This window comes from Labeo rohita, chromosome 7 (assembly GCF_022985175.1).
Source record: "Labeo rohita strain BAU-BD-2019 chromosome 7, IGBB_LRoh.1.0, whole genome shotgun sequence".
Lineage (NCBI taxonomy): Eukaryota > Metazoa > Chordata > Actinopteri > Cypriniformes > Cyprinidae > Labeo > Labeo rohita.
The window spans coordinates 41300702-41444880 of record NC_066875.1 but is presented as its reverse complement, the minus strand read 5'-3'; the positions used below and the strand labels follow the sequence as shown (position 1 = coordinate 41444880).

Sequence of the window (144179 nt, the reverse complement as noted above, 5' to 3'; positions counted from 1 at the left end):
ACATGATCCTTCAGAAATCATTCTAATATGTTGATTTGCTGCTTAATAAATATTATAAGCACATATTTTGTTTATTATACATTTGCAGTTAGCCTTTATTAATTAGTGTGTTTATTGTTGTTCATGAAATGGTTAGTTCCGGTGGTCAATTCTGATTGGTCAGCAACTGTGTTTTATTGACCGCTTCACCCAACGGTTTTGTGTAACACCCTTAGCAACCACCCTTAGCAACATTAACAATCACTAATAATATATAACGTCAAAACTTCCATGTATTATGTGTTTCCGCTAAATTAACTGTTTGTTATTTATTTAATGAAGTATGAGTGACCCCTGCTTGCCTTATGTTGCACCTTTCATCTTTAATTTTGAGACCACGGCCTTTCCCGCGTCAGTTAAACTCTTCTCTTGCGAAGATATGTTGCGTGTCTGTGTGGAAGCCCAGTTTCCGAAATCAGGAGGGAATATTACTGTATTGATCAGGTATCTGTTTCAGGTATGGTTCTTTATGTCCATATGTCCATCCATTTACACTGTAATGACGCTTGCAAACTCGAGCTGTGCCACGAATCGGACTGTATTAAAACTATAAGACAGAAAACAGACTTTTCTCAGGCTGGGATATAAGCAGATGTACGTGTGTGAGAAAATATCATCTATGGTGTTAAAACAAGAAATAACAAGGCGGATAAGATGAGTTCCTATTATCTATTTTAATTTGAGCTTTAAAGGATGAGGCATGTTACATCGGAACATTCTCTTGCCGTCAGGAACTATTTTTTTAGCGGAAGGACAGCATTTAACCAACTTGCTTTGCGTCAGGCCTGACAACGCCCTTCATGGAGTAGTTCACTTCCAGAACAAAAAATGTACAGATAATGTACTCACCCCGTTGTCATGCAAGATGTTCATGTCTTTATGTTTATGTTTTTTGAGGAAAACATTTCAGGATTTCTCTCCAAATAATGAACTACTTTGGTGCCCCTGAGTTTGAACTTACAAAATGCAGTTTCAGTGCAGCTTCAAAGGGCTCTAATCGATCCCAGCAGAGGAAGAAGTGTCTTATCTAACAAACAATCGGTTATTTTCTAAAAAATGTACAACTTATATACTCTTTAACCTCAAATGCTCGTCTTGTCTAGCTCTATGTGAACTCTGTGTATTCCGGTTCATGACAGTTAGGGTATGTCGAAAACTCCCATTTCATTTTCTCCTCCAACTTCAAAAGTACTGACCCAGTTGCTGCATTTAAATTGCATTTTGGAAGTTCAAACTCACAGGCACCATTAAAGTCCACTATATGGAGAGAAATCCTGAAATGTTTTCCTCAAAAAACATAATTTCTTTACAACTGAAGAAAAACAGACATTAACATCTTGCAAAGGCAAGGGGGTGAGTAAATTATCTATAAATTTTGGTTCTGGAAGTGAACTTATTCACAACAAAGCAAAGCCTCTCGTACCTTATTGTTTGCTTCAGGCGTCCAAGTTTAGTTTGTTGCAGCCATGATTCAACAACAATAGACTGCTGTCTATTAAAACCAAATAATTTCATATGTGTCTGATTTAAAGAAATAGTTCACCCAAAAATGAAAATTCTGTCCTTACCCGCTCTCGTGTCATTCCAAACTGTAAGACCTTCGTTCATCTTCGGAACACAAATTAATGAAATCCGAGAGCTTTTTTTGATGAAATCCAAGAGCTTTCTGACCCTGCATAGACAGCAAGGCAACTACCACATTCAAGGCCCAGAAGAAAGTAAGAACATGGATAATGTCAAACATTCATAAAAAACATTAAAATCATTAAAAAACATTCACAACACATTAGTACTTGTTTTCAAATAAGAAATTGTTAATTCCCCTTTTATGTTTCATCGCATTCTGACCTCATATGTCATGCTTTACTAAATTATAACCTCAAAGGTTAACCTGACTACTTTTTGGTGCAAGCCACTTTGTTAGCGCCTATTGATATTAGCTTAATAACATTTCAAGTGTTCATAATGTATTTAGAAAGCAATGCGAAATTAAATGCATAAAATAACTTAACGTTGTTATAAAACTGCATCAGATGTCTTCAGGTCATCTGCAAATATGGCATTAAATCTCTTTAAGTCTTCATTTTCAGTATTAAGTAAAGTTTTGTGCTTTTTTTCTCTCTCTCTCTCTCCTGTTCTTTTATATCCATTAGTCTTTTTCTCCATCTGCCCTTGATCTTGATTTCTCTCCACTCATCACTCATACCTTATTGACTCTCTTCCCTCCCCCTCGTTTTCCATCTCTATTGCTTTTATCCTTTCATTCGTTCTACAAATGAATGAAATCAGGTCCTGTCCTCTCCGTACTGCATTAGAAAAAGCATCTTTCTTGCTCTTGCTCCATCTCTTAAACTTTTAGACTCCCTTTCAACTTTGAATGAGCATAACAAACATTTTCAGTGTGGCTGGCGGTCAGGGCAAGCTAAAGTCTCAAAGGCCATGGAAATCTGACAAGGATAGACTGTTTGGCTAGGAATGGAGAAGAGCTGCATTAGAATTATTAATCTAATGCATCGTGTTCCCAATGCACCAAGTGGATCTCACTCTCAAAGCCATTTAGTCTAGACTCTAGCATGTATGCCATATAAATACATTCTGCAGGAAGAGACTGTTGTAAGACAGGAAAAGGTTAAGTTTAGATGTCACATCTTTCTCTCAGGGGTACGCACTCAAGATGAATCCCCCACTGACCCTAGATCTATTCTCGACTGTGACCTTCGGTACATTCAAGGCCTGATTCAACACGCACCCTTTCCTTCCTGCAAAGCAAAGCAAGGGCACTGGTGCACCCTATCTATCAGCCAAATAAACTGCCATTTCTTCTAGAAGCAACGCTGGTATACATCAACACCAACATAGACCTTTTTTTCCCAGTCTTTTTTCATACGTATGGCAGCAGGTGCAGGTGTACACACACATGCTGTAAAGATATATGATCGGATTGAACCACACTTACACCGTGACCCGACCAGAGTTGTGCGCCATTCAGATCTGAACCGAGAATTGCAATTGACCCTTCGCACACAGCTTGAATGACAGGCAAACTGACCAAAATCAGACAGGAAATGAAAAGTATTGATGTCTTTCCGCGATTTAAATAAAATACGTTCTGATGTTCATTATTTATTTTTTTTTCTGTACTTTAAATAAAGAAAAGACGATCGGTTAATGTGTCATTGATCTAATAAGTCAATACAGTGATCTGTCACAACACATTAAAGAGCCTCAAAACAGTATTTATTGTTTTAATTTCTTAAAAAAATGACATTTTAAAGCTGAGACCTTGTCTCATACCAGAAGTAACCTGCTCTGTCTTGTCTGTCGGCGTGTTGTCAGTTTCCTCTAAGTATTTTTCACTACGTGAGAACATGTGTAGTGTGAGAGCGGCATTGTTTGTCGGACATAGCAACAGTAACTAAGGAGGGCAGGTTTTTGTGAAGGGTCAATTAATTTTTAAATTTGCATTTAATTTGAACAGCAAACAGAATGTAGCATTGTAATACGAATCTGAGTCTTTTTTATTAAAATGAATTGAAATTGGAAGAAATTCATATAAATGCTTGAGTTGTGTAGTTCGTAATGATTTGTTTCATTTTTAAGTATGAATTACCACTACCATTATTAAATGCACAACAAATTGTGTAATTATACTTCCATAATAACGGTGTATATATATTTATATATATATATATTTTTAAGGTTTTTAAAGATGTCTCATGTATAGCAAGACTGCACTTTGATCAAAAATACAGTAAAATTGTGAAATAAATTTACAACGTAGAATGTGTTTTCTTTCTGAATAGATTTCAAAAATGTAGTTTATTCATGTGAATTTTTTTTTTTTTTAGTTTTTTTTTTAAGCATCATTAATTCAGTCTAAGGTGTCATATGATCTTTCAGAAATCATTTTAATATGCTGATTTGCTGCTCAAGAAACATTTTTTTTATTATCAATGCTTAAAACTCATGCTGCTTAATATTTGTTTAATTTTTAATGAATATATTATTTAATATTAATGTTTCTAATGTATTTTAAAGAACAGCATTTATTGTTTTTGTGTTATTGTTTTTTTGTAACAATGTTTGTTTTTTTGGGGGTTTTTTTTTGGCAAAAACAAATCTTACTGACCCCAAACTGTTATAATAGTAGTGTATGTAAATCATTTTTTAAAATATTGAAAGAAAGTTAAATTAGGGCTGCGACGATTCGTTGATTCTATTTGAGTATTCAATTAAAAAATAAAAAATAAAATAAATCCTCAATTGCTTTTTGCCGGTGTCAAGTAACCGGCAAAATACCGGAGTTTCACATATTAAACCCATTTAAAAATCATAAAGCATAATGCTATTAAGAACTCACAAACGCTACGATTCAAATAAATATATGAGATGCAGGTTTAATGTATGCGCTTTAACTGTTTACATGCATGTAGGTTACGTACATGCGTCTCAGAGCGGCTCCTTTAACAGTAAATGCTGCTACAAAAATTGTTATCATTTACTGTACATATGTGGAGCATCTCAAACTCCATCTCTGCATGTTGTTGTGAGTTTGGGTTTATTATAACATTCATCTGGGAACGTGCGCTATTTCATCAAATTTGTAAGGTAAATCATTTATAAACCTACACAAACACAGGAGAAAACATTAATATCTTTCTCTATGATAACTGTTCATCGTGATTTCAAAATTAAAGTTTAAACCCTCACTCTGAGTTTACTCGTTTTGATGTCCACATATTCAAGAAATTACAGTGGCTGTAGCTTTTCTATCATAATGAAATGGCCAAATATTAAAAATTAAGTGGATATTCGAAATAAATGTTGTTTAGTCAATATAAAGATTAGATCTCACAGTAAAGTGTAAAAACAATCGTCAGGCATTTGTTGTAATGCGTAATGTACATTAGCTCTATTGTTTATAATACATTATGTATTTTAATAGTTCTGTTCAATAAACCATATGATTTCTTGCTTTTGATACTTTATTTAAACTAATTATTGTATCATTGCTATTATATTTTTTAAGTGATTTTAAAGGCTATTGTTCACTTAGGTCTATTTTTTTATTACTACAAAAAAATTAATTATAATTAATTGTATTATTTATACATTGAATATATATACATTTCATTTATTTTTCATCTTAAGGATTATAGAGAAGAAACACATCACTTCAAAATATACAGGCCAAAAAAATTCAATGTTGCCAACACGGGGGCGCTATAGCAATAACTGTTTTTTATGATCATTTTGTTTTTCTTTCAGGTCAAGCATGTTCAACCAAACCAAGGTACTTCAATATGGACGGCTTAAAAAGCACAGTAAGTTATCTTTTCTTGCCCATTTTGTTGTTTCGTTAAACTATTGAAATGCATTGGTTGTATTTCTCTGAATTGCAATTTAGTACATTTCAGTCTAAGGGTCAATTCAGTTCAAACTCCACAACTGTTAAATTTAGAAGCAGTGTCAAGCACCACAGTACATTCTCCTCTTCTGTCCGACCCTTTCGCACCCCCTTTTGCTTTTGATAAACTTCCCCAGACAGCTCGGATGATTAATGATAGTTAACAGAATTGAATCAAGGTTAAGAAAGACAGGGGCCGGACGGAGAGCGACAGGGAAAAGGGCCAGGTTGGTCTTGGAGAAGGCACGGTAAATAACTTCTTTACAGAAATATACGACAGGGGCCCTCCCCTTCGCCGTGCCCAGTAATTACTCGCCCAGGCCCTCTGTAATAATTCCTATTACAAGCAGAACGGAAAAAGTCGGTAACTCACAGCGCTGGGACAAGGTGAAGGCAAGGCCACGGAGCAGCGGATCAATATTTCATTTACTCGCCCCTTGCTTCCACACCCGGACCTGTATCAAATTCTTCACAGCCGGCCGTGGAAGGAGGGAGAGAGGCTGAGTGCTAGAAAAAGACGAGGTGTAGAAGGAGGAAAGAAACAAGGTTCACGAAAACAACGACACTAGGCCTCTAATTTCTCTGGGGTGCCGGCTGAGGTGGTGTGCGCGCAAGGTCGTTCATTACGTGCTACTGTCAAATGGGAACGCGCAGACCCATTAGAACCGCGTTGGTAAGCGGACGTCAATCAATGCTGGACAACAAAACGGGCCTTTTAACTTCTTCAGTACCAGCTGGAAATGAAAAGGCCCTTGTCAGCTTCATTATGAGTCTGTGAGAGCAAGGTTGGTCCAGCAATTGTTCCGTACAGGTGTTGAAGCTCGCATGTTAGTGCTGTGTTTACTTGAGCAATGTCGGACGTTGTGGAGTATTGTTGAAGAGATGACCTACTCTCTTCAGTTAAACATAAAAGAAGATATTTTGCGAAATGTATTAATGTTTGCTTTTTTTACAGTGGAAATTAATTACTCCAGAATGACATAAGGGTGAGTAAATGATGACATCATTTATTGTTAAGCAAAAATATCTTTTTAATATTGTCCACTGCTCTCAGTTTACCCATAATTCTTGCACCAATCAGAAGCCTTGACTGAGCCTTTACTGAAGAAAATGTTGAAACCGTTTTCAAGCAAAGCAAGCAAATTTCACAAATAATTCAAAGTAACACATTGAATTAAATGTGACATTTTGAAGCAGAAAGAATGAAAGAGTATTTTCTTCAAAAATATATACAGTATTTTTTTAGTGTTGTTAGAGCACAATATATGTGCCATGACTACTCGTGTAACTCAGCATTGCAATAGTGTTGACTTGTGCAATACTGTTAAATCATTAATGATTAATTGCTTGTGATTGCTTGTAATTGTGACTGATTTTTTTAAGTCACTTTAAAGTCTGCTCAGTGATTTTATGCAAATGAAAGGTACAGTTCAATATCCACTACCACTGAAGTTTGGGGTCAGCTAGATTTATTTTATTTTATTTTATATTTTATTTTATTATTTTTATATTATTTCATTTTATTTTTATACACTGTCCACTACCACTGAAGTTTGCGGTCAGCTAGATTTATTTATTTTATTTTATTTTTTTTATTTTATTATTTTATTTTATTTTATTTATGTGTGTATTTCTTTTCTTTTCTTTTCTTTTTTTTTTTCTTTTTTATACACTGTCCACTACCACTGAAGTTTGGGGTCAGCTAGATTTTATATTTTATTTTATTTTATTTATTTATTTTATTTTATTTGTTATACACTGTCCACTACTACTGAAGTCTGGGGTCAGCTAGATTTTTTTCTTTTCTTTTCTTTTCTTTTCTTTTCTTTTCTTTTCTTTTCTTTTCTTTTCTTTCTTATTTTATTTTATTTTATTTTTTTATTATATTATTTTATTTTATTTTTATACACTGTCCATTAACACTGAAGTTTGGGGTTGGCTAGATTTTATATTTTATTTTATTTTATTTTATTTTATTTTATTTTATTTTATTTTATTTTATTTTATTTTATTTATTTTTATTTGTTATACACTGTCCACTACTACTGAAGTTTGGGGTCAGCTAGATTATTTTATTTTATTTTATTTTATTTTATTTTATTTTATTTTATTTTATTTTATTTTATTTTATTTTATTTTATTTCATTTATGTATATGTATGTATATGTGTGTATGTATGTATTTCTTTTTCTTTTCTTTTCTTTTTTTTTTCTTTTTTATACACTGTCCACTACCACTGAAGTTTGAGGTCAGATAGATTTGTATTTTTCTTTTCTTTTCTTTTCTTTTCTTTTCTTTTCTTGTTTTTTTTTTTTTTTTTTTTGTATATTATTTTATTTTATTTTTGTACACTGTCCACTAGCACTGAAGCTTGAGATCAGCTTTTATTTTTTTATTTTATTTTAAAGAAATTAATACTTTTATCCGGCAAGGATGCATTACATTGATTAAAAGTGACAGTAAAAACATTTATAGTGTTACAAAAGATTTCTATTTCAAATAAAAGCTGTTCCTTTGAACTTTTTATTCAAAGTCAAAGTATCCTGAAACATTGATAATAAGAAATGTTTCTTGAGCAGATTTCTGCAGGATCGTGTGACACTGAAGACTGGAGTAATGATGCTAAAAACAAATTACATTTTACAATACATTACAATAAAAAACAGTCCTTTTAAATTGTAACAATATTTTACTATTTTTACTGTATTTTTGATCAAATAAATGGTGAGCATAAAGAGACTTCTTTCAAAAACAAATCCTGCTGACTTCAAACTTTTGAACAGTAGCTTTCTCAGTTTGGTTCTTCACTTGATAAGCATTCTTTTACACTAATTTCATCTGTTATGTTGAATCCCTACATGTTTTCAGTCCCCTTCATATGTGTGTCAGTGTTTCACCAAGCAGTTATCTTCGGTATAGAAGTGGTTTTGAGAGTGCTATCAAAGCACCCAGGCCAAATTAACTTCAGTAGCCGTAGGAGTTTGAATTTAATAAATAAATCTGGCTGCTTCTCCTCTGAGCTTTGCTTTGTGCTTAATTGCACTGTATTGATTTTCTGTTTGTAGCCTGGGCTGAAGTGCATGTTGCTGGGGTCTCATTCTCAATACAATCAGGAGCACAAAGTGGACCTTGGTACCTCTCCGTCCCCTTGTTTTCAATTCCTTTTCCCCCATAATGCATCAGAACAGAGGACAAACCAATTTGGTTCAGGGCCAATGGTCTATGTCGGCCAGGGTATGTCATTTAGCCAGCAAATACCTCTGAAAAGGTTTTAAACTCTTGGGTATGTGGTTTTAAAACTGATGGTTTTAAAAATCATTCTGAGAAAACATTATGAAGTTTTGTAGGATTGTATGCCAAACCATGATATGAAAAAAAAAAAAAAAAAAGTTTGGTTTGTACATCATTGATGCAACATTTATCAAGTAGAAATAACTTTATAATTTAAAAAGTGTAATTGAAAGTATATTGAAAATTCTTCTTTTTTGCAATTTTGTAATTTAATACAAAAAATGTGCATTTCAAATGAGGTCGATAGAAAAAACAGAATTGTGCGATTGTAAAAGTTTAACAATTACCTATTTTTTTTAATTAAAAAACACTTTATAATTTCAAAAGTATAATTGAAAGTATATTAAAAAAAATTCTGCATTTTTGTAATTTAATAAAAAAATCTGCATTACAAATTAAGTTGATACATTTAATTAGAAATAAATGAAGAAATAAACAAATCGGAATTATGCAAAGTAATGTAAAAAGTATAACAAATAACTTTTTATTAAAAAACTTTATAATTTAAATTTTAAAATTTCAAAATAAAAAATCTTAATTGTGAAATAAAAAAATTAATACTGTTTTATTAAATGTATCATTTCAGAAGTATAATTTAAAGTATATTCAACATTATTTTCTGCATTTTTTGTAATTTAATACAAAATTGTATTACAAATTAAGTTGATAAATTTAATTAGAAATAAATGAAGAAATAAACAAATCTGAATAATGCAATAAAGTATAAAGTTAACTTTTTATTTAAAAAACATTATAATTTAAAAAATATAATTTCAAAGTAAAAAATCTGAATTGTGAAATAGTTTAAAAATGACCATTTTATTACATTTATAATTTCAAAAGTATAATTCAAAGTATTTTCTGTATTTTTATTGTAATTTAATACAAAACTGTATTACAAATTTGGATGATAAATTTAATTAGAAATAAATGAAGAAATAAAAAAATCTGAATTGTTAGATAAAAAAAATAATTTCTTTTTTATAAAACACTTTATAATTTCAAAAGTATAACTGAAAGTTTATTCAAAATTATTATTTTCTGCATTTTTGGAATTTAATACCAAAATTTCCATTACAAATTAGATTGATAAATTTGATTAGAAATAAATGAACAAATAGAAATAAAAAATCTGAATTGTGAGAAAAAAGTTTAACAATTACCTTTTTTATTTAAAAAACTTTATAATTTCATAAGTATCATTGAAAATTCCACTTTTCTACGTATTTTTTTTTTTTAATTTAATACAAAACTTTGCATTACACTAAGGTGGTACATTTATTTAGAAATAAATTAAGAAAAAAAATCAGAAAAAATAAAACAAAAATTACGTTTTTATTAAAAAAAACTATAATTAAAAAAAATGAAAAGTAAAATGAAAGTATATTAAAAAATCTTCTTTTCTGCATTTTTGTAATTTAATACATGCATTTGCATTACAAATTAGGTTGCTAAATTTAATAAGAAATAAATGAAATTAAAAAAATCTGAATTTTAAGATAAAAAAGCTTAACAATTAACTATTTATAAAAACAGAATTGTAAGTTATAAACTCAGAATTGTGAGAATGTTGTTTTTTTAAATATGTAACATTTTTTCTTTTATTTAAAAGTAATCTTATGAATTTACAATAATATTTCAAATTCTGACTTTTTTTTAATTTAAATTAAATGATTATTTTATTTTAAAGGAATATAATAACTAAATTAATTAATTATTTTATATTTTCAATCTCAGATTTTTACCTTGTCCAGACTCTAAATGCATCTTCCCATCTGATTGTGTTTCGGCTTTATTTTCTCATTTCTCCCTTGTTATAAACCAAATTACAGCTTTTAATGTTCCAATATTGTGAAAGGTTTCAAGGGTTTCAAAACACGAAGTCGAACTTCACAAATGACATTTTACTCTCGAGCGATGTCCTTCACCTTTCACTGAGACAGTGGAGAAAATGATGGGTTGTACTATGACTTTGCATGCCACAGCATAATTAAATATGATGAATGCAAAGTAATAAGGCTTAACACAATCTTGAAAATGGCAGTAAGGATCTCCAGTGACAACACGGGCATACCTTTCTTTCTTCCCCTTTCCAGGGGGAAACGCATGTGTATTTTCATGTGAAAAGGCAAACAATTGTGACGAACCCCTACTCGGGTTGGGGACTTGACATTTCCTGTCATTACTGACACAATGCACTCCATTAGTGAATGAATGGCAATTACACACAATGAAAAATGTCAGGAGGATTGCACCACGCTGGCCTGTTTGGCGCTTGAGAGTTTGTCTGTCGCTGCAGCGTTTTCTCTCTCTCTCTCTCGCTCTCTCTTTCTCTCTCTCCATAAACGGTGGCGGGAATGTAAGACCGCACATCATTAGTTTACCAACTGTCTGCTTTGTATAATTAACAAATACAAATATTATCCTTTTTGTCTAAGTGACTGGACTTCCTGTAGCTTTACATTTTGAAGAAGCAACCTGAGCCATATCTACAGACCAGAAATATTTTTTTTTTTTAAGAGTTGCTAAATTTTATCGACCAGGACATAAAAAAAGACATCCTGTCTCTAATTGGATCATCATTCCCTGTTTTGGTGTTAATGTTGATTGATTGTTTTAGCATTGTTTTTTTTATGCATTAGTTTGCCCCTGTGTCTATAATCTATTGATGAATATAGCATGTACATATTTGAATTTACAGTATGGAATTAACTCAGTCAATTCATATGCATAGTTCTTCTGTTATAAAAATGTAATGACATTTGATAACATTAATAATTTATAGCAAAATAGCATTGGCTTTATACGCTAATATTAATGTTTTGTTATCGTGTTGCAGACCGTTTTATTTTTAATGCAACACTTACAGATCAACAGACCACAATCCATCGACATCCAGCTTAAAAAGGTAGTTTGGCTAATAATTTCTAGTATTATATATGTATGATTGATTTATTTTTGGCTTTATTTTATTTTTGTTTTTAATTATTTAGTTAATTATTGCATTATTTTATTTTGTTTTTAATTATTTATTTATTAATTTTGTATCATTTTTAGGGTTTTAAAATAGTTTTTTGTTTATATATTTGTGTTTATTTAATTATTTTATTTTGTTTATTTTTTTATTTTATTTTTGTTTTGAATTATTTAGTTGTATTGAATTATTACAATTATTTATTTTATTTATAAATGTTAGATTCAGTTCTGTATTTTATTATTAATTTTTGTATAATTTTTATTGTATTTTTATTAGTTTTTGAAATTATTTCTTGTTTGTTTTTATTTTGCTTTATATTTGATTATTACTTTAATCTTTATTTTTTATTTTCTTTTGTTTACATTTTTATTTTTTATTTTATTTTTGTTGTTAATTGGATTATTTTATTTTGTTTATTTTATATTCAGTTTTGTATTGTTTTATTATTAATTTTGTATTATTTTTAGTGTTTCATTTGTTTTTGTTGACATTTGTTTTTTATTTTATTTTTGTTTTTAATTTAATTACTGTATTTTATTTATTTTATACATTTTATATTCAGTTCTGTATGATCTTTGTATTCATTTTGTAAAATTTTTATTGTATTTGTTTTTTATTTTGTTTTGTTTTGTATTTGATTATATTATTTTAAATCTTTATTTTTTATTTTATTTAGTTTCAATTTTTTTTTTTTTAATTTTGTTTATTCAGTTTTATTATTAATTTTGTATCTTTTTTAGGGTTTTTAAATTAGTTTTTGTTGATAAATTTGTTTATTTTATTTATTTTTTGTTTTTAATTTAGTTAATTATTGGAATTTTTATTTTATACATTTTATTTTCAGTTCTGTATTATTTTATTATTTTTGTATTATCTTTATTGTATTTTTTGTTGCTATTATTTTTTATTTTAATTTTTTGTTTTATTTTCTCTTGTATTATTTTTAATCTTATTTTTTTATTAATTAACTAATTAATTTATTCATTCATTCATTTATTAGTTTTTCATTATTGTTGGCAGAGTTTAGCTATAACCATTACAAAGGGTAAAATTACAATTGAATAACAATTGAATATTTTGAACAAGCAAAACACAAAAGCTGAAATAATAAAAAATAATGCAGGTTGGATATTCTATGTTAATAAATACGTTCTATATTATTAATATGGTACTAATAAATGCAGTTCATATCTCAGAAGCAATTCTGTATTTTAATATTCTGTATTATTAATATAATAAAACCTGTTCTGTAACACGCCTGAAAAAACTAGACAAAAATCGAAGTAACAGCGCAGATTCATCATTGCCTTATATTATTGCTGTATCCCAGAAGCCATTTTGTCCACCCATATTATCCTGCCATTGTGTCCTCAAGGTTTTTTTTTTTTGGCAGGCGGTTTGGCGCTGCGGTGAAGAGCTGAAGGCTTTAGTGCTGTTGCTCTGCACCTGTGTCCCTCTCCAAAGTGACCTCACCTCTAAGCATGTAATTTCCCAGGTTGCAGTCTGTCTTCAGATGTATTTCGGGCCTCTTACCTCATGGCCATCGAACCCCGCGCCACTCAACAACAACGCATTTTGATTATCAGAAGGCAGTAAGTGCTTTTCCAATGTCAGAGGTCAAAGGTCAAGCCTTTTAAGGTTGCCGGGGTCAAGATACTTGTGTGGACAAAACACATGTGATGTATTCCATCATTTTCCCTTCGAGGTTGTTATCTACAGTCATCGGAAGGTAAAGTCTAGAGGTCATCGCTGAAGAAAAGCTTTTCAGTTCACGAGTTCAAGTTATTGTATGCAACTTGTGCAAACCTTTTAAGGTTTAACCTTGTCCTCGCAAAAGAAAAGCGTGCTGTCTTAACTGTTATATTAACATTGAATGTCTGCTCGCCAAGTCGTAGTGGGTTACTTGGTTTAATTTGTCTCAAAACACATCAGGTTTAGTCTGCTCAAATATGTTTTTTGGCCTTGCTAAGTAACATTTTACATAGAAATGAAAGTTTTCTTTTTAAGTCTATTCACATTTATAATATCTTGGATGTTTTTGATATGTTCAGCAAAGGAAAGTGAGCAATAAGTTATATCCCTCCTAGTCCAAAATCTACTTCTGCCATCCATCTTTGGAGGCCAAAACAATGAATCGCATGTGGTGCCCTGGCATGTTCCTCTAGATCAAGTTTATTTTAAACTCTGCCGCCGGAGCTTTCATCTGGTTTGATGTTTAACGCTTGTATCCGTTTAGACTGGATTGAGCTGTTTTTCTGTGTGGTGCTCAGGTTTTTGCAGACTTCACTTCTTATGTTGCTACGGTACTGTAATCTTAGCCATAGTAGAGTAGCTCTACTTGGAATTTAAAGGATTAGTTCACTCCTGAATAAAATTTTCCTGATAATTTACTCACCCCCATGTCATTCAAGATGTGCATGTCTTTCTTTCTTCAGTCGAAAAGAAATTAAAATTCTTGAGGAAAACATTCCAGGATTTTTCTCCATATAGTGGACTTTAATGGGGATCAAGGTCCAAATTGCAGTTTCAATGCAGCTTCAAAGGGCTCTACACAATCCCAGCTGAGGAATAAGGGTCTAATCAAGTGAAAAAAGTTAAAATTAAAATAAAATTGTATACTTCTACCACAAATGCTTGTCTTGCACTAGCTCTGCAATGCACGTTTGTGACTTCACGCATTAAATAATCACACTGGAAAGGTCACGCATGGTTAGTTCTTCGTCTGTGTACTTTGGTTCAAAAAGGTAGGGTAGGGTGAATAACTCCATTTAATTTTCGTCTCCAACTTCAAAATCACCCATTTTTCATGAGCTGAACTCAAAGATCTAAGACTTTTTCTATGTACATAAAAGGCCTATTTCTCTCAAATATTGTTCACAAATCTGTCTAAAAATGTGTTAGTGGGCACTTCTCCTTTGCCAAGATAATCCAGCTTGCATAACCAAAGAATTTCTGCAGAAATGAAGCTCATCTGCATGCTCGTCGTCCTCATCGGGTCTCGACCTGACTGCAGTTTGTCGTTGTAACCGACTTGAGTGGGCAAATTGCTCACAATCGATGGCATCTGTCACTTTGGAGAGATGTTCTCTTCACGGAGAACATCTCTCCCGGTTTTCACTGTACAGGGCAGATGGTAGACAGTGTGTATGGCGTCGGGTGGGTGAGCGGTTTGCTGATGTCAACATTGTGAACCGAGTGGCCCATGGTGGCGGTGGGGTTATGGTGGGCAGGCGTATGTTATGGACAACGAACACTGGTGCATTTTATTGATGGCATTATGAATGCACAGGGATACTATGACGAGATCCTGAGGCCCATTGTTGTGCCATTCATCCACGACCATCACCTCATGTTGCAGCATGATAATGTGAACAATATTTGAGAGAAATAGGCCTTTTGTCTACATAGAAAAAGTCTTAGATCTTTGAGTTCAGCTCATGAAAAATAAGGTGAACTCAAAAAAACTCAAAAAAAAAGTAGATGTCGTAATAGATGTTTTGCTTCATTGTAAGGTTTTAATAACTGAAATAACAAAGTTTGATTGTAGTTAAGTTTTGTTTTTTTTTTTTTTATCCTGATAAAATCTATATTTTTAACATAGTATTTTTACATAATATGTAAATGTAATAATACGTAATTTAATATTTATTGAAGCATTTTATTTATGAATTTATTTAACTAAGAACTCATTTAAAGGGGTCATGGGATGCAAAACTCACTTTTATATGTTGTTTCAACATAAATGTTTGTTGGAAGTGTGTTTACACAACCACCCTATGATGATAAAAAAAAATTAATCTGTAAAAATAATATCCACTTTTTCAAATCGAGCCATTCACAGATGCCTGTCGGTGTGGAGTCACATCAACAGAGGCCGCTCCCACTATAGTTGATTGACATGAGCGTCTTACCTCAGACCCGCCTTAAATCAGCTGTAACAGACCTACATTGTTTGGATGCCGGAGCAGGGATGTAAGTTAGACAAGAAAATGGGCATCCGATGACCCCTTTAAGCATTTACACAAGCATTTATTTAGTTTTTGTAGATTTTTTGATATAGCCTTTTCTCGTCACTGACACATACTACTTGTTCATGCCATGTCCCTACACAAGCAACACATGCAAAATATACAGTGCTGTCACAGGTTTGACTCTGATGTGCCCATAAGAGTTTGTCTCCATTGTACTGTCCTATAAAAACATGTGGTCCTTTTTAAAGTTCCTTACACATGTAGCTCACTGTGTTTGACTGCTGTTGGTGATGTATGTGTCCCTGGATCACAAAACCAGTCATAAGGGATTTTTTTCATAAGGGCTTTTTTTTATTTGAGATTTATACATTCATCTGAAAGCTGAATAAATAAACTTTCCATTGATGTATGGTTTGTTAGGATAGGACAGCATTTGGCCGAGATTCAACTATTTGAAAATCTGGAATCTGAGGGTGCAAAAAAATCTAATATTGAGAAAATCACATTTAAAGTTGTCCAAATGAATTTTCTTGCAATGCCTATTACTAATCAAAAAGTTTTGATACAATTACGGTAGGAATTTTACAGAATATCTGAATGGAACATGATCTTTACTTAATATTCTCGTGATTTTTGGCATAAAAGAAAAGTTATTTTGACTCATACAATGTTTTGTTGGATATTGCTACAAATATACCAGTGCTACTTATGACTGATTTTGTGGTCCAGGGTGACATATTATTTGATTTTTGTTTTTTCTTCATAGATAGTCATTGGTTTGGTAGGAGGTTACACCATATTCAAAGCAGCTGCGGTAGTTGTTTGTGCCTGTAGATGAGAGAAGTGTGCATGTCCTAGTGGGTTGTTTAGAGGTCTGATCTAGGTGGTCATCATCCCTGGCTAACTGGTTTTGATAGTAATTGTGATGGATGCTGTGGCAGTGGGGGTCTCAGGAAACATATGTGCACAGATGCCCCCCCTGCCATGGCTGGACTTACTCTCCCGGCCTCCTACAAGCCACAGACCAAACACATCTGATCACGGGTAACCTTTCACCACCAACCCAAACACATCCTCAGGCTCATTGGTCTCTTCTGCTGTCAGACAACTGGCCATAGGAATAAGATTAAACTTCTTGTTTGTTCTTCTCATTATTACAGCTTCACTGAAACTGTGAGTACTAAAAAACTGAGAAAGAAGTGAATGAATGTGGTCACATATAGCACAAAATCTTATAAGTATCTAGTTATTTAGCAGGGTCCTTTTCCACTGTAGATTACAGTACACTTATTACAAAGAAAATCCACCCAGAGCACCTGGAGGTTAAGTACCTTACTCAGGCACAATGGTTTTAGCAGGGCTTGAAACAGCAAAGTACATCCCAGTTGCTACATTTGTCCCAGTGCATTTGAAAAATAAAAGAGGGGGATAAGGGGAATAAACGGAGGAAATAAAATTACAGTGAATGTGGTTAGGAGCACAGGCCAAACAAACCCATGTATCTAAGTTTATTTCATTTAATTGTTTGTTTTGTTTTAAGCAAAGATTAATGCATTTATTTATTCAAATTGAAGCATTTATTTAAGCATTTATTTATATATGCATTTGTGTATTTAAGCATTTATTTATTTAAGCATTTCATTTATGCATTTTTTTTTAGATATTTATAAATTTATTTGTTTATGCATTCTTATTTATTTATTGGTTTAAGCATTTATTTATTTATTTATTTATATGCATTAGTTTATTTATGCATTTATTCATGAATGCATTTGTGTATTTAAGAATTTATTTGTTTATGCATTTTTGATGCATTTAATTTATTTATTAATTTAATTAATTTAATGTGTTTGTTTATTTAAGCATTTGTTTGTTTATTCATTTATTTTAAGCATTTATTTATTTATAATTTATTTTCAAATGTAATGGATTTATTTATAATTTATTTACGAACTTAATGCATTTATTCATTTATTTATTTGTACATTTATTTATTTATATATGCATTTGTTTATTTGTGCATTTGTTTATGCATTTTTATTTATGCATTTGTTTATTTAAGCATTTATGTTTGTTTGTTTGTTAGTTTATTCGGTTAAGCATATATTTTGTTTATAGTTTATTTACAAATGTAATGCATATATTTATTTATAATTTATTTGCAAATTAAATGCTTTTGTTTAAGCATTATTTGTACATTTGGTTATTTATTTATTTAAGCATTTATTTATATATGCATTTGTTTATTTAAACATTTATGTTTGTTTATTCATTTATTTAAACATTCATTTATTTATTTTTTTATTTTTTACATTCAGTGCATTTGTTTATTTAAACATTTATTTATTTGTTTATGCATTTTATTTATGCATTTGTTTAGATATTTATTTATTTCTAATTTAATTGTATTTTTATACTTATTTTTATAAAAGTTAAAAAAAAAATTATTTGTGCATTTGTTTATGCATTTTTATCTATGCATTTGTTTATTTAAACATTTATGTTTGTTTATTCATTTATTTAAACATTTATTTATTTATTTATTTATTTATTTTTAATTTAATTGTATTTTTATACTTATTTTTATAAAAGTTAAAAAAAAAAAAAAAGGCCCCTCTTTGGCCTCACTGTCTTTTGGACATTTTCAATATTAGCTGTGTCTTGTCACTGACACTCAGACATAATGTAAATGCCCCCTACACAAAAAATACATGCAAAATGTCACAAGTGTGCACAGCTCAGATGCCCTCAAACACATACTATTATAAACACACATGCACATCATACTAGCACCTCTGGACCTTATTAATGTTAACAAAAAGATTTAATTACCTGTTTCAGCACCGAGTTGCCCTTGGTGAAGTGAAACTGTCACCTATCAAATAAGACTCTTCTTACCTGCAGCCAGTCAAAGGCTGTGCCTGACAAGTGACCTTGCTGCAGAGCAGCTGATTGGCCGTGTCAGAACTGTCAATCTCTTCAAGACCCTGACAGGATAATCAGAGCAGAGATATGCACATACTCACAAACAAAAGAGATGCAGGAAGAATGCAAGAGAATGGAAATAAAGAGAAAGAAAATGTGCTGAGGCATTCAATCAGGGTCATATTTGTTTTTTTATTTATTTACCCATTCTTTCTATTAACATCAAATTAATTTCAAGTAACATCAAACAAGCTTCTGCTTTTACTTTTATTGTTTTACTTTAGTCTTCTTTGTTATATTTGTCATCGTGCATTTGTGTTTTTTTTTTTTTTTTTTTTGTTTTTTTTTTTTTGGCAGTACATGAATGTTTAGCAGTGGACAGGAAGTGATGTGTATCACCTTTGCCAGGCTCGTTCCTCAGGCCACACTTCATATTTGTATGGATAGGAGCTGTACATTCTGCTTTTATTCTGGTCATGCCCATCACGCAGGAAGCAGAGCACATAGAAACAGGAAGTGCCCCATGGGCAGCTAAAAGTGTCCCAGCATGAGTTGAGCATACTCACTCTAACATATTGAATAGGTTGTTCACATGTTCAGGATGGCTTTGCAGGCACACAGAGAATTATCATTCCTGAATTCAAGACTAAATGAGTACTTTTGCACCGTTATATTCCGCTTTATATTCAGACTAGTTTGCACTGTAAATGCTTTTAGGTAGACCCACCATATTTTAGTGTAAGTAGTAAAAAAAAGCCATAAGAACTTGACATGCCTAATAAAAAATTTTTGTTTATACATATTTATGTTGAGTTGTAGACTTTATATTCAGATTTGCATTTGTATATTCAAGATTTATAAATATACATTTCAATTAGAATTATATAGTCAGAATAAAAATATGTATACACAAATGAACACACACACATTATATATTATATATATATATATATATATATATATATATATATACATACATATTAAAAAATCTCAACTATTTTTTAAAAATATAGAAAATATAGAACATTTATAAAAAAATATATACATTTATTTATTATTTATTAAAACTTGGAAATGTATATCCAGATTTGCTTCTATTTATATATTCATGATTTCCATTATTATATTCATTTTTGTAACTACATATTCTATTACATATTACATTTATATATAAAGACAGTGTACATATTGCAGTATATTTATATAAGAATTATAACTATATATTCACAGCTTACATTTGTATATCCAGACATAACTATATATTCAGATTTACCTTCTATATATTCATGATTTATAAAAAAAATATATTCTGATTTATGTCTATATATTCACAATTTAAATTTAATATAAATAATACATTTATATATATTTAGTTTTGCATCTATATATATATATATATATATATATATATATAGCAATCCCATTTATATATTCAGATTTATATTGTAATTTGTATTTATCTAAGAAATATAACTATATATTCAGATTTACTTCTGTATATTCATGATATAAATTTATGTATTAATTATATATTATTTTGGTTTACATTTATATATTCTGATTTATAAATAAATATTCAGATTTACTTTTATATATTTATGATTTAAATGTGTATTGTTCAGACTCGTAAATAAACGAGAGGTATTTAATTCCACGGGGAACACAGGAGACACAGGAACACAGGGTAGTATCAACGTTATATATACACACAGACTGATTACAGACACAGGTGTTGACAATGAGGGAGAAACCAAAATACACAGAACTGCAGGGGAGATGATGGGAGAAACCAACTAGAAAGTCCAGGGGTGTGACATGTATATATTAAGATTTTTATCTTTATATTCTGATTTACATTTATATATTCTGATTTATTTCTATATATTCAAACTTACAATTTTATATATTCAGATTTAAATATATATATATATATATATATATATACATGCTGATTTATGGCTATATATTCACAATTTAAATGTATATATATATTTAGTTTTGCACTTATATATATATATTCATATTTATATCTATATATTGCAGTTCACAGACTTATACATATTGTAATTTGTATTTATATAAGAATTACAACTACATTTTCAGAGTTTACATTTATATATTCAGACTTATAACTATTCAGATTTACTTCCATATATTCATGATTTAAATTTATATATTAAGATTTTTATCTTTTATTTTGGTTTACATTTATATATTCTGATTTAAAAATAAATATTCAAATTTACTTCATATATATTCAGACTTACAATTATATATATTCAGATTTATAACAATATATTCTGATTATGTCTATATATTCATAATTTAATGTACATTCAGATTTTATGTAATTATTTCCTGTTTGGTGCTCCATACTTATTGTAGCTACTTAATTAAACAATTAAATGAAATTAGTAAATCAGTGTATATATATACTGATACATTTTTTCAAAAATACATTTTTGATAAAGACATTTTAGTAATTGCAGTCATCAAAATAATATTAACAATTGTTAAAATGTATTAATTCATATATTCATATTCAGTAATACATTTTATGGTGATTATTTCATTATTTTATTTATTTCAATACATTTATTTTAATATTACAAATTAATTTATTTGATTTTTATATGGTGAGCTTTTTTGTTTTGGGTTATTTAACTGAGAACAATTTACTTGAGAGCAAAAATAATAATAAAAAGTCAACAGACAATCTTTCGCTATTTGTAATGTCTTATGGGACCTCTGAGTTTGACCTCTGTGTCTCAGGCTCAGATTAAACATTGACTCTTTCACGTCCTCCTCGCACCCGCTGACCTCTGCTGATGTCATCTCAACCCCTTACCTCACCCCCGTTTTCCTGTAGTCTAATTTTAGACGTAAGACAAAACTTGCATTTCAGTCTAAGAGCACTTAATAAATTACCACCACTTTTCTGTTCTCTTTTCTGTCTCCGGCCTTTTCTTTTTTTCTTTCCCAGTCTTGAATACTGCTTTTGAGACTTGAGGTATTTTAAAAGGCTTTGTGGGAAATGTATGTGCAGATGTTCAGAAGCAGCAGCGTGGACGGTCCATAAAGGAACTGCCATTTTAGTCACTCATTGTGAGCGGCGAAACACGTCAATACCAGAACTGAAAAGGCCTGCCTGCCTACTTAACCTCAGAGCTTTCATGAAAAATTCTCATAAATTACAGGCTGCCACTAGCATTAAGGCAGGTAATTTTCCCCTGTGTTTTTTTTCTTCTTCTTCTTTTCTCTTTCCCTGACACACAAAAAAGTCCTGTGACCTCTTCCACTAAAGAACTGGCAGACAACGAAAAGATTTTATTCTTCTTTCATGGTGCGAAATGAAAGAACGCCTAACCTTTATTTAACGTGTTATTTACGCAGTCTTTGGAGGAATGTGCCGTGTTAACCATCAGTTTTTATGTTGTTTCATATCATAACATAACTTCTAAATTATTTCTGCCTTCGCTGATTTATATGTATGGAATTTACAAATACTTTCTTGGTAGATGTCTTCTTGATGATGTCAATTAAAAGAATGAGTGCAGATTACATATTATTTACACACTTTTGTATTAAGGATGGGTGAGGGATAGAAAACTGGAAATTTAACTGGAGATGAAGAGGTATTGCATTTGGGATGCAGACCAGCCTCGAACCTTGAGCTTACGCACTATGGATCTTCATTGGTTTCTTACTGTGCTACATTTCTAAGCTGACTTTTAAAATCAGCAGGGGACTTCAACAAGTGCACCATTTTTGTTTGCATTTTATTTTATTTTATTTCTTGGAACTAAAAAATTCTAACATTTATTTTATTAAAATGAAAAAGTTAAAGCAAAATGTACAAGAATATTACTCTAACAATAAAATATAATAAAATTGGAAAACAAAACAACAACAAAAAAACAGGAATTACAATAGCTGTGTATTTAAATAACTCAACAGGCGATCTTTGCATTTATATTTTATTTTCAACATTTTTATTCATTTTTTTTTTAAAATATGATTCTGACAAAAATGCAAAATCTAAACATTTATTCATAAATATAGTTTTATTCATCAAAAAAAAAAAAAAACTGGAATTACAACAGATGTTCTTTGCACTTATATTTTATTTATTTTATTTTGTTTTTAAAATTTGTTTTATTATTGTTATTGTTATTGTTATTATTATTATTATTATGTTATGTTTTTTATTATTAATTTTTCTTTTATGATTCTGACAAAAATGCTAAATTGATCCTTCAACCAGACTAACGAGAAAAATACTGAAAAATGTAACATTTATTTTATTAAAATGAAAAGGTTAAAGCAAAATGTACAAGCATATTACTCTAACAGTAAAATATAATAAAAAATTATAATTATGAAAATAGAAAAGTATTATAAATATAAATAAATATATTATATATAAATAAACAAATGCATAAATTATACATTAGTAATACTTTTAATGTCTTTGCAATGTCATGATCATAATAAAGTATTTAAATACATTTTGATTTTGATTTTTATTATTAGTGCCACATTTCTAAACTGACTTTTAAAATCAGACACCATTCAATAACACGGGTGTTCAACAAATTTTGCCTTAATATGATTCAGACAAAAATTCTAAAATGAAAAAAAAAAAAAAAAAATCAGCCTCTCACATAAAAAATACTGATTTTTTTTAATAAAGTAAAAATATTAAAGACAAGTAGACAAGTATAATAATTAATTAATTAAAATAATAAGACTGAACTTAAACAAATGCATAAATACTCAACTGAATAAGCATACAAGCATTTTACTCTAATAATTATATATAAAATATAAAATTTAAACAATGCATAAATAAATGAAGAAAAGCATAAATTATACATTAATAATAGTTATGTTGTCTTCACAATGTATTTGAATACATCAATATCAAAAATAATAAAAAAAGATAAAAAAGAATCAGTAAAAAATAATCAAAAGCTTAATTTATATACAATTAAAAATATTTTTTGTAATGAAGTTGTAAATAACTCATGGATTATTGTACATTTTATAAGAAAATACTACTTTTCTGCCTTCAAATTTCACTTTTAATTCAATGTGTTACTTGCCATTTCTTTGTGAAATTTACTTTGCATTGAAAATTACTTCTACACCTTTTTCAGTATACTTAACACTATTGCAAAAATAGAAAATTCACATATTTTATGCCTTTTTGAATTCAATCAGTATAAAGCAGTATATTTTGATCAGATAATGTAGATACTGCATAAACAAGATTCAATCCATAAGCAATTTCCTTGATTTCTGCAACTGGTAGGTCATTTTAAGGTGGCACATCAGCTGAAACTCTTCATATGTCAGATGTTCTCCACTCCGGCTGTATATTTCCAAACATAATGCTTTGTTGTGGTCTTGGTATTCATATTAAGAGTGACAGTGCTGCTGTTCTGGCTCTCACGTGCGAGAGCTTGGATGAATGGGGATGGGTGGTAAGCGACGGCGGAGAACGGATGGGCTGGTGAACAGAACGAGAACAGCGACGATGGAGATTTGCAGTGCATTGCAAAACAGCAAAGAGCAGCGGCAGTGACACGGGGGGGTTATAAATAGATCTCCATATATAGAGCCAGAGGCTACCTGGTTGGCGGAGGCCGAGCGCTCGCTACAGTAATCACACATGATTTATACCTGGTCCGGTGAGGTGCCGCGGTTCTGCACCTGAGTTCTGCCACACGTGGTGTCAATTATGTGATTAAAGATCAGACGGCGGCTGTGTTTATGTAGACGGCAGTAAAATGGCCACAGACAGTATTTTGGATAAGAAAATTGCTGCAATAAGGCACGTGGAACATTTTTGGAATTGTGTCATATTATTTAAGATATGCAGACACTTTAATCGAGCTATAACTCTCTATTTAGTTTGTGAGCGAATGGCAGCATATGGCAGTCACTTCACGGCACGTGCTTTACATTCCTTATATGCAGCCGTTAATCAGAGCGTAGCGTGAACGTAAATGGGGAATCTGAATGAAACAGTTGTACAAACAACCCATGTAAACAGTTCACAACCTATGTAAACTACTTAATGAGTATGTCGTCATATTCAGAATAAACGCAGAGTATGTAAACAGCAAGCTGTGAGTGAAACATTTATTAGAAAATAGTGCTGCTGTGTGAAACTTTTTTTGTAATAATAATAATTTTACTTGTAACAATTTATAATAGGACAGTTTGTTTATTGTGTATAATTATTATTAATGCCTACATAAAATTAGTATTTTTTTTTAATAAACTGAATAAAAATACTATGATAAATGCTTTATGGTTGTTCCCATCTTTTTCAGAACTGAAAACAAGTCTAAGCATGTTGCGAATAAAGCACACACTTTTTTAAAGTTAATTTTATTTTAGTTTATTTTACGTGTGACATCGATTTATATTCTCCCTGCCTGTTCCTTTTGACATCACAGACTTTTTATTTAATTGCACTCTTATATTATTTTTTTTATTATTATTATTTGTTTATTATTATTTTATTTTAGGGTTTTAAAAGTGTGACATGGATTTATATTCTCCTTGCCTATTCCTTTTGACATCACATATTTGTATTTAGTTGTACTATTTATTTCATTTTATTTAATTTATTTTTTTTTTTTTTCTATTTGTACTATTGCTTTTTATTAAAAAGCATATTGCTTTTGACATTACAGAGTTTGTTTTATTTTATTTTATTTTATTCTATTCTATTTTTTTTTTTTGGGGGGGGGGGGTTCAAAAGTGTGACATGGATTTATTTCATTTATTTAAGTGGGCATGGATTTATTTAATTGTAATATTTATTATTTTATTTTATTTTAGGTGTGAAATGGATTTGTATTCTTCCTGCCTATTCCTTTTGACATCACAGATTTTTTAATTTAATTGTACTATTTTTATTTTATTTTATTTTAGGGTTTTAAAAGTGTGACATAGATTTATATTCTCCCTGCCTATTCCATTTGACGTTACAGAGTTTTATTTTATTTTATTTTATTTTATTTTATTTTATTTTATTTTTATTTTTTGGGTTTAAAAGTGTGACATGGATTTATATTCTCCCTGGATATTCCTTTTGATATCATAGATTTTATTTTATTTTATTTTATTTTATTTTTCTTGGGCTCCAGATTTATTAGTCACATGGCCTTTCCAGTTCAGATGACTGTCTCGCAATTCTTTTCTTCAAATTTTGTATTTCCCACAGATCCCGTGCCAGCCAGGCAGCTGCCATTGAGATGAATGGGAATGCTAACGGATAGCTCTTTCCAGGTCTTTTAATCACACTTTTTGTGTGTGTATATCTATATTCACTGTCTATCCTCTTTTGTAGCCCTTCCAGTTTTTAGATAGTCACCCTCTCTTTACAGAACTTGATCGTGTTATTATTTTGCTTCTCGTCCAGTATTTTCCATGTCCTGCTGAGATTTGTTTGAGAAGGTGTCCAGGGATGCTGTGAGCCTGTAAGAGGGGTCACCCTCATGGCCCCTGCCTGACACCGCTCCACAATACTCTACCAGACCTCACAATCAGCCCATTGTTCACGCGGTCAATATCGTGAAGGAAAAGGTAAGGTCTGTGTGTGTGTGTGTGTGTGTGTGTACATACTGTATCCTGAAGCCTCACTTACAACAGCAAGCCCCGTAAGACTCTGATCATAAGCTTGAGGATTTTAGGACATGATGACTCTTAACAGAATCAGCTATAATGCATAATGTAATCAATGACAATTTACTAATTTTGTTTTGAAGTGGAAATGAGGTCTGAAAAAAAAGTGTTCTTTTTCTCTTGAAAATGAATTAAAATATATTATTTTTTTGCTTACCATCTTATATATAAATATAATTGTGTGTGTGTTAGACAAAAACAGTATATGAAAAGTATTTCAGCTTGTATTTAAAGTCAGACATTTTTTCTTGCAATTCTGATTTATATCTGAATTTATTTATATAAATGGTTTTTTCTTGCAGTTCTGAGAAATAAATAATTGTGAGATAAAAACTTAGAAATGCAAGATATAAACTAAACATTCCAAAATATAAACTCAGAATTTTGAGATATAAAGTCTGAATTGCAAAATATAAACTCAGAATTGTGAAATTTAAACTCAGAATTTTAATATAAAGTCTGAATTGCAAGATATAAATTCAGAATTCTGAAATATAAACAGATTTTTGAGATGTGAAGTCTGAATTGCAAAATATAAAGTCAGAATTGTGAGATATAAACTCAGAATTGTGAAATATAAACTCAGAATTGTGAAATATATAATCTGAATTTTGAGATTAAATTTAGAATTGTGAAATATAAACTCAGAATTGTGAAATTTAAACTCAGAATTTTGAGATTAAATTTAGAATTGTGAAATATAAACTCAGAATTTTAATATAAAGTCTGAACTGCAAGATATGAATTCAGAATTCTGAAATATAGACAGATTTTTGAGATATAAAGTCCGAATTGCAAAATATAAAGTCAGAATTGTGAGATATAAACTCAGAATTGTGAAATATATAATCTGAATTTTGAGATTAAATTTAGAATTGTGAAATATAAACTCAGAATTTTGAGATATAAAGTCTGAATTGCAAAATATAAAGTCAGAATTGTTAGATATAAACTCAGAATTGTGAAATTTAAACTCAGAATTTTGAGATATAAACTCAGAATTGTGAAATATAAACAGAATTTGAGTTATAAAGTCTGAATTGCAAAATATAAAGTCAGAATTGTAATATAAACCCAGAATTTAAATGTAAAGTCTGAACTGCAAGATATAAACTCAGAATTTTGAGATTAAATTTAGAATTGTGAAATATAAACTCAGAATTTTAATATAAAGTCTGAACTGCAAGATATGAATTCAGAATTCTGAAATATAGACAGATTTTTGAGATATAAAGTCCGAATTGCAAAATATAAAGTCAGAATTGTGAGATATAAACTCAGAATTGTGAAATATATAATCTGAATTTTGAGATTAAATTTAGAATTGTGAAATATAAACAGAATTTTGAGATGTAAAGTCTGAATTGCAAAATATGAAGTCTGAATTGCAAGATATAAACTCAGAATTGTGAAATATAAACAGAATTTTGAGTTATAAAGTCTGAATTGCAAAATATAAAGTCTGAATTGCAAGATATAAACTCAGAATTGTAAAATATAAACTCAGAATTTTAATATAAAGTCTGAATTGCAAGATATAAACTCAGAATTGCGAGATATAAAATATGAATTGCGAGATATAAAGTCAGAATTATAACTCAGAAATATAACTCAGAATTTTGAAACAAAGTCAGAATTGCGAGATATAATCTCAGTATTGCAAGATATAAATTCAGAATTTAGAAATATAAACTCAGAATTTTAAGATGTAAAGTCTGCATTGCAAAATATAAAGACAGAACTGAGAGATATAAACTCAGAATTGTAAGATACAAACCCAGAATTCAGGGGGTTTTTTTAATGTATATTGCAATTCTCAGAATCTATATTTCATTCATGTTGTGCACCACCTAAAACAAAACTATATGTAGTTTTTGGACATGATGCTAAATCCTTTTTTGTAATTTTGCAGCCAGTCAGTTATTAATCCTGATGATCTCTGATTAGAAACTGTATCCAAATCTATGTGTGTGTGTGTGTGTGTGTATATATCCAGCAGCAAGTCTAGCACTGCAGCTGTCGTGAGTATTCGCTCACACACACTCCTGTATATACTTATAATGTAAATGCTGCAGTTCTCAGTATAATGACCCCTTGTGTATACACAACTGGACGTACACACACACTCTTAGCTTCCTCTGTACATACTAATATTCAGGCTCCGCTGCTCGTGCTGCAAAAACAAGCAGCTCCCGTTAGAGGCCTGGAATAATGGCTCCATTTTTCTCTCTTACTCTCTCCCTCTCTTTCTGTTTCTTTCTTTTTTTTTTTTCTCTGAGACGGGCCATTCTTTACATCCTATGAATACTGCATAAAGCTAGCCACGCGCCTACTAGTCCTCCGGGGCCTTCCCCAGACACAGGCGGGCAGGCCAAGGCCCACTCAAAGAGCTCTCTCGCCTTTATTCTTGTGTAAAGCGTTCACACACTGCCTACGGACTGCTCAGAATCCAAACCGGCAAAGCTGAGTTCACAACATACAGTGACGTGCAGGACAGGTTTGGCCAATTCTGTGTAAGTCTGTCTTAAGGCCACACATACATATTTATGCGCCCACATTGCACTTGAATGAAAACGGACTTATATTTATTGAAGCTACTAAACTGCTTATATTATCATCTAAATCTCAACTGGGAGATGTAGAAATCTCCTGCATGAAAACAGCATATGGTCAGTCCACAGAGAAAAAGGTACAAAACTGTCACTGGTGCCGTACCCTGAGGTACAAGAACTAAAAGGTATATCTTTGTACCTTATTCACTTCTACATGGTACATATTAGTACCTTAATGGTACATATTAGTACTTTGAAAGTACAAATTAGAGACATCCCACCTCTCCCAGGAGGTTCGGGATTTTCCTGCATATTTATAGTGGCTCCCTGATGCCTGCAGATTATATACAATATCCCAGAAATCAAGCAAGCGAGAGCCGTCTGATTCCACCTGGTATTAAGATGTGTTTTTGGTGAAGTGATGCCAAGATGCAGCCAAGACACATTACAGTTACACCTGGTGTTATCATGCATGTCATTTCAGACAATAACTGGGACTTTATATCCCACAAAATTTTTTCCCTAGGCAATTGTGAATTTTCTCTTACAGTTTAGTCTTTATTTCTTGCAGTTCTGAGAAAAATCATAAATGTGAGATATAAACATGCAAGAAAAAACACCAGAATTGTGAGATATTTATAATACACAGAATTCTTGCTATTTTTCTTTTTCTTTCTGAGTTTATATCTTGCAATTCTGATTTTTTTTCTTCTCAGATTTCTGACAGTTCTGACTGTTTTCTTGGTATTCTGAGTTTACATGTCAATTTTTTTAATTATTTTTTGCGCCATTAAATTAAAATTAAAATACAAAATAAAATAAAATAAAATAAAATAAAATAAAATGACTTCGGATTTGTTTCTGACAAAAAAAGTAAAAATTGCAAGATATAAACAATTCTGCTCTTTTTCTTGGAAATCTGACTTTACATATCACAATTCTAAATGTTTTTTCTTGGAATTCTGAGGTTACATTTCTAGCGCTGTTTTTTGAATAAAAAATAGCAGTTAGTTTTATAGTTTTATTTCACAATACTGAATTTTGTTTTTGCAATTATGAATTGTATTTATCACAGTTCTTCTCTGAATTGTGAGTTTATATTTCACAATTGTGAGATTTAAGCTCAGAAAAAGTCAGAAGTTTGAGATAAATTGTCACAATTAACTTTTTAATATTTTTTATATTGTGTGAAAATGGGCTTCCATATTGCAAATGCACTTTCAGAAAAAAAAGGTTTAAAACTCTAGGGCAGTAATGTAAATATGCAATGTAGTATTTCACATTGCAACTTAAAAAAAAGAACACCAAATGGCATGTTGATCTTGTAATACATGAATTTGACCAATTTTAGATTTTTTTATTATTATTATTATTATTTTTTTTTTGCAATTCAACAACTTGTGGTTATTGAACTGCAAGTGACATAAATTATCCATAAATAAATGTAGATAAATAATTATCACCTTTATGTATTTATTTATTTTTATTTTATTTTGTGGCATAAACAAAAAAACTGAATTTTGTGATGTAAAGTTGGAATTCCAAGAAAACCGGCAAAAGTATGAGATACAAACTTTTAAAAAAGTCTGCATTCATACCTCACAATTCTGTCTTTTTTTCTTGCATGTTTATATCTCACAGTTAATAATAGCAATGCCAAGAATCTTAGTTTGGTTTTTTGCTGTCATTGAAGTAAATCGTGTTATAGGAATACTAACTGAATCTTTAAGCCAAAGCACAAATGCTGTAAATCACGGCAGATCAGCACACTTTATATTTTATTTGTAATATCAATACATTTCATTTGAATGTGTCACCGTAATACACTGTTTCATGGAAAAATGTAGATTATTTGTTAGATATGAGTAGTTAAAGTGGCGTAACACTCTTGCAACCAGAAAAACTACATGTGTATAAAGACAGTCGTCTTTTTTTAGTCCATGTTTTGAATGAGCAGGTCTTTTTGATTCAGAGAGGTCTGGTAGTACTTTGACATGAAACCCAATTTAATTCAGCCTTCACAAAGTGATAAATGCCTTAAGTTATCACTATGCATTGCGCTTCAGTTTGCTTTTATTACTGTTTTTACTCTTAAATGAAATGATCGATTGAAGCTTTTCAATGGTTCTTTTCAGCAACTTACAAGAAAAGCCTGCTGAATAGGGGTTTTCACTTGACTATTATGGAGACTCTAAAATGTATTTGGACACTTTTAGAATGTCTGAATTTCATGAACTAACTTCACTTTTCCAAAACATTTTTGCTGACTTTTCACCAGTTGTGTCAAGGTCAAAGTTAGTCTGTGTTTTATAATGTTAATTCTAACAAGCTTACTTTATTGATTTGTTTAACGTGTGCCTTTGCTATCTAACTTTAAAGGGGTCATCGGATGCTAAGTTCACTTTTACATGTTGTTTGAACATTAATGTGTGTTGGCAGTGTCATGTACATCTATACTTAAGAGTGTTGTGTTGTGTTGTGTGTGTTGGCAGTGGCATGTACAAATCTACCCTATAATGATAAAAATCCATGCAGTGGTTTTTAATTAATCTGAAAAAATAATATCCCCTTTTTCAGATCGAGCATTCTCAAATATATGTTGTTGTGGCATCACACCTACAGAGGCCGCTCCCACGATAGTTGATTGACATGAGCGTCTTACCTCAGATCAGCTGTAACAGTCCGCCCTCTTTGTTTCGATGCCGGAGCAGGGATGTAAGTTAGACAAGAATATCTCCGATTGAGCGATTGTGTTGCTGGATGTAATAATGAACATAGTGGTCGTCATTTACCCCCGACATCTGAGCCACTGAAGATGCAGTGGATTACGTTTGTTTGTGAATGGAACGCACCTCTCGATCTACATATATCTGTCTGTGTTCGTGCGAATCATTCATGATCCAGCTTCACTTACAGCAAAAGTGAGTATAAGGGGATTTTTTATGAATCTTTGCGATCGCCTTTCCTAATAAAGTGCTAGTTAGCAAGTTTAGCGACATACATATATATGTTGAAGAGTTTGGTTCCAAAATGCACGTGTATGTGTATTTTTATGTTTAATGAGGCTCAGAGGTGGCATGCGTGCAATCGAATTCATGTTGATATTAATGTTTTAAGTACAAAATTTTGATAAATGATTTAAATAACTGAAAAGAAGATACTTTAAAAAAATTAAACTAAAACTGCCAGTAGGTGGCGGTTTTAATTACTGAATCATATCATTCATTTGATTCGTTCGAACAGCTGATTCATTCAGGAATAAAGCATGTGACTGTCTTTATGAATGGGTAATTGATTCATTGTTTTGACTAAACAGAGCAAAATCAGGCAATAGTTTTATAGTCAGACAATGTTAGTCACTTAATATTAACTTCTTGTTTATTTAACTGTTGTATTAAATCAGTATCTCATTTACAAACTCCCTTAAAATCATTAAAAGCTGTCACTCATCTTAGTTCATCGCAATCTCACAAAGTTCCATTATAATCAATAAACAGGGTCATAAAAATTCCGTCATAATCTATTACTACCCGTCATTTTAATTTTCATATTTTAATTATAACAACACATTTATTTGCTTTTATTTTTGTTCACATCGCAGTGTTTAAAAAACAACAAAATACGCTACGGGTGGGTAAACAAAAAAAATGGTTTCTCGATTTTAATAGATCCTCATTTTTAATGAACCAATATCAATTCTTGAACCCCAATCGATCTCTTATGTTGTTTTCAGTTGATAAATGAACAGTACATAGTGCACTTTCCTTCCGATAAATAGCAATATGCTAGGTTTTGTGTTACTTTTGATATGAAACAATTCTGTCCATTTCATTAGGAAATTCAAGCAATAAATACCGTTTTGGCGCTCTTTAATGTGGCGTGATAGATCATTGTAGCTTCTGTGTACTCGACTGTGCGTAATCAAACTCATAGGAAAACATTCGTGACAGTTTCATTTTTGTTCTGGATCCTGTGCTCTGCTGCCAGACTAGAGTGCACTCGTTACCAACTGGACAGGGGTGGGAATTACAGTTACAAGTTACAATCGATCACCCCCAGTGTAATCTGTCAAAGTGATGGACGACCTTCAGATTTTTCTGTCACTGATAAAAAAAAAAAAAAATCTGTCAATTTTTGGTTAACGCAACCTCTGATATATACATACATACATACATACATATACACACACACACACACACATATATATATATATATATATTCACATGTATATACATACTCAGTGTGTGTGCATGTGTGTTTGTATCTGTGTATACAAATATACCTGTATTCATGTAATTCATGTATGCCTTCCCATGTGTTTTATTTCCTCTGAACTGAAACTCTTAAGTATAGATGGAAAAAAAATATGGCATCCGTAGTCAGCGATTACAGCCTCCCACATCAAGGTAAAAATTATACTATTGTAAGAATCCTTGCTGAGTGAGTGATTGGAAACATGAACTGCAGCTACATTACAAGGTAAATAATATTGTAAACTATATATACACACATGCACACAGTTCTTTGCTTGTCTTTGCGATTCTTTCATGTCATCTGTATTTATTTTGACTGTTTGAACAGACAGCATTCGTTTCCAGAGAGGCAGAGCAGTGCAATACAAGCCCAGATGTAACACATCAGTGAGCGGTAGATTTGATTGTGTGTGATGGCCCTGAGGTTGTGAGACGCTAGAGAGGCGTGTGCCACAGATACATGAGGTCATCAATTTAACAGACAGACTTTATTTGTCTGTTTCTTTTTTCCTGCTCTCAGTTTTTGCCCACGCACATAAACACACAACACAAACAGATCTCCTGCACCTCATCAGAGCTCTCTTTCTTTCATTTATTTGACTGTGCATGTGAATAGTTATGTGTTATTCATGTACTGTAAATCAAGAACAGGCTTTTTTATGTTTTTCAGTAATCTTCTTAAGATCTGATTAAGATCTGATTGTTGGGCAATAAGCTTTAGAGTCATATCGTCCTATCGTCAGCCTCCGAGATCACCGATTTCATGCTTGTATATTATTGTGCTGATTTATTTAAAGAGCAAGTCATATGGGTTTTCGAAAAATATCCTTTTTGCAGTTTGTAACATAGCTATTCTTAAATGCAAACAGTTTGCTAAGTTGTTAATCAAAAAGTGCATTATAAAGATATTGTCTTTCAAACGAAAGAGGCGACTCAGATTAGCCTTAATGAGTTCTTACCGATCTACATCACTGGGTAACACATTTGCATATTCCTGGCCTGTCCACAAAATACGAACAGTCTGACCTGCCCACAAATACCACAGCAATACAGTTCGAACCTTGTGTTGTGTGCTTGTACATTTATGTGTACATTTTCAAGTGAGTGCTCAAAATATCTGAGAAAAAAAATCATAATGTGGGATTTAAACATGCAAGAAAAAACAAGATATTTAGAATACAAAATAAAGAGATATTTAGAATACACAAAATTCTTGCTGTTTTCTTTCTTTGGGAGTTTATATTTCGCAATTCAGATTTTTTTTTCTTCTGAGATTTCTGAGTTTATATCTCACAGTTCAGTTTTTTTATGCCACAAAATAAAATAACATAAAAAATGAAATAAAATAAGGTAATTGTGACCTTTCATCTCGCAATTCGGGCTTGTTTCTGACAATTCTGAGAGAAAAAAAGTCAGAATTGCGAGATATAAACAGAATTCTGCCCTTTTTCTTGGAAATCTGAGTTTACATATCACAATTCTAAATATTTTTTCTTGGAATTCTGAGTTTACATTTCCAGTTCTGTTTTTTGAATGTGTTTGAAAGTGAGGCTTTAATTCACAATACTGACTTTTTTCTCACAATTTTAATATCTGTATTTTTTTCTCAAATTTCATATATCTGACTATATCAAGTATTTTTAATAAACTGTAATATATTATTATTTTACTAATAAGTCATTTAATATACAGTAAGTCAGTTGTTTTACACTGTGCTTTTTCTAATTTGATTAAGTCTTGCTTCATGGGCCATAAAAAAGGAAAGGCAAATGATATATTTCAATGTGACTTTCACGTCTTACTTTTTTTTTGGTTATTCTTATCTTTTTTGTTACCTGTTTTATTTTTCACTCCAAGTGGAAATGAACTTCCATAGTTTTCTTTCTTTCTTTAATAGTGATCATTTTATTGTTTTTTTCCCTTATAAAATGTGTATTCAGTTATACTTTCCATCTATAGTCTTTTTAAAATTGATTTAATAGCTCCATAGTGACATGATTTCTCAGGAAGTGCATCATTTTGATGTGAAAACCACACAAACATCAGTGCTTGCAATCTGTATGATATCAACATTTCAAAAGAATATCTAAAAGATATCAAAATCGAGTTGACATCTTTATGCAAGCTAAACGTCAATCCCTCATTTATCAATGCCCAACTATAGCTCTTTATTTCATTCCTGGTAGACATCCATTCATGTTCTTGCTATTATGGAAGTAATCAATAAAAAGTCCCTGAACTCTGAATACCCTTTATTAGAAACACATACTTAAAATACAAGCATATTCATTTTTTATGGTTCAAAGCGCGTATAGATGGAATGACCCAGGAATGTTTTTATGAAAGTGCTACGAACAGCCTTCTAGCTGCAAAATATGACAGAGAGAGCGAGAAAAAGAAAGAGAGATGAATTGGAAGCAGGCAGAGAGGGGCGGAAAACAGCTCTTTCATTTTCTGCAGCGAGGACTTGGCTAAAACATGGTAAATCATGGCCACGGGACAGCAACTAGGAATGCCATTGACAGGATATAAAACATTGCATGTACTCGGCTGGCTCTCACTCATTCCACACGCACACACACAATCACGCTGTCTGTGTTCCACATAATGAAGAGACCATCTACCATCTCCTCTCGAGATGGAATAGAGAGTTAAATGGAAGTGGGAACAGAGGAAGGATGGGGGAAGGGAAGGAGAGATAGAGACGGATGTGTAGAGATGGGTAAATGGATGCATACAGGAAGCAGAGATGGAGTGAGTATCCCACACAGGAAGTTGTTCTGTTTTGCATCCTACAAACGAATTTACTCCTGAAAAATCAAGTAATGACAACAGTGTTAAAATTAAATCTACATTAAATGTAAAGAAATTAAACTGTTTTGGTTTTTGGAATGACAACTATGTTTACAGTTGAAATCAAAAAACTGCAAAATGTTCATTATTTTAATAAGAGGGATCATACAAAATGCATGCTATTTTTAATTTAGTCCTGACCTGAATAAGATATTTCACATGAAAGACATTTACATATAGTCCACAAGGGAAAATAATAGTTGAATTCATAAAAATGACCCCACTCAAAAGTTTACATACACTTTATTCTTAATACTGTCGTTACCTGAGTGATCCCATGATAGTTTTTTCATTTAGTACTGCCCTTCAGAAGCTACAGAAGATACTTACATGTTTCCCAGAAGATAAATAAGTTCAATTTAACCTGATTTTGTTTGTCCTGAACAGTTAAACTGCCCACTGTTCTTCAGAAAATTCTTTTAGGTCCCACAAATTATATATAGAAATATTTTGTCTTCTGGAAAACATGTAAGCATCTTCTGTAGCCTCTGAAGGGCAGTACTATATGAAAAAATGCTATTTAGGCAAAATAAGAAAAATGTAAACATCTTCATTCTGATCTGATCTGGCTCTTAATGCATCGTGTTTCCTTCTAAGGCATCATATGTGTCCCTCAGTTGTCCTCAGTGTGAAAAGATGGATCTCAAAATCATAGAGTCATTGTTGAAAAGGTTTCAAATACACAAAAATGCTGAAAAACCAAAGAATTTGTGGGATCTTAAGGATTTTTCTGAAGAACAGCAGGCAGTTTAACTGTTCAGTACAAACAAGGGACTCATGAACAACTATCACTAAACAAACAAACAAACAAACAAAAAACAGCTGTGGATCATTCAGGTAACAACACAGTATTAAAGAAGTCCACTTCCAGAATAAAAATTTGCAGATAATGTACTCACCCCCTTGTCATCCAAGATGTTCATGTCTTTCTTTCTTCAGTCGTAAAGAAATTAAGTTTTTTTGAGGAAAACATTTCAGCATTTTTTTGAGTTTGAACTTCCAAAATGCAGTTTAAATGCGGCTTCAAAGGATCCCAGCTGAGGAAGAAGGGTCTTATCTAGCGAAATGATTGGCTATTTTCATAAAAATAATACAATTAATATACTTTTTAATGTCAAATGCTCGTCTTGTCTTACTCTGTCTGGACTCTGTTTTTTTCCGGTTCATGACAGTTAGGGTATGTCGAAAAACTCCCATCTCATGTTCTCCCTCAACTTCAAAATCAACCTATATCGCTGTTTTACCTTTTTTGTTAAGGGTGTTTGATCTTCTTTGCATGTTCACTTTACAAAGACTGGGTCGGTACTTCTGCAGTGATGTAGGATGATTTCGAAATGATTTTTGAAGTTGAGGGAGAAAATACGATTGTTTTTCAACATACCCTAACTGTCTTGAGCCAGAATACACAGAGTTCAAGCAGAGCACATTTTGCAGATTCTGCAAGGTGTATGTACACTTTTGACTTAAACTGTATGTGCAATAAGTGCGTCTCTTAAATTATCATTCTGTGTGGGATAACCAGTTTTTTTTGGCATCTCCAAGATGCTAACAGTTTAATGTAAACATAATTATTTAAAATAAAACTTTTTGACATTATAAATGTTTTATACTGACACTTTTGATAGATTTAATGCTTCCTTGCTGAATAAATTTAATTGCTTTCAATAAAATCTTCATCACCAAACATAGTATTTGTACATTATGAATGATGTTTTTGTTGTTGTTGTTTAATAAATTGCAATCGTATACTAATAATTAGTGACTTTTTAAAAAAATATTTAGCTGTTTCTGTTTTGATTATGTCATGCTTCATGATAAAAGTAGATCATTTATAATTTTTGATTTAGCCTCAAATCAGAGATTGTAAATGTGGTTGTGGTTGACAGTTAAAGGGATAGTTCACCTAAAAATGTAACTTCTGTTATTAATTATTCACCCTCATGTCGTTCCAAATCTGTAAGACCTTCATCCATCTTTGGAACACAAATTAAGATGTTTCTGATGTTTCAAGAGCTTTCTGACCCTGCATAGACAGCAACGCAACTACAATGTTCAAGGCCCGGAAAGGTACTAAGGACATTGTTAAAATAGTCCATGTAGAAGAAACTGTTGAATAAAGACGTATAATTAAAGACATAAAATTACGGTTGAACCACTGATGTCACATTACTACCTTTCTGGGCCTTGAACGTGTCAGTTGCATTGCTGTCCATGCAGGGTCAGAAAGCTCTTGGATTTTATCAAAAATATCTTAATTTGTGTTCTGAAGATGAACGTAGGTCTTACGGGGTTTGGAACGACATGAGGGTGCATATGACAGAATTTTCATATTTGGGTGAACTGTGCCTTTAAATGACTTATTAGCATTGTATAAAGTCAAATTTATATTTAAATTCATAATTGAAAAATGTTCTAATTTTTTCCTCACTGGAATAAAATCTGTTAATTTAGATGTTTCCACACAAAGCACATTGTTTTAGGTTACATGACAAAACATTCATAATTTAGGGGATTCACTTCGGTTATCACTGCCAAACCCTGTCACCGCAGTGTGCATTTGGCCAAATAGTTCTAACATGCATCCAAACAACCGAGAGCTCTGAGCTTTCAAGAAATTAAACAGTGCGGTTTGTTTGCTTTCATTCCAAATGAGTCTGAAATTTCATTAGAACCGAGAGCCCGAGAACATCAAGCCTCTCAATAGGCTTAACGGCACCCATGATTTCTCTCTTCTCGTTGAATATGGGGAGACTATAAAAATGTAATCAATACGTTCTAAATCAAATTGGTTTTCATATTTGTTCCTTTCAAAATATAATGTGCAATCATGGAGTGCATGGGCCTGCAGTCTGATTTATTTGATTATTGAGGACAAAGAAGACGTCAGCCTTGTGTTTCATTGCAGGTCTGTTGAGTGATTGAGAGGGATGAGAATGAATGTTTGACAAAGAGTGAAATAAAGACGCTACAGAGACAAACATCACCCGTCACACACATACACATGCACACAATTCTCAGAGCAAAACACCATCAACAACCACAGCAGGGTGGAAAGCAATGAAACTGTTATATCGTCTGAGATGCATGCAAGCGCTAACGCACAGACTTCATGGTCCAAATATATCACACACTTTTATCTAAAGCTAAACAATATATACATATATTCATGATTCACATGCATTATTCACATCAGAGACCATTTCATGTGGTATATCTGAGGCCATAAAGTCTAAATGCATTTTTGCAAGTGTATATATGGCCATCATGTAGTAAAAGTGAGGTTGGTCCACGCGCTGACTAAAATTAATGTTTACACTCAGACGCCAGCTTGATTGCACATACATTTTTATCAAAATTTGTCAGGGATGCTGCTATAGTTTATAACAAAATCAAAAAGTTATTTTGCATGATGAAAATTAAGCCGATTTTATGACCATTAAGACATTTTGTATTCTTATTTTTCCTCGTTATATATTAATATATTAGTTGTTAATCTATTACAATTAGCATTTATTCATATAATTAATAAATAACAGTACAACATGCATGATGCATACATACATTAATATTTAAATACATTTTTTCACATTCAAATAAAAAAATAAAATACATACCAGTCAAAAGTTTTTGAACAGTAAGATTTTTAATGTGAAATATTTTTACTATTTAAAATAACTGTTTTCTGTTTGAATATATTTTAGAACGTAATTTATTCCTGTGACTTAAAAGCTGAATTTTTAGCATTATTACTACAGTCACGTGATCCTTCAGAAATCATTCTAATATTCTGATTTGCTGCTGAAAAACATTTATTATTATTATTATGTTGAAAAGAATTTTTTTAGGTTTCTTTGTTCAAAAGAGCAGCATTTATCTGAGATATAAATATTTTGTAACATTATAAATGTCTTTAGCATCACTTTTAATCAATTTAAAGCATCCTTGCTAAATAGACGTATTAATTTCTAATCTATAATTTCTTTCCCAATAAATAAATAAATATACTGCTTTTGAATGGTATAGTGTGTAATGTTACAAAAGCTTTTTATTTCAGATAAAAGCTTATCTTTGGATCCTTCTATTCATCAGAGAATCCTAAAATAATGTACTCAACTGTTTTAAATATTGATAATAATAATAATAATAATAAATGTTTCTTGAACAGCAAATCAGCATATTAGAATGATTTCTGAAGGATCATGTGACACTGAAGATTGGAGTAATGATGCTGAAAAATTAGCTTTGATCACAGGAGTAAATTAGATTTTAAAAAATATTCAAATAGAAAAAAAGTTATTTTAAATAGTAAAAATATTTCATAATATTTTTACTTTTGCTGTATTTTGGATCAATTAAATGCAGGCTTGGTATGCAAAAGAGTCTTCTTTAAAAAAAAACATTAAAAATCTTACTGTTCAAAAACTTTTGAATAGGCTTCATTTTATATATATATATATATATATATATATATATATATAAAAAATTCCCACAGACATTCACCTCACAGCTTTTGTTCCATATTCTCATATGCAACCTAAGCCTGCTCTTGCTACTTGCTTTTGCTGCCATGTGACCCTCACAAACACTACAGGCCGTTGTTGTTTCACACTGCAGTTGCCGTCAATATCCCATCTCTACAGTAATCCAGTTTTCTGTTCATCCTTGTTTTATTGTCACACTTTCTGAGTCGATGGGGGGAGAGAGAGAAGAGTGATTGATCCGTCTCTGCGGTTTAGTTTTAGCAGAAGGAAAAGATGGGATTGAGAGTTTAGTCTCTCTGAAGAGAATCAACTTCACTCTGGATTCTGAATTCTCAAACACAGACACTTAAAGAATTTAAAACTAAGAGGTAAAGAGAGGGTCAACACTTTCTTTTTTAGGTATATATAAGAACTTTTACTATCTATCTATCTATCTATCTATCGTGGGGATGAGGTGTTCTGGTCGAATGCCAATTGCACCTTAGCGAAAGAGCAACTTCAGTCATGATTGAGCTGTCTCTATGAGATGTGCTGTTACAGAACAACAGACCTTTGTAAACCCTGTCAAAACATGACAAGAGGCCATTCCACGTTTTGTAGAAGCAGCATTGTGACACAGTTAGTTCTCACCCTGATCAGTGCTCCAGTTCTCCATGACTTCCGAAAGGTAATACACGAAGCGCACACCCTTGGACCCACAGGCGCAGAGCTGTCACAGTGACAATGAACAAAACACTGGGTTAAACTTTACTTTACAACCTGATATTTCACTATACTGTTCAAAAAGAAGTCTCTTATGTTCATCAAGACTATTTAATTAAAACTATAGTAAAAACAGTAATATAGTGAAATATTAATAGAATTTAAAGTAACTGTTTTCTATTTGAATATATTTTAAAGTGTAATTTATTCCTGTGATTTCAAAGCGAAATTTTCAGCATCATTACTCTAGTCTTCAGTGTCACATGATCCTACAGAAATCATTCTAATATGCCGATTATTATTTTTGTGGAAACAAAAGAACTGCATTTGAAAGTCTTTACTTTCACTTTAGTTCAATCTAGTGTAAATATGTCACCATGTAAATATTGTGTTTCAGTATTTACAGTGAAGTTGGTTTTCACCAATTCTCACAATTAACTAGTTGCTTATTAGCATGCATATTACTAGCATATTGGCTGTTTATTAGTACTTTCAAAGCACATTTGTGACACTGGACCACAAAACCAGTCATAAGTCACATGGTATATTTGCAGCAATAGCCTAAATACATTGTATAGGTCAAAATTATAAATTTTTTTATGCCAAAAATCATTAGGATATTAAGTAAAGATCATGTTTCTTTAAGATATTTTTTTAATTTCCTACTGTAAAGATATCAAAACTTAGATTTTTTTGATTAGTAATATGCGTTGCTAAGAACTTCATTTGGACAACTTTAAAGGCGTTTTTCTCAATATTTTGATTTTTTTGCACCCTCAGATTCCAGATGTTCAAATAGTTGTATCTTGGACAAATATTGTCTTATTGGCTTATTTATTCAGCTTTCAGATTTCAAAAAATTGACCCTTATGGCTGGTTTTGTGGTCCAGGGTCACATACTAATGCCTTATTCTGCATGACCATATTTTAGATCCTCATACCTAAATTAAATAAAAAAAGATCACATAACTTTTGGTAATAAGCAGCAAATAAGAAGTTTGTTCAGGGAAAACTCATAGTTAATAGTGATATATGTTCCCTATTCTAAAGTCAACATTAGAATATATTAAAATAGGCACAGAACTTTTACAACACACTTTAAACTCATTCAGGTCTGACTTGTGTGATTTTCTTTTCTTTCCCCCTCTCTTTCATTTTTAATTGGGTTGTGAATGTCGTTTCATGACAAAATAATAATTCCTATTTATTAAAAAATAAACTCTCCTATGTTTTCTGCATCTCATCTCAGCTCTGTCTTGGTGTACTAATCTAGTTTTTAAACATGGCATTGTGCACTATGAAAATTGTTGATGTTCCCTATTTATAAAGACTAGAATATAACACATGACTTTTGCACAGATTTACAATCTGGAGTTGCTGCTAGTTAAGTCATGGGTCACTCTGCAGATTTTAGTTGGAGTTGACTGATTTTACAGAAAAATACAGTGTGTGATGGGCAAGACTCATTTTTTTAAGCTTCAGACTATGATTCAATCCAGTCAGATATCAGACGTTTAATATTTCAAGCCGATTTTAGAAACACATCGTTTTCATTTGTCTCGATTCTCCACACGTTTTCATGTTTCTTTTTGAGATTGTTGTGTTTGGAACGACTTCAAAGTCTGGTAGTGTGTGAAAATCAGTCGTTTATTATATGATACTCTGTAACCATTTAACACGAAAAAATAGTTTTAAAATCAGTTCACATTTTAAAAATGATGTGGTGTTTTTCAGCCTTAAGATGCTTTGGTTAAATCCATCTAATAAACGTAAATGTTGACATTAAAAATGTCAAGGTGTGAATTTGGGCCCTTAAAATCTTATTGATATCAAACATTCAGTTTTTGGCTGCTTAGAATCAGCAGTCAGCCTCTGCTGGTAGATGTCATAATTACACCATTTTGTTTCTCCATTGACAGCCATTCAAAATTAGCTGTGTATTCTGAGGTAGTAATTTTTTGCAAGCCACATATACATTGCAAATATTTTGCCATATTAAAGTAGATGCTTTTCCAGTGCACAGCTGTTTTTAGAGGTTCTTAAAAATGTAAAATGTATTTTTTTTTTTTCACCATCACACCCCCGGATAGTCATTATTGACGGGTTTGTTTGCATTCTGGCATCAGTCAATCAGCGTTGTCATGATGTCATTTTGGCTCCAGAATGATTAGTCACATGACATTTTATGGCTGAAAAAAAATTGTGTATAGATGCACAGTATTGAGGTATAAATGTTCTCAGATATCTTTTTCCAGAAATTACAGGCCTACTTGTTTAGAATTTCATATTTTACATAGATTCACAAAGTAAAATATTTTGACTGGTATTAATTCAGTGCAATATTATATGCAATCCAATTATATTTTTCTCTTCCACACTAGTTCCCTATAGTCTTGATTTCCTAATCCAAAGAGTGACAATATGTGTGATCGACATGAGTGTGTGTGCATGCTTCTATCTATCTGAGAGCCCCTTGTGCCCCTGCTGCTAGATTTGGGTTAAGTGAAAATCGCCCAGCACTCGTCGCACAGAATCTATCCCACCCTCCCAGTTAATATGGCTTTTATTCCATTTCCATTTTCATAGAGTCATTTTGCCCCCCTTTTATAGAAGGTCATAAAATATATAGTGAATTTTTTAAGCATTCTGCATAACATTTACATTTTCTATTGTATAGATGTGATCAGGGGAAGGAGACTGAATAAAACATTCATGTCAGAGGCCATTTCTTCAGTGACATTTGAAGCTGTATCTATCATCGCTCTCTCTCTCTCTCTTCCTCGCTAGCGCAGGCAGGGGGACAAATGATGGTGCGGTGTTTAACGGCGGCCTCCGCGAATAAAATTCCTACTCTGCCTTCACATTATTGCCCGCTGGCTAGTCGATGAAAACACATTTTCCAGAGATAAGAGAAAAGTCAAATAGAAATGTCACTTAGTTGTGTGTGGTTTGCGTGTATTCGTGTGGGGGTTTCTGAAAATTGAAACATGTCAGTGAAAAAAATCCACGTTTCAGAGATTCACCTTCTTGCTTGCAACGCGTAATGGTAATGCACAGCAGCCACAATCCAATGCCGTCATTTCACTTAGCAAGGATGTCAGTGTGTTTTTAGCTTAAAGACACTGAAAACACAAAACTAAATGCATGCATTATATAACTTTTATACTAACTATATATATTTAACTATATATAACTTTTTAATTAAAGAATCTAATTTCAGTCTAGTGTATGTCATATGTACAGTATATTGCATAAATGCATATACATATATACAGAAACTCACATTATACTTGAGTTAATCTGGGTATTAGTTAAAAAAAAAACATAATTACACATAAAATTACAATTTAAAAGAAATTATGAATACTTAACCATTTATCGACTGTTTATGAGAAAAGCTATGTGTAATTGTTCTTTAGAGCTCTAAACTAATTTGTCTTTCTTTCAAACACGCCTATACATGATAAGTGGCTCGGTTTTGTTTCAGTAGGAAAACTTGCTTTTTAATATTATATTTGTTATATATTGTTCTTTGAAACCCACAAGTCAAACGCAGTCTGTCTGAACTAATGCTTGCAAACATTTAACTAAACCAAATGCATGCATTATAATACATAAAAAGCAATTTTAAAAATGAATAATTTTCAATTAGCCCTTTTTTAAGTCACCACATTTATGAACCATATTATGTATAGGGCATTCAGATCTAAGTTTAACATTTGCCACAATTGTACTTGGCATGTGCTTATTTGATTGGTCTGAGTAAGCAGTGTGGGCAGGGCAAATCATTTTCAGGGTTTAATGGGCAAAGCATAAAATGAATTCCTTGACATGCTAATTGCAACAAATTTAGCAAAAAAATGCAATTTTTAAAATAATTCCATATATAAAGTTGATAAATAACAGTCACATAAAAACGGGCCACTAAATTATTATTATTTATTTATTTATTTTTCCTGATTTTTAAGAAAAATAACTTTTTAATTAAAGAATCTCATTTCAATCTAGTGTATGCCATGTGTACAGTATACTGCATAAATGCATATGCATATATACAGAAACTCATTCTTGAGTTAATCTGGGTATTAGTTAAAAAAAACATAATTGCGCATAAATTTACAATTTAAAAGAAATTATGAATGCTTAACCATCTATCAACTGTTTATGAGAAAACCTATATGTAATTGTTCTTTAGAGCTCTAAACTAATTTGTCTCTCTTTCACACACACCTATACATGCTAAGTGGCTTAGTTGTGTTTCAACAGGAAAAATTGCTTTTTAATATTATATTTGTTATATATTGTTCTTTGAAACCCACAAGTCAAACGCAGTCGGTATGAATTAATGCTTGCAAACATTTAACTAAACCAAATGCATGCATCATAATAAATAAAAAGCAATTAACATTTTTCAATTAGCCACATTTTTTACAGCTTAGTGCAAGTCAGCAGATTTATAAACCATATTATTTATAAGGCGTTCAGATCTGAATTTAACATTTTCCACAATAGTACTTGACATGTGAACTGATTTGATTGGTCTAAGTGAGCAGTGTGGGCAGGGCAAATTATTTTCAGGGTTGAATGGGCAAAGCATAAAATCAATTCCTTGACATGGTTAATGAAACAAATTTAGAAAAATTTTCAAAGTAATTCCATATATAAAATTGATAAATAACAGTCACATAAAAATGGGCCACTAAAGTATTTTTATTATTTATTTATTTTTAAGAAAAATAACGTTTGAATTAAAAAATCTAATTTCAATCTAGTGTATGTCATATGTACTGTATATTGCATAAATGCATATGCATATACACAGAAACTCACATTATATTTGAGTTAAAAAAAAACATAATTGCATGTAAAATGACAATTTAAAAGAAATTATGAATGCTTAACTGTCTACTGACTGTTTTTGAGAAATGCTATATGCAATTGTTCCTTAGAGCTCTAAACTAATTTGTCTTTCTTTCACACACACCTATACATGCTAAGTGGCTCAGTTGTTTCAGCAGGAAAACTTGCTTTTTAGTATTATATTTTTGTAATATATTCTTCTTTAAAACCCACAAGTCAAACACAGTCCGTCTGAACTATCGCTCGCATACATTTTAACACATTTAATTGGCATGCCATAATGCATTTCCTATGGCATGTTATTAAAAAACATGGAATAACTGTATTCAACGGCACGAGCGTTGTAGATTTTCTCTCATTTTGCCCTGAAAACAGTAGTTGGGATTTCTGACATTGTAATAGCTGTTGGTTTTTTTGTTGTTATATGTTTTTCAGCACAAAATGATGAAGGAGCTGAATTTACCAAAAAGTGGCCCATTTACCTGACCCCAACCTACGAAATAAAAGACTCTTTTTGCTCAGGCGCAGATTGAAAACTTTGCAAACATCACTTCAGTTTGACAGTAACAAAGACCCTGTGCTTTTACACACACACACACAGTGTAAGTCACAGTGTCTCCTTTAAAATGTAACCTAAATAAGCACTTCGTCAAGGTACTTTGGGTCCTCTCAGGTTTGATTAAATCAGTGCAATAAAATGTAACCCCCAAAACAAAGGACACTGCAGAAAGACGCGAAAATAAGCAGCAGAAGAGGGTCTCTCCTCTCCACGTGTGAACGCATATCATGGCAGACTCTTCTGAGGGAGGGGAGGAGTAACCACACACACACTTACACACACATACATACTCGCTCCGCCATGCTAGTACGGAGGCTATGCTCTCGTCGCTGCTCTCTGACCCCAGTGGCAGTCCTTTCTTCCTCTACTGCGGTCTAGACTCACTCCCCCTCTCCGCCAGTCAGAGCGAGGCTCGCCGCCTGCCTGCGCCGCTTTTCCCGCGTCTCGCCGCCAGCTCGCCGGAGGGTCTCCCAGGGTCGAGGGTCCTGCCCCTGCCCGGCTCCGAGTGCCACCTCTTCGGCTACCGACATCTGCATTCCCCGGCGTGCATGGAGCAACATCTCTAGAGGTGGGCGAGAGAGAAAGAGGGTCTTTCAACCTCTTCTGGTGTGTTATGCAGCTTGGAAATGTACGCTTAGACAGGGAGCGAGAAAAAATAAGACACAAAAGGGTTAGAGGTGGCTTGTCATTGAGCGGCGGTGTCAGCGCGGCCACTCACCCGGGGAACGATCACCCTTCGCGGCGGGTGTGTTGGACACATTTACACACGACTTTGCGTGTTTTTAACTCGAAATATCGCTGATATCGTAGTCGGAGGTGATGTAGGTTCAACTTGATCTCTTTGGCTCTCTCTCTGAAGAGTGCAGTCCGCACTTGAAACATGATTTGCAGCCTTTATTTTGATCGTTCCCTCGCATTGTTCAGCCGGAAGCAGTAGAGTTGTGAACAAATAAATATCACGCGGGTATACAGACGTTATATATTAAACGCAACGGCAGGTTTTTACGCAGCTAAGCTAGTGGTTGCTAGCTAGCTGAGGTGAGGAAAGCGTTTTTTTTTACAGAATACGCGGAGTAGTGAGGATAAATATTGTTTTATGCTAAAAATGTTTATTTTTTCACAACTACTTTATTTCCGTTAAACAAACTTGTTACCTGTAGAGTTATTTGTAATTTACTGAAAGAGTTTGACGTAAAATCAAAGATTACTTAATGACAGATACGTGACAGAATAATACTGTATTTCGTTTTTGAAAACTTGTAGTTTACACAATTTCCTATATGGTAATACTTTTAAATTAAGTTAAAATAAATGTAATAATACTTAAGGTTGTTATTTGTATTTCATTAGTACAGTACTTAAGTTTTAAATACAGTAAGCATAACTAACTATAATTTGTTACAGTTGAGTGAAGAAAAAATAAAATTAGGACTTTAATTTTAATAATAATGGTATGAAGTAAAGCTACAGAAGTATTGAAAAGGCAACAGGAAAAACAAGACTCATAAATTAGACAAGACTCATAAATTATTCATCAATTAAAAAAAAAAAAAACATCCAGTTGATTGACAGAATACTACTGACTAATTCTTGCATGTCCAAACATACAGAACAAAATGCAAAAATGCAGAATTCATTTGCATCACATTTTAAATGCCTTCAGTCTTGTGCATTTTTGAATTTGTTGTGTTTAGTTAAATAACATGGATTTTACACACACCTGGCTGGTACAGTAGATACCATAGAGAGACCAGTCACTTTTTACACAGTTTTTAGGATGTGCGATGATGGGTTGCCTTACTAAATAATGACTAGTAAGCTGTCAAAACTGAATGATCATTACTGAATTCATTAAAACATGGTCACTGTTGGTATTATTTTCTTTTATAATTTGCATTTATATATTTTTTAAAGAATAAAATGTAAACCGTCAGCAACATGCCATGCAGCTTCTACAGTAAATATGTTATGATGGCTTTTAAAGTAAGTGAATGAAAGTTGTTTTGAGAGTTAGATGAAGTAGTTAAGAGAAGGTCGCGGTTAACTGTCCCTCCAGATGGCAAAAGAGCTGTTGACTCGCTGCTCATTTTTGTGTTTCTCAGCTTTTTCTAATATGTTTTGTTTTCAACTCTGTTGGTCAGTTTTTGTTATCAGTTTGAGGTTTGGATCATGGTACTGTTATATATATATATATTCATCTGTCATTAGACATTGTGCTGGAAGTTTTGGTTGTGTTTGCAACTGGAGTTTGCGTTGTTGGGTTTGGAGGAGATTCTCATTTTAAAGTTGTTTTTATCACAATTTTTTTACAGAGGAAATAATATGAAAATTAGGCAGATGTATTCTTGAAAATAAAATTGATATGCACTGTAAATAAAACAAAAAAAACTAAATTTGTTGTTTGTCATGTAGTAACATCTAAAACTATTTTTTATTTGTTTAACAAGTAAATTAATTTTACATTCATATAAAGGATTAAAACACTTCAGTAAGGTAATAGACTTTCCACAAAGCAAATGCTCCACATAATTAAAATCTTCTGCAACACAAATGCAGTTATTTAGTTTTCAAGGCTCCCCTTGTTTCACCGTCTCCATATTACTCATATAGTCATTCTATGCAATTGATTTATCATCATAATCTTTTTTTCTATCACTCTTTCTTCACAGATAGTATCTCGTCCTCTATCTCGGCGCTATCAAGGGTTCTTTTCCTCGTTTAAGTGGTGGTTCTGAAGGATGCTGACTGCGTGGGTCGCTCCAGGGTCCTGGTGAAGTGTCTCATGTGCCACGTGGAGAAAGAATGGCCCACGGTATGCCGTCACAAGGCAAAGTGACCATCTCGGTGGACGAGTACAGCTCCAACCCCACGCAGGCCTTCACCCACTACAACATTAACCAGAGCCGCTTTCAACCGCCACACGTGCACATGTGAGTAATGAGGGACAATGCACAGATATACATACAGTTCGGTTTGGCTTTTTTTTTATGCTTTCCGTTTATGGTTGCGAAATTAAGAAATGCATCAATTTGTATGTTTTTTCTAATCTGTCAGGCTCGCAGTATCACAGAGCCTTATATGTCTAACGTGGTGTTTGTTCCTGAATAAGCAAACTTTGTAATAGGTTTGGACTGCATCAGACACAAGATACCTTTAATAGCATAATGGCCTATGCGGGTCAGACAGAAATAGATAGTCACTATTACGATTTTCAGGCTCTTGGTTTTTATATCGACCTCAGCTGCGGCACAATATTACATATTTCAGGTGAAACATACACCGAACTCTTTGTCAAATACATTTTCATGCACTACATTATGTGCAATTTAAAACCGGATTGTTCGCTCCACATGTAGTGGTTTGTGGTTTGGAGGGGAAAAGTCCTCGGAGCACACATGCTTTTTGAGCATTATTCGTTTTTGGCTAAAATCTTCCAGACTGATGTTAAAATGACTACTGTAGCATGCTGGTGTTCTTACAAAAGCTTTTACGTAATTTAAATTCTTATTGTCCATTTGATAGCCTGATAATTTTGAATGATTCATTCAGTTAAAGTATAAACCGAGCCATTTTTACACAAGCAAGTGTTTCTGAGCTGTAACATGATGAAGATTAAAAAGGCTGCATCATTATTTAAAGCCACTGGTGTTTGCATCACCCGTGGTTTAACGTACCGAGGCCGGTGATTCCTCTCTAGTCGCAGCTCTGCTTCGTCCACTGCCTTCTCCTTAATCACCTCCCTGCTTAAAGAGCGGTGTGTTCTGGGAAAGCAAAGGCTTGTTTAGATTGGGGAGATAATGATCGTGTTTACTAGAGGCTTGCGTCGCTGGACATAAACACACACAACTGCACATTCATTTGAAGAAACGGGGGACATTTAGAAAAAGCCTTTTTTGTGATGTTTTGGGTTTTTAGTCAGGATGCACTGTGATTTGCTTTACTTTAAAGCTGCATCTGTCTGATCTGCCCATTAAAGTTGGCCTGAAATAAAAATTCAATTAAAAAAATAAAACACTACCTGTGGTTGCCTGAACTTTACTGTAAAAAACACAGTAGCACATTCTCAGTTTTACAGTAGACAGTGTATATTTTATTAACTGTAATAATGTTAATTGAAATGTGACCCTGGACCACAAAACCAGTCATAAGGGACCGTTTTTTAAAATTAAGGTTTATGCATTAATAATAAGCTTTCCATTGGTGTATGTTTGTTATGATGGGACAATATTTGGCTGCGGTACAACTGTTTGAAAATCTGAGGGTACAAAAAAAATCTAAATATTGAGAAAATCGTCCAAATTAAGTTCTTAGCAATGCATATTACTAATCAAAAATAAGTTGAAACACATTTACGATAGGTAATTTACAAAATATCTTCATGGAACATGATCTTTACTTAATATCCTAATGTATTTTTGGCTATTGCTACAAATATACCCGTGCTACTTAAGACTGGTTTTGTAGTCCAGGGTCACAAATCTGTTTTTTTACCTTGATAATATACTGACAACAACCTTAAAAACACATGGTAAAAAGAATATGTAATGTAAAACCCTAATGTGCATAACTAATAAGAAAAAAACATTTTTTCACTGTAAATTATAAGGTGACGTTCTTTTTCACTTCCAAAAGCTCTACATTTAACAGTATTTTACTGTAAATTGCATGAAACATCTCATTAGAGCTACAGTTTATCACTATTGAGCAAGGGAACGCTTTACAGTTAAAATTATAATCATTTTGTCTAGTCAATTCTTAGATTACTTGGAAAACATTTTCTTTACAGTGAGTTGTGATTGGTCCTTTAACCACATTAAAATCATTGCTAGTGTTTTAGAATCTAAAATACTGAATTGTTAATTGATCTTTCTTGTATTTATTTGCATACTGCATTTGTTTTTCTTTTCTTGTGCTTATATGCATATCAAATTGTGATTGGCCTTTTTTTGTGCGTTTATTTAACCGCATAGCCATGTTTATTCTCACATAAAATTTCTGATGTTAAGTTTAAAAAACAACTTACCCTATTTTTGCAGTGTGAACTGATGTTTGAAACCTGTTTTATATCAGTAACACGTTTCCTCTTGAACGGATATGCAAGAAGAAAAATATGTAGGGTAGGATTTGCTTTTATCCATTGGGAGTTGTTCTTTGTGGCAGTTCCACACTAGAGTTTGCAGTGAATTTTACAAGACTAGCTATAAAGCAAAGATGCTTCAAGGAAAGATTATAAATATTTTTTTCCTTGGAATAATGCATATAGATGAATTGTGCACCATACCAGTAGCATGTTTTAACAAATAGCCTCAGTTTGGAATTCACATTCACTTCTTGCAGGCAACGAGTAGGTGGTTTAGCAGGGAATTTCGTAACGCTACGCAGTAGATGGCGTGTGTTCGACGATCGTGGCCGTGACCCAGTTATGCACATGGCCCCTGCACATCGACAGCAATTACCCTCGTTAAGGCCCGCCAACATGACCTTAGGAGTCAGAGGAAGATTTAGGAAGAAACGTTGTTCCTCTGTGCAGCACTCTGGCCAAGATTTAGCACGTTTGTCAGTTTTGCTTCCCTCCTCTTTCTTTTAGGCACCTATTTGTTTTTTTTCCCCCTTTTGTAAGCATGGAGCATATTCATAGCAACAGAAAGCATATGCTCTGGTGCTAGTCATGTCATGTCAGCTAGTGGAGCTTGTGTGATTCTTGGGCGACTGATCTGTGGAAAGGAAAAGCTGAGCACGCCGTTTAACAATATCTAAAGCTGACATGATTTCTGCGGTGATTTATTTATTCTTTAACTTTAAATTATACACTGCTTAAAAGGCAGCAATCAGTTAAAACTCTTCTCAGTTTCTACTATATGTTTAGTTCAAATTTCTTATCAAACTAATATTGAATTTTTGAGTAAGAAAGTGTCTCATATTTGCATTATTTTGCTTTTTTTTTAGAATCTTGACAGTGTTTCAAAATCTAAAATACTAAACTGTGATTGGATATTTCTTGCATTTATCTGCATACAGCATTGCAATTGGTCTTCTTTCTTGTGCTTATTTGCATATTCAGTTGTGATTGGTCTATTTAACCACATTGGTCTATTTAACTCATGTATTTAACTCAGTGACAAATTACTGATGCAAAGGGCTGGATGATATGGTCAACATTTACACACAATATATTATCACAATATATTTATTAATTTTGGTCAATTATGATATAATTCCGATATTGATATGAACATTATTTAAAAAAAAGCCTCTGAAAAACTGCAAAAAATGCCCACAACAGATGTCTATACCTACAAACTTCTGAAACATGAATTGCCAAATTTTTAACCAAATTAAAAACATTGATAGTGTTTCGGAATCTAAAATACTGAATTGGTAATTGGATCTTTCTTGCATTTATCTGCATACAGCATTGCAATTGGTCTTCTTTCTTGTGCTTATTTGCATATAGAGTTGTGATTGGTCTATTCTTTCTTGTGTCTTTTTAACCACATTAAAAACGTTGAAAGTGTTTCGGAATCTAAAATACTGAATTGGTAATTGGATCTTTCTTGCATTTATTTGCATACAGCATTGCAATTGGTCTTCATTCTAGTGCTTATTTGCATATTAAATTGCAATTGGTCTATTTTTTTCTAGTGTCTATTTAACCACATTAAAAACGTTCATAGTGTTTCAGAATCTAAAATACAGAATTGTTATTGAATCTTTCTTGCATTTATTTGCATCCTGTATTGCAGTTGGTTTTCTTTCTTGTGCTTATTTGCATATTAAATTGTGATTGGTCCTTTCTTTTTTGCGTCTATTTAACCACATAACTATTTTGCACTTAAGTTAACATTATGTTATATGTATATTCTCAGTGACAAATTACTGATGCAAAGTAGGGCTGGGCAATATGGTCAAAATTTATATCACACTACGCTTCCTCATTTCGGTCAATATAATATAATTCCAATATCGATATGAACATTATTTAAAAAAAAAAAAAGCCTCCGAAAAACTGTGAAGAATGCCCACAACAGATGTGTATACCTTCAAACTTCTGAAACATGAATTACCAGACTTTTAGCCAAATTAAAAACATTGATAGTGTTTCGGAATCTAAAATACTGAATTGTGATTGGATCTTTCTTGCATTTATCTGCATGCAGCATTGCAATTGGTCTTCTTTCTTGTGCTTATTTGCATATAGAGTTGTGATTGGTCTATTCTTTCTTGTCTTTTTAACCACATTAAAAATGTTCATAGTGTTTTAGAATCTAAAATACAGAATTGTTATGGGATCTTTCTAGTATTTATCTGCATGCAGCATTGCAATTGGTCTTCTTTCTTGTGCTTATTTGCATATTCAATTGTGATTGTTCCTTTCCTTTTTGCGTCTATTTAACTACATAGATGTTTTTGCTCTTAAGTTAACATTGTTATGTGTGACAAATTACTGATGCAGAGTAGGGCTGGACGGTTCGGCCAAAATTTATATCACAGTTATGTTTTTTAATTTCGGTCAATATGATATAATTTCGATATTGATATGAAGCATCAGAGAAACTCCCAAGAATGCCCAGAACAGATGTCTGTCTACAAATGTCTGAAAAATTAATTGCCAAGTCTATAAAACCTCCTTCTATAAAACTATATAATATTTTTTTTAAAAAGCACAAATAAATGGTATCTTTTATTTGTATTCACCTTTAATTTAGCCTTAAATGTGAAATCACTGTTAAATAAATCTAAGACTCTCAGATTTACCTTATTAATATTAATATCTAAAATAAAACTATAACATAGGCTGATTATTCTTATAGATTGAAACAAAAGAGCTTCAGCCAGGATAAAGAATATGAAAAGTATGAAAAGAGTTGCTGCAGAAAACAGTGAGGAACAGTTTAAATACCAATTTACCTAAAGCTTTTGCTGCCATGTAAGCACTGCTAGTTGAGTCTAGTTCTATTTTTTTTTGTTTATATTGTCTTCCCTTCATCCTTTTTTATGTTCCCTCTCTTTCTTTTTCTCTTCCTATCCTCTTTGTGATTGAAATCGGTTGTTCACCTGCTCCCTCATTACCCCTCCTCCCCACAGCCACCTTCCACCTGAAATTGGTTGTTGCCTCTTTTTTTTTTTTTCTTTTTAACCTGATCTAACAGAAATAACCGAGCACAGCCCGCCAGCTCCTGTGCCTTTATTTCTCCAGCTCTCTTTAATAAGAGTGTAATTGATCTTTGGCTCCGTTGCCCTGCTCTTTAATGTGCACGTGTTCAGGCCTGAACGGATGCCAGCCTAAAAATACTCGGCTGTTCAATACTTTATTAAATCACAAAGAGAAAATGCAAAAAACAATAATCTTATTTTCAATAAACGTATCAGTGGGAATATCACTTAGTTTACCCAAGTTGTGAACTTAAAAATTACAAATGCATTATGTTCAATGTAGTTTGATTCACAAACAAATGACTCTTATATGCTGATTCTTTTAATGGCTAGTTACTGTTGCCCCTTGCTTACTGAACTGCAAGTTATGATTACTTTCAATGATGTCCGTTTCAAAATGAAGCAAATTTAGTGTTTGTGAATTCAATCCCTATCATTGCATGCTTGGTTGTCTATAAGATAAATATTTGCATCAGTTTTTAAAATAAATTATATTTTAACTTTGATCATATATTTAGTTAATTAAAGCAGAATATGAAATTAATTAATTATAAAGATATAAAAATACAATTCTGTTCTAAACATCGTCTAAAGTCAGCAAGACTGAATTATCCTTCTCTTTCCCCCTTCATCCTTTTTTCTCTGATCGTCTCCCTTTAGCCTTGTTAATTTCTCAACCTTTGAATAATTAAAATGCTCATAAAAGTGCGAAGCGTTTAAGAATTTTAACTCGACGTTCATTTCATCCCAGCCACGGGGAAGAAAAGGGTCTTCATATCAAGCTAAACAAATGCAGCATGCTTTCTAGCGCACAAACAAACCACAGACTTTTGTATCCGCTTTGAATCCAGTGTTGTTTGAATTACGTCATGTATTTATTTTGTCATTGGACAAGCGAAAGAAGGATATTGTTGCTTTATGAAGCCTGTTTCTTTTTTCATTTAAGAAAAATCGTTGATGAAAGGCATGCAGAAGATTCTTCTTCTAAAAGAGGATATGGAGACTAGTCGGATGCATTGACGTGCTGTGTACGAGCAGGTTTTACCACTGCTGTCTTAGAGATTTATGTTCGGCACGTTTACGTTGCCTTTCTAAAGCATGTGAGTGACAAACGACAGGAATCGAGTGCAGTACATACATTTGTGTGCGCATCCGTATGCGATGCGTGTAATGGAAGTGCATGGGATTGAAAATATTGGAACTAGCGGGGCTTTACGTGGACTGTAATTGCGGTAAGCACTCTAGCCGGTCTTCATAATGCAGACGTCCTGCAGAATTAAATCAGAACTCTCTTTCGTTCCGGCGGTTCCTCCGAAAGGCCTCCGAAACTCTCTATTCCGGGGGATCTGTTTTAGTTTGTGTGTGTGTGGGAGGGTCACACAGGACTTCCCGAGGCCTTTGAAATGAGAGAACCCTTGATTAAACTCACACAGCTTCTGTCCGCCGAGGCAGCCACTGCACAAGGTCACGGGGGTCAAGTGACAATTGACATTGGGCAGGTCTGGGACCTGTATGTTTGAAGTTTTTTTTTTTTTAAACTTCAGCACAGGCGACCATGTACTTTTTCCTTGCAGACAAACGGCACTGTGGCCAGTGTAGAGAGACAGAGAGAGGTGAAGATCCTGCTAAATCGATTGGCTAAAATTTTCCACTTCTGTCGCAGATAAAGGACGTCTGACTTGCTGGTTCTGAATAGATTATTCGTTAAGATTAGACTGGCCTCGTACTCTGCTTTAGATGTCATGGTGGACTGCACTGCATGCTCTGTAACATTTCCTTCAGTTGGTTTCTGTAAGATTGAAGGAATCTGCCAGGATGAACTGTTTCAGCTGCGCAGACTGCACTGTTTAAAACATTATGTGCTTAGCTCACCAAGGCTGCATTTATGTGATCAGTAAAAACTGTGATATTGTGAAATATTATTACAATGTAAAATAGCGGTTTTCTATTTTAATCCATTTTGAAATGTAATTTATTCCTGTGATGCAAAGCTGAATTTTCAGCATCATTACTCCAATTTTCAGTGTCACATGATCCTTCAGAAATCATTCTATTTGCTTCAATTTGCAATTTGTTAAATATTGAAAACAGTTGTTCTGCTTAATAATTTTTGTGGAAACTGTAATACTTTTTTTAAAGATTCTTTATTTATGAATTTAATGTTCAAAATAACCGCTTTTATTAGAAATATAAATCTATTTTAACCATTACAAATGTAACTTTTGATCAATTTAATGCATTATTGCTGAATAAAAGTATTAAATTCTTTCTTAAAAAAAAAAAAGAAAGAAAAGTCTTACTGACCCCAAACTTTTGAACACTAGTTATTAATGATTTTAATATGTGACCCTGGACTACAAAAGCACAGCTATATTTGTAGCAATAGCCAAAAATACATTTTATGGGTCAAAATTATCTATTTTTCTTTTATCCGAAGAAACATTAGGCTATTAAAGGAACACTCCACTTTTTTTGAAAATAGGCTCATTGTCCAACTCCCCTAGAGTTAAACAGTTGAGTTTTACCGTTTTCAAATCTATTCAGCCGATCTCCGGGTCTGGCGGTAGCACTTTTAGCATAGCTTACATAGATCATTGAATCTGGTTAGACCGATAGCATCTCACTTAAAAATGACCATATATAATGACGATATTTTTCTTACTTAAAACTTGACTCCTCTGTAGTTACATTGTGTACTAAGACTGACGGAAAATGAAAAGTTGCGATTTTTTAGGGTGATTATGGCTAGGAACTAAACTGTCATTCTGGCGTAATAATCAAGGAACTTTGCTGCCGTACCATGAGTGCAGCAGGCGCAATGATATAACGCAACGCCTGAAAGTGAAAGTGAAACTGAAAGTGCACCCACAGTATGGCAGCAAAGTTCCTTGATTATTACGCCAAAATGAGAGTATAGTTCCCTAGCCATATCAAGCTAAAAAATCGCAACTTTTAATTTTTCGTCCGTCTTTGTACACAATGTAAATACAGAAGAGTCAAGTTTTAAATAAGAAAAATATCGAAACTCTTCGGTCATTTTTGAGCAAGATGCTAACGGTCTAATCAGATTCAATGATCTATGCTAAGCTATGCTAAAAGTGCTACCGCCAGACCCGGAGATCGGCTGAATGGTTTCGAAAACGATAAAACTCAACTTTTTAATTCTAGGAGAGTTGGAATATGAGCCTGTTTAAAAAAAAAAAAAAAAGTGGTGTGTTCCTTTAAGTAAAGATCATGTTCCATTAAGATATTTTGTAAATTTGCCAGTGTGAATATATCAAAACTTAATTTTTGATTATTAATATGCATTGCTAGGAACTCCATTTTGACAACTTTAATGGTGATTTTCTCAATATTTAGATTTTTTTGCACCATCATATGCCAGATTTTCAAATAGTTGTATCTCGGATGATATTGTCCTATCCTAACAAACCATACATCAGTGGAAAGCTTATTTATTCAGCTTTCATGTGATGTATAAATTGTTATTTTTTTTTAAAGATTAATCCATAAGTTTACTTTTATTTGAGTAAGCATAGTAATTACTATTAATAGTTAATTTTTATTACACACAATGTTATTGTCTCTATTTTTATGGAAGAAGTAGTCCACTGGAAGATGTGCAATAGATTTTTACCACACTTCACGTTATGCCTAATAACATCACTTGGCTTATTTTTTTATTTTAAAAATATGACACTTTAACATTGTAAGTGGTAGATCTGAATGATATTTTTTGGAAAAGAGCAGGTGATGAAAATAAGAAACCCTCTTGTTGGCGGAAAAAGAAATGAAAGCATTTAAAATCTATTTAAAATGTACATTTTTGAATACGAATTTTGAATAAGATTTTTGAAGTAGAGCACAACCTGTGAAAATGCAGAGTGGTTTCTAAAAAGGCTGCAAACTGTCATTTTCTAATTGAAATGTTTGTTCATGAAGTGTTTGCTCATTCATCCTCATCCTCCATCCTGTTTTTTCAGCTTCTCTCTCTGTCTCGCTCTCTCTCTCTCGTTTTTGTGCTCTCTGTGTTACTCTGAAGTTTATTGAATTAGCGCCGACAGCTGAGAAGCACAAGATAAGATAGAAATGCTGTGTCTCTCTGTCTGAAATGGATTTCATTGCTATGTATGAGGGAAGGTGGTGGACTGCACGTACGGCTTGATGTTTCTTCACCAATAGCGGTACAAGCGGAGCGGCGCGAGTGGAAAAGCCAGTAAATATTTGGCTCCTTTTGATGATTATCATTATAATTTTTATTCTTTGGCCCTGGTTCACGGAGCTTCCTGCCCCTGCTTGTCTTACACACGCACACACACTCACACACGTGGCCCTGAGTGAGGCAGATAAGCCTGAAAAGTCCATTTCCTGCTGCAGATCAGTGCAGTGGCGGTGCTATCCGCATCAAAGGCTTGACTGCAGGGCACTCTTTTCACAGCCCTGTGCCCCACATCTACAAAACACGGCCCTCTGAAATATTCATACTGTACACAGAGGGTTCAATCTTTCACTCCGGCTCTTTCTCCCGGTCACTCTCTCACCAAATTCCTACATTAAAGAAGGAATCTTTCCATGGCGGGAGAGAAATGCGAAATATTTCCTTGTAGTCGGTGCAGAGCTCCGATTCATCCTTCTATGAAGAAATTGCACGTCTTCGTTTAATGGATGTAGTCTTTTTTTTTTTTTTTTTTTTGTAGATTTGACCAACATAATATCCTTTCCGTCTGTCTATCTATCATATTTGTGATGTTAAATCAATACATACTAATTGATAAGTTTAAACATTTATATTAATGTAACATTTTTATCATATATGCACTACCCATCAAAAGTTTTTTTTATTGAATTTTTTGAAGAAGTCTATTCTGCTCACCAAGCCTGCATTTATTTGATCCACAATACAGCAAAAAAACAGTACAGTTTTGAAATATTTTTTCTATTTTACTGTTTTTTATTTGAATATATTTTAAAATGTAATTTATTTTTGTGATTTTAAAGCTGAATGTTTAGCATCATTACTCCAGCCACATGATCCTTCAGAAATCATTTTTAATATTTTGAGAGCAAATCAGAATATTAAAATGATTTCTGAAGGATCATGCTCAATAAAAAAATATTATTATAATGTTAAAAACAGCTGAGTATATTTTTTCAGGTTTCTTTGATTAATAGAAAGTTCAGAAGAACAGCATCTATCTGAAATAGAAATATTTTGTAACTGTAAATGTCTTTATCATCACTTTTGATCAATTTTTTGTGATTTTTATTAATTTATTCTACCATCCTTGCTAAATAAAAGTATTAATTTCTATAATTTAAAAAAAAAAAATAATAATAATAATAATTATACTGACCCCAAGCTTTTGAATGTTATAGTGCATAATGTTACAAAAGCTTTTTATTTCCGATAAATGCTGATCTTTGGACCCTTCTATTCATCAAAGAAACTTGAAAAAATGTACTCAACTGTTTTAAATATTGATAATAATGATAATAATAATTTAAAAATTCTTGAACAGCAGCAAGAGCAACGAATCAGCATATTAGAGTGATTTCTGAAGGATCGTGACACTGAAGACTGGAGTAATGATGCTGAAAAATTAGCTTTGTTCACAGATATAAAATACATTTTAAATGATATTCAAATAGAAAACAGTTGTTTTAAGTGGTAAAAATGGAAGAGTTTATTATTTTTGATTCCATGTCTACTTGAAAGCAGGCAAAACCATATATTATTTATAATGTTTCTTAGTTTATTATTTTTTAAATGTATGAATAAACATTGCCTGTTTTCAGATGTTTTGGTGAATTTCGAGTAATTCAATTTTATTATTATTTTTTACAATTCAGGCAATAACACAAGAATTTTAATTAGCTTAATGTGTGTATATATCATTCTTACATTTTTATTTTTATATATATATATATATATAAATGTAAGAATGATGTGTGTGTATATATATAATCAGAGGTCGCGTTAACCGGAAATTGTCTGTCATTTGACAGAATTTTTTTTTTATCAGTGATGGAAATATCTAAAGGCCGTCAGATTACACTGAGGGTGATCTATTGTACAATTGTAGCTGTAATTCCCACCCCTGTCCAATTGGTGGCGAGTGTGCTCCAGTCTGGCAGCAGAGTGCTGGATCCAGAACAAAAACGAAACTGTCACGATTTTTTTGTTATACGTTTGATTATGCACAGGCAAGTACACAGAAGCTACAACGATCTATTACGCCACATTAATGAGTGCCAAAACGGTATTTATTGCTTGAATTTCCTAATGAAATGGACAGAATTTGAAATCTGAGACTTTGTTTCATATCAAAAGTAACACAAAGCCTAGCATATTGCTATTTATTGAAAGAAAGACGCACTATGTACTGTTCATTCATCAACTGACAATGTTGAAGTCTAGCGCAACCTCTGATATATGTATATATATATATATATATATATATATATATATATATATATATATATATATATATATATATATATATATATATGTAGTACACACACACAAGATGTTGTTTTTTTACTTATTAATTACTTTATTTATTCATTCATTAATTGTTTGTTTATTTATTTATTTATTTATTTTTGGTGAAATCAGGCTATTTATACATTCATTGTCAATAGATTTTGAATCAGACTGATGCCCATCTCAGCAGTTTGATGGTCAAATACCATCTCATTTACCAGATATATTGGCCTACAATTAATTGTTTGTCTGGTTTTGTCCCCATTTTGTAATTTGATAATGATCTCATTTACATTAGCAAAGAGTAATATTGGTAAAATGAATGTTTCTGACTAACATAAGAAACCAGATAATGGGCGTCTGACGTTAATTAACAGTCGGAGCACTGCCTTTAAACCCGTAGACCAGAGGTCAGGCTCTAAATTAACCGCCTATTGACCGGACAATCATTATGTCATAATGAGTGCTGGGGGGAGGACGGAGGGTCTAACGTAATTATTCTTTCTTCTCATTGGACAGCAGGTGTCTCTATGCTATAAAGCACATTGACTTAACAGTTCCTCTGCCAATTGCAAATTGCTATATGAATGTGGATGGAAATGGTCCAAGTTAAAAAAAAAAAAAAAAAGTAGAATTTTATACCCCTTTTGCTCTAAAAATGGATGCAGTGTTCAATTATAGGGCGTTAAAAATAATCTGGAGAGGTTAAAGTGTAATTTGTTTGATGCAATACAGCCAGTTAGAACATATTTGTTGTTTAAAATACTGTTAAGTGCAGCAGAATTTTGGACCAATGAGAGTGCAGTGGGCGGAGCTACCCAGCTCCAGATACAAAAATAGAAACCATGTCACTCATTTTTTGCTGTGATTGTGATTTGATTGACACAGAAACACAAAAATATCTTTTATCAGATATCTTTAATCACTTGATTTCTTCCCATGAGGACTGAGGGCACAATGTTAACTGCGCTATAAAGGGAAAAAAAGTCAAAATAGAAATCAGCTAATTGTTCCATACCTCTGTTTTGACCTTACAAACAATTGTGGCTGCTATTTACAAATTTTAGGGTATTTCTTGTACCAAAAGCCAAAGGAAGGAAGAGAGATCCACAAATAGCGTGTGTCTTCGGCTCTCTGAAGTCGATGAACTGTGGCTGTTTTTGAAGCTTTGATACAGTTCAATCGCTCGTTGTTCCTGAAGGTTAAAGAATCAAGTGAGCGCTGTCAAATAGAGTATCTTTGAACAGAAATCAGAACGCTTTCCTGTGCAATATGACACATGTATCCAATAAAAGAGCCGCGGTGCATCCGGAGTCTAAACGCGTGTGTGTTTTATAAAGGTCTTTTCCTGCCATCAGGAAGTGTGTGCTTCTTATATCGAAGTGTTGTTTTTTTAATCATACTTTTACTGTGGATTCAAATGACAGTTCAGTTTCACATTCTTTCAAGATATATCTTTTTTCAGCCTCACACACTGGTATATTTTCTCTCTCAATCTCTCTCACACTCACATTGCTCTAATGCAATTTCAGTGGCTCCATAAGCCCCTGGTCCGAATAATCCTTTCTTTTCTCCCCCCGCCTAATGAATATTTAAAAGACCGAGTGAATATTTAAAACAATGAGCAAATATTCAAAAGGCTCCGTCCGGTCATGGCTATATTTGCGGCTGTGGTGATTTCGGGTTTTCTTTCAGAAAGCTGAACACCTTGAACAAAGATATGCTAAAAAATGTGCTTAATGTTTTAACATCCAAATGAATTGGTTTTATTCAAGCTTTCATTCTTACAATGCCAAACTCAAGGGTTTTCACAATTCACAAAAAGTGTGTTAAGAAAGTAAATGGTGTCAGTTTTGCTTGCGAAACGAATCCTGTGAGTTGCGTTCAGGTGACAGTGAAACGCTTGGCGCAGCTCGGCTTCCATGTGGAAAAACCTCGTTGACTCTAATAGATTCATATGACCGTGTGTGTGTATGTTGAAGTGTATGTGTGTGTGTGTGTGTAGGCCACAGAGTTCAGCACGCCAGCCGCTTCCATAACTAGATCTGTCGAGTCTTTTATATCTCCGTGGCTGGCCTGACCACCACAGACCACATTTAATCATATATATGTGTGTGTGTGTGTCCGGGCCTGCTTTTATTTACTGCATTGTGATCAATAACAAATATTATTTTCTGTCTGCCTGTTTCTCTCTCTCCTTTTTAAAGTGTCATGATTTTCTGTGCAGGTGGTTCATTTCAGATATGACTCAGTCGTATAAATGTAATCACAATTCAGACAAATGCATGAGCCAGTGAGCCTGTTTCTTTTTCTTCATTCTTTCATTTTTCTTTACTGTGTTTGTTCTTCCTTATACATGTATGTTTCTTCTGTCTGTCTTCTCCTTCTTTTCTGTCGACTTGCTATTTGCCATCCTGCGCTATTTTTTTTTCTTTCATTTGAGACTATTCTCTTTTATGTCCAACTGCTTAACATACTTGTTTTCCTTAATGGAATTGTGTGTGTGTGTGTGTGTGTGTGTGTGTGTGAGTGAGAGAGAGAGAGATAGAGCATGTGTGTTGTGCACAACGTCCCACCTCCCTTACTAAGGTCCTTTATATTTTTAGTCGGACAGGAGATGTAAGTGTTAATTAGAGAGCCGAGGGCTTTTTGTCGACTGACAACCCTTTTAGTAATGAAATAATAGTGGGGGGAAAAGTGTGGCTTATTGCACGTTTCTGACTTCAATTACAGCCAAGATCCCTTTTTTTTCATTCCTTTTTGAGTTATAGAGGAGAATTTCTTCCACCCCCGTCCTCATCCCCCCACCACCCTCCCCCCAAACTATCTTTGGGAAAATAAATAAAAGGATGTTCAGACAAGAAGAGAGTGATTCTCTTAAATAGACATCAAATGTGAGAATTTCTGAAGGCTGCTTCCATTTTCAGAGCTTCTGCAACAAAAGGTTCTGCTCTAGTTTTCACTTTTCCACCAAAGATGTGAATGCAAATGGGAAAATGTTTCTGCAACAGCAATGTTTTGCATTCTGATCACTATCTATCTATCTATCTATCTATCTATCTACTTATGGACCTAGAATAAATTTTATAATAGATGTTTCAGATATCAGATTTAAAAAATGGTTACTTTTATGCAGCTAGTATGCATAAAAGGACATTTAATACGAACCAGGGTCAGAAATTAACTTTTCTAATCTAGAGGCAATTTTTGCCCCTTGGAATTGATTTGTAGGGGCAATTTTATAATCAAGTTCAAGTTCATTTATTTATAAAGCACATTTAAAAACAGCCACAAGGCTGATTATAAAATATAATCCTATAATCTCACACAAAACAGAAATAAAACATATCAATTTAAAAGACTAAAGGAATGACAGACAAGCATTCTGAAAACAGAGTAATAATCAGAGCCATACATGGTATATTAAAAGGCCAGATTGAACAAGTTTTTAAAAGGGACTTGAAAATGGAAAAGGAAGGTGCAACTCTAATCTTTAGCAGCAGATTGTTTCGTAGCCGAGGCCCAACCACAGAAAAAGCTTGATCCCCTTTATGTTTAAGTCTGGACTGAGAGACTAAAAGGAGATTCTGATCACTGGATCTTATACTTCTAAATGCAACAGCTCTGAAAGAGAACTAGGGGCTTGATTATGGAAAGATTTGTAGACGAGTAAGAGAATTTTTAAAATGAATTCTAAATTGATTCAACAGGAGAGCTTCAGAATCACCTTATTATTATACATATATTGTCTTTAATGTCAAATACTTATATTTACCCAATTACTTCTAATCAGTATTTTAAACTCTTATCAATAACAATAGACTGTTTAAAGTTGTATCTAAATTATACATGTAAAAAACAGGTGTTCGTAGCGCTGCAATATTATGACAAAAATCATTATTGTAGATTTTTTGCTGTTTATACTGTAATAATGATTATTAATATTGATATAAGAAAGGAAAAGGAAAGGACGTGACGTGACGTGAGGCCAAGTATGGATACTTGGAATTTGTGCTCTGCATTTAACCCATCCAAGTGCACACACACAGCAGTGAACACACACACCATGACACTGCTGCGCCCGGGGCGCAAGTGGGGGTTCGGTGCCTTGCTCAAGGGACTCACTTCAGTCATGGTATTGAGGGTGGAGAGAGCGCTGGTTATTCACTCCCCCCACCTTCAATCCCTGCCGGAACTGGGACTCAAACCCGCAACCTTTCGGTTACAAGCCCGACTCTCTAACTATTGTGAAAACAATAGAAAACAATATAAAGTGTTTTTGTTTGGGCACGTCATATTATGGCTTCATATACAAACATGTCAGTCCATGATTTTGCCAAGTCTAGGACAAGTTATGCAAAAAAAAAAACATTATAATCACTGAAACTAAAAAATGAATCTTTTCTTTATATCGTATCTGTACTGTGTTGTTTAAGATGAGGGAATTCGCAAGCGTGCGCACTCATCAACAGCTCCAGCGTTTTCAGAGCTGACTAATCTAAGTGCCTCTGATTGGCCAATGCATTAGTACGTTCAACTGAAACATGTTGATTGGTTGTAAGGCTCAGCGGTGCACAAAACAGCGCTAAAAGCAGTCTCATGCAGTTTGAGCGAATCTTAATGTAATTCCGTGAATTGACACTTTACATTCATTTTCATGTTTCATTTTAATCATGACATCCGTAACACATTTTTTACTTCTTTGTCTTAAATTTATGGGGCATTTTTGTTCATTTTGGTGGCATATTTGCCACAAGTTGTCTTTAATTTCCGACCCTGGTACAGACATTTATTTATTTATTTTTATAAAAGGTTTATTTTTGGTCTTTTTGCTTATTTTGCTTAATTATGATAGGACAGATCATAGCTCACAGGAAGGGAAGTGGAGGGATTGGGAAAGGTCCTCGAGCCGGGATTCGAACTCGGGACACCCGTAGCGCAACGGCGCTGTATGTCGGCACGCAGCCCACAGGGCTATCAGCGCCGACCAGACATTTATAATGTTTTATAAATTCTATTCTTTTGAATATCCTGATTGTAAAAGAATCGTGAAAAATTTGCATCACGATTTCCGTACAAATATTGAGCTGAACTGTTTTCAACCTTGCGTATGATAAGAAATGCTTCTTGAGCACTATTTCTGAAGCATCATGTGATACTGAGGACTGAAGTAATGATGCTAAAAAATTTAGCTTTGCATCACAGGAACAAATTACATTTTTAGATATATAAAATGGAAAATGGCTATTTTAAATTGTAATAATATCTCCCAATTTTACTGTTTTTACTTTATGAAATTATGCAGTCCTGGTGAGCATAAGAGACTTCTTCCAAAAGCATTACAAGATCTTACTAACCTCAAACTTTCAAATAGCTTAATTTTTGATTAGTGATCTGCATCGCTATGAACTTCATTTAGACAACTTTAATTAAAGGTGATTTTCTCAATATTTCGATTTTTTTTCTTGCACCTTCAGATTCCAGATTTTCAAATGGTTGATCTGATGTATAAATCTCACTTTAAAAAAACTGACCCTTATGGCTGGTTTTGTGGTCCAGGGTCACAGGGTCACAATGTGGTTCAATTCCAGCATCTCATAATAAACCCAGTTCTTTACTGTTTCTGTCATACATGGATCTGTTGTAAATAAGATTTTTGCCACTTAGCACTATTAGGATTCTAACTGCTTTCACAGACTGATTTTAAACACGTCGCTGATTTCATGTACTTATGTAACCAGTCAGCCAACCGTTCTGTACAGTTATTTCTGCTGATTTTCATGCTCATAAAATAACCTCCTCCTTTTTCTCTCCCTCCATCTGTTTCTCTGTCGCTGACTCTCGCTCTCAGGGTGGACCCCATCTCGTACGACACTCCCAAGCCGGGTGGCCACACGCGTTTTGTGTGCGTGTCGGACACACACTCACGGACAGATGGCATCCAGATGCCTTACGGGGACGTTCTCCTACACACGGGGGACTTCACCGAGCTGGGCCTGCCCTCGGAGGTCAAGAAGTTTAACGACTGGTTAGGTAAAGAGCTGCGATTAACCACCGTTTAACCCCTTGCATCACAGCTGACCCTCACACACACGCATGCAGGGTTTAGCGACGTGTGAAGTGGTGGTGACAGGTTTTAGTGACTGAAGCTAATGGTCAGGAGAGGCTAAGTTTCTCCTTACGGCATCCGTCACAGCAGAAAGGGTTCAGTGGGCTGTGTGCATCATTACTGAATGTTGTTTTTTCTGTTCAGTGAGGAGCTCTGGGTCCTGTAAGTCGATGGTTTTGGGTTTGTCAAATCAGGATTTTATTCAAACTTTGGATTTGTATTAAAAAGAAAAATGGAAGCATTTCTCCTGTAGAAAAATGTGCTTATCTAGTCATTGTACACTACTGTTCAAAAGTTTGGGGTTAGTAAGATATTTTTTTAGTAAGATATTTTCATGGATCAATAGTTTTGTTCAGCAAGGACACATTAAAAGTAAAGACTTTGCTAGAAAATATTTTTTAATATGCTGTTCTTTTCAAATGAATTTTCAATTGATCCAGAAATCAATATCCAGAAAAAATAGTTTCCAAAAAAATATTAACCTGCACAACTGTTTTCAACGTTAATATTAATGTTTTTTGAGCAGCAAATCAGCATATTATAATGATTTCTGAAAGATCATGGGACACTGAAGACTGGAGTAATGATGCTGAAAATTCAGCTTTGGATCACAGAAATGTATTTTTGATCAAAAATACAGAAAATGAAAATTTTGTAATTGACTCCTTTTAAAAAAACAAACAAACAAGACTTTATTAACCTCAAAATTTTCAGTGGTACTGTATTTGTGCCACTGTACCTCATATGAATGATTAATAAGTATTGATGATGCAGAATCATTTGTTTTTATATTTATTTTATATAATTTGTACTGAGACGGTTTAAGAAACAGACCAATAAGCCACACTTTGGCAACAGTGAAATGAATGAAAAAATCATTGAAAGTAATCCTATATTTAATTTGATCAAATAAAATTCAGTAGTATTAAAACTGACTTTTATTAGACTGTTATGGAATTAAATATTTTACACAAAAAGGTCAAATTTACAGCACAACTGTATTTGTGATCAAAAACCAAACATTTAAACTCGAAGGCAAGAGAACAGCAACATCTAATGTGGCTTTGATTTAAAAGTAAGAATTTGTTTAAATGCATTAAATTTTTATCAAAAATATATTTGTATTTGTAAATAAATTAAATTTATTTCATGCAGACTAGGATAAAGCACCAGAAGAAGTGTTTTCAGCGTAGACTCTCTGCTTATTATAATCAGTGAGATCTATTTTTATCTTTTTAGCTGGTGTAGACATGGTGTAAGAATTATTTTGTATTTTCTACAAGACATTCTAATTACAGATTCATAGGAGAGTAATGGGTACTTCATTAGCAACTAATTATGCTTATTTATGTAGGGTTAAATTCAACATGATTTTATGTGTAGGAACAATCCTCAGAGAAAAAAAATATGTAGAATACAGATTAAGAAAAAGCTGAAAATTGCGAAAATCGCTATATAAGAAAAGATTTAGCATGCCTCAGCCAAAATTGCTATTGCATAGGCAGTTGTCTGCTAATTAGCAGTGTATTAGATAACCAGCTGTCAATCGCTATTGCAAAAGTACATTTCCAGACAAAAAACTGTGATTTGTTTTTGACAAAAAGCCCCAGATCATAGCCAGCTTGCAGCATGTGGCCGTCACGGATGTTCTTACTGTGACATACTGTGAGATTGATAGATTTGAGATTGAAACATCAGTTCTGACTTCCATAACTCTTGTTAATATATCTGTTTGGAAGCCCCTGATGCGTGTCGTGCTCTCATTAGTTTGAGCTGTAGTACAGTGTGTGTATAACACACACACATACACACACACAATCTGTTATGCAGTGTGTGTTCGCGTGCATGGAGTTAGTAATTTGCACAAGTCTTGGCTTCTGTAATGCACTCCGTTTAAACTAAATCATACTGTATTCTAGGAAATTCATCTTTTAGTGTTTTCAGTTCAGTTAGGAAGTCATAAAGTTCTTGGTATTTGAACTGCGGGTTATTTGAGTTTATATTTAGCTTTGTTGGAAGTTTCTTTTATATGGTATTTTGTTTGTTAAAAGAAATGACGAAAGAAACCAATATGAAATGTATAAAACTTTACCACTCGTTGCAAAATACTGTGGTATTATTTCAAAGCGTACTACGATATTACCATGGTTCATGTCCAAAAATAATTTGTTAGTGATGTTTGGGTTTTTTAAAGAACTCTGTTTATAGAAATAGGAAGTTTCTTTGTTGTTCTGATCATGTGTGTGGTAAATCCTGCACCTCAAGTCCTTTTTGATCCTGTGCTTTGGTCGAGGTGTAGATCAAAAAACATGTGATTAAATCAAACGGTTGCCGACTCTGACATCCAGAGCTCTGTTGGCGCCAGGGAGTCCTGGGTGGAGGGTTTGGGATGTTGGCACCTGACGCGGCCATAAAGAGATCACACTGACCCGTGAAGCCGCTCACATCGCTGACCTTCAGACTAGCGAGTCCATTCTCTTGTCATACTGTATGTCTGTGTATCCCTGTGGCCCTTTATACATGCGACGTGCGCCACAAGCAGTATTCAGTGTTACGGAAGGAACTAATACAAATAAAATTACTACACTTAAATTGTAAATGTAACTTTTTCCAGTTCAGCTGGTTTTAAAATGTTTTTAGTTGATAATATTTAAGTAGCAATTTAGCAAGCATTGCTAAACACATGTTTAAACACATGAACACAGACACTTCCAGCTATGCAAACTAAATATTATACAAAATTGCTTTCTGAAATGTGTCAGACCAGTTACCAAACAGTCGGTTTTCGTAATTGCCGTTTTGACGTAAACTTTCAAATTCATGAAAATGTTCGTATTTTCAAAATGTTACTTGGTATGAAAGAAATGTACACCTGCTCCCTACCATGTGTAAGTGGTGCGTAAAACGTTCTGTATCTACGCTTACTTGTGCTCCTAACTTAAAAAATGTAGGCATGCAAAAAACCTGAGTATATGTAATAAAGTAAGAGCTATTCAGCTCAAAATTCTTCACAGAGCTCACATTTCTCCTTCCCAGCGCAGTAGATTTAGGGCTGAGTTCTCTCCTTTCTGTCCCAAATGCAAGACAGAAATAGGTAGTCTTACTCATTGTTTGTGGTTCTGTAACAAGATACAGAGGTTCTGGTGGGGGGTTTCAGAAGAACTGAATAAAATTTTGGGTGTTTCTTTGGTTCCAGATCCAGCATCTTATCTACTGGGAATGTCTCCTTCTGCAGGTCTTGATAAGTTCAAAATTAGGCTTTTTAATTGCCTCATTTTCAGTGCTAAAAAATGTATACTTGTATAATGGATCTCAGATAAAGCTCCCACTGTTAGGATGTGGCATCGAACTATTCTTGAATATGTGTCACTAGATTATCTGACCTGTATTGTACATGATAAGAGTGGAGTGTTTCATAAAATTTGGGAACCTTTTCTGACATATGTTGATCTCGACATTGCTTCCATCCTGACAAGAGGGTTTATCTAAGGGTGTCATGGCTGGTTCTGTTAGTTGTATAATTTGTATTCATTGTCAGTACTTCAATATTTTATCTTCCTGACTCAGTGAATTCCCATGTAAGTGTATACATACATGTCAATCTTGCTTTTTGTGTGTGTGAGCTGAAATGTTTTTTTTTGTGTTTTTTTTTTGTTTTTTTACCTGTTGTTGTCTTTATGTTATCATTATTTTGCAAGTATGTTATTTCTTTATAAAGTGAAAATTAATAAAACATATATTTAAAAAAAAAAAAAATGTAGGCACACAGTCTAAATTTTAGGAGCACCTTCTAATCAATAATCAAAAAATCTGATAAAAAATTAGCCTTCCCATTACGAGGTGATATTTGACTCCTTAAAGTGATATACAGGGGAATTTTGTTTTTACCTTTCTAATGGCATTTTTCTAACTTTTTTAAAAGTATGTCATCTTTTATGTCAAATTTTAAATTATATATTTAAATGTTTTAAATAAAACAACAGAATGAGAACAAGTAGAATAGTGGTTAGGGGGTTGAGCTTGAAACTGAAATGTTGCGGGTTCAAGTCCCAGGTGCGGCAGGGAGGTGAGTCCCTTGAGCAAGGCACCGAACCCCCAACTGCTCCCTGGGCGCTGCAGCGATAGCAATATGGCTGCCCACTGCTCCGGGTGTGTGTTCACAGTGTGTGTGTTCACTACTGTGTGTGTGCACTTAGATGGGTTAAATGCAGAGCACAAATTCCGAGTATGGGTCACCATATTTGGCCACACGTCACATTCTTTCCTTTTCTTTCCTTTCCTTAAATGAAATCAGTATTAACAAAATGCTAAGTTAACTTTTACATGTTGTTTGAACAATGTTGTTTAATTTGTGTTGGCAGTGTATGTGCAAATCTACGTCACACCTACAGAGGCCGCTCTCACAATAGTTGATTGACATGAGCGTCTTACCTCAGATCAGTTGTAACAGTCCGACCTCCATTGTTTCGATGCCGGAGCAGGGATGTAAGTTAGACTAAAATACTTCCAATTGAGCAATTGAGGTGTTGTGTTGTTGGATGTAATAATGAACATAGTGGTCATCATTTACTCCCAACATTGGAGCCGCTGAAGATGCAGTGGATTACGTTTGTTTGTGAAGGGAATGTGCCTCCTGATCTAAATAAATCTGTCTATGTTCATGCAAATCTTTTGTGATCCAGCTTCACTTACAGCAGAAGCGAGTATAGGGTTTTTTTTATGAATCTTTGCGATCGCCTTTCCTATTAATGTGCTAGTTAGCAAGTTTAGCGGCTAAACGTGGCTAAAGTAAGCAGGCTCGTCTCTCCACAGCGAGAAGAGAGGGGCAGGACGAGCAGAGCTCATTAACATTTAAGACAGCCTCGACCAGAATAGGATGATTTTTGAAGAGCTGATTTTGGCAAGGTAAAAAGGATGTTGTTTTACACTACCACTGAGAATTTTTAACCAAAGTATATTCTAGACTTTTCATTAAGACCCTAATACGAACTTGTGGAAAATGGGCATTTGATGACCCCTTTAAATAATCATTGACTTGAATCTTGGCAAGCTGCAGTTTCATAGTTACTTGTATTTGTATTTGCAGGAGCCTTATTTTTGACGTTGCAAGCTCTTAGTTTGTCCTTCGTGCCATCATTCCATCCATGCATACTCCTGTGTCACACACGGTTGAAATAGTGCATCAGAAGGGATGAAACGGAGAGAGCTGTCAGCAATCTTTCCATGCCTCCATCTATCAACGTACTTGACGTCACCTTTTCTTTTTTTTTTTTTGCATCTGGCATGTGACACCTGGCAGCTTTTGAAGTGCCTGGTGGTCGGAGAACGCTCCGACTTTCTTATTATTCACGTCCCAAAGGAAACCTGACGATGAAATTATTTTTCACATCATCGCTTTTTGTTGTAAACACACAGCTGGGCGCTGATAGATAATCTCATGATGGCTGAAAGCTGTCTTCTGTCAAAATCCATGTTTGGAGAGAAGAATTTAGTCCGTTTAAAACAAATCGTTCCTTCAAACATGACGCGATGATGGAGTAGCTTATATAAGCCTTTAGACAAACTCAAGGAAAGTTGCTCAGATGAGCCTGTAGTGGATCTTCGGGAAAAAGGATCTTTGTGTTTTTGTTGTCCGAGCCAAAGCATTCCGGTTATATTTTCTGGAGAGTTCCGTAACATAAATGCTTGCGTTTCTTTCCAAGGTCGCTCCTTTGTTCTTTAGCAGTAGGGGCTAAATGATACAGAAGGAAGAAAAAAAACATAAAAGGCCTCTATAAATTAAACTCGCAAGGGGAAATTGGTGTTGTTTATTTTAGACCTTTTAAATACTGCCGGTTTTGTCATTCCTCTCTTTCTCTCTTTTGCATTTGCCTCATTCACTATGCATTTTCGTGAAGATGCGTTTGCATTTCGTTTGCTCACGTTTGCATTTGTTTGTTTTTCTGGCACAGAAAGCCCAGCCGCTAATCGTTGTCATTGATCATGGTTTTTGTTGATAAGTGGGATCGATTCGCAGGAATCGTTCGGTGGGAATGAGGTTTCTTTGCTAAAGTTCAGTTCTGCTCGATATCTTGCCCGTGAGATCTGACCTGTACTTCTCCACGTGGGATTCACGGATGCAAACATGGATCTGTGCACCGTAAATAAGGAGCTTTTCTAGGTCTTGACTTCGTTTGTCTGAGTTCACTGCTGTTTCTTTAATCAATGCAGGGCAGCTGATAGATCCAATGTCCAATAGATCAGCTTTGTTCCTTTGTTTTGCAATGGTGTGAGGGTGGAAAAAGAAAGTGTTTGCATGTTTTTTTCATCAGTCAATGTTGAGACATAGGTATAGCTCACCTTAAAGTGACAGTTCTGTTATTATTCAATCATTATCATGTCATTGCAAACCTGTATGACTTTTGTTCTTGTAATAAACAGAAAGGTTTATTTTTGAAGAATGTCCTGTCGGCTCTTTATAATGGACACAAAAGAATCATAGGTCTCTTAAATTAGTCCATATGATTTATGACACTTGCCCTAATTTGAGTTCTTATTTGCTTAAAATCTTCCTCTCCAATGACCTTTTAACTGCTGTGACCTGAATATTGAGTCAAATGAGTTGAACTTAAGAACTGAATCAGTAGAAATCAGGAACGAATCAGACAGGTATTGTGATTCATTGGAGACTGACTCGTGAATCACCCATTGGTATTTATCCCAATAACATCATTAGATTTTATAAAACATTTTATAAAAGATTAAGGTATAAGTTCAGAAAGAAAAAAATAAGTTTGGACTCCGAAATCTGGGTGGATGATATGTATTCAAAGATATTGTAAAATAGTCATTACCTCTGTTGCTGTACATCAATTAAACTCTATATTAAAGGGATAGTTTACTCAAAAATGACAATTCTGTCATTATTAGCTCACCTGTAACAGCTTTGCTCATCTTTAGAACAAATTAAGATACACTACTAGTCAAAAGTTTTTGAACAGTAAGATTTTTAAATTCTTTTCTGCTCAACAAGCCTGCATTTATTTGATCCAGAGTACAGGAAAAACTGTAAAATTTAGAAATATTTTTACTATTTAAATTAACTAGTTTCTATTTGAATATATTTTAAAATGTAATTTATTCTTGTGATTTCAAGTTGAATTTTTTAGCATCATTACTCCAGTCACGTGATCCTTCAGAAATCATTCTAATATTCTGATTTGCTGCTCAAAAAAACATTTATTAGTATTATGTTGAAGTTTTTTTTTTTTTTTTTTTTTTTTTTTCAGGTTTTTGATGAATAGAAAGTTCAGAAAAGCATTTATCTGCAATAGAAATCTTTTGTAACATTCTAAATGTCTTTATCATCACTTTTGATCGATTTAAAGCATCCTTGCTAAATAAAAGTATAAATTTTATAATTTCTTCCAAAAATTTTGAATGGTATAGTGTATAATGTACTAAAGGCTTTTTATTTCAGATAAATGCTGATCTTTGGATCTTTCTATTCATCAAAGAATCCTGAAAAAATGTACTCAGCTGTTTTAAATATTGATTATAATAATAATAAAAATGTCAGCATATTAGAATGATATCTGAAGGATCATGTGACACTGAAGACTTAGCTTTGATCACAGAAATAAAAATTACATTTTAATATGTATTCAAATAGAAGGCAGCTATTTTAAATAGTAAAAATATTTTAACATTTTACTGTTTTTTTTTCCTGTGCTATTTTAGAAAAGACTTATTCTAAAACAAAACAACAACAAAAAAAATCTTACTGTTCAAAAACTTTTGACTGGTAGTGTATTCTTGATGAAATCTGAGAGCTTTCTGACCCTGCATATAAATAGTTAAAATAGTACATGTGACATCAGTGGTTCAACCGCATTTTTATGAAGCTATGAGAATACTTGTGCGCAAAGAAAACAAAAATAACGACTTTATTTAAAAATATCTTCTCTTCCGTGTCAGACCTCAATGCACGTTCTAGTACTGAAGTTGAAGACTGATATTTAAAAAAAAATAAATGAATACTTTCACAATCTATATTGATACAATTAATTTTACAGTCTATAATAATATGCCATTGTTCCACTTAACCAGACACTAAATTAAAAGCAATATGTCTATTCTATAACTTTGGTCAGATTTATGAAAAAATCTTTCAGACAGGTATTGTGAATAAAATAAACTGATTCATTGGAAAAAAGTGACTCAAAAGGTGGTTTCATTCACAACGAACCTGCTAGAGCAAATGTGAAGACTTCCAGTAACTTTTTTTGACCTTTATTGGAGCTTAACACACCCAGTCCTCATTTCCTTTGATTATACGAAAAGAGTGACCAGGATTTAAAAAAAAAAATGAATTTTGTGTGTCAAAATGAAGGAGGAAAAGACGTCATACTAGTTTGGAAAAACATGACAGAGAGTAAATAATGAGTTTTCATTTTTGTGTGAACTATTGCTTTAATTTATGATTGAGCGTTCGGTGATTTGTGCTGTTGGGCTTTCTGGTGCCATGTGCTCTTTGTTTTTAATTCTATTCATCAAATCCCACATGTTTTTTTGTGCGGCGGTTCGAAAAACTTGACGGATGTGATTGCGCTGCTCTGTTTTCAACAAAATACACATGTTCCCTACCAGCCATCCTTCAGTTTCAGATGTTTACGGTGTGTAGTTTATTTTCACTAATTTGATTTACATTCATTACGCGCAGCCATTGCCAAACCGTGCCCCGCGCCGGTCCTCTGATGTAAATCAGATTCAAACGTTGAGGCTAAACCCAAATCCCTTCGACTGTAAGCGCTTTCCCATACGCCACATACCTTCCCATATGTTCCTCCGTAGCTTCTTCAAAGTAATAAACAGAGTTTATATCCGCAGTCCTCTTCGAAAAATACATTTTGATGGCAATAAAATGTTGTAAAAATCCCTGCGGGGACGCAGAAGATGCAGTCGGTGGGGAGGTAATTGCATTCTAGGCCTTTTTCCGCCATGGAGAGGCTGGCACGAAGCTCGTCCGCCGGGGGTTTGTGATTCGGTTTTGTGCGACGCGAAAGCTCCATGTAAATGGATCCGTGATGGCGTTTGGCTGACTGCGGACCGCCGAGCTGAGAGATGGGCTCCTGTTATTAGATTAGACTGGGATTTATGATATATCCCGGTCTATATAGTGCCGAGCGCATGGAAGGAGCAAGAAAGCAAATTAAACTGCTGGGAAAGTGTTTACTTTTAAACCGGGTTATCTTTTTATTTTCTTTATACTTTCGGTCAAGCGTTTTGCTCCTTTCCCATGCCTTTACAGTTCGAAATTTAATTGGTTTTTATTGTTTTCCAAAAAAGACACACTTCCAATTCAAATCGTGAAAAGGCTTTATTAAACTGGCTTTTTCCACACTGTTCCCTTTTATAAAAGAGAACAAATAATGGCCTGCTTAAAATATTTTACAGAGCTTCTAATTACACTGGATTTTGACTTTTATTATGTCTTTGCCGATGCATATTCAATCTCATTTTGCATTGCCACGTGTCTGAAAAGCGCCTCGTTTCATCTGTTTTGGTAGGTGAAATATTGTGATTTGTTTTGTTCTCAAACTCGCTCCGCATTTGAAGCGTTCCATATGTGTTATGCAATCCACTGGGAGACGGTCTGTGTGTTTTCCTGTCTGAGGATCGCCGGTATACATAGAGAGAGAAGACAGTCTTTTTGTTTGCGTTCTGTGAAGAACAACTAACCCCTGTTGCATTATCCTGATGTACCAGCACAAAAGAGCTTTGCTGTGACGATGGAGGCTGAAGTGAGGAAGATGAAGCGGCCGTGACTTTAATAAATGTTTGGTGCAGTTCAGGATGGCCATTGTGTTTGAGTGCACTTTCCATAGAGGGGAAAGGAAGACACAGACAGTACCTTTATCCTTGACTTGGCCACGGTTGTTACAAAAAAAGCTAACTTTTAACAATATACCAACCATAGTTTTGAGAATAGACAGTAGCCTGAATAGAGAGGTAAAGTAAGATGCTTTGGTGTATGTTTTGTTGTAATGGCCTGTTTCTACTTGCACAGTCCTGTTTTTCATTATCTGACTTTTCCTCAGGATCAAAATGACCTCACATGAACTTCAACAAAGCATTTTTTTAATAAATTCACGCTGTGTGTTAACCAGACGCGAGTTCCACTGACAAGAAATCTGTCTATCAGTGGTGAATCCAAACCAGTGTGCAGCAATGTCCAATCTTGATGTTTAATATGGCGTGCAGGATTTTGAACCAATGAAATTTCTCTGTAGGCACATTGTTAGGTTACAGACTATTGTTATAAAAAAAAAAATCCTGGTTCTTCCAAACCACTCACAATTAATGTTATGTCTTTTTTTAATCCATTTTTCCAATGGGATACTTTTGGAATTACAATTTTTCATATGAGATGATTATATAATATTATATATGTGTGTGTGTGTGTGTGTGTGTGTGTGTGTGTGTGTGTATATGTATGTATATATGTGTATATATATATACATATATACATTTTTTCAAAGGGCATTTATAAACATTATTGTAATTTTTTAATACATATTTAGTCATTATGCTTTTATTCCTATTACCTAGTAATATGTATGTAGTTATATTTATTGTTAATATTAATAAGAATTTATAGCTGATATATTGTTATTTGAAAGTATTTATATATAATTTATTAATATATTAATATATTATTTGAGCAATGTTTAAGCACATCTGTTTTTGTCATTTTACAAATGAGTTGTGAAATACTTAGTCTTACACAAAAATATCTTTTCTGAATTATTTAGTTGTCATAATTTGTTTTGTGTCCAATATGAAAAATGTTTATGGGGAAAAGGGTTAATGGTCTGTTTTAACATGTATGTTTTTTTGTGGTGTTGCAGGCGGCCTGCCGTACGAGTTTAAAGTGGTGATCGCGGGGAATCACGAGCTCACCTTCGATAAGGATTTCATGACGGAGCTGGTCAAGCAGGATTACTATCGCTTTCCCTCCGTGTCCAAGTTGAAACCCGAGGACTTTGACAATGTTCAGTCTCTCCTGACAAACTGTGTTTACCTGCAGGACTCTGACGTCACCGTCAAGGGCTTTCGAATATACGGCACACCATGGTAAGTTCCTCATGCGTTACTTGCGGTTTTACATTTACAGTAAATTTTAAGATCAAGTAATTTCATCAAAATTGCAAATTGTTGTGTTCTTGTATTCTGGGTTTTTAAGATTTATGTTTGTTTAGCATTGTTTGACAATTTCAAACGTATATTTTACCAGTTTAACAGATTAGCAGAATTTGTATCAGTATCCAAGTTTGAAATCATTCTGACTGAGGAATCCAAAAATAGAGTTTACATGAACGCAAAGTAGTGTCATCAGGTTGATGTGCATGTTTACATGCCTCAAGCTCTTAAATCAGATTGATTCTTTTGACATGTGCACACTGCACAAATATAGTTTCCCGATGTTTTTGCGTACTAACCATCCTCCTTTTCTTTGTTTTAAAAAGCAAACTTACTATTTATCTATTTTGGGTCCTAATTAGGAGATGACAAGAACATGAAGCTTTGTGCAATGATGCTTATATTAATCAAGCCGTAAAAACGGCCATTCCCGCGCCCAAACGGTCCCAAAAAACGTCTCCAGATGAGAGTTGACGCAAGCACTTGTGGCACAATGTTATCCTGCACCACTTCACAGAGAATTTTAGATTGACATGACATATATTCAACAACAACATCGGCTTGTTCCGTGCATGGTGTGTCATTACGCCATTTCTATGTCATTGCACTTGCACAAAACTTTCCACTTTTCATTTTCAGTCCAATCAAGTTATTACATGAAAAGGTTTATCCCGCCCCTCTCAACCTGATTAAAATTTCAATCATTTTGTCCAGTTTTATTCCGATTGAGGTGTTTACATGGAGCATTTTCATTCAGATTGGACAATTGAGTCAGTCAGTTGATTCAGTTCTGGACTTCAGAGCGAAGACTGCAAATCACTTCTTTCAGATCAGGATTTCGGAAATCTCTTTTTTTTTTTTTTTTTTCAGTTTTTTTTTTCTTAAACCGAAAAAAAAAAATGGAAACCATCATTGATGTAATTGAAAATTCTTTGATAAATAAGAAAGTTCAAAAAAACCACATTTATTTGAAATATAAATTTTTTGTAACATAAATGTTTTTTCTGGAAATTTTTATGAATTCAATGCATCCTTGCTGAATAAAAGTGTTTTTTAGTATATCACATCCAAAAAGTTTTTGTTTATATAATATATGCGTGTCTACTGTGTATATTTATTATGTATAAATTCACACGCATACATGTATATATTTAAGAAAAATGTTTTTATATATTAAGAATATTTCCATTTACTATCAATTATATGAATATATGCATGTAAATATTTTCAAAATATATACTGTATGTGTGTGTATTTATATAAAGATAATAAATATACACAATATACTAGGGATGGACGATATGTTATTGTTTGCGATATACCAGTAAAAAATTTTTCCACGATAAGAATTAGTCTTCCTGTGATAATATCTATAAAATCTAGTTGTTGACATATCTGGAACTGGTTTAGTCAAAACTGTGCAGTGTGGCAAAAATCAGTCTGAGCCTTGAATAACTATAACTGTACTAGTAGCTAGTGTGCAATGTTTTGCATGTGTTTGAGTCTGTTTACAAACCTATTGTCCAACAAACATATCATTTATTGACATGTTTTTTCTCCAAATTAACTTTATAACACAGTCAAGGGTTTGAAATAACATTTTGCATTTTGCAAATAACATTTTGAAAGAAATCAAACTATTTTATAGTATGATAAAGGCTATGTCGATTAGCATTGCATTATAAATATACTTTATCCAAGTTTTCTTTGAGAACACAGACAAAACCATATATTGTATCAGTCGTATGTTTGTTTATTGTCAAGTTTCCTCAGTTTAAATTCCTCTATCTGCGTTTTATTCAGCTACAGCGATGACTGGATTAGAGGTTCCTGAAGCTCGTCAGTACTATTACTACTATAAAGCATATGTGGAGTTTCTGCACAAGGAATCAGAAAGACCTTTATTGCCAAGTGTGTTTCACACACAAGGAATTCGTCTTAATGTTAGGAGCTTCCAGTACAGAAAGTACGAACAATTTAGTTCACATTCCAGTGAATTAAACAGTGTACTCAGTAATGCTCACAACACCCTATTTTGGGTAAAAATAGGAAAGGTAATACTTTTCTGTAAGGAAACAGAATTGTCATTGGTATCGTTATCACAGTAAATACCAGAAATGATTGTGATACATTTTTAAGCCCATATCACCCATCCCTTCAATATACATGCATATATTATGTAAACAACAACTTTTATTTTGGATGCGATTAATCGCAATTAATTGTTTGACAGCACTCCTTTTTTACTTAAGTAAGTTTGTTAAGATGCTAAGAAAGTTAATAGTTAAAGTACTGCAAATGTGACATTTTGAATGCACATGGATTTCAGAAGCTCTTGTGATGTCATTTCTGTGACGGTGCCACTGCGCACTAGTAAACAAGCGGCCTGAGAAAGCACCTCCGCGTCATTCCCATACTCCATCCCCGTGTGTTTGAATTTCCTCGGATGCTCTGATCCTCTTGGAACCTGCGTGTTTTTCTAGCTCCGCTGTGGGAATCGCTCGCCTCGCGCTCTATTGGGCAGCCCATTTAACTGCACCTCTGCCCTACTTCCTGTTTTCTTAGCATCCATCTAAAAAGATAAAATGGCCCTGAACTATAATTATCCTGCACAACATCTTTAAAGCTTCCTGGCATTTTCTATTTTTATGTCGTGCCCCTTGGACTTTGTTTTCCTGTGTGTTTTTTCCCTTTTAAGAGCCATTGTGAGATTCACCTCTTGCGCTGTCTTGTTTTTGTCTATAATTAGCCGTGAAATGAAGTTAAAGAGGGCGTTGTAGAGGGCATCCCGCAAAACGGAGCAAAGCAGACAGTGGGGAAGCGGAAAACAGAGGGAGGAAGTGGAGAAGGAAGGAAGGAAGCCCCCCGTGGCCCTTTAGCGTGAAAGCTGCTAAATGTCTGTTGTGACAGCGTGGGGTCTTGTGGGAAACGGGGAGGAGGGGGGCGGCGGGTGGATACTGATAACTCAAAACACACACACACACACAGATGGCCCATGAGGTGGTCAGTCTGACCAGCAGCATTAAAAAGCATTTGGGTGGCCCTGATACGGCATGTGACTCATCTGGCCGAGAAATTCGAGAAGCTGGCTAATTTGTATTACCATATTGTCACACCATCGAAGGTGTAACATAAGTCAGGCGTTCGCTGAATATCGTGACGGCAGGCCGGCCGTTCGCCTCTCGAGCGCTGCTGACTCATTCCCGAGAGTGAAAACAGAGAGTGTGGTCTAAAAGGAAAGAAAGATATCCATAAAGCTATCTTGATGGACAGATGGAGACAGTAATGGCATACTTTGAGACACACAGACAAACGGTGACAGAGGAAGGGCCAGAAAGAGAGACAGCGAAAAGACGGGTGTCAGAAAAAGAGGGGAAATGCATAAAGAAATCAGAAAGCGCTGATGCAGATAGACATGGCGGTGTCTGTATTGATGGGAACACATCATGCGCAGACACGCTCCGGGAATCAAATACGTCTTCACACCAGGATCTTTTTCTTGAAATTGTCACTGAGAAAAAAAAAAGAGGATTTTGTATTGTAGTTTTGCATGAGTCTGTTGATCACAAAGTGAAAATCAGATGTGAAGCTAGTTGTTTTCAGTGTCTTCCTCTTATTTGTTCAGTGGAAGTTTATTATGTTTTATTGAAGTAATATCAGTCTTTCTTAATTCACATTACAATTTGTCAGTACTACAATTTAGCTAAAATAAAAATAATACCATTTAACTTACTTTTAATGGCATTTCACACCTATTTTTCTGCATTTATTTTTTTGAACATGGTTTTATTAGCAAATCAGTGTCATTTTACTATTGTTTATATTCTATTACAGGTTTTATTGATGTATTGAAGTAGCTTTCATATTTATATTTTCAGATATCATTTTAATTGTATTACTTATTAGTAGTTGAGCCCTATTTTATCATTTGGAGTAGTTCTTTTAAATATTTCTATATAGATATACACTACCAGTCAGACATTTTTGGACAGTAAGATTAATAAATAAATAAATATATTTATTTATTTATTTATTTATTTATTTATTTTTATTTTTTTTTTTTTAAAAAGTCTCTTCTGCTCACCAAGCCTGCTTTTGACTTGACTTGATCACTGAAATTAAGCTAAAATAAAATGATATAAATACTTATAAAAGTATTATTATTTATATCATATTATTTTAGTTTTAGTAAAAATTACTAAAATTGAAATAAATACACTACCAGTCAAAAAAAAGTTTTTTTTGTTTGTTTGTTTTTTAAAAAGTCTCTCACCAAGCCTGCGTTTATTTGATCAGCAAAAACAGTAAAATTGTGAAATATTTTAACTATTTAAAACAACAGTTTTTTTTATTTGAATATATTTACAAATTTAATTTATTCCTGTGAAATTATAGAAATTAATCATTTTATTTAGCAAGGATGCTTTAAATTGATCAAAGTGATGATAAATACATGTATAATGTTATGAATGATTTCTTTTTCAGGTAAATACTGCTCTTTTGAACTTTCTATTCATCAAAGAAACCTGATAAAATTCTACTCAGCTGTTTTCAACATAATAATAATAATAATAATAATAATAATAATAATAATAATAAATGTTGTTTGAGCAGCAAATCAAAATATTATAATGATTTCTGAAGGATCATGTGACTGGAGTAATGATGCAAAAAAAATCAGCTTTGAAATCACAGGAATAAATTACATTTTAAAATATATTCAAGTATAAAACAGTTATTTTAAATAATAAAAATATTTCAAAATTTTACTGTTTTTGCTACACTTAAGATCAAATAAATGCAGGCTTTGTGAGCACAAGGGATTTCTTTAAGAAACATTAAAAATCTTACTGTTCAAAAACTTTTGACTGATAGTGAATTTATTTCAATTTCAGTAATTTTTAACTAAAACTAAAATAATATGATATAAAATCTAATTAACTTAAGTATTTAAATATTTTTTTAGCTCATCATTTCAGTCATCAACATTTTTAATAGTTTTAGTTTAAAAGTGAAGAACTTGCAGTGAATAACTTGAATGTCGTTTAATACTTATATTACTTAATATTTTGCATGAGTCACATGGATTAGTATTATCATGCTTTTTTAATGTCAGTTTCATGTACTATGGAAAAAGATCTGCATGATTCTTCAAAATGTTTAATTTTTTATGCACAGAAAAAATAAAGCCATGTGGAGTGAAGTGCGGTGGACTGATAGGAATTTATTATTGGCTTATTCTAATATTAGCATCTAAAGAGCGGGGTGACAAAGAGCCTGAACAAAACTATAGGCCTGTCCATTTAAACCAGAACATGCATCACGGCACTAGGCCGGCTTCCTGGTCTAATTCTATCTGCAATCAGCTACTTGAAATTATCTGTTTGACATGTACCAGTGTTAAACGCACCTGTCGTCAGTCCAGTGTGACGTGTGTTGAAGTTAAAGTCTGCTTTAACCTATAAGAAAAAGCTGAAATTGGGGGGGGAAAAACGTGTTTTATAATTTTGCATGTTTTTCAGAAAAAAATTGATGTACGCTTTGTTTAAAAGTTTTGGGTCAAGAAGAGTTTTAAAAAATGTAAAAAAAAAAAAAAAAAATGCATTTATTGCAAAAATAAATGCAAAAAAAGTTCTAATTTATTGCATTTATTTGAACAAAATATACTTAAAACAGGAATATTGCCATATTGCAATTTAAAATAACTGTGTTTTTATTTTAATATATTTTAAAATGCAATGTATTTCTTTGATGGCAAAGCTGAATTTTTAGCAGCCATTACTCCATTATTAATTTCTTTAAAAATAATAATAATAATTTTAAAAATCTTACTGTCCCCAGACTTTTGAATAATTATTTACGGCTAACTCAGAATACAGATGCAGTGCAGTTTTTTTGGATTTTTTTTTTTTTTTTTTTCTTCCAGCTACTGTTTGCATAGCGACAGAGAAGCCAGACATCTTTCAGGAAGTGGCCTTTTGTTCAGGAACATCCTGGTGCTTTTGTCTGCTCCGCAAGATCAGACCTTGGCCTGACCTCAGAGAGCCACTTCCACAAACAAACTCACACAACACCGTAAAACCCTTTGAAATTAAAGGACAAGAAAATATGAACTGAGATAAAAAGACTCAACAGTCCACATATGCATCCACTTTGATCAACTGATATCCTTATGTTTAGATACTCGTAACTTCAGTATGCACGTTTAAACCTTGGAACTCGAAATGTTTCTGTTTTCAGGTAGAATTGAATTTTAAGTAAATTCAGAACAAACGTTCCACAAGCCGCTGGTGTTCTTTTGGATATTTTTGGAGGTTGGAAGATTGATGAATGCCTTCAGATGTGGCACAGCGAGTGAGAGCCGTACAAGGGGTCGGGGTACTCAGGTTTGGGTATTAAGGAGAAGGGTGGGGGTGTCTGTCTGGCTTTTTAAAGCTGCATGCTAGAAGTAATCTCTTCCTGAAGGCCTGACCTGTCTGCCAGTGTGGTTGCCGTAATGGTCACGTGATGCAGTTCAGACAGGGTGAGTCCTTCTGCTAGTCAATCTGGGCGTAAGACCAGCGCCACTCCCCAGGGGTTAGGACATACTCTTATACTCTCTTATGAGATTCAATCCCTTTAAACTTCAGAAGAATATTTCAAGCATGTTTTTGTGGGCACAATAAATATTTGCCTGAAAGATGCCAAGCTATGAATGATTTGGGGATTTTAAAAAGCAATAAAAACAGTATTTAAAATAATGTTAATGGCTTTTACAATATATACTTACCTACAAAATTTAAATAGCAAATAAAATACAACATTTATATATTAATAGTACTTTTATACATTAAAAATATATAATTCATTTTATAATTGACCTTGCAAATTGACATATTTTAAATTTAGGATGTCAATTTTTTAATGTGTGTTCATATATGTTAGAAAGTTGTTGTTTTTTTTGTTTTTTTTTTAAAGATTTTAAATTTATTTATTTACTATACTATACTTTACTATAATTTTATAGACAGTTAATATGACTATAATATATTACTTATTATAGTATTACTATAATGATATAATAATATTACTTAAAAATGTAATTGTTTTCCTGGTTAATTTGTTTTATTGTTGTGACTAGAGTTATATATAAAAATAAAATTATATTATTATTATTATTATTATTATTATATAAAATGATATTAAAGTATTATAAATTACACACACACACACACTCATATATAATTGACCATAGCAAGTTGTATCCTAATAATTATTTTTAATGTGTTTATAATTTAGAAAGTTTTCTTTTTTATTTTAGAGATTTGATATTTATTTATGTAGTTTATCTACTTATTTATATGACTTTTAATTACTTAAAAGATGCATTTTTGCCTTGTTTAATTGACATCCTATTTATGTTGTGAATATAATTATTTTTAAAATATAAAATTATATATATTTTATATTATAATAATATTATAAATTATACACACACACATAACTGACATGTTATATATTATTAATTATTTTAATGTGTGTTCATATGAAGGTTTCTTTTTTATTTTAAAGATTTGATATTTATTTATTTAGTTTATCTACTTACATACAAACATACACATACACACATACAAATGACATATTTATAATTATATTTGTATTACATTTGCTTAAAAAATAAAGTTTTTTCCTGGTTATTTGACATATCTAATATGTTTTATTGTTGTCAATAAAATGATATATAAATATAAAATAATATATATTTTTTATTATATAAAATTATATAAAAATATTAATTATACACGCACACACACATATATATAACTGACATAGCATATCCTAATAATTATTTTTAATATATGTCCATAGATTTTATTCTAAAGATTTAATATGTATTTATTTTTATGTATTTATTTATTTTTTGTACTTATAGGCTTATAGATTAATTATTATGAGTTAGAATTACTTAAAGTTTCCCCTGGTTAATTTATATATCCTATTTATTTTATTGTTGTGAATGAAATTATATATGAATATAAAATTATATATATTTTATTATATAAAAATATTATAACTTACACACACATACAAATGACATAGCAATAGAAAAGTTTTTTTTTATTTTAAAGTGTCTTTTTTTAGTTTAGTTTTACTAAATAATAATTTTTATCATTTTTATAAACAATTAATATGACTACTATACTGTATAATACTTGATTTCATAAAGCCAGTGTTAGTAAAAGTACCGCAGCACCAAGATTCAAAAGTAGACAAAACATCTAGATTGCAAATCACCCAGATCTTGAATGATTTTGCTCGAGTGTTTCAGCGATAGTCTGAATGCTATGAGAGTTTGGCTGTGTTGGGTAAATATTTCCCCGTGGCTCAAACGGGCTGGTGGTGCAGGCGCCAGGCTCTTCTCTCGTTTGTGTTGGCCCGGCGCCCTCAGCCCACGTCCAGTTCTCTACGATAATGTGAAAATCCCCCTCCGTCCACAGGCACTTGCTCCGGCACTCTCTCGTATGCGCGCACAAAGACGCTTATCCTCTTCCACTGTTCTTATATGCTGTGAGAGTAATCCTGAGCCGTTCATAATATCTGTCTCCCTCAGTCCTTATCTGAGCATAGAGTGATTGATAGCGTGTGGAAAAAGACCTCACAGAACCAGAGAGAGAAATGATCGCTTCTCTCTACCACCTCCAGATTATTGCGTACGTATGATAACTGCTGGAAAATACTGAATTCGAGACATCCAATCCCGTTATTTTAAGCGTGCTGACATTCCATGCATATTGAAGCTTTGTCGTAATTTCACAAACTGACAGTTGAGTGGGCCCTTAACCCTTAAAAACTATTTACCATGGTAGGTTTCCACCAGAATCACCATAAATTTTTAAAAATAAAGGTTCTTTGTTGGCGTTGATGGTTTTAACAAACATTGAAGCTTTCCAATGCACAAAAACTTTGTCATAGTGGAAAAAGGTTTTCAGATTATTTACATAATCTTCACACAAAGAAAAAGCGGTTTTCTGATGAACCCAAAATATTTCCTCTGTTGCGTCACTACAAAAAACTCTTTTGGAGCCTTTATTTTTAATAGGGTAATTATTGTTTTCACTGTAAAATTTTAACTGAATTTATTTGAAAATTAAAAGTGATAAGAGCTACAAATATTACTCTATTTTTACAGTTGTACTGTAAAATAAAATATTATGTAGTTTTCTTTTTGAAATATATATATATATATATATTTTTTTTTTCAGCAGTGAAAAATTACAGTAGTAACACTTTTTTATGCATATTATTTTTATTTAGTAGTAATAATCATTTAAAAAATTATCATCACAATTTTTTTGGACAAGTTTGGAAGCACAGCAAACCAGGAGTGTATTTTCACATTTTAAATTCTTATATTCCCCTCCCCCCACCTCAAATTGTGCATCCCGATGCTAGGATATTGGATGGTTGTTAGGATGTTCAAGGTGTTTGCTAAGTGGTTTTGGATGGTTTTTAAGTGGTAGATGTTCTGGATGGTTTCTGAGGTGTGTAATATCGATACACGTGAGTATCGCGATATTTTGTTTAGTGATACCTGTATCGATTCTCAAAAACGGAATATCGATATTTAAACTTAAACAGTGATGGGAAACATTAGCATAAAGGCACGGCCACTAATGTTATCGTTAAAATAGTTTGCTGCTAGTAATGGAGGATGAAAGAGTAGTTCCTGCTCCCGCCTCGGTGTACAAAGTTGAAGCGTGGCATCATTTCGGCTTTTGTGCTAACGTCCGCCCTGGCGCGGGCACTGCCTCGGCTGCACCGGGACATGGGGTGCTTCTGCTGCTTGTAGTTTACATTTAGAAAAGTGAGCGCAGTGCAAGTCATCGGACTCCTCCTCTTTAGTAACTTCATCATCCGATCCTTCATCTCTGGATGTGAAATAGTCCATTATAACATGGTTTAGGGCACTGACATCACCAAGATTGAGCAGATTGAGACGAGTAAGATCGTTTAAGTGAATAGCTGCAGTACTTCAGACTGCATTGTTGCGCTCACCATCTCAAATAAATAAATAAATAAACTTTGCATGCCGTAGTTTACACAGGACTGGCGGAAAATGTGCATTAATACATCTTTATTAAATATGTTACATGGTTTATTTTGATAGGTTAGCTGTTTTTGTGGAGCACCTCAGCAGCGTAATTTCTGCTTGCTGCAATAAATCGCTATTTTTCTGCACTTAACAAGTGAATTTCGCCGAGATATTTTCAGAGATGATAGACGAGATGTTATAGAATAATAATTTAATGAAAACCTTATTTTGACAAAAAATTGACATTCAACCTATTTTTCGAATTTGCTGAAAAGGTCCCAGCATGACATCTGGTGGGTTTTCCCAGATCGCATCACATATGTATAACAAATACCTGCAGAGGACGCCAACACCCTGATGATTGTTTTTACACTTTACTGTGGGATCTAATCCTTGTGTAATATTAACTAAACAACATTTAATTCAAATGTCCGCTTAATCTTTACAGTTTGGCCATTTCTTTACGACAGAAATGCCACAGCCACTGTCATTTCGTAAATATGTGGACATCAAAACGTGTAAATGCAGAGCGAGGGTTTAAACTTTTATTTTGAAATCATGATGAACAGTTAGCATATTGAGAAAGATAATGATGTATTCTTCTGTGTTTGCATAGGTTTATAATTGATTTACCTTACAAATGAAATGGCAGATGTTGCATTCCCAGATGAGCGTTATAATACACCCAAACTCACAAAAATATGCAGAGATTGAGACGCTTTGCACATATAAATGATAACAGTTGGTGTGGAGCATCGTTTACAGTGAATGGAGCCACTCATGTATTATATTACACCTGCATTCTATTTATTTATTAAATTGAATCATAGCTTTTGTGAATTCACAATAGCATTATGTTTTATTATGGTTTTAAATAGGTTTAATGTGTCATGCAGTCTTGGAAAACAGTCTAATGAATTCTTCTCGTCCATGGAATATCCCACTTCCAGTTATTTTGCCGGTTACTCGACACAGACAGAATGCAATCAAGGATTTTTTTTAAATCAAGTACTTGAATTGAATGGAGGAATCATGACAGCTCTAGTTGCTAGAATGTTCTAGGTGTTTTTAAGTGGCTTCTAGATGTTCTGTGTGACTGTTTGCATGTTCTAAATGGTTGCTAGGATGTTCTTGGTGGTTACATAGTGTTCCAAGTCAAGAATCCAGCTTAAGTCTTAAAACATACAGGCTCCTAGATATGGCCTCGGTCTCTTCTTTTTTAACCTTTTTTTTTTCTTATGAAAATCGTGATCAAGCAACATGATTTTAGTCATGATTCATGTCCATAGCATAAACATCCCAGGATGAGTTACACATCAAAGCAGGTTGACTGGCTTTGTGTTCAGATTTTGGACTCACACTGACAGAACTGTTCAATTGAGAAGGTGTGAGTGTTATGTGCCCCTAGTGATTTGGTAATTTTAGTTTGGGGGAACTTTGAAATGGTGGCACCAGGTGTTGGACTTACAGTCCCAGCGCTCTACGGTTCTCCGACTGAGCTGTGGGCTTAAAGCGGGGCTCATAACGTAGTCAGGTTACTGATACTGGGGGATTTAGGCAGTCGGACTTCATACAGACTTTATGGAGCCTACAGGCTGAGGGGGGAGGGTTTCTATATCTGTGCGTGTGTGTGTGTGTGTGTGTGTGTGTGTGTGTCTGTGAATGGCTTTCCCAGGCCGAGTCGCTCGGTTGACTGAGTGAGTTTTAAATGGCGCATTTGTCATCACCTTTGCCCCACGGAGTGTGACGGGACGCAGAGCTCCCCCTCAAAAACCTCCCGCAGCCCTTCTCACGTATACGCTCACACACTCCATTCTTCCATCATTGGCTCATCATCCGACCCCCCTGCTCTCCGCGGTTACTCCTCCGTCACATTCTCTCCGCCAGGCGAAGGGTCAGTGACAGCAGCTACTGTTTGAGATCCTCCCGACACATGCAACACACACACAACCGTTTAGACTATAGTTTTATAGAAAGCTAATTGTAATGACTAAAGAGTTTTTAAAAGCTAATTGTACCCCTCACACACACATTTAACCATCAGCGTCCAGTCACACACGGCTGATAAAATAGCAGAAATAACAGGGAAAGTTTGAGGAAACGGCTGGTTTGGATTCAAACTTTGCGTTTGTTTGTTTGTTTTTCCTCACGCATTAATTATTTAGCCTTTAATAAATGGGTCTTAGTGTTTGGTTTTCTTCAAGGCTAATTAGGATTTGCTGGAAATGCGCTTACTTGAGGGGTTTTTTTGGTGCCAAATTCTAATCTTTATTAATTCTGTGTTGGTTGGTTGTTTTCCATTAGGTCTCCCGTTCTCTCCCTCCCTTTAAACATTTGTAAAACCAAAGGACGTGTTTATAAATAAAACTATTTCCAAATGTTTTATTCATTATCATATTTTGTATTTTTTCTTTGGTAAATTCATTATTACATGCATTTATGGTCATAGCAAGCCTGTTTAAAGATTAAAATACATATAAACTGATTTTTTTAATATATTTATTTGATAGATGGATGGATGGATAGATAGATGGATAGATAGACAATTTACATTTATATATTCAGATTTTATATAATAATTTGCTGTTCGGTGCTTCATTGTACATGTATTAAATATGAAAATATTTTAAGTAATGTGTAAAAAAAAATAAGACTATGTATAAATATAATAATAAAATATAAAAATGCTAAAACATAATATATAATAATATTTAATAAAATATTAATATAATAATAAAATATAAAATAAAATTCTAAAATAATAAATAAAAATATATAGAAAAAATATAATATCCATATTTAGTATATTCTTATATAAAAACTAGAGATCATTGATGAAATATCAGTGTAAAATATCAATATTTTCTGTAAATTATATACATTATGTATATGTAATGTATTTTAATATTTACACAGTATTCAAACACAAATACACACACACTATATATATAATATATATATCTATATATATATATATATATATATATATACACACACACACACACACATTTTAACTATTTCATATTTAATGTATTCATATTGATATATAGAGAGAGATTTAATGGTCAGTTGTGTAATGTAAAATATTATATATTAAGTACAATATATATACATTTTATTAATATTTTATTTTATTATATTTGCGCATATATGTGTGTGTGTATGTATTTAGATATTTATATTTATATTTATATTTATTTTTATTTTTATATATATATATATTTATAATGTATATGTATGTATAATATGTGACCCTGGACTACAAAATATTTTTTTTTAAATTGAGATTTATACATCTTCTGAAAGCTGAATAAATAAGCTTTCTGTTGAGTATGGTTTGTTAAGATAAGATAATATTTGGCTGAGATACAACTATTTGAAAATCTGGAATCTGAGGGTACAGATAAATTAAAATATTGACGAAATCGCCTTTAAACTTGTCCAAACGATGTTCTTAGCAATGCTTATTACTAACCAAAAATTACGTTTTGATATATTTACGGTAGGAAATTTACAAAATATCTTCATGGAACATGATCTTTACTTAATATCCTAATGATTTTTGGCATAAAATAAAAATCGATAATTTTGACCCATAAAATGTTTTATTGGCTACTGCTACAAATATACCCGTGCTACCTAAGACTGGTTTTGTGGTCCAGGGTCACACACACACATATATAGCTTATTCCTTTGCAATATAGAAAATCTTTCCTTGCCTGTTTCTTTATACCCCCCTTTTTTGTACTTCCTCCTTTCATTGAGTGCATGAATGGGATGGAGTCTGCTTTGCGTGTTTAAGACGCACAGTGAAAGAACAAAACACTTTGCCCTCTGTTGAAGGAGGAAGAGGAGGGTGGGGGGTTCGGTTATGGGGGTAGAAATCACTGCGAGTGCTGGAGGAGGGGGGAGGAGCGGCCCAACAGGAGAGGGAGGGTCGGAGGAGGTCGTCTGGGAATCTTTGTGTCGTCTTTCCAGGGGCAGACACTACCTGCACTTGTCAGTGATTGCAAGGTGACCCTTGACCGGGGGGAGTGGCGGCTTGTCAACATTAATTAGCGGCCCATGTCTGGGTATGTTCCACAGACCCTCGGCCATGACCGTCAGACAGACAGACCCACAGCGGCGGGCGGGGTGACGGAGGGGTAGCGGCCCCCTCTCGGCTTTGAATGACTCTTTTCTCCTTTGGTGTCAGAGGTCATCGTGTAGCCGCGCTCTGCTAATTGTGCTTCAAAACGTGTTCCCTACGTCTCCTGCCTTCTTTCTTCCAGTTTAAACTGCAAAAAACTGCTTAGCATCATTCAGAAAAGGTGAAGGGAAACATATGGCAGACATCGATGATCTGTGATTAGAAAGACAGAGGTCTGCGCTGACAGGACGTCAAACGGAGCCGGTGTTTGTTTACGTGTACGCACATATGTTAAGCGCTAACCTTCCCCGCACAGGGCCATGAGTTACATACCACACCACGGCTCCCCTCAATCCATCAGTCTTGGGTCCAAGCAGCCAGAGAGAGAGAGTGAGAGAGAGAATTAGCTATAATGAGAACTAGGACAGTTGCATGAATCTAATTACCCGTGAAACGAGCAACATAGTGGTTCTGCTGTTTGCCAGGCTGTTGTTCGTCATACATGCCACGGCAGGGATTTTACATGCACAATGCAAACACAAGGCGCCACGCACTATCGTGACCTCACATGACTCAAACGGTCATTACGTTTATTGGATTTCAATGGCGTTTATTTTAGTGGCAAAGGTCGTGAGTTTAGTTCATAGATTTAGCTAGGTGGATGTCATAATCTTTTGGCAGATACCTTATACTATTATATTGTATAGAAAGTAAAAAGTCAAATGATGTGTTATTTGAATTTTTCTGTGGCACCATTGAAAGAAAATAATTAAATAAAAATAAAAAAGATAAATAAATGTACAAATATGAACCCCTTAGTATTACTGAAGTCCAAAAACATTTACAAAATATTAATAATAAAAATTTCTGGTAATAATTTTCAATTTTCCTTTTATACACGCATAATTTTTTTATAAATATATGTAAATTCAGTTTTTTTTTATGTTTTTTTTTTTTTTTGATAGCATTTCAGACATTTTGAATGATAGCAAAAGATTGTAATTACTTGTGTCAGCCAGTTATATAGGCTTAAGTCGTATATGGTCCTACATAATAATTATTTGATTTTATTTGATTTTATTCCAGACATTTTGATAGCAAAAGCCTTCTTGAGACCTGGAGCAAAAGTAATTAATTGTGTCAGCCCATTTTATAGGCTAAAGTCATATATAGGCCTGCATAATAAATTTTATTTTATTTTATTTTATTTTATTTTAATTTATTTTATTGATGACAAATTCCAGACATTTTGATAGCAAAAGACTTCTTGAGACCTGGAGAAAAAGTAATTAATTGTGTCAGCCAATTATATAGGCTAAAGTCGTATATGGGCCTACATAATAATTTTTTTTTATTTTATTAATAGCAAATTTCAGACATTTTGAATGATAGCAAAAGACTTTTTAAGACCTGGAGCAAAAGCAATTGTGTCAGCCAATTATATAGGCTAAAGTCGTTTATAGGCCTACATAATTTTATTTTAATTTATTTCATTTTATTTTATTTTATTTTATTTATTTATTTATTTTTTATTAATAGCAAATTTTGAATGATAGCAAAAGACTTATTGAGACCTGGAGTAAAAGTAATGAATTGTGTCAGCCACTGAAGTCATAAACGTGTATACAACTTAAAACTGTAAATCAAATTATGAGCACAGTTTTCCAGCCTTTCAAGTATTTAAAACATCACAATAGGACTTCATTTCCACACTGTGTGGTACAAAAAAAAAAAAATAATAATAATTTCAAAATATTTATGCTTGTGTTTCACTTGTTGTTTTACTGCTCATATCAATGAGACTCAGAGAGGGGAAAAAAAACAACTGCCCGTTTATATGACATCCTGTCCATTGTAAGTGCCTATTCTCTCTGACCCTGGCAACACCCAATATAGAAAGGTTAAGACAATAGCCTTTATCACCCTGGCTCTCTTTCTCACTCACATGGGCATTTATGCACTTACCCCCTTTTCCTGTTGACTACTAAAACCTTTGGCCCAGACTCCTTACAAGCGATATAAGGTGCACGACTCAGTGGATTGTAGTGTCGCCCACCCTCCTCCCCAATTGCAGCTGATTCTAATCTCTTCCCTCCCAGCAGCCACTTCTTTTGGCAGACTGAATAGAGACCTGTGTGAATAGTGCTGCTTTCCCTCACGTTTCTACTTACCAGTTCAGATAGTGAATTTGGTCAAGAAAAAAGGCGATTTTGTTTTTTTTTTTTTTTTCTTTTTCACTTTCAGGAAGCTTTTAGCACTAGCTTTTAGTGGTAGCTCTAATACAGCAGAATGAAGAGTGAAAGATGCTCATTAGTCATTTAACTGACGCTTTATCTGTTGGTGTGTTCAAGTCATGTTAGGATAATCATTGAGTGCACATCAACATTGTAGTTAGAAGACAGTTTTAGCGAAAGTGTCTAAAGAGGATGCATGTCAATTAAAGAATCACTGCAGAAGCAGAATGTTATTAATCATAAGTAGTTGTGAATATTGACCATTTAGTTTGCATGCATTTTGTGTACTGTTGATAAAGAATAGCAAACTACATTTATCATCATTCCTTTTGAAAGCGCAAAAAGGAAGAAGTGCATAAAAAGGCATTAATTACACAGCTAATGCACATCCTTCATCCAGTGAGTCTGTTTTACTCTAAACAAAATTATAATTGTGACCAGTATGTTTCCGCCATGAATTTCCTTAATTGCCTGAATCTACATCTATTAAAGACAGTCATGCATATATGACTTACAGACAACGTACATATAGTAAAAGTACATAATAATAAGAGGTTTTATTTATTATAATGCATTAAAAATAGTACATTAGATCATACTAGGTGCTGAACTTTGGGTGAAAATTATGTTTACATTTCAGACAAATATTTACAATCCTTTGTATGCAACTGGTTTCCAGTAGCAGAATGTTTGCATTTTTTTAAATATAATTTAAAGACCTATTATGCCCCTTTTTATAATATGTAATATAAGTCTCAGGTGTCTCCAGAATGTGTCTGTGAAGTATCAGCTCAAAATACCTCACAGATCACAGATTATTATATAATTTAAAAAGTGCCTATTTTGAGTGAAAGCAGAAACACGCTGTTGTCGTGCATGTCTCTTTAAGGCAAGACACTGCAGGTGAATAGGATTAAAAAAAAAAACTAATAGTTATCACCTTACTTACCCAGTTGATTGATTACATTGATAATTGCAAAAATATTTTGTATTACAAGTTTTCTAAAATGTTAGGTTTAAATATGCAGATGAGGCATTTAATGAAATATACACCATTTGCATAAATGTCTAGTACAAACATCTAAACTGAATGAAGTCAGTTTCAAAATTCTTTACTTTTTTTGACATAATAGAGTCAGATGGTTTTACAGAGGGAATTTGGGGTATCTCATTTTGTTAGCCATAATTCAGTCGTAAAGAAATTACGTTTTTTGAGGAAAACCCATATAATGGACTGTTATGGTGCCCTGAGTTTGAACTTCCAAAATGCAGTTTAAATGCGGCTTCAAGTGATCCCAAATGTGGTTGTAAACGATACCAGCCAAGGAAGAAGGGTCCTAGTGAAACGAAAGGTTATTTTCATTAAAAATAATGCAATTTATATCCTTTTTAGTCTCAAACACTCATCTTGTCTTGCTCATATTTTCTCCCTCAACTTCAAAAATCATTTCAAAATCATCCTACATCTTACAAGTTCCAACCCAGTCTTTGCAAAGTGAACATGCAAAAAGATCAAACACCCTTAACAAAAAAGGTAAAACAGCGATACATGGCATTTTGAAGTTGAGGGAGAACATGAGATGGGAGAACTGTCATGACCGGAAAAAAAAAACAGTTCAGGCAGAGCAAGACGAGTGTTTGACATTAAAAAAAGTATATATTATTTTTATGAAAATAACCAATCGTTTCACTAGATAAGACCCTTCTTCCTCAGCTGGGATCATTTACAACCGCATTTGGAATCATTTTAAACTGCATTTTGGAAGTTCAAACTCAGGGCACTATATCAGTCCATTATATGGAGAGAAATGCTGAAATGTTTTCCTCAAAAAACATAATTTCTTTACAGCTGAAGAAAGAAAGACATGAACATCTTGGATGACAAGGGGGTGGACTTCTCCTTTAACAGTGTCTTTTGGATGTTTTCTTTCCACTAGTCTGAAAAACACTTTATGAAAAACCAAAAAGCCCAAAATCTCAAACTTGACAGGTGCATGAAAAAACAGCGTTTTTGCCTGCAGTGTCTCCCCTTAAATGCAAATGAGCTGCTGCTCCCCACCCCCTTTTCCAGAACAGGGCTGTGCCTTTACAGCTTTTATGTCAGATACTCTGCTAAAAAAACATCTGTTTGTTTTTGATTATGATGTCTATCACATCTCTGAAATAATGAGTTTTAAACCATATTAGTTTAAACTTCTGAAATATGTTTTTCTGAGCGCACACATCCGAAGCATGCGCACAGAAAGCAGCTGTCACACGAGTATATTAATATACGGTAAATAAATCAATAAATCCATTGTTCTTTTGTCTCCTCTGAGGCTGGGAGTTAAATAGTGTTCTGTGCTCGTCTGTGCAGCCAGAACGGTTAGCATGCTTTGATCGAACTTTAGCCATGGTGTTAGAACAGGTACACAGTTGTCACTTGCAAAAACAAAATGACTGCGTCATGGGTTGAAACGTGCAGATTAAAGTGTGGTCATATTAAAATAAGATCTATGTCACTTGGGGAGCGAAATATGAGTAGCTTGTTTTTTCACATGTTTGCAGAAAAAGGCTTACCAAAACAAAGTTACTGAGTTGTCCTTTTTCAGATTTTCTGGGTTGTTAGATGCACTGGGGACCCGATTGTAGAATTTTTCATGATATGTCGCCTTTTATATTAATATTCACACTACCATTCAAAAGTTTGTGGTTGATAAGGTTTTTATGTTTTTGAAAAAGTTTTCTTATACTCACCAAGGTTGCATTTATTTGTTCAAAAACTGTAGCGATTGACCGTTAATCGGTTTTATATTTTTCCTGATATTTAAGCATTTTTCCATAATTTGATATACTATATCTGACCCTGGACCACAAAACCAGTCTTAAGTAGCACAGGTATATTTGTAGCAATAGCCAAAAATGCATTGTATAGGTCAAAATTATCAATTTTCTTTTGTGCCAAAAAGCGTTAAGAAGTAAAGATCATGTTCCATTAAGATATCCTACCATAAACATATTAAAACATAATTTTTGATTAGTAATATGACTTGCTAAGAACTTAATTTGGACCAAATATTGTCCTAACCAACAATACATCAATTGAAATCTTATTTATTATGATTTCAGATGATGTATAAATATCAGTTTTTAAAAAAAAATTGACCCTGGTTTTGTGGCCCAGGGTCACATATAGTTAAAAATACTAACTTTCAGCACCTTGTTTTTAAAATGGCTAAAACATGACTAAAAGTATAAATAAATCTGTTGAAAAAATCCATCTATGTGTTGGTTATAAGAAATATCGGTCTAACTCTAATGTAAAATATTAATGTAATCACATTTTTTGGAAACTGATAATTTTTTTTTTCTTTGATTAAAAAATATAAATATTTTGTAACATTATAAATGTCTTTACTGTCACTTGTGATTAAATTAATGCATTCTAGATGAATGAAACAAAAAATTTCTTTAAAAAAAACAACTTTTGAATAGTAGTGTATGTCTGTCCTTTTAGCAATTAATATTAGTGTGCAAATTAGGATTCACTTGCTCTGTCTCTTTCTCTCTCTTGGAGTTGTACTGCACTTTCTAAGCATTATAAATAATGCTATATTTCTTTTACAAAAGCAGTTGCAGTTAAGCTAGTAGAACAAACATGCTCTCTTTTTTTTCTCTCTTGTTCTCTCAGTCTTTGATTTGACGCACAGCCTTCTGAACTTCCCCAGAATAAAATCGTTCTTTCTAGGTTGTTTTTCAGCAATGTAGGTTTGTTCACTTCTCATTTGTGGGTTTTTGAATCGGCTCTGAACAGTAACTCACGTTGGTAGGAGGTAGAGGTAGAGTACACAAGCTCAGGTCGATAAAGGGAAGCAGATGCCAAAACGCTAATTGGTACAGCCTGTGAGCTGCTCTCTTTCTCATCTTCCTCTGTAATCTTTTTTCATCCGCCTCTTTTTGATCTTTGGCTTACAGTAGGAGAATGAAAACAGGGATTTCTATTGGGCTCTTTCCAAAGTCTTTCCGAAACATTTCCATGATTGGAACAATATATCCAGCCCGTAGGAATGAGCAGGAGACCTTTACCTGCATCTGAAGATTTATGTTCACCACAGATTCAAGTTCTTCATTAAAGCATCAAGATTTTATAGCCGAGCGTGATCCTTTTGGGCGGGTTCCGGTCTTGCACATCTTTATTATATATTTCTTTTCTCTTTGAAGGACAAGTGAATGTTTTTCTTTCAAATATTTGAAACGGGTACATAGAAAAGCATCTCTGTGAAATGCATCGCACTTGGAGAGAATCGCACAGTAGTTCCTCTTACTTTCATGCTGTTGATTTAACATCTACAGTCTATAAAATGTTACAGCCTCGGGTTGCAAGTTTCAACCCTGCATCTAATGAAACACCAATGTGCTACTGACCCATACAACATTTAGCATAGTAACTGTAGCTCTGATAGCACACATACACAGAACAGGCGTCTGTTAGATGTGCACGTAACGGAAAAAATGTTGGGAAAATATTTGCAATGTGTCTCTTAAAACATTCCCTGTTGAATGTTAAAACAACATTCAGCAAATGTTTCTGTGACATATATGAATTTAAATGTAAGTGAATTAGGGTTGCATGGTATACCAGTACATTAAAAGATACCAAATATTTGTTAAAATTATTATTTTTGTTTATTTCAGAATGAATGTACAGGTTAGAGGACATGATTATTATATTATTTCAAATTACATTTCATTACATTACATTATATGTGACCCTGGACCACAAAACCAGTCTAATGATGCACGGGTATATTTGTAGCAATAGCCAAAAATACACTGGATGGGTCAAATTTATTGATTTTTCTTTTATGCCAAAAATCATCAGGATATTAAGTAAAAGTCATGTTCCATGTAGATATTTTGTAAATTTTCTACTGTAATTATATCAAAGCTTAATTTTTGATTAGTAATATGCATTGCTATGAACTTTATTTGGACAACTTTAATGGTGATTTTTCTCAATATTTTGATTTTTTTTGGCACCATCAGATTCCAGATTTTCAAATAGTTGTATCTTGGACAAATATTGTCCTATCCTAACATCAATGAAAAGCTTATTTATTCAGCTTTCAGGTGATGTTTAAATCTCAATTTCAAGAAATTTACACTTATGACTGGTTTTGTGGTCCAGGTCACATATTATGTTATATTATGTTGTATTACATTGCATTACATTACATTACATTACATTACATTACATTACATTACATTACATTATATTATATTATATTATATTATATTATATTTAGGGCTGCCTGTTTAACGCATTAGCTTAATAAATTGGTTATGAATAAATAACGCAATTAAAATATTTTAAGGCAGTTAACGTGCTGGTAACCCCACCCCCCCACCCCCCCAGATCTGTACGTCATCTTATATTTCATATAGTTGACTGTTGACAAATATGATGCAGGGCAACAACAGGGCAATGCCCTGAAATTCATTTATATATATGTCACCAAGATTGCATTTATTCGATCAAAAGTACAGTAAAAAAGTGCAGTAAAAAAAAAAGTAGCAATTGACAAATAATCGGTTTTGCCGATATTTTTTCCGATATTTAAGCATTTTTTTTTTGTAATCTGATATACTATATAATTACAATACTAACTTTTAACACCTTTTTGTTTCTGAGATGGCTAAAAAAATGACTGAAAGTATAAGTACTTATAGGTATCGGTTATAGGGAATCAGTATCGGTCTGTCTCTAATGTAATATATTTGTGTGATGGCATGTTGTGGAAACCATGATGCTTTTTCCAGTATTTGATAAATAAGAATTTTTATTGTTCTTTAGACAATTATTTTACACTCACAAAGGCTGCATTCTTTAATTTAGAATAATACAGTAAAAACAGTAATATTGTAAAATATTTTTACAATTTAAAATAACAGTTTTCTATTTAAATGTTTTAAAAAGTAATTTGTTTCAGTGATCCAAAGCTGAATTTTCAGCAGCCATCACTAGCCATCTTCAGAGTCAGATCCTTCAGAAATCATTCTAATATGCTGATTTTCTGCTCAAGAAACATATTATCATCAATGTTGAAAACAGAATATTTTTGTGGCAAACCATAATACCTTTTATTAGGATTTTTTGATGAATAGAAGTTTAAAAGTACACATTAATTTAAATGTTACAAAAATTGAAACAGGAATTATTTTTACTGTTGTAAATGTCTTTACTGCCAATTTAATGGGTCCTTGTTGAATAAAAGTATGAATTTCTTATAAAAAAAAAAAAACCTAAATCAATTTCAAGTTATTTTATTTTATTTTATTTTATTTTATTTTATTTTATTATTTTGACAGTGCTGTTTAGCAAGCACTGTTTTTCAGATCATGTGTTATTTAATCATGGGACGTGATATATTTTTGTAAAAGAAGCACGACACTTGACCCCAGCTTGCTCCAGGGTGTCTGTCCTTGTATTGTAAGTGTACTGTAAGTCGCTCAGCTAAAAGTTTCACATAGTAAACTACCCATGACCAACATCAAGTTTGTAAGAACCTCCAGATCTCCACCCTGCTCCTTCACCTTTTTTTTTTTCCTATGGATCATGTGTGGTAGGTCAGGTAACCTTACCGCACCTCTGGCCCTCCTTTAGTTAAACAGAGCGTAGTCCGGGGTCTCTGTGGCTCTTTTGTGTGTGAAAGGGCTTTAGTGTGTGAATAGGGTTGAGGTGGGTGAATAGGGCTAACTGTGTCTCTCCATCTGTCTATCAGAGAGGGCTCTCATTACTCTTTGGCTTCCTGAAATGATCCATATTTCAAAGTCACGTCGTCCTGCGTTGATGTGTGAATGCACAGGTCTTCATTTTCTTTTCCGCGAGGCTTTTTATACCTGCCAAGAGGGAAGAAAAGGAGCAAGATGGAAGCGTACGGGCTTGGAAAGAGCACACTTGCTCTTTGTTACGTGACCCGAAAAAACATACAGTCTGTGTATTCACACGCACACACGCATGTTCTCTCTGGCACGTCTAGACATTTATCTACCGTGTGCTCTTGAACTGTTCTTTATATTGCACTGCACAATGTGTTTTCCTTCCTGGATGAACATTAATTACTCAAATAACTGCTGTAGATGGTAAATCTTTTGTGTCCTTGTGAATATTGATGTTAGCGTTTCTTACTCACTAAACCTATCGAAAAAGGACATGGTCATATTTAAGCCCAATATCAAAAGACAAAAATAAGATATTGTGTATTATAAAGGGCCATTGAGATTTTTTTTTGGATTGTGACATTGTGTTTCATGACAGTTAAGCACATTTTTCTCTCAAATTCTCATTACCGTAATGAAATAAAAAGTAATTTTCATCGCTTGAAGTGAGCAAAAAACATGTAATCATACATTTACTTCATGAAGTTTTTGTAATTCACAGTAGTGTTTGCTGAACTGACTCTAATTGAAACTGATTAAAAAAAAATGATTAATAAAGGTTTAATTAATAAGTGCATTTTTTTTTTTTTTTTTTTTTTTTTTTTTTTTTTGCACCTGTAATTTAAAAATATATAGATTTTATTAAATTATTATTTTACTTTCTATACATTTCCACATGGTAATGGGAATTGAGAATATTAAAGAAAATATTGTCAATGCAAATAATATGAATGGCCTATACATTTTTATATAAAATTACTTTTAAAAAATATATAAAATATTCATAATAAATAGTAAGTAATTAACAAAGTAAATAATTTATGAGTATAATAAATATACACTAAATACATGAAATAGCATTTTTTATATGAAATTAACATATAACATTATTTAACATTTTATATGAATGTAATTTATATATAGTAAATACATGTTGATATAAAAAAATGATTAAAAATTTGTAAAAATCTAATATATATATATATATATATATATATATATATTGCATTCTTATACAAAAAAGTTAATATATACTTTAATGATTTATATCATATAATTTATATACAGTCAATATAAAAATTATTTTTTATATATATGTGTGTGTGTGTGTATAATACATTTTGATAAAATTACTTTAAAAATTATAGAGTGAGACAGTAAATACATTTTTATATAAAAAATATATTTAAAAAAAATTTTGTGTGTGTATATATCTACTTTTTATATTCTTTAAGATCTAAATATATTTGAGATATTTTTAATAAATATAAATTTAATCAAATATACATATATATATATATATATATATATGTGTAAAATATTTATACACTGTAACTATATTAACATATTTGTAAGATGCTTTAAAAAGTATGTATAAAATTAAAAATTGCATATCATTAATGCTGGAAAAACAAGTAAATTTTGCACATTTTTTGCAACCTGCTGCAGTGTGCAGAACTTTTTTTCCTCAGTTGTTTTTTTATTTTTTGCAATGTGACACATTTCAGGAGGTTCACTGAGAAATTATTTACTGCATGCTCTCAAGGTGTTTTTTTAATATTCTGCACAGCACAAAGTGTTTTCCCTCCTGAATGATCATTAATTACTCCAATAATTCTGCTGAAGTTCGTAGACCTTTTTATCTCCTCGTGAGCGTTTTTTCCGCATCTCTCACCTCCGCTGTGGAGCTCATATGCGTAGTGTGAAGTCATTTCCAGCGCTGTTGAGCTGGTTAAATATTTAATATGTGTCTGACACTTTCTCTGTACAGGGTTCAGGTACTGAATCCCCCAGCTTTGACTTTTGTGTGCGTGTGCAAGACACACATGCACCGGAGCTCCCGCTTCCCGCAGAGACTGCTGAATATTTCACTGGCGCACCGTGCCCTTTGATGCCTGCTTTAATCCTTCATGGCGCTCTGCAGGAGGAGCTCTCGGGGGACGCGCGTGTGTGTGTAAGTGCGTGTGTGCCCGCACACACGCGTATGTGTCGAATGTGTTTTAATGAGCCATATTTTTTTGTGAAAACTACAGTTGGGTCATGTCTGGTGCTGTTTTTTCTTTCACCTCTCCCGAAAACCCACAACCTGAATTTTCCGAGTCAAAAATGCGGGCGTGTTTTCTTGTTCAGTTCCTGTGTTGTTCGCTTGTTCAATTTCTTTCCTACCGTAACTGTGATTGTACCTTTCATCCCTCAGTTTCCAGAATGTTGAGACATGCAGTCGACACTGTTATGCAAAACACTTTGAATTGGGCGATCGTGTTACAAAGACTGTGATTGCACCTGGTATTAACATCCGTCTTGGGTGATCCCATCACAAGTGAGCAGCACGAAAACACACCTGGGATCCAATGCATCCTAGTCATAAGGTGGTTTCTATAAATGTTAATTTTAATATATCTATATATCCATATATATATAAAACCTTATTTATTATAACGAATTATAACATCATTTACATGTATAAACCATATATTACTTTTTTTTTTAGATCTAAAAAATAAAATATTTTATTTAATTGAAATAAAATTATATTTTATTAAATGTATATTTATTAAAAAATATATAAAATATATTTAGATCTTAAAGTAAGAATATAAAAAGTAGATATGTAAATATCAATGTATATTAATTTAGTTTTACTTAAAGCTTTACATCTATCTATCTATATATATATAGACAGAGAGAGAGAGATTTTTTTTTTTTAAATATACATATATGAATTTTATAAATATATAAAATATACGCTGTATAAATGTACATTTTAATATATATATTTTATTATATATAAATAGAATGGAGTGAATATATATATATATATATATATATATATATATATATATTATTTTATTTTATTTTATTTTTTTATTTTTTTTTCATTCCTTTCTATTTATTTATATCTAACATTTATTACGTTGTTATAAACAACAAATTATAACAATTTACTTATACAAAAAATATTATCTTAAAAGTTTAAAGTCTTAATATAATCTAAATATTTTTAGATCATAAAGTAACATTATAAAATTTAAAGTTATATAACTTAGTATATTTATATAACATATAACGCTTTATATAATATTTATATAAAATATATTTATATAAGCGGGTACTTTTTCGTTCAATTTTTATCAATTTTATATCAATATCAAAATTATTTTTATTGTTGTTTTTACTTTAATTTTTAATTTTTAACTGAGCAGCCGTTTTATAACCCTAAAACAAATAATTTTACCTGAAAATTGCCTGTGTAAAATTTTTATTTTATTTTATTTATTTTTTATCATAAGGTGGTCAAGGTTTATAAATGGACACTTTTGTAATATATACATATTTTATATACTTACATAATTCATATATGTTTTATAGATGTACATTTTTAATATATTGTTATACACATTACATTATACATATACATAACATCATAAAACACATGACATTATTAATATCTAACATTTATTACAGTTACAAACAACAAATCATAACATAATTTACATAAATGAAACATATATCCAACATAAAGTCTTAAAATATTATCTAATATATCTTAAAGTAACCATTAAAATGTAAAGTGTATATGAATGCTACATATTTACATACGTAAATACAAACATATATTCCTTCGTATAAAGTATTTTAAATTGTTTTTTTTTTAAACCAAGTCACTGTTTAATCGGAAAATTTCCTGTTTAAAAATTATTTCCTTTAATTGTATTTTGTGGATTTGTTTAAAAGAACTACCATAGTTGTATGTATCAAATGTAGACTTGTTTTCTATAGGCCCCTTTTGTGTAATATCAGAAGATGCTGTTTAATTTCAATGTCGACAAAATAGTTATTTAATTTTGGGAGGATTTATGTTTCAGGGTCATTATTTAGCGCCCTGCTCTTTCCCTGAGGACTGCACCGTCTTGTTGCCCCACGGTTAAGCATCTATCCCTCTTCGGCCCTGTTGTCCTCCAAGACCACTATAAACTCGGTCGTTCCCTCGCCCTCTGCCTGCATCCATCTGTTACAGTCCAGCACAGGTCATTATCAGCGTCCCGAACAGAGACAAACCCCCCTATTACCGGCCCACTTCTCCTCCCCTAAGTTAACCTGCGAGTGGCCTTGGGCCGAGAGGTCATTTATCAGGGGTCGGCGCATTGGGTATCATTACGGCAGGACTCTGGGTGCTTGATAAACTGGAGATGAGTGCTTTGAAACGGGGCATTACACGTGTGTGGGGATAGATAAATATACTGTCCTGTGGCAGTCGGGTCGGCCCCCCTCGGGACAAATAAAACCCCTATTAACATCCAACCCTTCATTGCGTTTGACAGGCGAATCAATTAGGCGGGTGTTTAGGTGACCTGTGTGCTGCAGTGACAGTGAGGTGAGGGAGCAGATGAATGGAGCGGTCACTGGAACTCTCTCTGGGGACTGCAATGCGCTGCTCTGTGCTGGATCACTGTCACATGATGACCCGTCTTTCACTTCCTCACACTTCCTGCAGCTCTTAGCGCTTTCACATTTTTCCTTGTTTTTATTTTCCTGCCTTCCCTGCTTCCTTTCTTCCCTTTCCTCGTTTCCCTCTGCTTCTTTATTGATTCTATACCTCATTCCACCATTCTTGTCACCTTTCTTGTCCTCCTTCTATCCTCCCATTCTTTTCTTCCTTCCTCCCTTCCTCTGTCTTTTCTTTTGCTTTTTTGTTCTTTCTTACTTTTGGTTTTCTTTTTCTTTCTTTCTTTCTTTCTTTCTTTCTTTCTTTCTTTCTTTCTTTCTTTCTTTTTTCTGTCATCTTTTGTCCTGTTTCCTTCCTATTCCTCTGCTCTTTTCCTTCACCTTTCTTGTCCTCTGTTCATTGTCTTTCTTTCTTTCTTTTTCTTTCTTTTTCTTTCTCTCTTTCTTTCCCATCTTATTTTTTCTTCCTTTCTCGCCTTTCCTGTCATCTTTTTCTTTCTTCCTTTTCCTCTGCTCCTTTCCTTCGCCTTCTTGTTTTCCTTTCATCCTCCTCTTTCTTTTTTCTCTTTTCTCTCTTATATTTTTCCTTCCTTTTTCAACTTTCCTGTCTTCTTTTTGTCTTCCTTCCTTCCTTCTCCTCTGTTCCTTTCTGTCACCTTTCTCGTCCTCCTTTCATCACATTTTTGGTTATTTCTTTTACTTACTTTCTTTTTCTCTCTTTCATCTCTTATATTTTTCCTTAATTTCTCACCTTTCCTGTCATCTTTTTGTCTTCCTTCCTTCCTTCCTTCCTTCCTTCTCCTCTGTTCCTTTCCTTCACCTTTTCTTGTCCTCCTTTCTTTCTTTCATATCTTATATTTTTCCTTCCTTTATCACCTTTCCTGTCATCTTTTGTCTTCCTTCCTTCTCTGTTTCTTTCTTTTTCTTTCTTTCTTTCTTTTATTTCTTTCCTTATATTTTTCCTTTCCTTTCTCACCTTTCCTCTCATCTTTTCTTTATTCCTTCCTTCCTTCCTTCCTTCTCCTCTGTTCCTTTCTTTTACCTTTCTTGTCCTCCTTTCATCACCTTTTCTTTCTTTCTTTCTCTTTCTTTCTTTCTTTCTTTCTTTCTTTCTTTTTTCTTTCTTTCTTTCTTTCTTTCTTTCTTTCTTTCTTCTTATTTTTCCTTTCCTTTCTCACCTTTCCTGTCATCTTTTGTCTTCCTTCCTTCCTTCCTTCCTTCATTTTTCTCTGCTCCTTTCCTTCACCTTTCTTGTCCTCCTTTCATCACCTTTTCTTTCTTTCTTTCTTTCTTTCTTTCTTTCTTTCTTTTCTTTCTCACCTTTCCTGTCATCTTTTGCCTTCCTTCATTTTTCTCTGCTCCTTTCCTTCACCTTCTTGTTCTCCTTTCATCCTCATTTCTTTTTCTTCTTTTTTTCTCTTTTTCTTTCATCCTTTATATTTTTCCTTCCTTTCTCACCCTTCCTGTCATATTTTGTCCTCCTTCCTTCCATTCCTCTGATCCTTTCCTTCACTTTTCTTGTCCTCCTTTCATTCTTTCTTTCTTTCTTTCTTTCTTTCTTTCCTTCCCCTACTTCTTTCCTTTTACTCTTCCTTCCTTTTTTTCTGTATGTTCCTTCATTCATTCCTCTACTCTTCCTGCCAGTTTTTCTATCTTGTCTTCTGTCCTTTCTCCCATTCTTCTTTCTTTCTTTTCTTTCTTCCTTTCTTACTTCCACCCTTTTTAGTTTTGCTTTCCCTTTTCTTTCTTTTTTCCTTTCCTCCTACATTCATTCCATCATTAATCTCCCTCTTCTCTCATTCACTTCTCCCTTGCTTCCTCCTTGCGTTTAGTTCTCTCTTCCCCTTTGGTTTCTACCCATTATTTCTTTCCTTTTGTCTACCTTCGCACACATTCCTCTCCTTTCTCCCCCGTCCACCACTAGCGCTATTCCCTTCCCAAAGCTCTTCCATTGTTTGTCATCTAGAGCAGATTAATGGTGTCTCAGATGTATATCACACTGAAGTTTCTGATCTTATCTCAACGCTCCACACGGCCGAACAAAAGCCACGTGAACCTGCGTTTATCGTGTGAATACACACTCCCACATTCACCTGCAGGCCAATCTCTGAATAACATCAGATTCTCTTTCCAGAGGAAGACACATTTCACCCCAGACCTGAACTCTACCCTTTCATAACGTGCCATAATCCATAACACGAGGAACCCATCCCGCTCTCGCTACGCCTGAAATTCAGCATTGACAAAACACGACTCTTTCCCATTCAGACGGCAGATGTCGTTTAAACAGTAGGTTTCTTAGGCCACGTCAGGGTCAGACCTCAAACCCTGGTGGACTTTTTAATAGCGTAACCGGTTCAAGCGCGGAGCTCGTGCTGAGTGTGGGTGGAGTGTTTGTGTTCGTAAGCTCTGTGGACTTTCCTTTTGTAATGGTGGAGGAGGTAAACATTCGGGAAGACTGTGATTTTGCTCCGTGGTGCTGTGGCGTGGGTCAGAGGAGCGCTGTGTATTGAGAGTTTAATGTTATCTCGCTCCCCCTCTCGCTCTCTGTTTGTTTTGTCTATTATATTCGCAGGCCTCTGACCTTTGCATTGCTCGGTGTGTAATGTCCTGCTGCCTGACAGCTGGAGCTAGTAATACTCCATCCGTTCCTCACACATGAACAGAGATCAGTATATGAGGAGACAGAGAGGCTGTGTGTGATGATCCAACTCACCGGGGTTGACAGAAGGCCATCTGAGGACAAACAATCATAAAGTGGTGCATTCAGTGACCTTCATGCAATACAGTGATGCCAAATTGCTAGCATTTATATTTGAAATATTGGTTAATTTTTGAAGAGCACTGTGTCAGTTTCAGTAAGACTGAATGTTATTCATACTGACAGTATTCGCTTGTATAAGCTGTTGTGTAAACAGGGCAGATTGAGAGGTGCACCCGTTTATATTTGTTGTCCGTTTCAAACAATAAGTGTGTAAATGTAGCCTATATTGCAATTAATATCAGATACTACAGGACAATTAGCATAAATGCAATTATCCATTGATTAAACTTTAAAAGATTTAAATTATTATTAATGTGTCATAGTAGTATAATAATTATTCTGTAGAAACTTGGAAATAGGACTTTGCAGGTATCATTTATTCAATATTTGCTATTCTTTTCCTAATAATATTGTATGGATACTTTGTTTGTGTTGATTATTATTATTTTTTTTTTAATCAGTTTTTTATTAGTATTTAAAATTTTGTAGATCTAAAATTTAAGATCTGCTTGATCTTAAAGCTATCATTTTAATAATATATTTATATAATTTTTACATGTTGTTATTATTATTATTATTAAGAGCTTTAAAATAATAATCATTTTGTATTTTTTATTATTTCTATCAATTAAATAAAAAAATGTCATCAATGCTCAAAATATTGTAGTAAGACCTGTTTGATTCTAAAGCTGTTATATTATATTATATTGTTTAATTTTTAAAGATAAACAGACGTTTAAATAATCATAACATTATTATTATTATTATTATTATTATTATACATGAGAAATTCATTTGTTTAATATTTAATATTTGTTTTCCTAGCAATATTGTATGGATATTTAATTTTTTTGTATTGATGTTTTTCAGTTATTATTTTTATTTATAAAAAATTTATATTTTTGTCAGTATTCAGAATTTTGTAGCAAGACCTGCTTAGTCTTAAAGCTATAATTTTAGTATAATATATCTATCATTTTTATAAATATTTTAAAGATAAAGCTCTTAAAATAACAAGAATAATAAGCATAATAATAATAATAATAATAATAATATTAATAATAATGATTAATATTATGATATTATTAAATAATGATAATAATAATAATTATTATTATTATTATTATTAATAATAATAAATTATTTTGTATGTTTTTTTATTTTAAATTAATATTTATCTATATTTAAAATATAATAAGACCTGCTTGATCTTTAAGCTGTAATTTTTATATTATATTAATGTATATATTTTTAATGTTTATATATTTTAAAGATAAATGAAGTAATCATAAGAATAATATAAGTATTATATTATATTATGTATTGTTTTGTTTTAAAAAAATGGTTTTATAACAAATATCTGCTATTCTTTTCCTAACAGTATTGTATGGATACTTCAGCATTTTGTATGGATTTGTTTTTAATTATTATTATTTTTATCAACTAAAAATGTTTTTTTTTTTAATCAATATTTAAAATTTTGATGCAAGACCTGCTTAATGTTAAAGCTATCATTTTATATATATATATATGTGTGTTATTTTTAAATGTTTTTTTTTTTTTTAATACACATATATATATAATTTTTAAAGATCTAGTGTGATATAAATACTTAATTTAATTTTCTTTTATTTAATCCAGAATTTGATGTACTGGCATTGTTAGATCTGGATTCGATTTTCAAGTTCAAAACTTCAGGATATTTTGAGCACAGTGAGGGAAAAAAAAAATCATCCCCATTATGTTACACCTTCATCTGCATGCTTCAAAACTGCCCACAAGTTTCTTCTGACATTGTGCAGATGCTAAAGCAGCGAGAGCACTATCTAATCTGGTGCGTCGGTGTAGCCGGATCACATCCAGTCCTCATATCTCCCCCTCAAAACACACACACATATACTCGCACCTCTGTACAGTATAATAAGACCTATGTGCCTGGCTCCATAGAGGAAACAAGCTTTCCTTTATATGACCGGGATGTCATTAATCTTTATGGAGGTTAACAAATGCACTCGCATGGAAGGTGTATTTCATTCACGGACACTAACAATGGGGCCATTGTGCAGTCTGATCTTCCAGCGTCCGTACCTTAACATTCCTACCGTGTACTATGCGGCATGAATGAACGTTGTGTTTTCTGGACAATATATTTATTTGAGACGACTATTTGAAATATGCTCAGGTCATAACATAGATTTACGCTACACTATCTTTGTTCCTCGCCTTGCTCCTGTGGCTCGTCCTTTTTCTCGATTTTAAAAGACAATATTGCAGGATTTTTTTCACCAAAGCTCCATTTTGTGCGGCGTCTGTGACAAATTGCTGCCGCAGCGCAGAATGGCCTGGTTCGCTATGAGTTATGTCAAGTCAGAGCTGTTTAAGAGTTGTACTTCCCCCAAGACACATTTCTGCTTATCCTCACCACAGGGATGAAACGCAATATGGCCTTGTCAGCTTAACATAGTCATTTTCCTACACATTTCGTATAATTCTGTTCACCTTGTTGCAGAGTTCGCTTCCTTGTTGAATGAACAACACCTTAAGACCTTTGTAAATCTCTCTCTTTTTTTCCTCTCTGAGTTTTTTTTTCCTGTAGATCGAGATTGAACGACTGCAGGAAGCGTTTTATATGTGTCAGGTCTCCCCTCTGCCCGACCGCTGTTCGATAATCATTCGTGGCTGTCGCTGTGGCGGCCCCTGACTGTAACAAACCTTATTGACGTTTCGGAGCCCTGATTTTCCCCCCGGGTCAAATTCAATACAAAAAACGCTGCAGCAAAATAAGTCAAAAATAGCACCCACAACCTTCCTGCCTCTCTCTGTCTCTGTCACTCTGAAAATAAAGCTCCAAAACAAAGCTTTTAAAATAATAGTAGTAATAATAATATTTTTTTGTTTTATATAGTTTTATATATATATATATATATATATATATATATATATATATATATATATATATACTTTTTTACTTTTACTTATTTTATGTAAGTTAGTATTTTTTTTAATCAATGTTCAAAAATAATAATAATTACTACTACAACAACAATATATATTAAAATAATAATTTTCATTTTGTATTGGTTTTTTCTTATTTTTATCTATTAAATCTAAAAGACCTTAATGACCTGCTTGATCTTAAAGGTCTTATTTTTCATATTGTATTAAGTTACATTTGAATACAAATACATTTTTTAATGTTTTGAAGATAAACAAAGCTCTTAAATGAATAATTATAACAACAACTGTATATATAATAATTCTCTTGTAAAATTGCAAACCTGTTTGGGAACTATATAATATATATTAATTTATATATGTAATGTGTAATGTTTTAATTGTAAAGATATACATTTTTATATATATTAAAATATTTTTAAAAAGTATATTTAAATATTGAAAATGTGTATATATACACACACATACATACACACAACCATTTTTAATGTAATTATTTTTTGTTTATTATTTATTAATTTTACCTTATTTTTATCTAATAAATTAACATTTTTTAATTTTTTATTGTGTATTTTTTTTATTGTGCTGTTTTATTATTTTTATTCCCTTTTTTATTTTATCTTTTTTATTTTGTATTGATTTTTTTTTTTTTTTTTTTTTTTTTTTTTTTTACTTTTTCTTATTTTTATCTATTAAATTGTTTTTTTATTAATATTCAAAATTTTGTAGTAAGATCTACTTTATCTTAAAGGTCTTATTTTTCATATTATATTAATATATTATATTGATTTATTTTTTGTATATAAACATTTTTCGTATATAAAATATAAAGTATAATTATTTTTAATAATAATAATATTATATATAATAATATTTTATATATAGAATAATAATAATAATATTTTGGGTATTATAATAATAATAATAATAATAATCATTATTTTTTATTTTTTAAATTAATTATTAAATTAAAGTAACATTTGTATCTATTAATTACATTTTGTATATATATATATTTTTTTACTTTTTCTTATTTTTATCTATTTTTTTAATCAATATTCAGAAATCTGAAGTAAGACCTGCTTGATCTATTCTAAATAAGATCTGCTTGATTTATAGATATTTTAAAAATAAACAAAGTTTAAAAAATTGTAATTATCATAACAACAATAAAAATTATATGTGTGTGTGTGTGTGTGTGTGTGTAATATAGTTATTGTAAAGATAGCTAGATATTTATCTTTTCTTTACATATTAAAAATATTTGACAGTGTAATATAATAAAAGTTGTTGCACATATATAGTAAAAATAAATACATTTTCGTTTGTATCATATTTGTATTTAGTTATTAAAATATATTTTCATTTAATATATACTTATTTTTTATTTGCTTATATAAATATAATTTATTTTCAGTTAAATATTTCTCACATTGCTGTGTTTCTTCGTTGCTATCACATGTGAATAACATTAAATCTGCTTCTTGTACAGTGCCTGCACAAATAAATCTATTATTGTTAAAAAAAACTGCAGTCCAATTTCCATCAGTTTACCTGTATCCATCATCATACTGCCAGCCCAAAAATGTAGCGCTACTGGGCTTTGCTAAAAGCTTTTCATCACGAAACATGTCCTGTGCTGTCTGTAATTTTCTATAAAGAGTGCTAGACTTCCTTTTCTGGTGATTTCCACAGACAGTGATTAGTGTTTTTCACCAGGCCTGGGACAAATGGACGCTCAATTTATCATCACTATCAGACCCTCAGCTTGACACAAACATATAGATGTATAAATACGCACGCGTGCTCATTTTTCACATTATTTCGTTTGGGCGTCGTACCTACATTAACCCCGTGGCTTTATTTGAGCTATCAATCCATAGCAGTCATGGGAGAGGGGGCTGTTTGCTCTCTGCGGCTGCATCTCCCGGAGCATTTGCATTTATTATGGCAGCCTGCAGTGAAGCCCTTCTCATTTCACACTTTGAAGCTTCCTCCAGGGATGGATGGAGGAAAGAAGATCACTTTGACAGCTTGAGATTGTTTCTCCACATCTGCCGTCAGCTGTCATTTTTAAACGGCGCGTGTACGTCTCTGTCCCGCCGCGTGGACGGATGCGTGTGTGCTGCTTATGAATGTGTTTTTCTGTGTCTCCCCGCAGGACGCCGTGGTTTAATGGCTGGGGTTTTAACCTGCCCAGGGGACAGTCCCTGCTCGATAAGTGGAACCTCATCCCGGAGGGCATTGATATTCTCATGACCCACGGGCCGCCCCTCGGTGAGTTCAATTAACCAATCCTAATGGACTTCCATCCAATTATTCAAATGCTCGCGAATACATTAAATGGCGTTCGCGTGAGGCCTGTTGTCATGCTTGTCAAGAAACCCGCCATATGAAGTTACAGGAAAGGGAAAGAGTGACATTTTTTACATACATGAAGTAATATCTGTCCTCAGAGCACTGTATTAAAACTTAAACCATAAAAACACATTTTCATTACTTGAAATAAACGTTACCTGAAATCAAATTTTATTGCAGCTAGTTGCCCAAGCGACATTAAACAAGCAAACAAAAAAATAATAATAAAAATGACAAAACCACGCAGCAAAATTGCTAAACTTTAACTAAAATCAGATAAATAATATTATGTATATATTTTTTAATTTTCTTTCTCAGCTAGTTTCTAAAACAAAATTTCTATTTTTTGTTTAGTTTAAGTTGCAGTAGTAAGATAACAAAAGTTAAAACTTCTATCCATATTTATTTTTAAAAAAGACTAATAAAAATGACAAAACCATGCAACAAAATTAATAAAACTTTAACTAAAATCTAGCTTTAGAGCAGGGTTATTAGCATTAACTAAAAACTAAATAAAAAATAAATAAATAAATAAATACTTAAAATAAAATGAATATTACCTTAAATTATGTAATTTTTTTAATAATGTATTTTATTTCAGCTAGTTGCCAAAACAACATTTCTAATTTCTATTTAGTTTAAGTTGCAGTACTAAAATAACTAAAATTAAAACTAAAACGATAAAAACAATATGGACATATTTTAAAAATAAATAAAAAATAACTAAACCATGCAACAAAATTAATAAAAATCTAACTAAAATCTAGCTTTAGAGCAGGGTTATCATCATTAAATAAAACTACATTAAAAAATTTAACCATAAAAATAAATAAATAAATTCATTACTTGAAATAAAATAAACATTACCTTAAATTACATAAAATATTTTAAAAATGTATTTTATTTTAAAAATGTATTTTGTTTCAGCTAGTTGCCAAAACAACATTTTTAATTTTTGTGCAGTTTGAGTTGAAGTACTAAAATAACTAAAGTTAAAATTTAATTTAAACTATATGAACATATTTAAAAAAAATAATACAAAAAAATGACAAAACCATGCAACAAAATTAATAAAACTGTAACTAAAATTATAAATCTTTAGAGCAAAATAAAAAAAAAAAAAAACTAAAATTAAAAAAATGAACCATTTAAAAATAAATAAATAAAAAAGTAAGTAAATAAACAAATTCATTGCTTGAAATAAAATAAACATTACCTTAAATTACATAAAATATTTTAAAAATGTATTTTATTTCAGCTAGTTGCCAAAACAATTTAGAATTTGTGTTTAGTTTAAGTTGAAGTACTAAAATAACTAAAAATTAAAACTTTATAAAAACTAAATGGACATATTAAAAAAAAACTAACAAAAATGACAAAACCATGCAACCAAATTAATAAAAAAAACAACAACTAAAATCTAGCTTTAGAGCAGGGTTATCATCGTTAACTACATAAATTTAACCATAAAAATAAATAAATAAATAAATGCATTACTTGAAATTGAAACATTACCTTAAATTACATAAAATATTTTAAAAATGTATTTTGTTTCAGCTAGTTTTTGTTTTGTTTGACTTGAAGTACTAAAATAACTACAATTAAAACGTAATTAAAACTATATGGACATATTTAAAAAAAAAAAAAAAAAAAAAAAAAAAAAAAGACAAAACCATGCAACAAAATTAATAAAACTAAAACATAAATCTAAACTAAAATCTTAAATCTTTAGAGCAGGTTTATAAGCGTTAACTAAAACTAAATAAAAACTTGAACCATTTAAAAATAAATAAGTAAATAAATAAACAAATTCATGACTTGAAATAAAATAAACATTACCTTAAATTACATAGAATATTTTAAAAATGTATTTTATTTTGTAAAATGTATTTTTCAGCTAGTTACCAGCAATTTTTTAGTTTTTGTTTAGTTTAAGTTGAAGTACTAAAATAACTAAAAAATAAAACTTTATAAAAACTAAATGGACATACTAAAATAAAACTTTCTGTTTAAAATAAAAAATCTGTTTTCAGAGCAGGGCTATTATTTGTTAATTAAAACTAAAACCATAACCATAAAATATTCATTACTTAAAATAAAATAAAATAACACAAAACAAAACAAAATAAAATAAAAAATTACCTAAAATTAAAAAACAATATTACTATTATTATTCACTTAGTTTAAGTATGAAATAGCTAATACGTAATTAAAACATATTTAAAAGAAAACCAATAAACAAAATGACAAAACCACCCAACAAAATTACTACAGTTTTAACTCAAAACTAAAATATAAAAAATATAATTTAATTCAAAATATTAACAAAAACTATAATGGTATATTAATGATAGTAAAGCCACACCTTAGAGTGGTAAAATGCCTCGAGTTATTAGTTTCCTTACCAGTTGCCTTGTTTTTTGAAGATTTACATTAAAAAGCACAAATGATTGGACATGAGTCACAATGTGAGCTGTTTTTCCTCTGAGATTAGAAACTGATTTATGGTGTGTTTTATGTGTGTGTGTGTGTGTGTGTGTAGGTTTTAGGGACTGGGTACCGAAGGAGCTGCAAAGAGTTGGGTGTGTTGAGCTGTTAAACACAGTCCAGAGGAGAGTCCGGCCCAAACTCCACGTCTTCGGAGGAATTCATGAAGGTGAGTAACCACAAGGACAAACCACGAGTCATTGTGCACTACAATCATTTCAGTAGTTGAAGGGTGTTTATTGACAAGACATGAAACGCAAGTTAAAGTGTAAAATACTTATTTTCTATTTTAATATATTCTAAAATGTCATTTATTTTTATGATGCAAAGCTGAATTTTCAGCATCATTACTCAAGAAACATTTCTGATTATTATCAATGAAAACAGTTATGCTGATTAATATTTTTGTGTAAACCATGATACATTATTTTCAGGATTCTTTAAATAGAAAGTTCAGAAGAACAGCAATCTTTTACAACACAAATCTTGTGTATTTGTAACAGAAATAGATTCGGAGTCTCAGAGCAGCATTAGCTGCATCAGCATAAACATAAACCCCATAAGCAGTCCCCCCCATAAGGATATGCATTTTAACACCAGATTTGGCCCAGTACTGAGGGGAGAGGGATCAGAGAGATCTGCCTTTGGGTTCGGACTCTGTTCACCAGATGTGCTGCATCCCCTCGCTTCCTCCCTTCAGCTTTTGAGGCTTTTTATTAATATTATATTTTTAATTAAACATGCTGAAGACAGAGAAGGGTTTCTGAACCCAGGGGCTAATTTGGACAAATGCTTCACTTGAGGAAAGACCTTGTACTGTTTATTGTGTTTACTCATTGTGCTTGTATACACACACACAGCAGTCAGTGGGAAAACTCATAATTCCCTTTTCTGAATATAGACTATTTATAATGCTCATACTGACACATGCACTGCAAAAAATGCTTTTCTTACTTAGATTTTTTGTCTCGTTTCCAGCCAAAATATCTAAAAATTCTAAAATCAAGAGGTTTTTTTTAGACAAGTGAAAATTATTGTCTTGTTTTCAGAAAAAACAAGTCAAAATTAAGTAATTTTTTGCTTGTTCTAAGCAAAAACTTACTTAAATTTGATGTATTTTTCTTCTGATTTAATGTAATAAATTACATTAAATATAAAACAGCTACATTTTAACTATTATAAAGTTTTACAATAGTAGTATTTGTACTGTAGTTTTGATCCCATAAATATAGTTTTGGTGAGTTTTAGAAACTTAAAAATGGTACCAACCCCAAACATTTGAACTTTTGTACATCATTTAGCAGATTCTATGGTCTAAAATGTCTTAAAGAAGAAGTCCACTTCCAGAACAACAATTTACAAATAATTTACTCATCCTTTTGTTATCCAAGATGTTCATGTCTTTCTGTCTTTGGTTGTAAAGAAATTATGGTTTTTGAGGAAAACATTTCAGGATTTTTCTCCATATAATGGACTTCATTGGTGCCCCGATTTTGAAATTCCAAAACGTAGCTTAAATGCAGCTTCAAAGGGCTCTAAACGATCCCAGCCGAGGAAGAGGAGTCTAATCTAGCGAAACGATAGGTCATTTTTTGAAAAATAAAAATTTACTTACCTTTTAAGCACAAAAGCTTGTGTAGCACAGGCTCTGGGATGCGCGTCCACGGTGCTACAAATCACGTCTAAGTTCATCGTCTGTGTACTCCGGCTCAAAAAGTTAGAGTATGGCAAAAAACTCCATCTCATTTTCTCCTACAATTACAGAATCGTCCGATATTGTTGTACCTTTTTTTGTTTGTAAACAGCGTTTGACTTACTTGCACTTCCTTAGTCTTTGCGCGTTTGCTTTGTAAACACTGGGTCTGTAGTTCCGCCTACGTTCCACGTGACCTTTCGACTTGATTCAATAGTACGTAGCGTCGTGGACGCGCATCCCAGAACCTGTGCTACACGAGGTTTTGTGCCTAAAAAGTATACAAATTTTTATTTTCCAAAAAAAAAGACCGATCGTTTGGCTAGATATGACCCTTCTTCCTCGTCTGGGATCGTTTAGAGCGCTTTGAAGCTGCATTTAAACTACATTTTGGAAGTTCAAAATCGGGGCACCAATGAAGTCTATTATATGGAGAAAAATTCCTGAAATGTTTTCCTCAAAAACCATAATTTCTTCACGACTAAAGACAGAAAGACATGAACATCTTGGATGATAAGGGGGTGAGTACTTTTTGTAAACTGTTGTTCTGAAAGTGGACTTCTCCTTTAAAAATGAGAAAAAACAGCAGCAATTTGTATTAATCTAAAGAAAGTCACATAATATAATAATAATAATAATAATTTATTTGTATAGCACTTTTCATACATAAAATGCAACTCAAAGTGCTTCACAAGCATAAAACAAATTTAAAAAACAACATCAGTATGGTGCAAATGATTCAACAAATATAAGCAAAACATAATAACAATAAGAATAAAAATATATAATAAAATAAAAGACAAACAAGGAAAGAGAGAAAAAATAATTAAATAAATAAAAATACACACACTGTTATGCTCATAGGCAGCTTTAAAGAGGTATGTTTTAACACACTTTTTTAAAGATATGAATACTAGTGGACTCTCTCACTTCATTTGGAAGACAATTCCAATTCAACTTTTTGGAGCATAGTGACTAAAAGAGGTACCACCAGATCGCTTAAGATTTACTGTGTAATATGCTAAAAGTCCAGCACTAGAAGATCGTAACATTCATTTAGGATTACATTTTAACAGACAATCAGAGATGTAAGAAAGTGCCAGGTTATGCAATGCTTTATAAACTAAAATAAGAATCTTAAAGTCAGTCCTTTGGTGCACTGGTAACCAATGTAATTCCATTAAAACCGGTGTAATATGTTCTTGTTTCTTCAATTTCATTAATACTCTAGCTGCTGCATTAGGTTTGAAACGGTTTCATTTATGGATGAATTTGTCAAATAAATGTTTACTCTTCTCTGGTTTCCTCTAGGTTACGGCATTATGACAGACGGGTACACGACATTCATCAACGCCTCTACCTGTACAGTCAGCTTTCAACCCACCAACCCTCCCATCGTGTTCGACCTCCCGAACCCCCCCCAGCTCTTGAGACGCCCGCGAGCGTCGCCATACTCTCCTCTCCTCCTTATGTTTTCTAACAATACTTTGAACGAAAAAAATAGTTGAATGTTCCTTTTAAAATCGCCAGTCTTTTGCTAAAAGATTCAGTGGAAGTTTCCGATGACGGACGGGGTCACGCAGGTGTCGCGTACAGAAGTGGTGAACAATCTTATGAAAAGATCGGATGAAATCTGTAAGATAATAAGCTTTGTGAATTTGTAAAATTGCGTCTCTTTTTTGTCAATATTGGAAGTATGTTGGTATGGGATGCCATTGTTCATTTTGTATATTCTTTTTCAGGATAATTAAGCTTTCTTTTAGCTGACAGGGATAATGCCTTAAACTAGCTTTAAGTTCCCCCGGCTGGAGCCCCCTTCTTTCTGCTAGCGAAGAGAAAGCGTCCTATTTATTGTTTTTATCCAAAACTAAAGGGGATTTCTCTCTTTTTTTGCATTCAAAGAACACTTTCTTACAAGCGCAGGGAAGACATGGATGCATTTTAACTCATGTATATTCTGGAGCGCCTCACTCTGCATAGAAATTGGAAAATGTCTTAAAATATGACTATATCTATATGTATGTGTGTACGCTGTAAAATCTCTAACTAAAATTGTGTTTGTTCTAAGCCTCTTGAAGAATATCATTTTGCCTGTAAGTGATGATGACTTAAATGTGCATAAGCGCACACATGCTCTTTTCTGTTTTCATGAAATGTTCCTCTGAAGCTCATTCAGTGTTGCCTACTTTATGGCATATTGTTCCATACAATAAACGAGTATTCGAGTTGAAATTATTTTAATGTACAATCTCAAAGGTTGTATTTTTGTTCTTCGAACCTGACAAAACCAGGTTTAGTTGTCCTTTGATATCTCGCTTATGATAGTTTTTGTTTTTCTCTTCTTCTTTTTTTTGTTATTTTGCACTGTGTAAATGCAGTCTTGCTAGCACAAAAAAAATGTTGCCAATAGTTGTTTCAACTCTTGCCACTGTAAATGCCTCTCGGCTTTTCTTTCAATTGCAGTCTCATTCCTGGGAAAGTTTAGATACGTTTCTTCTTTTTTTTTTTTTTTTTTTTTCTTCTTCAGGTTTCATTGTGATATATTTAGCTGCCTTTATATGCAAATAAAATTGCAAGATTTTTACTTCTAAACGTTTTGTTTGGCTCATTCTAGTCTAGACTTTTGTGTTTACTTGCAATCAAACTAGATATCCACAAGCAAAAATAGTATTTATTCAAATGTTTATATATATTTATACAACTGTTCTTTCTGGTCCTTGAATCTGATCATTCAGCTTGCATTATTTCTCACAGTGAGTGTCATGGCAGATGTCCAAATCCACTATAATTTTATAAATAATCTGGTTTTAGCATCACGGAATGTAGTTTCAGGGTTTTTTTTAGGTAAGCGTGTACTTGTTTAGACTTCCAATATGTAGTTCATATAAAAAGAGGGATCATATAAAATGCATGTTATTTTTTTTATTTAGTACTGACCTGAATATGATTTTTCACATAAAAGATGTTTAGTCCACAAGGGAAAATAAGTTGAATTTCTAAAAAATGACCCTGTTCAAAAGTTTACATACACTTGATCCTTAATACTGTTTTTACCTGAATGATCCACAGCTGTTTGTCCCAAACAGTTATACTGCCCACTGTTCTTCAGAAAAATCCTTCAGGTCTACAAATTCTTTGGTTTTTCAGCATTTTTGTGTATTTTAACCCTTTCCAACAATAACTGTATGATTTTGAGATTCATCTTTTCACACTGAGGGACTCACATGCAACTATTACAGAAGGTTCAAACGCTCACTGATGCTCCAGAAGAAAATACGATGCCTCAAGAAGTATCTGTACCTTACTGGAGTAGTTTTGAGTTATTTTGAGTAACTTTCACTTTTACTAAACTACATTCCAAAGCGTAAGATCGTACTTTTTAATTCACTAAATTTCATAAAACATATTGTTACGCCTTAAAATATATCACGTGCTCCGAAACGCAGAAGCGGTGTCTAATTCATGAACAAACTGATACTGTTAAATGAACCGGTTAAATCGATTCTCAAATCGCACCAAACGATTCATTCACAATTTGGAATGATCCGATTGCAGCGGTTCTCGAGTCGACAACTCACTGATTCAAATGATTCGTGTAGAGCGAGTCTCCAGTCAACTGAATTCACAAGTAAGAACCGAGAGATTTTGTGCACGCTGATGCTGCCAAAAGTAAGTTACTAATGTGGAATTTAGGATTAATTATTGTTACTGAAAATCATATTTAGGTCAAAACCGTCGGTTAACTGATGCACGTTCATATTCCACGCTGCTTTAACGTTAGCAGTTTTGCTTTGTGACGTCTGTTTTCATGTTGTTTATCAACAGTATTTATTTTTATATTGTTTGGATCATCTAGCCGAGCTGACAGATATGAATGTTTATTCATAACCATACTGAAAATAATTGTTAACAGTGTAAATATTGTTAGCAGATGCTAACTGTCTAGCTAACAAGCTTGCTGGTGCTAAGTTGAGGTGATTTTTAGATATAAAGTCCAAATATTTTTATTCAACCACCTAGATAGTTTACATCTGAGGGAAAAAGAAAGGATGTGATGTTCAGAACATGGTAACTACAGTAATTATCAAAGTGGGAAGTGATGCCCTCTGGGGGCATTTGGCCAGGGGTGTATTTACACCACAGACAAGGTTTGAGAGGAAAAAAATCATTATGAAAAATATAACTATATTTTTCTTAAAATGTTCTTGCTAACTCAGGCCTTATTCTCATGTCATATATAACTGTGACATGCAAAAGAACAAGCTTTAAAACACTTTCTTTCTTACTGGTGAAAATTAAATGGTCAAATCTGTTTTCCCTAAGGTACATCACGGTGTAAGCTTCACAGTGAATATTACTACATCACTCTCATCAACATAGTTCATATGAACATAAAAAATGTATTTTTACTCCATGTAGTGGTTATTTTGAGAAAATCACAGGTATTTTGAGCAGTAGGGTTATAAAAAATATGTGGTAATATTAATTTAAGTAGCCTATATAAAATTAAAAAGTAAATGTATCAGTACTTTTTTACTTAAGTACATCATAAATTGGGTACTTTTGTACTTTCACTCAAGTAAAATTGAAAAAGGAGCACTTTTAATTTTACTGGAGTAATATTTTATGATACGTATCTGTACTTTCACTAACTTCGTCCACCTCTGGAACCAGGGGTGAAAACTTTTGAACAGAATGAAGATGTGTGCATTTTTCTCATTTTGCCTAAATATCTTCTTTTTTTTTCATGTAGTACTGCCCTTCAGAAGCTACAGAAGATACTTACATGTTTCCCAGAAGACAAAATGAGTTACATTTACCCTGATCTTCAAAACTTCAAAAGTTTTTACCCCGGCTCTTAATGAATCGCGTTTCCTTCTGGAGCATCAGTGAGCATTTGAATCTTCTGTAATAGTTGCATATGAGCAGCTGTACTTCAGACAGATCTTCTGGAATTTGCCTCTGGCTCTAATGTCTCTACAGTGGTTAAACCTGAGATATAATTTGTTTTGGATTAATCTAACAGGCAGTCATTGGGCTCATTAATCTATTATTTGTTCCAGACCAAATAGTTTTGGCTGAGGGCAAAATGTCATCATGTTATATTATACAGCTGAAGTCAAACAAGTTTGCAAAATGTTAATTCTTTTTTTTCTTATTTTGAGATCCATCTTTTTACACTGAGGACAACTGAGGGACTCATATGCAACTATTACAGAAGGTTCAAATGCTCACTGATGCTTCAGAAAGAAAAAGTGATACATTAAGAGCCGGGGGGTGAAAACTTTTGAACAGAATGAAGATGTGTACACATTTTTTATTTTGCCTAAATATCATATATTTTTTTCATTTAGTACTGCCCTTCAGAAGCTAACAGAAGACAAAATAAGTTAAATTTGTCCAAACTGTAATTGGTCAGACAGTCTCTTGCTATATCAGTGGGTGAACAAGTAGACTTATGGCAATATTCAAACATACAGCTGCACAGGGCTGTTTTTATTATTTATTTTATTTCATTTTATTTATTTTTTTAATTTTACCTAAAAGAGCAAATTGAAGTAATATCTTGTAAGATATACATATAATCTAATAGCTCAGAATTAAAACATTTAAATGTAAATGAATGCAGCTGAAAGAATTTTAATGTTCCTTTACTGCATTCTGTATTTTCTTTTACCTTTGCCACCTATACGAACTGCCCTCTGCATCTTTTTTTCAGTTGAGGCCAGAGGTTAATGTCGTCTGACGTCTTCAAGATATAATTCAACCGCATTCCTCAATGCGAAACCTCAAAAGATCTTTTACTTCTTCCAAGCAGTCGTCTTCTAAAAAGACCTCCAGTGAATGTAAGTCTTCACACTCACAGGAACCTCATTCACATTTATCTCTTTGTAATCCAATTTGAGATACACACGAGCCAGCGGTATGCTTAAGAGAAAGAAAACCGGCAGCGCTCTGGCCTTGGAGTCAAAGAGGGATCTCTTTTCCTCAATCTGATTCTCTCCAAGGCCACAAAAACACACTTTTCCACAGTCTCATATTCACCCTCCCCCATCCGGCTTACCAGCAGTCACATCAAAGGCTCCAAACCAATTAACACTTCCCCCAAACGAGAGCATGAAATATAGCCCCGGACCAACTCGTTGGCATAATCCACATAATCATATTAGTGTAACCCTGTGAGCTGGCAGCCTGGCACTGACACTTTTGTTTTCTCAAATCCCATTTATAGAAGCACCTACACTTTCTGTGCTTTAAATGAACAATGCTAATATACTACTTTTTACATTTGTGAGTGGTACATTCCATGTAAAACTCACCACCACAATGCCAGAGTGTTGCTATCAGATTGCATAGTGTCACACCCTTGTGGACTGTTCTGTGTGTTTTCCCCCATGTATGCCCTTATTTGGTCTTCCTGTTCCGTTTTCAATCATTACGTCACTGTTTAATCTATTACACCTGTCTCCCCCTGATTTGTCCTTGTATTTAAGTTTGGTTGTGTTCACAGTTTGATCGTCGGTTATTGTTATTGTCATTCTCAGTCTATTTACTTCACTCCGGTTTATTCTAAGTCTGTTCATGTTATTCTCATTGGATTCCCTGCTGTTCCTGTCCGTTCCTGTCCGTTCCTGCTCGTTGTGTGGATTGTTTTAATAAATGTGCATACTCTGGACCTCCTCGTCATACTCCTCATTCCCCGCACACCACGCCGCCGTGACAGAATAACCGACCCACAAGCAAAATGTTCTGGGCTGAGGATTTCCTCATGAACATTCAGCAGGTGGGAGAGGCCGTTGGAGCAGTATGTGGAGGAATTCCTGAGCGTTTGTCACCTGGTGAGTTGGAGCAATGCTATGATCAACACGTGTTTTCAAATGGGGCTAAACGATGACAAACTGTTCAAACTCCTGACGATTTCCGCAAACCAGTTGCGGAATTTATCAACTATGTCCTTGCTCTTTGTCATTCCAATTTCTATGTCGATGCAGAAGATTCTAATCTTCCTCCCATTTGTAAACACGCAGCTGTTCCAGCTCACCACCAGCCAGTGTCCTCCACGTGCTGCTCCAACGAGCTCACTCCCTCCGGTCCTCCCTCGCTCACCCCAGTTCTCCATAGCTCCTCCCTCATCCTCAGCCCAGAACCCGCGGCCAGCTCTCGGACTCTGCCTGTGGCCAGCTCACGGACTCCAGCCACGCCCCCGCGCTCAGGATTATCGGCTGCAAGTATGGCAAGACAATTTAACATTAAGGACATTATGGATGTATGTGGATTATTTTCTCCTGTGTCTCCGCTGGTCCCGTCCAGCTGTCCTTAATCTCCGCTGGTCCTGTCCAGCTCTCCCAAGTTTGCACTGGTCCCATCCATTCCTCCATAGCACCCTCCAGAGCCGGAGCTTTCTCCAGAGCGCCCTCCAGAGCCAGAGCTGCCTCCAGCGCGCCCTCCAGAGCCGGCCCCGCCGGGCGCCCTCCTGTGCCGGCACCGCCCAAGTGCCCTCCTGTGCCGGCGCCTCCTGAGCGCCCCCCCCCAGAGCCGGCGCCTCCCGAGCGCCCTCCTGTGCCTGCGCCTCCCGAGCGCCCTCCTGTGCCTGCGCCTCCCGAGCGGCCCCCTGTGCCAGCGCCTCCCGAGCGCCCTCCTGTGCCTCCCGAGCGTCCTCCTGTGCCTGCGCCTCCCGAGTGCCCTCCTGTGCCGGCGCCTCCCGAGCGCCCACCCAGAGCCTGCGCCTCCCGAGCGTTCTCCAGTGCCTGCGCCTCCCGAGTGCCCTCCTGTGCCTGTGCCTCCCTAGTACCCTCCTGTGCCTGCGCCTCCCGAGCGCCCTCCTGTGCCTGTGCCTCCCGAGCGCCCTCCTGTGCCTGTGCCTCCCGAGCGCCCTCCTGTGCCTGCGCCTCCTAAGCCCGGCCTTCCTGTACTCTCCTGGGCTGACTATGCCCTAAGTTCCCCCAAGAAAATTTTGGGGGGGGCGGCTGCCCACCTGACCCACCATGGCAGCCCGAACTATATACTCGGCCGTGGCTTCCTGAACCCCCTGATCCTCCTTGGCCACGTGGACTGTGTGCTCGGCCGTGGCTTCCCGAACTCCCTGACCCGCCATGGCCGGTTGGACTGTGTACTCGGCCATGGCTTCCTGAGCTCCCTGACCTGCCATGGCCACATGAACTATGTACTCGGCCATGGCTCCCCGAGCTCCCTGATCCTCCATGACCACATATACTGTGTGCTCGGCCATGGCTCCCCGAGCTACCTGACCCGCCATGGCGCTATGTACTGTATGCTCTGCCGTGGCTCCCCGAGCTACCTGACCCGCCATGGCGCTATGAACTGTATGCTCCACCATGGCTCCCTGAGCTCCCTGATCCGCCCTGGAGGCGTACCTCCTCTCCCTCCTGTGTCTGTCCGCACGAACCTCCAGGGTGCCCACCCTCCCTCCCCAGTGTATTTGTTACGGCGCAAGTCGCGCCTTATGGGGGGGGGCGGGGTAGTGTCACACCCCTGTGGACTGTTTTGTGTGTTTTCCCCCATGTATGCCCTTATTTGGTCCTCCTGTTCCGTTTTCAATCATTACGTCACTGTTTAATCTATTACACCTGTCTCCTTCTGATTTGTCCTTGTATTTAAATTTGGTTGTGTTCACAGTTTGATCGTCGGTTATTGTTATTGTCATTCTCAGTCTATTTACGTCACTCTGGTTTATTTTAAGTCTGTTCATGTTATTCTCGTTGGATTCCCTGCTGTTCCTGTCCGTTCCTGCTCGTTGTGTGGATTGTTTTAATAAATATGCATACTCTGGACCTCCTCGTCATACTCCTCATTCCCCACACACCACGCCGCCGTGACACATAGGTGTTCTGAATGATTTTATAGCATTTTGCCATGCAGCTGCTAGTGTGTTCTGAGAGGATTTTTGTATGGTTACTAAGACACTTAGAAATGTATTCATGTAGAATTATTTTTATATGAGATTAAACATGATCAAACATAGTGAAGGGTAAATTAGCTAAAAACAAAAGTTAAATGTTAACATTTTTAATAGTGTGATAGTATCTTAGCTGCATTCAAAAAAAGCGTTGCTATTCCAGTACGTTTTTTTCCCCATAACTAGCTGTGATAGCAACATGCAAAGTCTAGCATTACATTTTGTTGGTTGTTCAGTACAAATATATTGTTGGAAAAAATTATCAAATAAACACATTCTTATGGAAGCCTGTTTTCACCACTGAATAAAAAAATGTAAAAGGTAATGCAACTTTTTATCTCACAAATCAGACTTTCTCCCTCAGAATTATGTGATACAAACTCACAATTCAAAATTGTGAGATATGAACTCACAATAACAAAAAAGAAACTCACAATTGCAAGATATAAACTCACAATTTTGGCTTTTTTTTCTCAGAACTGCATGATATAAACTCACAACTGCAAGAAAACGAACTCAGAATTGTGAGAAATAAACTCACGATTCTGACTTTTTTTCTTAAAATTGCATGATATAAACTCACAATTGCGGGGAAAAAACCCTCAGAATTGCAAGATATAAACTGCGAGTTATTAACTAGAAGATATAAACTTGCAATTCTGACTTTTTATTAGAATTGCATGATATAAACTCACAATTACGAGAAAAAAACTCAGAATTGCAAGATATAAACTCTCACGAGAAAAAAACTCTCAATTGTGAGTTCTGAAATTCTGAATTCACACGATTCTGAGAAAAAAGGTAGAATTGCGAGTTTGTTTTCAACAATTCTGACTTTATAACTTGAAATTGCACATTTTTATTACGCAATTCTGACTTCGTAATTGCGAGTTTATATCATGCAATTCTGAGAGAAAAGGCAGAATTGCGAGTTTGTATCTCGCAAATCTTTTATAACTTGAAATTGTAATTTTATTTTAAGCTGTTCTGATTTTATAACTTGTAATTGCAAGTTTATATCATGGAATCCTGAGAAATATTGCAAGTTTGTATCACAATTCAGAGAAAAATTTGTAATTGTGAGATGTAAATTCAGTCAGAATTATGAGATAAAAAGTCACAGTTACCTTTTTAATTTTTTATTCAGTGACAGAAATGGGCTTCCATACATTCTCAAATACAGTCATGGGAAGGTTATCTAAAACTAAAACTGTTGCCATTTCTAATCAGTCATGAAATATATGACTTTCTCCTAACCTGCAATGATTAGCATTACATTTTTTCTTTTTTTTTATTTATTTCTGTAGAATGCAATTGTCAGTTTCTTTAGAAAAAATCCCATTCAACCTCATTCAAAGGGGAATTGATTTTTAGCAACATCTTATAAATCTCACAGACTACTGCTGTGAGATATGAGGTTGTTAATCAATGTTATATGCTTTTGTTGAAAGCACCAGGTCACATTATTTCAACTTATTTTTTTACACAATCATGTTTAGCAGCAGAATTTGTAGTGAAAATGTGCATTACCCATGATTCAGCAAAGAAATCTCCACCAATCAGAGAATTAAAACAGAAATTATCTATATAAATCAATAGTTTTTATATTTATCTGTCATTTTTATTATGTAATTTGCAATGGTTCATGGTACTGTAGTGCTTTCCCTCATTAAAGCTGTTAAGTACACAGTTATACCCACCTTATTTTTCCAGAAGAATAGACACAGTCATTTGTAAATCTTATTGGTCTGCCTTCTGGTCTCATCCACGTCCAGTTATTTTTAGCTGTCAAAACAGCTTGCTTTGCTGCTTGATTTTGCAAATTGGTGTGTCTTGCCATATAATTTTAATTTATTATCTTAATTATGAACACACTGGTTTGTACATGCAGTTTTACTGTTTACTGCACGTTCCCTATAGTAGATAAAGAAATAGAAGTCCTGCCCATAGCCTTACTTCTGCATTAAACAATGAAGTGAATACCTTTGTCTTTTTGTCAGATTTTCACATACATTTAGCTTCAAATCAAAGTTGTACCTGGTTGATCCAGTTTATGGCTTATCACACCTCAATGAAGACTTTTGAAAAATCCCTGTACGAAAAATTAATGGGAAAAATACTTCCAGAACCAAGGGTGCTGAAAAAGTGGGAGGACACTCTTTTACACCTTGCACTCTTTTACACCAGGTAGCCACGCCCACAATAAATTCCAATTGGACTGATAAGCCACTCCTCATGTATATTAATCAAGCTGTCTGTTTTCAAATGTGAGCTTTAATGTAGCTTAACTATTTATGTAAGTACACAGCTTGAGTAGCCATTAGCCACAGCTACGGTTTCAACGTAGCTTCCTAGACACACTGAAGCATCACCCTTTCTCTCTCTCTCCCTGCTGTCCCTCCCTTAAATGAAGGTGAAAGTGTGTATGTCAATCTAAATTGTGTTGGGAACATGTGTGAGTGTATTAATTACCTCGTCCTGCAGCAAGGGCCAGGCATTAATAGGTGCCCGTGACAGGGACTGCTATTACCCTACAACGCCCCGACAGCTTCTATTAATATTGGAAATTTGTCAACTTAGCCTTCGTGCCACTGTGATGGATGACACGCAACTCTGAAGGCTAATACCCACCGTCACTACTTGAGAGATTGTGTGTGTGTGTGTGTACACTGCTACACAGAATATAAGGTAAGGTTTTGCTTATAAAGATGCATGCAACAGTATTGAGTGTTTAGATGCTTTTCGATGTATGTTTATTTGTTTAGGTTTATTATAAAAAAGTGGTTATTTTTTGTTGTTTAAATGTTTAAAGTCCCCATTAAATGTTTTGACGGAGACGTCGTAAAAATTCTATCATAATCTATTATTACCCATCATTTTAATTTTCAGATTTTAATTATAATTACTAGTGGTGTCAAAATTAGTGCGTTAACGCAGGCGATTAATTTTTCAGTTTAATGCGTTCAAAATATTTAAAGGTAAAACAGCGATGTAGGATGATTTTGAAGTTGAGGGAGAACATGAGATGGGAGTTTTTCGACATACCCTAACTGTCATGCATGGAAAAAACAGAGTCTAGGCAGAGTAAGACGAGACGAGCGTTTGAGATTAAAAAGTATATAAATTGTATTATTTTTATGAAAATAACCGATCGTTTTGCTAAATAAGACCCTTCTTTCTAGGTTGGAATTGTTTATAACCGCATTTGGGATCGTTTGAAGCCGCATTTAAAGTGGATTTTGGAAGTTTAAACTCGGAAGTTCAAATTATATGGAGAAAAATGCTGAAATGTTTTCCTCAAAAAACATAATTTCCTTATGAATGAAGAAAGACATAATCATCTTGGATGACAAGGGGGTAATTCCATTATATGTGAATCTTTGTTCTGGAAGTGGACTTCTCCTTTAAATAATAGGGAAAAAATTTCATGGAGACATCCGTTGGTATCAGTGATACTTGCCTTCAGTCATAAATAAGATGGCATTAAACAAATATGAAAAGTATGCATTCTCTATGTTGTTTCTACATTAATTTGAAGATTGAATGTGAAATTATAATTAAAAACTTTAATGTCAGATGGAATTAATCACGATTAATTGTGATTATTTTCAGAAAAATGTGATTAATTAGTTAATTTTTTTAATCGATTGACACCACTAATAATAACACATTTAATTGCTTTTATTTTTGTTCACATTTTCATTTTTAATCATGAACCTACAGGACGACAGCGCAGTGTTTAAATACATCAAAATATGCTAGGGGAGGGTAAATAAAACAAAAATCGATTTCTAGATTTTAAGAATCTCATTTTAATGAACCAAAATCGATTCTTAAAGGGGTCATCGGATGCAAAGTTCACTTTTACATGTTTGCACATTAATGTGTGTTGGCAGTGTATGTACACATCTACCCTATAATGATAAAAATCCATGCAGTGGTTTTTAAAAGTAATATCCCCTTTCTCAAATCGAGCCATTGTCAGATGTGTTGCGTCATACCGACAGAGGTCCCTCCCACAGTAGTTGATTGACATGAGCGTCTTACCTCAGATCAGCTGTAACAGTCCGACCTCCATTGTTTCGATGCATTTCCGTTTTCCGTCACTGATAAAAAAATTCTGTCAATGACAGACAATTTTCGGTAACAAAACCTCTGATTCAGACAGTGTAAATATGCTTTCCACTGGGGCAAAAGAAGTCTGGTTTCATGCTTAGTCTGCTCTGGTCCAAAAACATTTGAATTCTACATAGAATGCTGTATTTTATTGCGATATGAATGAGATTGTGGCTGTCGTACACTGTAAAATGTGGCTTTACCAAGCTCAACGGCTCTGGCCCAAGCTATTGGCTATTTAAAAAAGGGGGCGGGACTTGCGGGACTTTAAGGCTTGATATGTCCCGCTTTCTCTTCCTGTTTTATTTGAAATTACGTCAACAAATAGAATAACGCAAAGCACTTTATAGGCAGTGTTGAATTGAACTTAAAGTACTATACATTTACTAGTAACTGAAAGCATGATAAAATTAGACAAATATTTCGTAAACAAACACTGACAGGGCTGTTTATCTCTTTCCTTTGTGAAAGAGATACATTGCAATTCTGTGGAAATCTGTAGATCTTCCTCCATGTGTAGTTTCCCTGTGGGCCCGCATGTTACTGCATGAGTGTAAATGTGTATAAAACAGCCTCCATAGGTCTGACTGTGCTGCCGGGAGCTCAGTATGGAGTGTTTACGCTCTCCTAATTGAACCCAGCCTTGCCGTTATTGTAATCTGGATTTCATTTGGGCCCGACTCGACTCACCCATGAAATAATGAAGTAAAATCTGGGGTATGAAGAGAAGTGTTGGGTTCTTTTGTTACCCATTTCCTCGATTGCCATGTGTTGCGCATTATCAGAAATCGCTGTAATATTATTTTATTGTTTCAATTACGATTAAAAGATTAACCAAATCTGGTCTGGAAAAATTAAAAAAAAACCCACCAGCTCATGATTGTCCTGTTCACTTACAAACGCACACACCCTCTCTGAAGCTAAGAGACATTACATGGCCTCATTACATTAGAAAAATGACTCTCCAAGGATTTCCATGATAAATGCATCACTATTTTGAGCGACAGTGTATTTTTCTCTTGATGTGCCAAGATGAACTATTCACCCTCTTTTCTTCATACACTCATCTACACACAACAAAGAGCTGAAAGATGTTTACTCTTTAGTCTTTGTACATTAGAAACACAAGCAGTGACCGCATGACACCAGTTTTCTTTGTTTTTCTTGTCTTAACTAACTGCTTAATGTCTTTTTTAAGAAAGTTATTATATATATCACAAGTGAATGTCATGGAACTTCAAAAATAATGATCAGTTGAGTATAGAAAGAAAATCTTTCTAATGAAAGTTCTTACATATTTCACATAGAATTCCATGTAACGCAGCAATTCTGCTTTTGTGCACGAGTGCATTTTAGTACCAGGCTGAAATCTGATGATTTGATGAGTCTTATAGTTGTTTTCAATGGAGCTGTAATCACAAACATCACATGAAAATCTGTGATGCAGCAACAATAGCTCAATCTGACCACATTACGGGCTGATTACGAGACGACAGGCTGAAGTACACAGGACTGTGTCGAGATAAAGATGAGGGATAATCACGACTTGTTTGGAATTCAGGAACGTGTGTGAATCTAATTTGAATTCATCATGTCGGTTTGTACAGATTGGATGATAATTGGCACTTATTCAATTGACATTAATTTCCACCCCCCTAAAAATCTGAAACAAATGATCTTAATTATGAACATCTTACATCACACCGCCTTGTTGTTAGATTGAATAGTGCCTTAATTGATAAATTAATATGGAAAAAAGAAAAAACGGTTTGAACTGGTGTGTCAACAAGTACAGACAACAGCTAAATAAATATTAACTTGACATGTATTCTTATTTAAATTCAGATAAGTGAACTTACGTGCAAAAATACTCATTAAAATGGCAATTTCAGAACATAACATAAAACATCCGTACATCTCTTAAAAAGCTAAATAAAATAGTATTTTATTGCACCGTTTGGTTCATGCAGTCAGTAGACAAATACAATCAGTAATAGGCAGGGGTGTAACGCTACACAGATGTCACGGTTCGGTACGTACCTCGGTTCGGGGGTCATGGTTTGATACGATTTCGGTACAACGGGAAAAAGCAACAAATCTACTATGCTAGCTTCTTTTCATTTATTTTGAACACACAGTACTACAAATTACAATTTTTTTCCACCTAGATGTGAAAATACTAAATATTATTTTAAATTGTAATGTTATATATGAAGAGTTCAGATGCAAAACCAGTTAAAAGCCATCTCGGTCAAAAATGAGATAATGATACTGAGTGAATGCTCCTGACACAAAGTATACATCCATCAAGTACTTTTACTTCAAACTCACTAAATTCCAGCCTCGGCCCAATTAGAAGTACCAGTACTTACATAGAAACCTATGCAAAGTAGCCAGAAAGAAATGCTCATTTTAAAGAAATACGTCACATGGATTTAGAGGCTTTTGCATCTGAACTCTTCATATATAAAATCTGTAGTACATGTATACATACAAGGAATAAATCTTTGAAATATACTTGATTTATTTAACAGATAAACAAGGGAAAAAACAGTGCGACACGCAACGTAGCCTATATTTGCTGAGGTTCAGTTCATTTTTGTGACATGACAGAAAGGAAAATCAAATGGCAGTAGGCGACATCCTATTTGTTCTCTTTATTTTACAAAATCACAGATATGAGTTCCATATGAGGCATATGATTTCCAGCACTGCTAATTTGACAGCGCAGTTGGTACTTTATCAAAATAAAATACAGTGAACCAAACATAAGCGTGCTTGCTTCTGTGTCACTGATGGAACACGACTGAAGTACAAAGCCTATAATTACCTAAAAGTTTAGCATTCAGATACATTGCAGATATGGAAATATTATGGAATATTTGGACTTGCTGAATGAGAGAGGTAGGATACACTAGCACAAAACTCCGTTTTGCAAACAGTTGAGTGCACAAGCCTTAAAATATACTCATTTGTCAGTGAGAGGCGCTTTCAGAAATCAGCACATGATCACTGTCTAGTGGGCTTTGTTTTCAAGTCCGCAATTCACGGCATTCGCTGTTCTTCTGCTGGCAGTTATCAGACAGTGTTTCATTACTGCGGCATCCCCTTCTGGATTGAGGTTGAATTGCCTGTATTCATTGTAAGGCCACATACACCGCACCGAGATGTCCGTACCGTGACGGTTCGGTACAAATACATGTATCGTTACACCCATAGTAATAGGTAATCGATCTCTATTCCAGAATTGCGCACAAACTGCATTGCAGTATTTTCACAAAATGTAATTTGTAGAATTTTTATGAAGTCTGTAAAGAGGAGAAAGTACTGTACCAGACAGATCAAGCTCACTGTTTGCAATGCTCAAAATATAGGAAGACAAATATGTGGGGGTTTACATCCCAGTGTATCTCTGAGAGTAACTGACCATCTTCAGAAATGTTTTTATGGCATTTTCTTTTCCTCTTATCAATATAATGCAAATTAAAGTGTCCCTGTTATGGATTATGAAAGGTTGATATTTTGGTTTTGGGAGTCCCCAACAACAGGTTGGACACTTTCAGTGTCTTATAATATGCATTTATTTTTACCTTATTTGCTCAACGATTTCCAAACAGTTCGCTTAGTGATTCATTTACTCCTTTGCGTGAAGCTAATCTGCGGTGATTGGTCCAATGGCCCGGTCTGTTCTGTTGATTGGTCTACTGTGCACAGCACATGTCGGAACCATGAAACACCCAAACAACCATGGTATATGTGTGGTATATTAGCCCAAGGCAGAAATGTATTGATAAAGCACTGCAGTTTGTACACCAATGTATTGCTCTATTCTCTATCATAACTCCAAGTAATAACAACGACAAACACCCACTATTCATTGACACATTTCTAGACAATTGTGATTGGACAGATATCGATGTTATCCAATTAGCCAGAGACCTAAAAACTGCGCGGAGTGAACACAACACACACAACTAAATACGTATTTTGCGTGCCACGGAGTACATGAGAGCAACAATTTTTAAATGATTACTCCAATTTCAGAATAAAAATGTCATGGAAATGTACTCACCCCCATGTCATCCCAGATATTCATGTCTTTCTTTCTTCAGTTGCAAAGAAATTATGTTTTTTCAGGAAAACATTAAAACCTTTTTAACCACAAATGCTTGTCTTGTCTAGCTCTGCGATGCGCATGCATACTCTGCACTCCATTTCAAGACTGTTAGGGTATGTCGAAAAACTCCCATTTTCTTCAAAATCGTCCTACATTGAAGTTTTTCAACCTTTTTTTGTAGAGTGTGTTTGACGTTGACTTTGTAAACACTGAGTTGATACTTCTGCAGTGATGTAGGATGATTTTGAAGTTGGAGGAGAAAATGAGATGGGAGATTTTCAACATACCCTAACTGTACCCTAACAGAGTTACTCTCACAGTGCAGAGTACAGCATCTTCTCGGGAATCCGCTACAGTGTATGCTAATGTTTCATGTTGATGTCAGCTTGAAACAGCTTAAGATTTGTTTTAAAATGACTCGTTTACATGACTCGGAATTGACTCTTTCTTTTGAAAGACAATAACTTTATACACGTAGCACTTTCAGATTTACAACTTTGCAGGATGTTTTCATTCACTTAGAGCTGCATTACACAATGCATAAAAGGTAATTTTTTAAAAAATCCATAATAGGGGCACTTTAAAGTAGTGTTTATAAGTGCAACTGCTGCGTTTACAGCGGTAACCAAGGAAACTCTATATCGCCGCTGTTCCATAAGCCTCACCTGCTGTCAGAGAATAAATTTGCATTTTCATTCAGCCCATCTGCTGTTTTTGTTTTGTGCAGGTGTCTTATGTAGCATAACTTCACAAATCTAAACTCAGACCATTCTGTTTTTGCTTTAAATCTTGAAATTATACAATCTAATTTAAAAAAACTGCTCATGATACATGTATGTAGCACTGCTGTCTGTCAAAATAAATGACCAAACTCGTAAAGAACGATGTATGAGTGTGTGTGTGTGTGTGTGTACTTGTTTTTGCTACATTGTGGGGACCAAATGAAAATATCTATTTCATTACTAAATGAAAAAAATATGATATTTAGGCAAAATAAGAAAAATGTACACAAATTCATTCTGTTCAAAAGTGTTCACCCCCTTGGCTCTTAATGCATCGTTTTTCCTTCTAAAGCATCAGTGAGCATTTGAACCTTCTGTAATAGTTGCATATGAGTCCCTCAGTTGTCCTCAGTGTGAAAAGATGGATCTCAAAATCCATCAGTCAGTCATTGTTGGAGAGGGTTCAAATACACAAAAATGCTGAAAAACCAAGGAATTTGTGGGACCTGAAGGATTTTACTTAAGAACAGCTGGCAGTTTTACTGTTCAGGACAAACAAGGGACTCATAATCAACTATCACTAAACAAAAAACACAGCTGTGGATCATTCATGTAACAACACATTATTAAGAACCAAGCGTATGTAACTTTTGAACAGGTTATTTTTATAAGTCAACTATTTTCTCTTGTGGACTGTATGTAAACGTCTTTAATGTAAAATATTTTATGCAGGTCAGTACTAAATAAAAAAAAAAATGCAATAATTAACATTTTCCAGATTCTGCAAGGTGTATGTACATTTTTTACCTCAACTATTTATGCTAATAGTTACTTTATAGGAAAAGAGTACTTTATTGAAAGATAGAAGGATAGAGAAAAGGCATGTAGTTTTCTTTGCAGAGATGTTAAAGTCTCGGATTGTGTTGGGTAAAATCAATAAACACTTAGGCCTCGTTTACACCTGGTATTAACATCCATCTCAAACGCATCTCCTGTGACCTCCTGTGATTAGATTTTGTTGAGAGCACGGTCTCTGATTTTGTGACTATATATTTAACTCACTATGGCAGTGTGTTGCTCCATGTTTTCATGCACAAAGAAGTAAATAAAAGATCTTTGTTGCACCAAAATGCACCTTTTCTGATATTAAGTGGTTTTACACTGTCCACTTGCGATTGGATTGCCAGATATATATAAATACCAGGTGTGAAAAGGCTATTTGCATTAGCATAAGATGTTTTTCACAACCAACATCAATTAGCAGAAGTTCAAACCATTTTAGGGTTACTGACACATTGTAAGCTATTGCACTGTTCCACAATGTAAAGTCCTGTGTTATCTGCAACACTTGTGTGGTATAAATCGTGGCGCTTGCATCTCGCAGCAGAACACAAGTGCAAATCAGTTGATTTAATAGCTGCTGCTGATTTGGGAATTAGTGCCTGGCATATGACGACTAAGTGGCGCCACAACATCGCATCCTCCGGTTTCCCATCTCCACAGCTGCTGCTGTTGGCACTGTCCACGGAGATAATCGAGATGTCCGAATGAAATACATTCACTGTGGATAATGCATTGTGTGCACCAGGAGAATAGATAGCAGTGTAGCAAAACTTTTCTACTGAGCTGTTGCTTGTGCTGGATTTGTGACATTGTACATATTAGATGAAAGTTACATTTTCACAAAAGCAAGAAGCAATTCAGAGTTCATGTAAAGTCTTTTACACATTGTGAGCATAATATTTTTTTACAAGGTTTGAAATGCATTTATTCCTGAACCCAAAATGAAAGAACTCAAAATCAAAGGGCGTCAAGTCACAACTCAAAATGTTCTTTTAATGAATAAATCTATTTGAAATTTTTGATCATAGTGAGTTAGACAGGTGCATTAATTGCATTTTGATGCTTTTACGCTGTCCAGCTCTCATCTGCCTTTCTCTTTCCTTTTCTGTTAATGGATGAAGGTCCATTTGGTTAATTAGTATTAATTTATTTTCAGCGTAATTGAGGCCTTTTTAATTGACTGGCCCTCATTGTAATTATAGTTATCGTGAATGTAAAGTGACAGCATAGCAGCGGCTTTTCTTCCTTGCTCTTCATCTTTGTCCTCTATCAGGGGTATGTGGGTAATTAGCAGTGGTGTTTGCAAAATCCTCACAATTACTATTGCTCATATGTAGGGTTAGTGATTCGAACAAACCCTATCCACCTTTTTCCTATGCCTTTGTGTGAATTATGGGAGTAACTTCTGTTACACTGTAAACAATCAGTGAAAGGAAATGACATGCACTACAGAACCCCTAATAGGAATAAATATGAGATGGGATTTGGGTATTTATACTGTATCAGGGAGCTGCTATTAATATGCGGGGATTGAAATCACTTCTGAATGCGCGCTTACTTTTTACTTTCAATTTCGAGATTCGCGATCACACATACTCTGTGTATACTGCCACACATTTTATAAGATTAGATGTTTGTCAGTAGTGCTCAGGATCTGCAAATCATTTACTATCGTCCTAAATAAGCATTTTCATAAATTTGGTACAATAAGTAAGACAGTAAGACATGCTTTGAAATCCCCAAACCCTCTCTGGTGTGTTGAGTGAGTTTGTTGATGAACATGTTGGTGGTTCAGTGTTCTTGTGTAGGGTTTGTGTTAACACGGATTGCTGCGGTTTGTTGGACGTCAGGTTTTCTGCTGGTAGGGAGAAGGGGGTGATGGGGGATCACTCCACAGATGGGTATCACGTTCCTTTTGTTCTCAGTCTAATTAAAGCGCTGCTAATCAAGGCTGTTGATGAGGGGAGAGAAAAAGAGAGAGGCAAAACAGCAGGATACTCTTTCCTCCGTTTGTAAGAGTTGCTCATCATGCACATGCGATTAAAGTCATACCAAGAGTTCTCTCCCTTATTCTCGCTCTCTTCCCCTCTCTCTTTCATCTCTGTGGTAGTAAAGTGACATTTGTATTGAACTACATTTCCTCTGTATTAATCTTTCACACTAGAATCATTGCAGGGGATCCAGGAAGCGTTGAGATGAGACTGTTTGATATGCCAGCTGCTCTCTACAGCCCAGACTCTCTTAAAATGAATGTTACAACTTCAAAAAAAGTTTGTAGAAATACTAAAAGCATTTTAACCATTTAACCCCTCTGGAATAGCTACATTACCGTAAACATGTAAATGTGAAGTCTTCTTTATATATATATATATATATATTGTTTTGCTGCTTGATATTGCAAATTGGTGTGCCTTACCATATTATTTTAATGTATTATCTTAATTATGAGCACTCTGGTTTGTAGTGCAAACAGTTTTACCATTTACTGCACGTTGTTTTTTTTCTCGTTATTTCCATATAGCAGCTAATGACCACAAGTCTCACCCATAAGCTTACTTTCGCATTGAAGAAACGGGTGGATAGAGTTAATTAAGAATGAATGGGAGAAAGTCACGTGAGAGGAAACCATGCCTCCATCACGGTATGATTGAATATGACTGGCTATGTTTGGCTGTGATTGGTTCATGCAATAAATCCCACCTCTTGTGTTCGTGCACATTCCACGTTTGTGAATCCGTAAATATATCAGAAATGTATCGATTTCTAAAGATTTTAAAGGCAAAAAATTTATATATATAATCTTTTTAGAGGAAGTTCACCCAGCTACGGCATAATTGATATCTATGTTGTCGTAATGACCCAAGGAATATTTTGAGTTTAATTACAAAAGGCTAAATCAATCAAAAGTTATTAGCATTTTAGGAAATTTCATTTTTAATGGTTAATAATTGGTTTATCACTTTTGATCAATAGGTGGAAAATTATTCAGTGTGATGTGACAATACAAACATACAAAGTTTGGTGTCAATATGTCAAAGCTTGGCAGAGATAAATGATAACCATTTTGACATGAAATCCATAACTTTTTTTCAGCATGGTCTGAAGATGATCTGAGTCAAATTTGGTGAAAACTGGACCAGCGGTCTAGGAGGAATTTGAAAAAGTAGGTTTTCAGCATAAATCAAAATGGCAGACAGGAAGTTTGAAATTGGTGTCTATCTTCTCAGCATGACTCAAGGAGGGGCAATAGGGCAATTTATTCAAATGTTATTACCAGTTTGTGAAATTTCTTTAAAACGTTTAGCCACAAGGCATGGAGCATGGTGCCGAAGACATACCAAGTTTCATAACGATACACCAATGCGTTCATAAAATTTAGCATTTTATGACAAAATTCAGACACCCAAAATGACTGACATGGAAAATTGGGTATGGTTTGACTCGACACCACTGAATCTAAAGAGACCAGTTTTGTGATACAGGGTACATAGAGAACTTATAAGCCAAAAGAGCCATTTTTCATATCTCCTGACCACTAGGTGGCACTATGCCGAAACTGTGCAGGTAGTCTCAGGTCATGATTGTTATAACACGCACCAAGTTTGGTCTCAATACGCCAAACCATTGCAGAGATACAGCCTCACATCCATTTTTGCTTGCGCTTTTTTTTGAAAAAATAGGTTTCTCAAACTATTAAAAATAGCAAAATAATTTGACCTTACGAATTTTAGATTCCAGATTCCTTAGCACCTTCAGTACTTGGCCCCTAATTAAGGTTCAGTCTCTCCAAGTGTAAAAACTATCTGGGACTATCTAGTTGCCCGACCAATAGTATAGACGACAGGAAACCCATTTGAAAACAGTAATTTCTGCAATTCTAAGCCATAGAAACGACACACTTCAGCTTTAATGACTCCATGTTCTGGTTTAGACACAAAGAGACCACATGTGAATCCGAGATTCTGATTCTGGAATCTCAGCCCCCATAATCCTTTGCCCACAGTTCCTCGCAGTCATCTTCACTTTTGAACAGCGAGTGCATATGAAGACACTCTGGGGTCTGATGTTTTTCTCACACTGACACATCTCTCCCCTCCTCCCTCTCTCTCCGTCCCTGCAGCTATCTCTCCGTTCCACTGGATCACTATAATCAGAGGAAGACAGCCGCATATATCGTCTGATTCCAGAGAGAGTAAGAGAGAGAGGGAGGGAGCAAATACATGTATAAATTTTGGGAGGTGGCAGAGAATCAGAAATGCTTGAGACACAGACAGGCAGTAAAAAAAAATTGGCAGATCTCAAAGCTGTAATCCAGTGTCCACAGACCTGTGTGACAGATAAAAGATACAGGGTGAAACACACTCACCCTCCAGACTGAGAGGAAGAGCTTGGTGCACTTCACATGTGAGGGTATGTGCACCTGCTTTCCTTTCGTACAAGAAAGAATACATGGAAAACATGGTTTAACTTCCAGAATAAAAAAATCCTGCTAATTTACTCATCTCCATGTCATCCAAGATGTTTGTGTCTTTCTTTCTTCAGTCGAAAAGAATTAAGGTTTTTGAGTAAAACATTCCAGGATTTTTCTCCATATAGTGGACTTCAGTGAGAGCCAATGGGTTGAAGATCCAAATTGCAGTTTCAATGCCGCTTCAAAGGGCTCTACACGATCCCAGCCAAGGAAAAAGGGTCTTTTCTAGAGAAACGATCGTTAATTTTCTAAAAAAAAAAAAAAAAAAAAGTATATACTTTTTAACCACAAATGCTCGTCTTGCACTAGTTTGACTTCATGCATTACATAATCACGTTGGAAAGGTCACACACGATAGGTTATTTGTTTGTGTACTTCGTTTCAGACAGGTAGGGTAGGGCGAAAAACTTCATCTCCTCCAACTTCAAAATCATTCGACATCGTTGTTTTATCCTTTGGGGAAAAAGATTGTTTGACTTTCTTCGGATGTTCGCTTTAAACACTGGGTCAGTACTTTGGCCTACGTCATGTGACCTTTCAAACATGATTACAAAATGTGTGAAGTCAAGCTTGTGCAAGATGAGCATTTGTGGTTAAAAAGTACATAAATGTACATTTTTTTTTAGAAAATGACCATTCGCTTCGCTAGATAAGACCCTTATTCCTCGGCTAGGATCATGAAGAGCCCTTTGAAGCTGCATTGAAACTGCAATTTTGGAGAAAAATCCTGAAAATAAAAGTTTTCCTCTAAAACCTTAATTTCTTTTCGACTTAAGAAATAAAAAAAAAATTTATTACGCAAGTGAAATAATCCTTTATATTTGATCCATGCCGTTTTAATGCCATTGTCTTTATGTTTTGCATCCTGATGCAAAATGCCTCTTGACTTCTTGAGCACTTGCATTTTTCTTATGTACAAAGCTAAACATAAACATGTTTACCAGTGGTCTAACAGAAGCCCAGATGAAGACGTACTAAATATAGGAGCTCTTTATAAGTTCTTTCCAATAGATTTTTCATGCATGCGTGTCCCTCTTTTATTTCTGCTTTATGTCACCCCAGACCTAACATCCTTTTTTCAAGGGCTGCTCTCTACAAGGCTAGGAATTGTGAGTTTTCAAAAGAGAGCGAAGTAAAGAAAAGCAAGAAAAAATAGAAAAAGGAAAAAGAAATGGATTCATGAAAGCCTGAGTGGAGAGTTCACTTCCTCAGAAGAGGAGAGGTGAGTTTTGAATAGATGAATCTCTGAGAGTGCAAGGTTCTCGTGTTATGGGTTGGCGGACCTGTTGTCAAGAGGCAGGTTCTTTTAATGCATCCTGGGTATTGATTCTTTCCCGCTCTAAATGTAGGGGACATGCCTTTTTATTAAAGTAAGCAGCTGGTCAATGTGCCTAACCAGTAATGGGAATTGACTTTCTGCTAATTACCCAAACGCAGAGCATTAATGCAGCTTCATAATGGAAAGAAGCACTTTAAACCTCCAGACGGTGTGTAAAACTCGAAAGATCACTGCTCTTTCCTTTTTTCCCCCTGTCTTTGTGCCTCTGGATTCTGCGAATGGTAAAATCTATCTATAAGCTACCATTTAAAAGTTTGAAGTCATTATGATTTATTTTTTGAAGGAATGACTATATTCATCAAAGATGCATTGAACTGATCAAAAGTGACAGTAAAGACATTTATAGTGTTACTAAAGGTTTCTGCTTTAAACGCTGTGAAAAAATTGCATCACGTTTCCACAAAAATATTGAGCAACACAAATGTTTTCAACATTGATATAATAAATGTTCCTTGAGCAGCAAATCGGCATATTAGAATGATTTCTGGAGGATCATGTAACACTGAAGACTGGAGTAATGATGCTGAAAATTCGGCTTTGCATCACAGGAATAAATTACATTTTTAAAAATACTTGAATAGAAAATAGTTATTTTACAATATTGCTGGATTTTACTGAATTTTTGATTAAATCCAGCCTTGGTGAGCATAAAAAATGTATAGTAAACTTACTAAAACATGCTAAAACACATTTTGAGAAGTTGCATCTCTTAGTTTTTAAAGAATTATGACTTATTTGAAACACCAAGCATTAAAACAGAAAGACTACTAATTATAAATCTGGTTATTTTAACATTACACATGCATTTAGTTGAAAGATATAGAAGCAAGTACTTTAAGTCTGTAAATTGAAAAAATGGTTTTGTAGCCTTGTGTGCACGATTTTCTCACTTCACTTATTAAAACTGTTAAAAAACAATGTCCATATAATAGGCCTGTATAATATGTGACCCTGGACCACAAAACAGTCATAGGGTTCACTTTTTGGAAATTAAGATTCATACATAATCCGAAAGCTAAGTAATATAAGCTAATATAATAAGCTTTCCATTGAGGTATAGTTTGTTAGGATATGACAATATTTGGCCGAAATACAACTA

The 144179-nt window shown here is 33.6% G+C and overlaps 1 protein-coding gene across 1 annotated transcript; it reads left to right on the top strand.

The window, feature by feature from the left end:
• The first annotated feature begins 46999 nt into the window (after positions 1-46999).
• Positions 47000-120929, top strand: mpped2a (metallophosphoesterase domain containing 2a). Its single transcript, XM_051115769.1, has 7 exons — positions 47000-47139; positions 49241-49501; positions 67061-67242; positions 78208-78433; positions 114179-114294; positions 116918-117031; positions 119867-120929. The coding sequence occupies exons 2-7, from the start codon at positions 49374-49376 to the stop codon at positions 120061-120063; spliced, it is 963 nt and encodes a 320-aa protein (XP_050971726.1). The 5' UTR covers positions 47000-47139; positions 49241-49373; the 3' UTR covers positions 120064-120929.
• Positions 120930-144179: the final 23250 nt, after the last annotated feature.

Excerpts from the sequence above, each read along its gene's own strand:
- mpped2a (XM_051115769.1), top strand. The coding sequence starts at position 49,374 with ATGGCCCACGGTATGCCGTCACAAGGCAAAGTGACCATCTCGGTGGAC. Across the intron at positions 114,295-116,917 it reads GACCCACGGGCCGCCCCTCG|GTTTTAGGGACTGGGTACCG; the intron begins GTGAGTTCAATT and ends GTGTGTGTGTAG. Across the intron at positions 117,032-119,866 it reads CTTCGGAGGAATTCATGAAG|GTTACGGCATTATGACAGAC; the intron begins GTGAGTAACCAC and ends GGTTTCCTCTAG.